The 141,739-nt window shown below is 40.7% G+C and overlaps 8 protein-coding genes across 21 annotated transcripts; 4 read left to right on the forward strand and 4 right to left on the reverse strand.

The window, feature by feature from the left end:
- Positions 1-485: 485 nt before the first annotated feature.
- Positions 486-10,211, reverse strand: alkal1 (ALK and LTK ligand 1). Of its 2 annotated transcripts, none has more exons than XM_079350630.1 (6): positions 10,032-10,211; positions 8,240-8,521; positions 6,021-6,074; positions 5,339-5,419; positions 3,347-3,420; positions 486-1,250 (listed from the first exon to the last, which is right to left on the reverse strand). In XM_079350630.1, exons 1-5 carry the CDS (start codon positions 10,036-10,038, stop codon positions 3,356-3,358), a joined length of 489 nt encoding a protein of 162 aa, XP_079206756.1. In that variant the 5' UTR covers positions 10,039-10,211; the 3' UTR covers positions 486-1,250; positions 3,347-3,355. The 2 variants fall into 2 exon arrangements, with proteins under 2 accessions (XP_079206756.1, XP_079206755.1); XM_079350629.1 differs by having other exon boundaries at positions 5,339-5,422.
- Positions 10,203-16,645, forward strand: LOC306828267 (dynein regulatory complex protein 11). Of its 2 annotated transcripts, XM_079350624.1 has the most exons (19): positions 10,203-10,375; positions 10,676-11,003; positions 11,158-11,277; positions 11,521-11,703; positions 11,806-11,877; positions 12,209-12,414; positions 12,530-12,614; positions 12,714-12,821; positions 12,898-12,973; positions 13,170-13,276; positions 13,443-13,529; positions 14,208-14,269; positions 14,388-14,470; positions 14,802-14,909; positions 15,000-15,199; positions 15,537-15,623; positions 15,716-15,893; positions 16,031-16,269; positions 16,419-16,645. In XM_079350624.1, exons 1-19 carry the CDS (start codon positions 10,365-10,367, stop codon positions 16,527-16,529), a joined length of 2,451 nt encoding a protein of 816 aa, XP_079206750.1. In that variant the 5' UTR covers positions 10,203-10,364; the 3' UTR covers positions 16,530-16,645. The 2 variants fall into 2 exon arrangements, with proteins under 2 accessions (XP_079206750.1, XP_079206751.1); XM_079350625.1 differs by lacking the exon at positions 15,537-15,623.
- Positions 16,646-18,826: 2,181 nt separating this feature from the next.
- On the forward strand, positions 18,827-60,904 carry obscna (obscurin, cytoskeletal calmodulin and titin-interacting RhoGEF a). 10 transcript variants are annotated; one of them, XM_079350617.1, is made up of 85 exons: positions 18,827-19,061; positions 20,296-20,412; positions 20,514-20,780; positions 21,248-21,409; positions 21,625-21,729; positions 21,821-22,087; positions 22,275-22,544; positions 23,690-23,956; positions 24,078-24,341; positions 24,451-24,717; positions 24,796-25,065; positions 25,180-25,446; positions 25,605-25,871; positions 26,618-26,890; positions 26,977-27,240; positions 27,353-27,619; positions 28,008-28,274; positions 28,357-28,626; positions 28,888-29,154; positions 29,298-29,573; positions 30,016-30,282; positions 31,142-31,408; positions 31,955-32,221; positions 32,322-32,588; positions 32,779-33,045; positions 33,218-33,484; positions 33,768-34,034; positions 34,578-34,847; positions 34,969-35,280; positions 35,361-35,618; positions 35,773-36,039; positions 36,127-36,393; positions 36,564-36,830; positions 37,016-37,282; positions 37,510-37,776; positions 37,978-38,244; positions 38,433-38,699; positions 38,956-39,222; positions 39,452-39,718; positions 39,839-40,105; positions 40,366-40,632; positions 40,856-41,122; positions 41,385-41,651; positions 41,772-43,994; positions 44,086-44,158; positions 44,259-44,353; positions 44,431-44,543; positions 44,645-44,845; positions 44,986-45,068; positions 45,263-45,436; positions 45,555-45,714; positions 45,834-45,935; positions 46,162-46,326; positions 46,677-46,817; positions 46,989-47,166; positions 47,363-47,476; positions 47,660-47,827; positions 48,098-48,200; positions 48,289-48,418; positions 48,521-48,626; positions 50,386-50,494; positions 50,662-50,795; positions 50,868-50,980; positions 51,420-51,588; positions 51,782-51,869; positions 51,950-52,150; positions 52,250-52,310; positions 52,403-52,480; positions 52,573-52,745; positions 52,833-52,859; positions 52,951-53,103; positions 53,510-53,555; positions 53,659-53,736; positions 53,891-55,637; positions 55,853-55,975; positions 56,054-56,176; positions 56,552-56,719; positions 56,932-57,025; positions 57,198-57,437; positions 58,182-58,405; positions 58,490-58,504; positions 58,720-58,816; positions 59,202-59,351; positions 59,493-59,669; positions 60,655-60,904. In XM_079350617.1, the coding sequence occupies exons 2-85, from the start codon at positions 20,373-20,375 to the stop codon at positions 60,737-60,739; spliced, it is 19,779 nt and encodes a 6,592-aa protein (XP_079206743.1). In that variant the 5' UTR covers positions 18,827-19,061; positions 20,296-20,372; the 3' UTR covers positions 60,740-60,904. The 10 variants fall into 10 exon arrangements, with proteins under 10 accessions (XP_079206743.1, XP_079206742.1, XP_079206740.1 ...); XM_079350616.1 differs by having other exon boundaries at positions 20,305-20,412; XM_079350614.1 differs by having other exon boundaries at positions 20,325-20,412.
- On the reverse strand, positions 60,151-65,187 carry guk1b (guanylate kinase 1b). 2 transcript variants are annotated; one of them, XM_079350627.1, is made up of 9 exons: positions 65,074-65,187; positions 63,970-64,083; positions 63,721-63,762; positions 63,336-63,461; positions 62,202-62,298; positions 61,344-61,482; positions 61,102-61,186; positions 60,923-61,008; positions 60,151-60,834 (listed from the first exon to the last, which is right to left on the reverse strand). In XM_079350627.1, the coding sequence occupies exons 2-9, from the start codon at positions 64,079-64,081 to the stop codon at positions 60,802-60,804; spliced, it is 720 nt and encodes a 239-aa protein (XP_079206753.1). In that variant the 5' UTR covers positions 64,082-64,083; positions 65,074-65,187; the 3' UTR covers positions 60,151-60,801. The 2 variants fall into 2 exon arrangements, with proteins under 2 accessions (XP_079206753.1, XP_079206754.1); XM_079350628.1 differs by lacking the exon at positions 63,336-63,461.
- A 940-nt stretch (positions 65,188-66,127) lies between these two features.
- Positions 66,128-94,022, reverse strand: rnf220b (ring finger protein 220b). The gene is made up of 16 exons (XM_079350626.1): positions 93,758-94,022; positions 91,964-92,578; positions 74,404-74,530; positions 73,423-73,465; positions 73,232-73,324; positions 72,713-72,755; positions 72,320-72,409; positions 70,295-70,338; positions 69,940-70,018; positions 69,389-69,485; positions 69,074-69,133; positions 68,924-68,982; positions 68,746-68,830; positions 67,923-68,031; positions 66,899-66,973; positions 66,128-66,795 (listed from the first exon to the last, which is right to left on the reverse strand). Exons 2-16 carry the CDS (start codon positions 92,556-92,558, stop codon positions 66,724-66,726), a joined length of 1,671 nt encoding a protein of 556 aa, XP_079206752.1. The 5' UTR covers positions 92,559-92,578; positions 93,758-94,022; the 3' UTR covers positions 66,128-66,723.
- An 18,290-nt stretch (positions 94,023-112,312) lies between these two features.
- dmap1 (DNA methyltransferase 1 associated protein 1) lies at positions 112,313-117,790 on the reverse strand. Its single transcript, XM_079349614.1, has 10 exons — positions 117,295-117,790; positions 116,774-116,865; positions 116,218-116,413; positions 115,897-116,055; positions 115,636-115,803; positions 115,290-115,475; positions 114,969-115,040; positions 114,211-114,283; positions 113,483-113,835; positions 112,313-113,082 (listed from the first exon to the last, which is right to left on the reverse strand). Exons 1-10 carry the CDS (start codon positions 117,388-117,390, stop codon positions 113,023-113,025), a joined length of 1,455 nt encoding a protein of 484 aa, XP_079205740.1. The 5' UTR covers positions 117,391-117,790; the 3' UTR covers positions 112,313-113,022.
- Positions 117,791-119,587: 1,797 nt separating this feature from the next.
- On the forward strand, positions 119,588-126,589 carry hnrnpm (heterogeneous nuclear ribonucleoprotein M). 2 transcript variants are annotated; one of them, XM_079349656.1, is made up of 15 exons: positions 119,588-119,874; positions 120,497-120,678; positions 122,268-122,320; positions 123,200-123,301; positions 123,415-123,696; positions 123,904-124,057; positions 124,177-124,226; positions 124,319-124,376; positions 124,562-124,702; positions 124,790-124,855; positions 124,936-125,007; positions 125,098-125,199; positions 125,337-125,911; positions 125,992-126,043; positions 126,138-126,589. In XM_079349656.1, the coding sequence occupies exons 1-15, from the start codon at positions 119,777-119,779 to the stop codon at positions 126,299-126,301; spliced, it is 2,151 nt and encodes a 716-aa protein (XP_079205782.1). In that variant the 5' UTR covers positions 119,588-119,776; the 3' UTR covers positions 126,302-126,589. The 2 variants fall into 2 exon arrangements, with proteins under 2 accessions (XP_079205782.1, XP_079205781.1); XM_079349655.1 differs by lacking the exons at positions 119,588-119,874; positions 120,497-120,678; positions 122,268-122,320 and adding an exon at positions 122,498-123,029 and having other exon boundaries at positions 123,208-123,301.
- A 1,273-nt stretch (positions 126,590-127,862) lies between these two features.
- Positions 127,863-135,583, forward strand: timm44 (translocase of inner mitochondrial membrane 44 homolog (yeast)). Its single transcript, XM_079349613.1, has 13 exons — positions 127,863-127,965; positions 128,394-128,498; positions 129,755-129,958; positions 130,039-130,119; positions 130,265-130,414; positions 130,646-130,782; positions 131,158-131,243; positions 132,443-132,535; positions 132,984-133,108; positions 133,337-133,387; positions 133,668-133,757; positions 134,137-134,247; positions 134,750-135,583. Exons 1-13 carry the CDS (start codon positions 127,936-127,938, stop codon positions 134,867-134,869), a joined length of 1,383 nt encoding a protein of 460 aa, XP_079205739.1. The 5' UTR covers positions 127,863-127,935; the 3' UTR covers positions 134,870-135,583.
- Positions 135,584-141,739: the final 6,156 nt, after the last annotated feature.

A 141,739-nucleotide genomic window follows, 5' to 3' on the forward strand; every position in this document is an offset into this window, starting at 1 on the left:
CAGGATCAGCAGTGAGAAAATACTTTTTTTTAATTTGGCACTAAGAAAAGTCAAGTTTGACATCCGCCTATCTGACAGTGTGTCAGATTTCCGCCATTTTACTGAGACTGCATCTCAAGGGCTGTAATACCAGGCACACTACATTAATTGGATTATACTGGTCAAGAGCAAGTTTGCCTCCTAAACTGTGTATGAAAAAAAAAAAAGAAAGAAAGAAAGAAAAAATGCTCTTTGACACAGCAATTTGCAAAGCCTTCTTAAAGGCAAAAAGAATTGTTTCAAGAATAAATAAAATTTGGATTATCCAGTGACATTGAAATATAGCGTCACAGTTTAATTGTCTCCACAGTTTTTTACATTCTCTTTCTTAAATATATTTGGTTAAGTTGATCTTGAATTGAGTACAAGATGTCTAACAGCTGTGATTGAACGTGTGATAAAAATGCAAAGGGTGTGAGGGGGTGGACTTGAACAAGGAGCTGGAAGGAGCCAGAAAAAGAAGGATGAGAGAATTCCAAGGGGAAGTTCATAATTAAATCCATTATGTTCAGTGTTGTTTACAGTTTTACTTGACACTAAAGAACAAGACAACTGTGTCGAGACTCAACCACACATTGGGTTTTTTTAACAATAAAAGCAGTCAACTCCCCTGAGTTCCTCATGCAGTCACAGCCATGACACTGCCGGCCTCAGCTGGGATAATCCAACCCTGAATCTTCTTTATATTTCCTCTCATCTTCAATAATACCAAAATATACTGTGCTTCAATATGCTTTATTGTTCAATACTGCAGTGCATCATCACCACTGTAGTCATTACATATGTTCTCATTGTCAGCAATCACTCAAGTGCCAAATAAAATTGAATGCAGACAACGACAGAACGTGACAAATCATTCAGACCAACAGTGGGAGGGGAATTCATATCGAAGGAGAAAAACAATAATAATAACAATAATAAAAAACGTTCTTTCCATCAGATATAACTTTAATAACCAATTATTATTTACATATCCTTTCAATAAATAGGTGTATTTAATATTAAGTTAATGTTTTTCCTTACAAATATATGGTACATATGGTACACTGGAAAAAAAAAAAAAAACATTTAAAAAAAAAAAGACTATTGGCATTTTGTGAAATGACAACAAAAATAGAAAGACTATAAACACAACAATGTTCATATGACTGCTGTGGATGTGAAGGCACTTCCTTGAAAACACATTGATCCCTCTTCCAATATTTTGGGTCCTGAAATGAAATTAGAAAAAAAACAACTTCTTATTAGAGGTAAATATGTCCAGTTTCCGCAGGCTTTTACAAGCACCATTTTAAGGAAAAATAATTCTGACCAGTCTTGGCAAAGACATATCTTGACAGCAGTCTTCGTGAAGTAGTGTTGTCAGCTTCTTGGCTCATTAGCTGCCCTGCTATTACAGCTGTTCCTTGGTGATACTTCTTAGCTCATTCAAAAAAGATCATGAACAATGAATCACTTAGTAACCCTTAAAAAGCTCTCCGGTTATGATATACATTCGGCATATTTCTCAGAACTGAGCAGACAGGATCTTATTATCTAGTTCACTTGATAAGCTGAATACCTGAAGATGTGTCAGCGGCTTTAATTTGATCATCAGCAGAAGTCCTATACCACGAAAAACTCAAATGAACTGAAATGGCCACTTGTGTAGATTAACTTTCTTGCAGCAATCACTCACCACACATACCTAACTGGGTTCAAGGCAAGCACATGTAGGATTGGACGGAAATGATTGCATCAGACCTGCTGTCACTGAAAATCACTTTAACAAAGGGGATGGCTATGACTATGTTCGACTTTAAAGGACTGACGGTAGTCTCACTCAGCCTTTGTCTTGAGAATGGCTGTTTAGGTAGAGTGTGTTAGAATGTGAAAATGTGTATGTGTATACCAACAGTATTCTAAGCCATATGTTGCATCTTTTCTTACATGACTATCCAAAGAATGTGATGGAGTTTGCACCTTTATGTCTGGCCAAACACTGACAGCTCCCTGACTCACACCAAGATATGACTCAAGTTGAAAAACACTTCATCAATCAACACAACATTCCTCACCAGATTTCTGTTTTACATTACAATGAGCTAAATATCTTTGGGGTTTAGAGTTTTTATGAAGACATCAGACAACAAAAAATACTCCAGTTTTGACTCTGGGAAAATATGAATTTTTCACCTTTTCCAAAAATTCTACACCAGCTCCGCCCTAGATAATTTCCATGGTTACATTTGCAAAAACAGTAACAGAGACGTTATATTTGTGTTATCTTCACAGGCATTTTCCCCCCCAAAAGGATCCTAAGAATGGAACCAGCAATATCTAAGTGTTTATATGATACACAACACTGTACCAAAATTGGATCATAGACATATATGTAGCACCCCTTAAAGTTGCAATCTACCGAATACATTATTCCAAGCGGGATGCTTGCTAATACAGCTTTTGTTTCATTTGTTCCTTCCTTTCTTCTTTGTTCTCATGCAACACCAAAATAAGCAGGTGCGTTGAAAACTCCCTTTCAACTCCAGCTCGTGTAATGACAGTCAATAACTTCAAGGTGATGTTGATAATCAAGTTCACATGCTCAATATCACCAAACCAGCTGTGCTCAGTATGTAAAAGTAGTTTAGTATTATTAACTCTCAAATTATCTGCATCTGTTCTTCAGTTTACATGTAGGATTTTTTTCAAATACTGATGACCTAAGGGAATCATTCACTAAAAAAACCCCATCATGTCTTCTTTCCGATCAAAAAAGAACAACAACAACAAAAAGTGAACATTCTGCTTGGCCACTGATCGTTGCAGCTTGCAGTTATTCTTCTTTGATGCTCTTTCAGTAAGGCATCTGTGAGCTAGATTTACTGAACACATGCTACATTCGTCTTCCACATTTCTTCACAATATGAGTAAAATGTTGAAAAAAGTCCTGATTGTGAGGAAATAGATTTGTGTGCTTCAGCCAACCAAAACCAAACTCAAATAAAACATGAAATCAAGATTAAAGACTTAAGAGTGTCTCTCTGACAGTCAAATGTTTCAACATGTCCAACACAAAGAAGCAAAATATCCTTTGAACAGATGTGCAACAGGTATGTTTCTGGTTATATGAGCTTCAGTTACATCCAGTTTAAGAGCAGGCATACTGTACAAACAACAGATAAGTCCATAAGCAACCAAGAATAGATATCCCTTCAAGATAAAAGGATATCATTAGAGGTAAAGTGCATTCATAAGGAGCTAGTGTAATTGTATAATTGGACTAAACGACAAGTAAAAAACAAACAAACAAAAAACTTTTACTTACATGCATTATCTATGATTGCATGCAGAGTGGACTCATTGCTAACCGTGTTAGCAATCTTGCACATCTTTTGTAATCTGCAAAAAAAGGACAAAAACATAATAAGAGTACATATGTTATAACCTGCCATTTCATCAAATATTGGAAAACAATTTAACCCAAGACATCGTTTTTGCAACAAAATATAATACAATTTAAGTATTTTTTAAATATTATAAAATAATGTGGATTTACTGCAAAAGCTTTTATCCACAATGTGTTTAAAGGAACTCAAAGGTACGATTTAAGGAAATGTTCAGATCATTAAAAATGAAATAAGTCACAGGACTGATGTGACAGGAGTCACAATAAGCTATCTCCTGACTGAATGTATCAAGCTGCAGTGCTCCTGTAACAGCTCAGCTCTGCATGTGGAGTTCACAAGTAGCCAGTTTGTTAATACCACCATCAGTAAAATGAACATGAAAGATGAACCGTATGTATTGCCTACGATAATACACACGTCATCCTGACCCGATAGAAAAAGATAAATCCAGTCTAACTGTTAGCTGTCTGCCTTCTGTTTCTGTCCTCCATGCATCCCCATCTGGTTCAAGCTAAACTTCCTACTATTACAACACAACTATAATTCATTGCTTTTAGTCGGCCTTAATGCTCACTTGACTGCATCACAGCACAAAAACACTGTCCACAACAAAGGAAAGTCAAGCAAAACAGATATTCATCTGCATCAGGGGCGCATCGTCTGGTATCACTCTCTGACGCCTCCTTGACGTCATATCTCTAATTTCCAAATGTGAACTTACCAGAGGGGTATTCTGCTGAACAAATGTAATTTATTTTTCATAATCTAAAATATGGAATTCTGGATAAAGTCAAAAAACTGATAAGGGGACACCACCATTTGGTAGAGCTTCTTTGACCTCAAAGAAATATCCAACCTCTTCAGGGTTTGACACATCTCTCTTTTAAAAGATCAGATGCCAAATTGACAAAAAACACAATACATTTTAGTAAAGTACAATAATGCAAAATTAAAATACTTTTCCATAATGGAAAGTTAAATCTATATGTTTGTATGAATGAGTTATAGTGATGTTTATTCATCCTTTGTCTCACTGCATAATTATTGCATTGGCAGGGTGTCTAATCAACATTAAGAGAAAAATAACAAGTGTGTATTGTTGCAGTGGTTAGATGAGAAGAGAAACAAGCCAGAAGCAGTCGGCTGACTAACATCAGTGCTGAAAAAACCTTTGACGCTGATTCTTTGGATTTGCAGCAGCCAAAGCTTGTCCGGTTTGATTAAACCAGTAAGTCAGTGTGATGATTATCAATTTGCTGTGCAGGAAAACTGCAGAAAGGTGATTTGAATGAATATGATTCTCTACACAGTGTTCATATGTGTCTGAACATACCCAGGAAAGAACGATGTCTATCATAGTAAACCCTAATTAAAGTGCAAATCCAAAGAAACACAACTAATGCTTATTGCCATAAGACTGAAGAAAGAACAAGAGATCTTCATGATTTTGACTTTCAAGAATTTGTTTCTTTCTTTCTGTGACCTTAAATAATTTCTTTCAGAGTATTTAATGAAGAAAGTTCCAGTTTGAAAAGAAGTCTATCAAGATTAGCAAACAATGTTTGTGCTCGGATCAAATCGGATTGACAAAAAGCAATTTTTCATTTGATTTTGCTGAAATGTTGTTAAACCCTGTTTGAAATGTGGAAGTATGTATGTTAAGCCCCGCCCACCTTAAACAAAAAGAACAAACGGAACAAAGTCTCTGTTCTGTGAATTGAAATATCAAAAGCCGTTGACACTCCAGGAATTGTTTTCTCATGGTTACAGAAAGCCCTCACAGCAAGAAGCTAATAGAAAACAGAAGATTTGGGGTCTGGGACACATTTATCTTGGGCATAATTATGGCACAACAAACTCTAAGCAAAGGATAAAAAGAGAAACATGGAGGAATAAAATGGAATACATACATGCTGGTCTCGAGCAATCCCTCGTGTTGTGATAAAGTCTATGAAAGTGAGTTCTGCACTCCGATGAGAACTTCACTGGTCCTGCTTGATGGAAAAAGGTAGAATCAGGCAAGATGAAACAGATTTATTTTGCTTAATTATCTTTCTTCTCTCCATCTTGCTCTCAGACATGCCTAAAGCCTTTGCGATTGTATGAGTTATCAAGAGAAAACAACATTACAAAGTGAAAGTGAACAGCACATGGTTACAGAGTCGGTGTGGAACAGGACTTAACAGTGAACTAAGTCTGTAATCACCTCAGAGTTTTTTTTAACAAACATTTAAACTTGCAGATTTTCACACCAATAATGAAGTCCAGTCATAGGTCCTGAGACAAATAATCAGCTTAACCCTGCACTGCCTTCAACTTAATTCTGTCGCCTTTAGACCATGAGCAATTTCCCTGAAGCCTGACCATACAGCTAAGCCAGCAACCCTATCCTGACCCACAGCAGAGCCCATGTTCACAAAGCTTTGTAGGCCTTAATCATACTGTGTGCTGACTTGGAAGAAGTATTATCTCAAGAGGGAAAAACTAAGAATTAATGGCCAACTATACTCTAAAAGATATATTCTTGGTATAATAGTTCTACACATTTTAAGAAAAACGAGGCAGAGATTTGAACTTATGGCATTTTCTTACCTGTGAAATGCTGAATGAATTTGTCTTTCATGTTTACATCTCTAGGAAAAATTTCTGAAAAAGAAAAAAACATTGTTAGCCTGCTAAACAACAGTCATCTTAGTATCACAACTTAAAATAATACATGTATGTAATATATTATATTGTAAAATGTAATATGAAAAATATCTGATTCTTGCACCCATGCATGCTATCTAACCAAAATTCAAACTGAAGCATTACAAATTAACATTATTAAACATGAATCGAGTTTGTTAACGGAAACATTTTATGCATTATTTCTGTGATAAATCTCTACATGTGTTCATTGTTCTCTAAAAGATCTGGTGGTACCATTGTAGGTATTTCATACTCACACCATCCATGTAGGTTTCTTTAGCCATGCTAACAGGCTAAAGAGATTATTGTATTTGAGCTTAATGCTCATCAGAATAAGTCCATGGTAGTAGTTACTGGGCTCCTATCACATTCGTCCCCCAACTCAGGAGCTTGTAGCAATATAACTGTAGGACCACTGCCAGTTTAATGCTTAAACAAACCACCCCTTTCATTCTTGTTAATAGTTACACACATTTGACAGTTCTAAAATGGTTTATGATGTGTTGGAGCCAACTCTGTCTTTAAGCCAAGACCCAGATGTAAAGAGTACAATGGCAGAATGGATTACACAAAGTCAGCTGGTGTGGTTTGGCGGCTTAAAGGCTGACTACTATATTTCTTTGTGCTTTAATAGATGCATGTCAACAAATTATATAAAAAAAGTCTACATCTGTTGATGTTTAAGCCTAATAATTGTGCAACACGTGAGAAAAATAGAGCGTTACTGATAAAACCATCTGTAAACAAATCTATCCGCCAATGTCATGTCCCCTGGTGACATTGCCAAAATATTTCAGACGCATGCAAAGATGTTTGAGGATCACACATTTGCAGGTATAGATGTTTCTCCTCCATCATCATTGGGTTCCAAAAATGAATCCTTGGTATAGTGTCACACGCACCAGTTGCTAATATGCTGCTTTTAATAACCTCAGAAGATAAATTCCACCCAACCAGTGGTCTGAGAAAGGTACTTTTCCAATTCCATAAGCCTGGTCCCAGACTTTGAGCTTTGCAAGGCCTGGGCAATGTCTCCAAAACATGATCTGATTGATAGTGACGTTAAAGAGTACAATTTGACCTTGTAGATGAACAAAACATGTTGCTCTCATGGCACTAAATTAACTGAATCCCAGATGAACTCTATGTTTCTAAGTTTCTCACACTGAAAACATTTTCTGGACATTTTTTAATGATTGTACAACTTTTTCCTTGGATCTGAAATAATTAAAGAGATGTTCATCCAAGATTATTGTAATACATCAATTAATCCTAGTTGAGACATAATGCTTTCGTTGAAGTGATAAAAGTACATTCTTACATGTTTGATAATGGTCAACATCCATTTACACGAGGAAAATTGCCAAAAAATCCTTTTAGGGGAGAAAAATAACTGAGCTGTTCAAGTAAGATTTGGATTCTCTACAGCAATGTGACCCGGACAGCTTTACATTTCAATTGATTACATGTCAAGTTTACCTGTCCTCATCACTCCACAAACAGCACAAAACAGTGTTGGCTTCACGTATCATCAATGAAACACGACACAGCTAATCTTGTATGATGTATCATTTGTTGAGATGTCTTTATGTGTGTTTTTAACAATCATTCATGCTTTAGATTCCACTATGAATCACACTGAATGAATCATTCAAAAATGTAGCATGAAGCTCCTCCTACATGCACTCTACATCTGTGTTCATCAGTCATTTACAGTTTGATTGAAGGAGAGAAACTGTATGTTTGAGACATCTCGGGAAAAAGTGTTGCTAATAATAACAATAATATATTTTATAAAAGTCATGAACTCCTTTTTTTCCTACACAGAAAAAGTCTACCTCTATTAAATGCATAAAAAGAATCCCCTTCAATAAGTTGGACATCTGAGAACAGAAATACCTGGAGACTTTGTCATGTCTTTTAAGTGTACTTAAACAGACATTCCAACTTTCCATTCAATATAACTTTGAGTAACATGCTATGTTTAATACAGCCAACTAAAAAAAAGGCTCATTAATAAGGTGTACAGCTCATACCAGACAGATGACAGCTGTCTCAACCGGAGAAATGGGGATTATGCTTTCATGATTAGGACCTAAAAATAAATATTATCAGCTTACCTATGAGTTTACTGTTATCCAGCCTAGGAACATAGAAAGGCTTTTCCCGGGAGGAGAACTTCATGTCTTGGGCTGAAGTGAGGAGTCCACTGCTACAGCGCCTAGAGATACCTTTGTCCCGGTGCTGGCTGTCTCTGATAACCTGTAAGATAAGATCCAACAGGGTCCTTCTTTCTTTCTGCTTCACGTCCTTACTGTCCATACACTGGCCTGAGGTGATGAGCAGAAAGAAGATAGACAAGAGCATGTGCCATTTCCTCTCCACCTGCATGACTTCACTTTCTGAAAAAACAAAAAAAACAAAAAACAAAAAAAACGAAGAGTTTCTGTTGAATCATTCCAGTATTTGTTTTGGGAGAATCTGTCAGACAAAAAGATAGCCATACACTTTGCACCAGGCTTAATAAGCAGCTGTATGAGCAGAATTTGCAATATGAGATTTTTCACATTCACAAAATGACTCAAAAGCATTCCCTGTAAAAAAAATACACAAGCTCTAAAAGCTGAATCAATCGTAGGACATACTGTAGTGTGGTGCATCCACTTTACGCAGCTGCTGTAATATCTCCAGTATAATTTACGAGTACAAATATAAAGTTGTATTAACTTCAGACTTACTCGTATAGAAGTTAAATATAGTTATGTCCTGAAAGGGGACAGAGATGTCTTCAGCAAATTCTGCCAGGCGTTGTCTGCGGTCCCGAGAGAAGAGAGAGAGAGAGAGAGAGAGAGAGAGAGAGAGAGAGAGAGAGAGAGAGAGAGAGAGAGAGAGAGAGAGAGAGAGAGAGAGAGAGAGAGAGAGAGAGCCAGCAGATTCTGCTCACCACCTTCTTTCTTCAAATAATGCGTCCATATTTATACGAACAGCCACCTTCTTGAAGGTAATACAATCGATTTCGAGTGGGTGGTAAAGCAATGTTGACATCTTTGGTGCAATTTTTTCTCTTGGCATTTGCTCACTTTGGCATGCGCCCCTCCTTTACGCACCAAACATCACAAGTTGTATGTTAACTCGACTATTAAACTTCAAGCTAAAATATCCCTTTCCCGACATATGTTTTTTTTTGTATGTAGTACAAAATAAGCCCTAGGCCTACTAACGTTTAAAAAAAGTTTAAAAGACCACGGGGCAAAGTTTTCCAAATGCACCAACTTGTTGGATGTTGGGAGCAGAAACGCGAAGAATCTGTGGCCTCAAAGTTCGAGCTGACCTGTCAGCGTTGCGATGTGTTTGTTCACCGATGTTGAAGTCTTGTGACCGCCTAAGCGCTGCACAGAATGCGTCTCCAGGAGCAGCCATCCGGCAGTTTTCCACCCTTTTTTGGGTAGAAATGTTATAATTGCGATGGGGCTTGCAGGAGAAAGGGGTACGAGATTTCTTGGTGTATTTAAAAAAAACACAGAAACACTAAAATAGTTTGTGTAGCCTACCGTTGAAGGTGTTGCTTGTAGAAATCCCCCAAGAAATGACAAACAATGTGTAGTTGCAATACATTTTCCTCTGTCATTGTCCATGTGCTCGAGTTTTTACGCGAAATCAACCTTCCATGTTGCTGAAGCATATACTTGCAATTGTAGCTAAACAGCCCACTGTTGCACTTACATCACTTTATGCGAAACTGTTTTAGAAAGAAGTTTCTTTCTGACAGGATCAAACTAAAAGAGAGGACGTTACTATAGGGTTTCTCACCTGTTGTTCCAAAATAGCAAATCAATTGCTTTTGTAATATTGTGTTTTGGATAACACCCACAATAAACAACAACAGCAATATAAATAATATTAATAGCCTACCAATCATCCTGAATATTATGCGACAATGACCATTATTATGATGTTGATGACTATTATTATTATGGTTATGATTATTATTGCATTAATTACTTCTGTTCTGCGTGTTATGATCATAGACTGTTGTTGCAACAACAGATTCCTGGCAACATTTCCAGTGATAGACGTAGTTCACTTCCGGAAGACCGTTACCATAGAAACGAGCGAGGCACTGTCAACTAAGTGCTGCTCTCATTTTTGATAGCTAACGTTTGTTTAGTTTTAGACCTGGGTTCTTGCTTGTTTTTTTCAACAAAAACTTAGAAAGCATTTAGGTTTCCATCTGAAGACAGACACATGTCGCAAAGGTAAACTTTTACGAAGTTGGTGAACGTCCAGTTTACGGTTGTTAGGTCCTTTCGTGTGTGTGTGTTGTTAGCGCTAAGTCGTTAAATTTACCTTTAGCCTGTTAGCCAACGTTAGCTGGAACCATTAAAACAAACCACGCAATATATCAGCAATAGTTACTCGCAGAATATTAGTCTAACTCTGATACACATAAATTAGGATACATTTCTACTGCACCATGTCTCGCTCACTGTTTATTTTGGTGCCATTTCCCCAATCAGTGTAGTCACTAAGCTCATCACATGTGTAAATTGTTCCAGGACTTACAACCAGATGTGGGCAGATGCCCAGTTAGAGTTAAGTCGACTGCTGACTGAGGAGCTGCCTGCTGAACCCCCTCGCCCAGAGAAGGACAGGGTCGTTTTTTTTCAGCGCCTGGCCATGCTATATGTGAGGTACATTCAAATCTTCAGACAGCTGGAGAAAGTCTATGACCAAGTGGTCAATCCCCAGAAGAGAAGAGCTATTCGGGCCACTATTGATGGTGTGATGGGCAGAGTGTTAGAGCTGAAGAATGAAATGGTGGACAAAGAGTTTTCCGAGTACCATTACATGGATGATGTCCTTCATGATTTAAAGCTTTTACCTGTGAGTGGCATTTTCTTGTAGTTAATGTTATTAACTTGCATTGTTGTAATGACTTGACTTAAATCATACCAATTAATTTAGGAGGTCTTGACTGTATCAGAGTAGTCCTTTAACACTAACATAATGCTGGTTCTGTGTTTTTTTTTCACTCCAGAGAGATCTTGAAATCCCTATCCCTCGCTATTTCATTAGTGATCGCAACAAAGAACTCCAAGAACGGCAGGCAATGCTGACAGAGATCCTTAAATTGGTGGAGGATGCTGGAATCCCAGATGTCAGTTCAGTAGCTACCACACAGTCAAAGCCTTACCTGATTTTTTTAGCTTTTGATTTTTGGCATTTCTCTAGATATGTTACTTTGTTATGTAGAAATGTGTTCATTGCAGATAAAAAGCAGGAAATTATGGCATTTCACTGGAAAAAAAAACATGTTTTATGTCCTATCTTGTCATGTCTAATCACTCACTTTCAAAAAGAAAATTGTTACAAATATTTTGTCCCCATATGGTCCATACAGCCTCTGATGGCAAAGGACATGAGTCAGGAGGAGGCTATTAAGATCATTCAGGTGTTGGAGAGGGCCCGCCAAGGACGGGAGAGGGCAAAGTTGAATGTTGAAAGCAGAAACATGAACAGGATGTACAGAACCAAGGACCCTGGAACAGCTGAAATTGAGTTGGCTGCTGTCTGCATTCAAAAGGTTCTTTGTTATCAACACAACACTATCCCTTCTTTCTACTGCCTCTTTGTTTTGCTTATGTCATCTTTCATACTGTTGGACTAAGCTAAATGTGATCTGTAGGTTTGGAGAGGCTTCATACAGAGGAAAAGGGCAGCGATTGCTCGGGAGGAAGAAATGATTTTCCTAGGAATGGTGAGTAAAATGGATCAATGATAAAGCTAAATCTCTTACAATCACTGTGTAACATACCCATGACTTTATAAGCTTTATAAGAAGCATCTTTTTAAGTCATATGTCATGTCTTTGTTTTGGCTCTCTGTCAAAATCAGAAACTCAACCATGAAAGCTGTAATGCCATATTTCCTTGTTCCATTCTACAGGTTCATATTTCAATCTATTACAGTGATGATTTCCCATAAACTTTCCTTATTTTGCACATTGTCATTACTTACCAAGTGTTCACAACAAATGAAGGAATGTACATTTCTAACATAGAAAATATGTCTGGTCACACCCATGATAGGTCATGGATCCAAAGTATCAGGTGCCAAGTCCTGAAGAAATCGCTGCCCAGGCCAATGTAGAGCTTTCTCGCACTAAACAGCAGGAGTATGAAGAAGACTATCTGAAGTCTTTTGTGGCTGTGACAAACCAAATAAGAGATCTAGAAGCACATGATATGAGCAAGACCATGAAAGAACAAATCCGACAGTGGTTCATTGAATGCCGGTAAGGTGGCACAGAGGCACTTATGTGTTTTTTGACTTAAGCAAAGCATTTCCACATTAAATTTTGATCATTGCTATGTTCTTTACTTTGTGTTTTTTATTTGTACTTAAAATAGTGACGCTACAGGATCATTTCCAGACTACCCAGATGAGGAGGATGGAGGATCACTGCTCATTTTTGCTGAAAAAGACCCTCAGCAGGTAAAACACGCCTGAACCGAAAGTATGATCTATATTACATAAACGTTCCTGCAGTTGGCAAACAGTCTGATAAGTATTGTTGTGCACATATTTGTTCAGTTAAGGGAAGAAATTGCGGCAAAGGATGAGGAGGATTCCAACAATAAACCAAAAGGGAAGGATGGAAAGAAGGAGGGAAAGAAGGACAAGGGGAAGGATGAGGAGGAAGTAACTGAAATAAATATATAATCTATTATTTTACCTGTTTAGACAACATCTTTACCAATGCGTCTTCTTTCCTAAGGAAGAAGAAACAGGGTTGAAGATGCTGCCTTCAGCTTTTCTGTCAGACTTGGAAGTTGGCAACAAAACATTTGCAGGTGTGTTTATATTCAGATGAGCTAACATTAGATTATACATCTACATTATGTTTAGTTGACAAGTATCCTGTTTAAATGTAAACATTCAAAATAGCTTTTTGTATTTAGTTTTCTGTCAAAGTACAAGCATATCCTACTTTATAGTGGTTGCTTATTCACTTAAAAGAAGCCTAAACGGATTCTTTGTCATGCTTAGATTTTTGGAAATCCCGCGACGAGTCACAAAACTTCAACCAGAGACATGAGGTGGAGCTGATCAAGGAAGAACAGAGGAAGGATATTGAAGCAGAGATTCGACGACAGGTGGTGCTAAATTGAGAATAAAACACTTTTAGAGCACATCATTTGTTCTAACAACACACTCAATTAAATTAACATCACAGTTTTGTGCAGAAAACAGCAATAAAAAGTGCTAACAGCTCCACCTGCAGCTGCACTCATTTTTTTTGTTCTGGTCTGCTTGTCTTAGGTAGATGAACAGATGAGGCAAGAGCTGGCTGAATGGAAACTAGCTGTGGATAAAGACAAGGGTGGTAAAACTAAAGGAAATGCCAAGGTATGAAGTAAGAGACCACAGGGGCTGAATTCACAAACATTTTCTTAAGATAAAATTCATGAAGATTCTTAAAAAATAGTTAGAATGTTCTTAGGCGTATATACCTATATGATAGACCTATGTGTATGCATATATATGTGTGTGTGTATATATATATACATATATAGTTGTAAAATTACTGACTAAAGGACTGAGATGTTATTTCAATACTTTATAATAAGCATGTTCGTCAACATTATTGTAACTGGGGATTTTTTAGTGACAACATTCTTTTTTGCCAGCATATCTTTTAGGAGACTTTCACCAAAAACAAAAGTGGCTAAAATTAACAATACAAGTCCGCTAACAAGTTTAGGTGTGGTAAAGTGTGGTGTGATTTTAAAGTGAAGAAGAAAGTTAGACAGAAATGTCAGAACTTTGCTGTCAAGAATCTCATTTCTTCTTATGTTTTTTTTTTTTTTTTTTTCTGAGAAAAAACACAAAAAGAAAGTTCAGAAAATAAATAAGCACTTTTTTCGTGAATATGAAATCTTCCTAACTTTTGTCTTAAGACTGACATTAGGGGAAAAAACAGCACTTACAATTTTTTTTTTTCTTAAGAAGATTTTGTGAATCCCCCAGTAACTAACCACACCATGAGCTTTGTCTACTCTTGAATATATATTTTTTCCTCTGCAGAAAAAGAAAGGATCTAAGAGTGGCAAGAAGAAAAAAAAAGAGAAAGATTTGACAGCTGATCGGTGAGTTCACACAGAGGATGCTCTTTTCAAAAATAATTTGATTTTCACAAACAGTAAAGTTGAGTTGTATGATATTGATTTAATTTGTTAATACAAATGCTGTATTTACATCTACTAGGACTCTTGAGTCTTTGTGTCAGGAGCTGGTGGAGCAAGGCCTGATGAAAAAGGCAAATCATGTTAGAATGGAGGATTACTTGGGTGAGACTTACACATGTATTATAAATGTGTGTGTGTGTGTGTGTGTTCTTATGATTGTGTATGCTAACCTTAATACTTATTGCAATCAACCTGTAAACACAGAACAGAGCTTTCACAATGTAGCCCGATAGTCAAGAGTAGTCAAGAGAACACAAAGGTGTTTGGTAGTGATGTGCTGCCCTCTTCTGGTATATGATTGTCACAACAACAACAAAATCAAAAGGAACTTTTTCTTATTGGCACATTCATTTATTTGTTTTAAAGTTTCCTGGGTGGATAAAAGTGCAGATGAAAAACGTTCTTTGTAATAGTTGTTCCCTTATCTTCCCAGGTGACTTCAACTACCTTGGCACCACCTTGAGGCAAAATGACATAGAGCCAATGCCATCACTGTCAGATGTTCGGCAGGTCTTATCTCTGTACGCAGTTTTACCATTAGGTCGGAATATTTTTGTTTCTTTTTTTTTTTTTTTAATCCATCAAAACACATTATTTGTGGTTTGACATGTAAGCTGTGTGCTGTCTGCAGGCTCTCAGGTGGTGCATGAGAAGGCTCCTCTGATAAAGGCCATCCTATTGGCAGGGCCGGCAGGTGTAGGGAAGAAGATGTTGGTCCATGCCATCTGCCAAGAGACAGGTGCAAACCTGTTTGATTTGTCTCCTCTGAACACAGCAGGAAAGTACCCAGGAAAGAGTGGCCTCGCTATGATGCTCCACATGGTGTTCAAGGTAACATGACACTGCCATTTTACCAACTTTAAAATGAGACTGGTTAATCCAAAGGTCTTTAAGAACTGCTTTCAAATAAAAAAAAACATAGTTCTAACAAACATTCATAAAAACTTAAAACAACCTATATTCTAACTCTTACAATCCTTTAATGATTTTTTTTTCTTTTTAAAAATCACAAAAAACAGTGAATATTCTCAGCCCGAGGTTGTACCAAGTGCTGATAATGAAGTTAACGATTTTGTAAACAACTTGGTATAACATAAATACAACTGAGGAAGTGCCTCACACTATTATTTAGGCTCAACCAGAAACTATGTACAAAACCTTCACATAGGTCGCGAGATTGCTGCAACCTTCTGTAATATGGATTGAAGATGCCGAAAGAATGTTCTACAAGAAGGTTCCCAAGGAAGAAAAAGAGGTACTACCAAGCAAGACACAAGCTGAAAAACATTCACGTTTTGTTCAAAATATTTCCCGAACATTTTAAAATCTCTTTGCATGTGTTCACAGTTGGATCCCAAACGCTTGAAGAAAGACCTGCCGAAGTCTCTGAAGCTGATCAAAGGGGAGGATCGTGTTCTGATAGTTGGAACAACAAAAGACCCGCGAACTGCAGATATCAAGTCACTGTGTAAAATGTACAGCAAAATTATCCTGATCCCGAGACCAGACTACGGCTCAAGATGCAGTAAGAAAAGACACATTAAGAAAACATTTGTATGTTGTTAATGCTGTAATGATGAGAGCTTTTATTTTATTAGATTATATAATATACTATTTATTTATATTGAATTATTATAAATTGTAATTACTGTCTGTTTTCAGTCTTGTGGAAGCAGCTGATTCTAAAGCAGGGAGGCGTGATAACCAAGGCTCTTGACCTCGGCTCTCTTTCAAAGATTTCTGATGGCTATACACCGGGTCAGATGGTCAAGGTGGTACAGAGTGTGGTCACGAAGCGTCGCATTCTACAGCAGGCAAACAGACCGCTGACTGCTGTCGAGTTTGTTGCTCCGTTAGCAAAGATTGACCCTGTGTTTCAGGAAGAAGAAGAAGCCCTCAAGGTAGAGAGGAAATAACATTTTGCAATGTTTCCATTGCCTTTGTATGATCAACTTACCAATTTCCATGTTAAAAGTACACTTGAATTATAGTCCAATTACTTTGAAGGTTCACAATTCAGTTGTTGATTCTTTTTCTCCGACTTTTAAAGAATTGGTATGCAAAGACCCCACTGGGGAAGAAGAGGATTAAAGCTGCCACAGGAAATGAAGCGGAGGCGCCAGTTAAAGGCAAAGATGCAAAGAAGAAAGGAAAAAAATAAAGTTTTTCTAAAATGTATATGGTGTTATATATGTATTGAAGAATGTATGTGAATTGCCATCTTGTGACTTTACTAATTACTCCCTACATCATAAAAATAAATGAACATTAAACCAATAGCACTTTTTATTTTATAGCAATTTTTATTCTGGTGTGTGTTCTTCATAGTTGTCGTTGAAGTTGATTTATTTAAAGGTGCAAAGCCTGATGTTAGAAAATATACTGCCAAATCCTGTTCAAAACATCAGTGTGTGGTTGTTAATTTTTTGTTTGGCAGAAGACCATCGCTCCAAAGCGTAAAATAGGATTTTGTGTGGTCTTTAACAGAAGGTGCTAACTCCTGTCTTGTGATCATGGTAAAAGGAGTTCCAAGTAGGACACAATCAGATGTTCTTCACAGATAAGAACATAAATAACACCCTGTCCTTTAAACGTTGTAAATCACCACTATACTGTTTGTGAAGGATTTTATGTTGGTATGGACTCGCAAGAAGAGTCCTTTCAAATTGTGGCCTGGATTTGATTAACAGACTCCTGTTGCTGTAATATTTAGACTCAAGGTTGAGCTGTAATTAGGCATGCAAAGACAAGGTCTAATGTTCTAAAGTGTTTTTATGGCGGCAATATTTTTCATTTTATTTCAACATTTGGAATTTTACGACAGCTATAACAAACAATTATTGTAATGATTTTCTTCTTTTTTTTAAAAAAACATAGAGCTTTTTTTTATATTCCTCTTTATTAACTGCTCTCAGGTGTAGAGAGTCTGAACCAGAGGAAATCTGACCCAGGAGGGAGAGTGTTTCCAAACCAGGATCCAGAGGCTTAAGTGGAGTGTTCAGCTGTTTTGTCGAGTTCTAAATTCACTCAACACATCCTCACATTGCCCTAACATCAATCTATTATTAGCCTTTCTGCACCATCAATTGGGTGCTGCACACGTTAAGCCCTTCATTTCAAGATATCAGGTTGATCTGCCGACCGTTTTTTACTGTGGACGTTTATTTTATGTATTTGTATTTAAAGTGGGACAGTGCACATTAATGAACATCAACCAAGTAAATATGCCACATTGTAGCCATAGGATAATTTTCTCCTGTAGTCCCATGGCAAGTTAGTCGTACTGGTACATGTATACAAATTTACATCAACACAATGACTAACAAATTGAACAACAACATAAATTGTACATTAGTTGACAGTAGGGTCAGTATTACATTTTCAGTTAAAAACTCTTTTGGGAATAGTAAAAAAAAAAAGTCTTTATGTGTAACTTATTGGACTCCTTAGTTTTTTTTTCTTTTTTCTCAAATGTCCGTGAAAGCTGTTTAAAGAGAGCTTTGTAATGAATGAGCCGTCATTCCCCTCTCAGTGACGACAACTTGTTTTTTATGTCTCATCAGAGCTGCACAGAGATTATCCTGTCAAGTCTCAGTGGATTTAGTAGCACATGGAGCTGTCTGTCAAACTCAGGAGAACACAAAGCTGGCTAGTGCTGGCTTTCTTTTGTCTTTCTCTATTGGATAAACAATTACAGGATGACACATTTTACATTTTTTATGTGTGAATAATATTTGGTTTAAAGAAAGGAAGATGCCCTTGCATTCTACTGCTCTTATATTATTATCTGCCTCCTGTGTTTGCAGTGTGCTCTTAATGTTTTTTTTTTCTGTTTTGACGTCTGGGCCCCTTGTATGGAGAGCTCAGGCATCATCAGTAGAGACTTACTCTGATGTCAAGTGAATGGGATATTATGATTAATCTTTAGTGACCTTTTAAGTGAAGCAGTGGTGGAAACTCCCTTTGGAGATGTATGGACTTTGATCTCTTTCACCTAAGTATTAGGACGCAGAAGATATGGTAAAGAGAATGTGATTAAATACATCAGCCATATAATGCAAAAAGTAAATCCTCTATGACTGCCTTATTTTAAGTCAAGAGGTCTTATATATCTGCCCAAGCAACCTGCGAATACATTGAATTGTGTTTAAATGTTTCATATAGATAACGCCACTCACTGAGATGCTTTCACGTGTTTGGCATTAAGCGTGTCTCTCCCTCGTGCACAGCAGAAAACCATTAAACACACTAAGCCTATTGTATATATTTTGATTGTTTCTGATTGCTCCATTGATGCTGTGTATGAGTTGCCTCTCATCATTGAAGCCATAGCTATCTTTGTGCTCATACTGACAGAAGGCTATTTTGGAGGTTAGTATGTGGGGAGAGATATGTCAGCTGTTCAGCACTACCCTCAATCAAAGTGAGGGGGGGAAAAAAGGGAAAGCACCATAGGCTGTCTGCTTGGGGGACTGGGTGAAACTTGGGAATGCTCTCCTTTTGCTAATGTTTGTTGTTAATCTGAAAGGCTTTGTGAGAAACAAAGACAAGACCTACGGACAGATAGGATGCTATGGTGGATTTTTTTTTTAATGAAGCTTTTTGTCCTGGTCAAGGTGTTGTGTATTTGCCATCGATGAAACAAAAGGATGTCTTCCTTTTTTTTTAAAGGAAATACCTTTGTCATTTGAAGGTAGGTGCATCGCTGCATGTGATCTGGTGTGAGTTGAGTTGTGCCAGTGTGATATTTTGCTGTTTGTACTCGTCATGTTTTTGCATGCCTTCAATGATCGGCAGTGATCATCCGGGATGAAAAAGGTTGCATAGAGTTTCCTGCATATTTCAGTCGCACTTCTTTCACTTTGCTCAACAGATTTAAAATGTGTATACTTTTATTTCAATCATTTCTTTTAACATGGCATGTTGTAGAGGATGTCAATTATACACAAGTAAGACAATGATTGGCAAACTCAGTGTTGTTGTGTGATACATGAAGAAATTGAAGCTGCTAGGCAATCGGAGCTTCATTGACCCTCTTCACTCAAACAACCTAATGCCTCTATGAGTAGTGGGAGGTGCCAGCTTTTGAAAAGCATTTCAAGATTTCAAATATCATATCAACCAGTTCAGTAATTGGCAGTTCTGATCTGTCTTCTACCCGTTCCTCTCAGTCCAGTGCATGGAAGCTGGCATCACAGCTGAGTCTATATTGGTGCGGCTGAGCTCAGCCAAGTGAGGTGACAAGAGATTACTCTGCTCTACATTACTGTGGAGGACTGGCATGCCATCACAGGGATCAACCGTATGAGGTTGATGCCATGTGTATCCATTTTGACAATGTTACCATTTTCAAAGCTATAGTTTTCTATCTTCATTAGTCTCAGAGAAATTTGGTTCTGCACAAATTGTCCAAAACTAGCACAGGGCATGCAACAAGTTATTTACAGAACTCTGTTGATGCACCTGAAAGAAGCTCACAAACGGAAAATTCCTGAAGTTTGAAGATGATGGCTTTATGGAAAGAAGGAGTGTTCTTTAGAGCAGCGGCCCCATTCTTTATTGCTTGGAGCCCTCCCTTCCTTGAATCTGAGAAGTTGAGCCCCCCGCCCCAGGACCAACAGGAAAACTATCAAGAATGAACTTACCTTTAATAGTGTTCACCAACAAAATCCTTTCACAATATGCCTACACACTTGTTCTTACCAAAAGACCTTTGTATAGGCTACATTTCCCAGTAATGTTTTAGTATGATTATATTTGATATGTGCAAAGCTCATTTTTAAAACCTCTGTGGAGACAGTCTCATACACCCCCTAGGGACCTTGGACCTAGGTTTGAAACCTGTGCTTTTGAATGTTATCAATACAATTTCCTAACTATCTTCTTATGTGCCAGACCATAACCTTTATGTTTGTCACATTATACAGTAGTTGTAGTCTTTCTGTGATAATTGCAGCAATAAGCAACAACAACCCCAAATCAAACTGAGAGACGAGCTGGAACCATGGGGGACAGTATACCTGGAGGAATAGTTGCTGCTGCAAGTAAGTTCTACTCTAACAAAAGTTTGTAATGTTTAGGGTGGTATTTGAAATAGAAAAGACCTCTTGGTTATGTCATGATGCATTATTTTTCTGCGTGCCAGAGAACCGTCTGCAGGTGGTGAAGGGCTTGGAGGATGTAGAAGTGTGTGAATGTGAAAGCTGTCCCTTTGAGGTGACCCTGAACCTTTCCTACATCGAGGGTGTGTGGACCAGAGATGGGATGCAGCTAAAGTCGAAGCCTAACTGCAGCATCAGCGCACACGGGAAGAAACACTCCCTCATACTGAAGAGGGTGGCTCTGGCAGACACAGGCCTCTTCTCTTTTGAGGCCAACGGCATTCAGACCTCAGGCAGACTCACTGTCAGAGGTCAGAAAGCTCTTGTTTTGCCGGGGTTTTCATGATGGTTCTTGTAATGGTCGGGTTGTATGTCTGTGGGTTTTTTTTAGTTTTTCACATTTGCCATGTTCTTTCTGTTGTTTATGTTTTTTGTGTTTGATTGTTCTTGTTTTGGTGGTTTTCAAGCACTTTGTAAACCTGTGTTTTTAAAGGTGCTATATAAATACAGTTATTGTTATTATTATAAAGTAGAAAAGATCACTACTTCTATGGCCACAGGTCTACTTGTGTGGCAGTTGGTCATGTGTTTGGACCACAAACACTTCAGAATAGACTACGTTTGTATTCATAGTAACTGATGAATCCATGTGATCATCTTAAGGTCTGGAACAACAACTCAAATTGTTGTGAGAAGGTCTTTATGGGACTATTGAATAGAAGCATTCTTAGGCTGCTCTAATAATGTTTAAAATAATTGTTTGGTTTCCCTCTCTCAGCAAGGGACATCCACATAGTGAAGGAGCTGGAGGATGTCGACACAGTGGAGCGTCAGCCTGTGAACTTCGTGTGTGAGGTCAACCAGGTAGACTTGGATGGTCGGTGGTACAGAGATGACTGCCGAATTCGTCCTGGGGACAATATTAAAATAAGACATCAGGGTAAGAAATTAGCCACATAGGCTTTACAGAAACTATAGCATACAAAGTATGCATACCCAAAACTACTTGCATTTTAATACCCTCAACTTCGCCAAAAAGCTATTTTTTTTGACGGGTCATAGTGCAGCCGGTAAATACATATAAAGAGGACATTTAAAGTCTTAAATCTAATCCATAAAACATGGAACAAGAATTATTCTTTGATCTGTTTGCAGGTAAATCTCACACCCTGATGTTCAAGTCAGTCAGGCCACAGCATGCCGGAGAGATCCGATTCACTGCAGAACGAGTCTCATCCTATGCAACTCTCACAGTACGAGGTGAGACACAATAAAGGTTATGTCCAATTTCAAATGAACTTATGATACATCAAAACACCTGGCGATTTCAACTCACTTTACCCTCCTATAGAGCTTCCAGTCCAAATACTGCGTCCTCTGAGGGTCAAGATAGCCATGTATCGCCACCGGGGTCTGCTCGAGTGCCAGGTGTCACGGTCGAATGCTCAGGTCAGGTGGTACAAGAACAGGAAGGAACTCCTGCCCAATAAGAAGTATCAGCTGATCTGCCAGGATGTCTACAGGCAGCTCACCATTGACGACATCTGCTCCTCAGATGAGGACACCTACACCTGTGATGCAGGAGATGATAAGACCTCCTGTCAGCTTCTTGTGGAGGGTAAGATGCTGTCACTGTCACCATATCAGTCTCAATGTTTTATGGACGGCATGTATGTACCGACACTTTTAAAGTACTTGACTTCTAAGGAGTAGTGTCCAGAGTCAATCAAGAGTGTTCTATTGTAATGTTTGAAAGCTGTGAGCTGTGTCAGTACTGGTAGTGTGCATTATTGCTGTTTATGCAGAGCAGGCTATCAAAATAGTGCGAGGAATGAGCTCAGTGGAGGTGATGGAGCCTGAGCCAGCTCTGTTCCAAGTGGAGACCAGTCTGAAATCGGGAAGGCCCCCACGCTGGACCCTGAATGGTGAGGTGTTGGAACCCAGCGCAGCAGTGAACATTGACAGAGACGGCACCCTCCACAGCCTCCTGCTCACCTTCACAGAAAGCGCTATGTCTGGGCCTGTGATCTTTGTCGCTGGCAAGAGTCGTTCCACTGCTCAGCTTGTTGTCAAGGGTGAGTTAACGAAACCTGGTCTGAGAATAGAAAATAAATCTATGGGAAAAATAGAAGAATAGAATGTGTTTTTACGTTAAACAAAATTCCTTAGGGTCAGTGTCAGATGAAGTGATTAACTGCATGCTACCAAAACCTCCCTTATTGACATTTTAAACTACAAGGATTCTTGAAGAGTGATACATTTGACCGATAAAAGATAGCAGGGTGGTATTTTTGTGAAAAGAAAAGAAAGAGAAAGAAAATAACACGAGTTAAAGATGTACAGCAGAAGATCAGCAAAAGATGACCAAAAGACCAATCTCATTTGACATTATCTTACAATTTTTTTTCATCTACGTTTATCCTGGATGGGTGCCACTGTATGTTGGTGCAGAAATAATTGTTCTAACTTTTGAAAGCCACGTTGCAGATAGATCGAATTTAGCTCTCAAAAGATCATCCTTAAAGAGGACATATTATACCCTTTTTTCCACCTTTCCAAACAGTCCCCTGTGGTCAAAATGAAACATCTGTGCTGTAATATAACATGAATCAAGCACCAGAGAAGGTTTGTTGAATAATCTGAGCTGTTGAAACACGCTCTCTCAGAACGCTCCGTTTTGGTGTGTGTGTCTCTTTAAATGCAATGACCCGCCCTGAGTTTTCCCGGTAGACATCACTCCTCTGTAGAGACAATAACAATGGCAGACCTGCACAAAAGTTTTGCTCTAGGCTGGAGATAGAGTCCATTGTTGGAGATACCAGGAGAGGGGAGGGCATTTTCTTACCAGAATCCAACTTGTGATGTCACAAACTAAGAACATTTCCAATGGAGCGTTTGTCTCTGTGTGGTAAAACTGAACCAGAGCACAAACAAAGGACTGGGTGGATTAATTTCATGTTTTGTGTGTCAATAGACACTCATGTTACTGAAATAAATGTTCAAAAACAGTGTAAAAATGAATTTTCATAATATGTCCCCTTTGAAAGCTCTGTCAGGGCTGTACATGTGTAAGTCCAACAACACTGCCAACATTTCTGGACATATGCTTAAAAGAAATCTATTCTGTGTTTGATCCTTTAAAGGGTAAGGTTTGTAAGTGAATCAATGTATTATTTATAACAAGTGTCTCATAAAGTGGCTTTGCATCTCTGCTATCTAGAGCGTCCACTTCAGGTGACCCAACACTTGGACGATGTAAAGGCGAAGGAGAACAGCTCGGTGACTCTGAGCTGTAGGTTTACTCCCTCTCCCAGGGTGGTGCGTTGGTTTAAAGGTCGCACAGCTCTGAAGACCTCCAACAAATACAGCATGAGGAGAGAAGGGAAGCGAGCAGAGCTGACCATACATGGCTTGGCAGGCATGGATGCAGGACAGTACCGCTGTGTGGCGGGAGGTTCACAGAGTACAGCACATGTCAATGTGGAAGGTAAGTTCACCACTGATATTGAGAAAAGTGCATTTACGTTGGAAACCTTTCTGTGTTACATGTTATTACACTAAATTTATTTATTTGGAAAATTAATTTCCTTTTTTTTTTTTTACAACAGTAAAAACCCTGAAGTTGGTGAAACACCTTGAACCTGTGGAAATTGAGGAGGATGGCATTGCCACATTCTCATGTGAGCTCAACTATGTGGTCGCCAATGTGGAGTGGCTTGTCAACAACATTCGCCTCTATTCTAATGCCATCAACCGGATACAGCACATGGGCACTATGCACAGCCTCATAATCAAGAAGCTGCGGCCACAGTACAGCAGAGTCACCTTCAAAGCAGGACTTCTCTCTGAGACAACCACTTTAAATGTTAGAGGTCAGCTAGGCGAATTATTGACATGTATAATTGGAGTTTCTTATACTTGTCATTCTATTAGTTTAATTCTGAGAAAAATGCATCCTTTGAATCGTATGTTTGACTGCAGAGCGCCCAGTAGTGTTCCTGAGGTCTCTGGAGGATGTAACAGGAGAGGAGCAAGGGCAAGTGTGCCTGCAGTGTGAAATTTCCAAAGAGACTGTGACCCCTGTTTGGAGGAAGGATGGTATGGTCCTGACTGTTGATGACAAACATGAGTTACTTCAGTTTGGGCAGTCCATGGCACTGATAATTCATTCCCTGAGCAAGGATGATGCTGGACAGTACACCTGTGATCTGGGCACCAGCCAGACAAAGGCGAAAGTAACTGTACATGGTGAGTGGATGGGAAACGTTTGGTATTTGGAAAGGCCCCTACAAGATAAAGTAACTGTTGTATAATATTTGTTTACAGACTTACACATCACTATAATGCAGCGTATAAAGACAACATCCGTCCAGGAGGGTGAAAGCTGTACTTTTGACTGTCAGCTCTCTCATGATCTCGATGATGAGCCTTCCTGGAGCGTCAATGGCGAGGTGGTGGTCACAAATAGCCGTATCCAGGTTATCAACAATGGCCGCAAGTATCGGTTGACCATAAGAGATGCTATTCTGACCGACTCTGGAGACGTGATCTTCACAATAAAAGATCTTAGCTGTAGAACTATGCTGTTTGTCAAAGGTAACTGTCTCGGATAAAATGATCTGCATTGTTTCAAAGCATGTTTTTTTGCATATGCATTTGAGCATGTGGTGTAAGTCTAAATAAGACTTTATGTGATTTTCCTTTTTGCAGAGAAGCCGGTACATATCTACAGGGAACTGTTGAATGTCAAGGCGGTGCCGGGCGAAGATGCAGAGCTGAGCTGTGAGATCACCAAACCAGATGTTACGATCCGTTGGCTGAAAAACGGCCACTTGATCAGGCAGAGCCCTAAGTATGAGATAAGTGTGGAGAAAAACCTGGCGCGATTGTTGATTAAGAACACCACCATCAGAGACTCTGGGGAGTACTGCTGTGAGGCTGAAGGTGTGGCTTCACGAGCAAAGCTGGAGGTCAGAGGTAGGTGAGGGCTCCAAAAACAAAATAGTTATGTATTGTTTTTCTTACTGTAGTGTTGTGTAAATTAGTGCTGCCTTCTTTTTTATGGAAATGATTATCTTCAACTGCATTACTCAATGTACAACTTGACAGTTTCTTAACTTCATTTTTCCTCATAGACCTGCAGCACACGTTTGCGCGGGAGCTGAAGGAAACACAAGCAGAGGAAAAGGGTAAAGTCACCCTGGAGTGTGAGACTCGGCGGCCAGCCAAACGCGTGACCTGGCTGAAGGGCATGGTGGAGCTGAGGTCTGGTAGGAAGTATGTCATCAGACAAAAGGGAGTCCTGCTGTCCCTGACCATCACCTGCCTGGAGAAATCCGACACAGACATTTACATATGTGATGTTGGCACCATGCAAAGCCGGGCACAGCTGACAGTGCAGGGTGAGGACGAAACCCAGGGAACACTGAGCTTTGCATCCTTGTTTCTCACTGTACTCATTTTAAAACATCTGGGACCAAAACAAAGTTTGGTTAAATATAATGTGGCTGCAACAAATAAGGAATAGTTTAACTGTCAATTTAGTTGTAATAGAGATTTACAAATATTGTGTTATAGTTACTGAATAATAAATTGATTTACACATTCAAATCTTAAGAATGAGAAACTTAATACAGATGTAATATCTGAAATGGATCATACATTTGGATTGAGGTTATTGACTCATAGCCAAAAGAGGATATGATTACATAAATCTTTTTTTAAGGCTCTAAAGTGTTCAACTATTATTACATGAATAAATGATAGTAGCAAGATAGTCCATACTAATTAAGGCAGCATCTGCGTTGTCACTACATGGCTGGTGACCCTGGAGTGTGGGACCATGTCACCTTTACCACCTTCAACATACCAGGCTGCTGTTGAAGGTAGCAGTGCTGTCTGGGTGCTTTAGGCCATTAGTATCTTGAAGTCATCACTTTACCAAAACCTTGCATACTAACCATGGACACTAATGTTAGGCGAGGCTAGTTTTTGCCCCAGAAAGGACCTCAAACAATAAGGCTAAAAAGTTATTATTCTTGAATTTACGATAAATATAAAACTTTTGAGCTAATAACGACAGACTTACTTTTTATGAAGATTATGGGATTTTGTATCTATCTTTTCCATGTTTTCCATATTGCTTCAGGGCAGAAGGTGTTGATCTTGGATGAGCTGGAGGATGTTGAGTGCCTAGAGGGCGACACAGTAACATTCAGGTGTCGACTTTGCCCAAGTGACTACATTGGGGTAAAGTGGTACCTAGACGAGACCCTGCTGTACACCAATGAGCTCAATGAGATCCAGATGCTGCCTGGAGGCTACCACAGCCTCACATTTAGACAGCTTGCACGAAAAGACACTGGAACTATTTCGTTTGCTGCAGGGGACAAGAGATCGTATGCTTCGCTGCTGGTTCGAGGTGAGGCTTTCATTTTCGAGGTCTGTATTTTTTTGGCCACATTTAATTTTGCTTTAATTTTGGATTCTCATCTTTTCTTCTACCAGAGAGGCGTCCCACCATCATCAAAGCACTGGAAGACTGTGAAGCTATTGAAGGAGGTGGTTTGGTTTTGTCTTGTGTGACCTCAAAGCCGTGTCACATCCTGTGGTACAAAGACGGCTGTCTGATGTGGAACTCCTCCAGGTATTTTGCCACTCGTTCTAGCTGCGAGGCCCGGCTGACAATTCGGGAGGTCTGCAACAATGATGCTGGAGTGTATGAGTGCAGTGCAGGCTCTGTTACAACCAGGGCTGTTGTAACTGTCAAAGGTATAGAAAACATTTTATTATGTTAAATCAAATATCAAAAGAACTTTTTTTTTTCAGCTTTTTATTGCTTGTTTTTTGACTTATGTTTCTCATTTTCATTGTCTGTTTTTAGCTATCCCAGCAGAGTTCACACAGCCTCTGAAGCCTGTGGAGGCCAAAGAGGGGGAGACAGTGACACTGACTTGTGAGTTCTCTCTGCCTGGGGTGCAATTCCACTGGTGGAGAGGTTTTGAGAGTATCAGGGCTGGAGACAAGTTCATGATGAAACAGAGAAAGACCCTAAATTGCCTAACAATCAAATCGGTGAAGCCTGTGGACTCAGGAGAATATACTTGTCAGTGCAGGGATCACCGCACTACAGCAAGCCTCAAAGTACACGGTATGTCTGTAACTTTTCTGTTCCTTTATGTGCATTTTTTCACACCTAGGTTTACCAGAGTCACTTTTATGCTCTTTAATCTCAACACATATTTGGGATACACAGTTTAAGAAATTAGCAGTATGTTTGAAAGTCATTTAAGCGTTGGCCGTGTCTGAACTGTCACAGATTTATATTTCATATTTGAACACACTTAGCCACTTGTAATGCACAGCAGAGCCAGTCACAAACACATTTTAAACCAGGATCAACAGAAAATAGTTCCTGATTCTACACTTTTTTGGTTTTGTTGCTATCGTATGTAGTTGCAAATTAGCTAGCATAGTTTGTATTCATTGCACATCAAATCTATTAATTAAAAAAAAACAACATCTTTTTTGTTTTCTAGCTGTTCCCATTACATTTGTACAGCTTTTGAAGAACATGCAAGCAGAGGAGGGAGTCAATATCACATTGCGCTGTGAACTGTCTAAACCTGGACTTCCAGTCGAATGGAGAAAGGGACAAGAGCTGTTAAAGAATGGGGTTAAGCACCAGATAAAGAAAAGAGAGACCACCCAGGAGCTTCTTATATGGAAGCCTGTGCCTGAGGACAGCGGGATCTACAGCTGTGTGTGTGCTGATCAGATGACATCTTCCACTGTCAAGATCACTGGTAGGTTGACGGCAGCAGTTGTTAGTATTCAAAATGAAAAATATAGTTGATGATTGTCAATAATTACCTATCTCACCACCAGCTCTTCCAGTCACGTTCAAGCAGAAGATGAGGAACATGCAGATTGAGGAGGGCAACACAGCGACTTTACGCTGCGAGCTGTCCAAACCTGGTCACAGTGTGGAGTGGAGGAAGGGAGGGAATGAACTCATAAGAAATGGAGAGAAATATCAACTGAGGCAGAGAGAAATGCTGATCGAACTGAGGATCTATGATGTGACACCTGAGGACAGTGATATCTACACATGCATCTGTGAAAGCATAGAGACCACTGCAACACTGACTGTTAATGGTAAGTGATAGTGAGTTGTAAGTGAAGTTTTATGTTATTTGAACCTCATGTGAGGAACTTTTGGTCTGACAATTTGGTGCCCCATATGGTCAAAGCTGCTTTTGTAATTAATAAAGAGACATGCATAGTTATGTGCATTTTATAGAGCTAAATATCAAGCTCACTCTAATTTCCCATTAAATCTTCACTGTCGTATAACAATTCTTGCTGTCAAGCCCTGCGACTACCCTTTTCTTCTCATGATCCCGCTTCGTCTTTCAGCTCTTCCCATCACTTTCAAGCAAAAGCTGAAGAATCTCCAAATGGAAGAAGGCCACAACATCACATTGTATTGTGAGATCTCTAAACCTGGCGTCCCAGTTGAGTGGAGGCTTGGAGGAGATCTGTTGGAGAATGGAGAGAAGTACCAAATTAAGCAGAGGGACACCAACCTGGAATTGATCATCAGAGATGCTGAGCCAGAGGATAATGGAGTCTACACCTGTTTGTGCAGAGAGCAGAGGACTAAGGCAACCATTAAAGTTATTTGTATGTTGAATGTTTGAATACTTGTTATTTTATTTACCCTATTTTGGAAGTTTACAAAGTTGCCTTTACAGTGCTTCTTTAATGTTTTAGCCTGTATTCTTCTACATATGTGTAAAATATAGTAACTGTTTCCGTGTCCATAGCGGTTCCTGCTACATTTAAAGTTAGCCTGAAGAGCCAGGAGGCCGAGGAAGGGAAGAGTGTGACATTACACTGTGAGCTGTCGAAGAAGGGAGTCCCTGTTCAATGGCAGAGAGCTGGTCAGGTACTGACCGAAGAGATATTTCGAGATAAATACAAGATGGAGCAAGAAGGAAAGACAGCTCAGATGACCATTTTCAACGTGCAACCCGAGGATGCTGGGAAATATAGCTGTGTCACAGGAGATGAGAAAACCACAGCTGAAGTAAAAGTGAAACGTAAGAGGGAAATTTTCTAAAGAGAACACATAAGTCAAATAATTAACACACCTGTGTCCCATGTTAGCTGTGCATTTCATTTAAACCAATGAATATCATTTTCTGTCTTTATAATTGTTAACAAGCCCTGATCTTTGAAAAGTCCACTCAGCAGTTTTAGTATACCTTTTACACACTGATGTCTTTCATTATGTAGCAATGAATATCTACATATCATATTGGATTTAGCTGTATTATTACAATTTATAATACAGTTCAAATTCCATATGCCATACCTGATTGTGGAATATTTTAATGGCTATGAGGAGAACAGAAGCAGAAAAATGTAGGTGTCTGAGTCTTGTTGAATCCAGTTATGACAAGCAAAGTCCCTTTCAATTAGTGGACAGGTTGCCAATCAATGAATTATTCATTTTGAGTGTATTCTAATAAACCTTTACAGCACTTCCTGTGTCATTCAAACGAGAGCTCCAGAGCATGGAGGTGAAAGAAGGGGACAGTGGAGTTTTCTGCTGTGAGCTCTCCAAACCTGGAGCTCCAGTCGATTGGAGGAAAGGCAGAGCGATCCTTAAGCCTGGAGAGAAGTACGAGATGAAGCAGGAGGGACGTCTCACGAAACTGATCATCAACAATATAGAGGAGAGCGACGCTGGCAAATATACCTGCAAGACAAGAGACAGCCAATCAACTGCTGAGCTCACTGTACAAGGCAAGAGAAAAGTCAAATGATGTGTCCAATACCAACAATTTCTGACTTTTTCTTTTGTAAAACAAAATTCTTCACCTTTTTCTTTACTTTATTTTCCAAATTTATGCAACAGAATCAGCTGTGCACAGACGTCAACGAGGTCAGCTCTAGTGTAGTACAATGAAGACACAGTAGATGTAGTGCGTGTTAGCACTGTGTGTACTCCATTTTATCATTTCACTTAAGCAGAATTGGGTAATTACTTTCCATATGTTTTCATTTAGTTTGTTGTCCTGCTTATTGCCAAATGTACAATACACTGTGTAATGTACATTTCTATACACATGTAGAGTCACGTCATAAAAATACACCCCAACTAAACTCTAGTATCAGAATGAGCTTCAGTGTTTCACGTTTGTTAACTGTCTCTAGCCAGAGAAAAGGTCTTTCTTGTGACTCCAGGACAGAAAATCACAGACTGTAATGGATTATAATGTAATCCATTCAACTTTTCTGTTTAAAAAGAATGGTTTGTTGTGTTGAGGGAAAATAGAAATAAGCATGACAGATTTTCATCTTTGCACATCCCATCAATAATGACTCTTTCATGTAGTGTTCATTGAGTTCATTATCATTGTAAGATAAAGACATGTTTTAAATCTAGTTTGTTAATACAGTATCTGCATAACGAGCTAGTTTGTTTGCTCTTTAGCTGATTTTGTTCAGAAGAGCCCTTGTTTGTTTTTTTTGTCAAGCTTTTAGATTTATGAGTTTTTAATCCAATACATTTTCCGAAAGGCCTGAGCCGCTTTTGAACTGTTGTGTACTAGCAAGAGGGCAGGATGTGTACTGACATGTCAAACACTTTCTCTGTTGATAGGTTTACCACCAAGTTTTAAGTTTCCACTCGTGGACCAGGAGGTGACTGAGGGCAACAGCGTGGTCCTACGCTGTGAGCTCGACAAACCTGCCCTCGCAGTGGAGTGGAGGAGAGGTACAGAGGTGCTGAAGAATGGAGACAAATATCAGATGAGGAAAAAAGACCTCCAGGTGGAAATCAAGATATCAGACCTCAGTCTGGACGACACTGGAGATTATACCTGTATATGTGGAGAACAAAGGACTAACGCTGTGGTCAAAGTAAATGGTGAGTACTTCAAATGCAAACAGAACAGTTGCATCAGAGCTATCCAACTTCAACAGCAAGAGGGCCACATAATGCAATCGGGTAGTTTTAAAAAAAAACAACGTTTATAACATCTCATCCTTTGTTATGACCTTTGTCATTGGCTGGACTTTTCTTTTAAATTAAAAAAAAAAAAAAAAAAAAAAATTGGGGGGGGGGGGCTTTTTATACCTGTATTTGTAAGGTGGGAAAGTGTATAGACTAAGAAACTGGGAAGAGAGAGTGAGGAATGCCATGTGATGAAATACAGCAGTAGGAGTCCAACCTTGGTACCCTGCTTCTTTGACTATAACCTGTGTACATAAGGTACACGGTGTAGCTCCTCGGCTGACTGGTTCCTCATTTACCAGAACTTTTAACAGTGTTGTTTGTTCTGTTGCTTTGGCTACTGCCCGTCTGATGTAAGAAGCCAATAGTACTAAACTGACAGCCTGTGACATAAACTAACACCTTTGTCAAATGTGAAAGTAAAACATACAACAACAATCTATATTTCTTCTGCTTCAGAGCGACCAATCAGATTTCTCCAGGAATTGAAGAATATTCAGGCGCAAGAAGGTAATGGAGTGACACTCTACTGTGAGCTCTCCAAACCCGGCATTCCAGTTCAGTGGAAGAAGGGAGACAAAGTGCTGACCAGTGGAGAAAAATACCAGATGAAGCAAAACGGCTTCAACCTGGAGCTTCTCATCAGAAAAAGCCAGCCTGAGGACAGTGGTACATACAGCTGTGTTTGTGATGACATAAAGACTTCTGCCATCATCATCATCACCGGTGAGAGACAGTACTTGTTATTTAAGACAAACACATTGCTTTGGATATCTGAACATTTTATACCTTGAATTGTGTGTGTTTCTGGCTCGTCTGTCGTCAGCAATCCCTGTAACTTTCAAGCAAAAGTTAAAGAACCAGGAGGCTGTGGAGGAAGGCAATGTCACACTTCGCTGTGAGCTTTCCAAACCAGGCATCACAGTGGAATGGAGGAAAGATGCTCAACTTCTGAATGAGGGAGAAAAATACCAGATGAAGCAAGAGGGCAGGATGGCTGAGATGATGATCAGGAATTTAACTCTTAAAGATGCAGGGGAGTTCAGCTGTTTCGTTGGCTCTGTCGTGACGTCAGCTGACATCAGAGTTAGAGGTATGCTTCGTGATAGCCACATGTTCAGCACATTGTTTTGTTTCATAAGCACAAAGAGAAAGATCTTCCTGAAAAAGTAAACATGGTAGAAAAACATTTTTTTAAAATAGGATTTTTTAATATATAGGAGTAAGAGGAAGGGAATTCCATTTATTAGTTTGTCTTTTACTTTGTTGGGTTTTTTTTTCAGCTATTCCTGTGACATTTAAAAAAGATTTGGAGAATTTGGAGGTGAAGGAAGGTGACAGTGGAGTTTTCTGCTGTGAGCTCTCCAAACCTGGAGCTCCAGTGGACTGGAGGAAAGGCAGAGTGGTCCTCAAATCCGGATACAAATATGAGATGAAGCAGGAGGGACGTCTCACTAAACTGATCATTAACAACGTAGAGGAGAGTGATGCTGGAAAATATACCTGCAAGACTGATGACAGCCAATCATCTGCTGAGCTCACTGTCAAAGGTAGGAAAGAGATCCCAGGGTTTAATAAACGGGACATTCTATTTGATTTCATGGAGTTTTTTAGGAACATTCCTTTATCAACAGAATTGCATGAACACAATTAAAGAATCAGTTGTCAATGTTTTTTTTAAATTGAATAAGCAGAATAACCAGGCCATGGTTGTCTTTGCAGCTCCTCCCATCACATTCAAGACAAAGTTAAAGAACCAGCAGGTGGAGGAGGAGAACAGCGTGACCATGAGCTGTGAGCTGTCAAAGCCTGGCCTTTCTGTAGAGTGGAGGAAAGGACAAGAGCCGCTGAAGAATAATTTCAAGTACCATATTAAAAGTCGAAATTGCATAATGGAGCTTACCATCAAAAACTCACAGCTTGAGGACAGTGGACTTTACAGCTGTAACTACGGTGATGTCAAGACTACAGCCAACATCACCATTACACGTAAGAGAATGCTGGCTTCTTTGTTCCTTATTGGAAAAGAACTGACATTTAAATGACAAAAAGAAAACAAAAGAAAGATAATATATTTTGATAACAGCATAAAGCTCAACCAGCAATGAACTTTTTTTTATTTATCAACTCATTGCATTTGTTTTCTGAATTAAGTTTATCTTAAATAATGTGCGATTGTGTCTACTCTTAAAACCAAATCACAATAAGTTGGCATTAGACGTCTTGACATTACTCATCACAAAAACACAACATGTTATCGGTTTCTCCACAGCTATCCCCCTCACCTTTAAAATGGGTCTGAAGAACCAGGAGGCCCCTGAGGGAGGCAACGTGTCCCTTCGCTGTGAGCTGTCAAGGGCCGGGGTGCCTGTGCAGTGGTGGAAGGCAGAGGATCAGCTGTATCACGGGGGAAGGTATCAGATGACGCAGAGAGGCAATATAGCTGAGATGCACATCAAAAACATCCAGCCCGAGGATGTCGGCGAGTACAGCTGTGTCCTGGGAGAGCAGAAGACGACGGCTGAGGTCAACGTGAGAGGTGACAGACATGTTGTTGTCATGCAAGCAGCACTTGTTAACATGCGAATTCTAGCTAAGTCTGAGATCAAGTTAAGTGTATGGTAGCACCGTAGGGGCACCGTTTGCAATAAAATTCATATTGAACATCATACACTCTATTTGCCTCATGAGTGCTGGCGAATCTGCTGCTGTCCTGTTGATTTCAAAGTGCAGCTGCTGTTATTCAGCATTCTTAAAGGAATAATACATTAACAGACAGACACTCATATCCACCTGTTGTTTCCTATTTTACATGACTCATCGTTTAAGAATTATTGCAAACTAAAATTATTGCCATTCCAAAATATCCACAAATAATATGAATCCTACAATCACACGTAAGTAAATCTGTTGGTTTATAATCTGGTATACTCCCAATATCTGCTGAACACCACTGATGAATTGGACTGCATGTTCGTTCCTAAATGAACCGGTGGTCCTGATTTGTTATGATAACATGATCAGATTTTAGTTACGAATTTAGACTTCTGTAACATATTCCCACCTTTCCTTCTGTTACCAGCGGCAGCATCGGTGTTCTTTGAGAAGGAATTGGAAAACCAAGCGGTGATGGAAGGGAAATCTGTTTTGCTATCTTGTGAAGTTTCCAGTGCTAATGTCCCTGTCACTTGGAAGAAGGATAACACCACAATAGAAGAAGGAGGGAGATACATTTTAAAGAAAAAAGGCCCAACACACACTATGGAGATCAATAAACTGTGTCTGGAGGACGCAGGAGAGTACTGCTGTATCAGCAGAGGCAAGAAGACGACTTCCAAGCTGATAGTGAGGGGTATGTGGATACTACAGAATAATTTATCTCTTATTTACAGATATGTTTGATTATTTGCAGTACTAACGACAATGCTGTTCTCACCTAATATGTTGGAAATAAATCCCATTCCATCTCTAAGAAGCCGGCTGTATAGCTTCCTCTTCTTCCACAGAGCGTGTGCGGATTGTTACGCTGCTCCACGACATAACAGTGACGGCGGGAGAGGATGCAATATTTGTGTGTGAGCTGAGCCACGCAGATGTGAGTGAGGGAGTCTGGTGGCTAGGCTCCAGCCCTCTCCAGAAGAACGAGATGAACCAGATGACTTGCCAGGGTCGTCAGCACCGGCTGGTCCTCACCATGACAACCCCTGAGGAGACTGGCACTGTGGCTTTTGTGATCGGGGAGGAGAGGACCTCTGCAAATTTGCTAGTTCTACTTAGGCCTAAAGGTAAGAAGATTGATGAAAGAATAAGGGGTCATTTCCTCTGAAGCACACAAATGACTATCACATTTTCTCTTCAACTCTAGTCTCATTTGAGGAGAGGCCTCAAGATGTTGCGGTCATGGAAGGAGAAACAGCCACTTTGTCCTGCAAGACCTCTGATTCAACCCCCCTGGTTACCTGGAGGCGCAACCACATCCCCCTCCGACATGGGGATAAATATGAACTACGCAAGGAGGGAAAAGTTAACCTACTGCTAATCCATGATGTGGATCCACTGGACACTGGCATATACTCTTGTGATACAGGGGATGAGCAAAGCAATGCCAAACTTATTGTAACAGGTATAAGTATATAATGTTGTTTACAGATAGTGGATTGATATTCACTGTTTTACCCCTATTATATGAACAGGAAGTACATTAAACAGATTATACTATGAAATAAACGTACTACAGAAAATGCCTCAACTCCTTTTCTTCTCCCATATTTCCCTAGAACTTCCTCCGTGCTTCCTGGAGGAATTACAGAGTCTAGAAGTTGAAGAGGGAGGTTCAGCTTCTCTGTACTGTGAGCTGTCTAAACTTGGAGTGCCCATTCAATGGAGGAGGAACAGACTGCCAATATCAGCTGGCAGAAAGTACCGGATGCAGCAGGACGGCTGCCTCCTCCAGCTCCACATCAAGGACCTCACACTTGAGGACAGTGGCAGCTACACATGTCAAGCAGGAAGTGCAGAGACCACTGCAACTGTGACAGTAAAAGGTGTGTGTGTTTTTGTATTAACCTCTAACCCCGTTGCCTGTTGTGGTCAAGAGATGTAACACTGTACTTCCAAACCCCTTTCCTTAGAGCTCCCTCCATTCTTCAAGAAGGAACTTAGAAGTGTGGAAGTCGAGGAGGGAAGTGCAGCCACCCTGTACTGTGAGCTGTCTAGTCCTTTTGAATCTGTGAAATGGAAGAAGAACAGACTGCCTCTGAAGGCTAGCAGGAAGTACGAGATGAAACAAGATGGCTGCGTCTTTCAGCTTCACATCAAGGACCTCACACCTGAGGACCGTGGAAGCTACACATGTCAAGCAGGGAGTGCAGAGACGACTGCGAACGTGTCAGTAAAAGGTGTTTGCATTTAAAGAATTGCATGGCTTTAAGCCTTAACCCAAGAAGGCTACAAAAACTTTACTCCTGCCATTTATTTGAGCCTTACTTGCTTATTTCTGGATTGTTACTTCTTTTTTGACTTTAAACACATTTCTTCATTAGTCTCTAATCTTCTTGATATTTTCCAGAGCTCCCGCCATATTTCAAAGAAGAATTGCATAATGTTAGACTTGATGAGGGTGGTACAGCCTCTCTGCACTGTGAGCTGTCTAAGCCTGGAGTGTCAGTACAGTGGAAGAAGAACAAACTTCCACTTAGAGCTAGCAGGAAGTATGAGATGAAGCAAGATGGGTGCCTCATCCAGCTCAACATCAAGGACCTCACATCTGAGGACAGTGGAAGCTACACATGTCAGGCGGGAAGTGCAGAGACCACTGCAGCTGTGACAGTAAAAGGTTTGTGTGTCTGGACATTGTTATACTTAATTCTAAGTAGTTTGCCAGACATAAACATCAAATAATTATCAACTAAACCTTTTGAAACTCATGTATCACAAATAATGTCCAGATCATATTCATCCTTAGCTTGTATGTGTCAAACATTTAGGGACTGTCATTATGAAACATGTTATTTTTCACAGAGCTCCCGCCATATTTTAAAGAGGAAATGCAGAGTTTGAAGGTCGAGGAGGGAGATACAGCCACTCTGTACTGTGAGCTGTCTAAGCCTGGAGTGTCAGTACAATGGAAGAAGAACAAGTTAACACTAAGAGCAAACAGAAAATATGAGATGTGGCAGGATGGCTGCAACCTCCAACTTCACATTAAAGATCTGACACTTGAGGACAGTGGCAGCTACACATGTCAAGCTGGACAGGAAGAAACAACTGCAACTGTTACAGTTAAAGGTGTGTGCTTCAGGAGTAGAGTGTAATTTATTCTAAACAAAAATGTGCATTTAGTGTAAGACCCTTTGGCTGTTTTTCTCTGGTCTGTCTGCTAGTTAAGCAATACATTATTCCAAAAAGATTTAAAAAAAAAAAAAAAAAAGAATCTGTTCTGTTGAGCTGTGGTGAACATATCACATTTTATTATAAATACAAAATACAGTTATCCTTGTTTTTTTTCTGTCCAGAGCTCCCTCCATTCTACAAAAAAGAGTTGGTAAGTGTAGAGGCTGATGAAGGAGGCACTGCCTCTCTGAACTGTGAGCTGTCTAAGCCTGGTGTATCAGTAACCTGGAAGAAGAACAAGTTGCCACTGAGAGCTAATAGGAAGTATGAGATGAAGCAAGATGGCTGCCTCCTCCAGCTGCTCATCAAGGATCTTAAACCTGAAGACGCTGGCAAATACACTTGTCAAGCAGAAAGTGCAGAGACCACTGCAACTGTGACAGTGAAAGGTGTGTGAAATTAACAGTGAACAATGCTGTGTTTGCTCTCCCTGCTTTAAACTACAGAAAACTTACATTTATTGCAATTTAACTTGTAAATGTGTTGAAAATTGTTGTTTTACAAATCACACATGCTTCTATTGGTTGGGAACATGTTTCCATTCACATGAACAGTTATGTGAATTTTCTAGTTTAACCTTTTTTTTGCAGAGCTGGAACTATTCTTTAAAGAAGAATTACAAAGTTTAGAGGTCGAGGAGGGAGCTACAGCCTCTCTGTACTGTGCGCTGTCTAAGCCTGGGGTAACAGTAACATGGAAGAAGAATAAGGTGCCATTAAGAGCTAACAAGAAGTATGAAATAAAGCAGGATGACTGCCTCCTCCAGCTGCTCATAAAGGATCTTAAACCTGAGGACAGTGGAGACTACACTTGTCAAGCAGGACATGTCGAGACTTCTGCAACTTTGACAGTAAAAGGTTAGTGCATTTGTCATCTATGAATTCAATGTTTCTTTTAGCCACACAATAAAACTTCCCAGTATGTTGCTGCTATGTAGATCCACCCTTTACATTGTAATTTCTAGACACTGTTGCGAGACATACAAAATGCAAATTCTCATATTTGTAAGGTGTAAACATGTATGATTTTTTTTTTTTTTTTGCAGAGCTTGCACCTTTCTTTCAAAAAGAATTACAAAGTGTGGAGGTCGAGGAAGAAGGTACAGCCTCTCTGCACTGTGAGCTGTCGAAGCCCGGAGTGTCAGTACAATGGAAAAAGAATAAGGTGCCATTGAGAGCTAACTGGAGGTATAACATGATACAAGATGGCTGCCTCATACAGCTCCAGATCAAGGATCTCACACCTGAGGATGGTGGAAGCTATACATGTCAGGCAGGAAATGGAGAGACCACTGCAACTGTGACAGTGAAAGGTTTGTCTGTTTGTCAATGGAAAATTAATTGTAAGTAATGTATGCATTCAAACACAGTGAAATTAGAATAACTAATGATTATCTTTAACTTCTGGTTGGTACTGAGCTACTTTTACAGTCCAAAATAATGTTGTAAGTTTACTGGAACTGCAGATCTGGATATTGTTAGTATGACCAAGTACATTTTGGACATTTTTATTCATGTTTAAATATTGCCAATTTAATGACATTTGTTTAATCCCTACCTTTTTTCCAGAGCTTCCACCATACTTCAAGGAAGACTTATGTAGTGTGGAGGCTGAGGAGGGATCTACAGCCTATCTGAGCTGTGAGCTGTCTAAGCCTGGAGTTTCAGTACAATGGAAGAAGAACAAGTTAATGCTAAGAGCAAACAGGAAATATGAGATAAAGCAAGATGGCTGCCTTTTTCAGCTACACATCAAGGATCTTATATCTGAGGACAGTGGAAACTACACTTGTCAAGCAGGAAGTGCAGAGACTTCTGCCACTTTATCAGTCAAAGGTGTGTAATTTTGAATATTGCAGTGCAGGCTTTTAACCACAAATTGAAATTTGAAGAAGAGATGATGGTTGTGACTTTTTGTTATTTAATGTGCTGCTATTACCTTCGTCTCAACCCATGTTGTGAGTTTGCAAACATGTATTTTAGGTATCTTATAAGACTTTTTTGACATTTTGGTTAACTGATAATTACCATTGAACATTTTTTCATTATTTTTCGGTTTTCCCAGAGCTCCAACCATACTTTAAGGAAGACTTATCTGGTGTGGAAGTTGAGGAGGGGGGCACTGCTTCTCTGTGCTGTGAGGTGTCTAAGCCTGAAGTGTCAGTAAAATGGAGGAAGAACAAACTTCCTTTGAGAGCCAACAAGAAATATGAGATGCAGCAGGATGGCTGCCTCCTCCAGCTCCACATCAAGGAGCTTAAACCTGAAGACAGTGGAAGCTACTCATGTCAAGCAGGAAGTGCAGAGACCACTGCGACTTTATCAGTGAAAGGTGTGTGCTTCTTGGTACCATCATATGGTTTCATCGAATACATTTTCTGTGCCTTTTTGATTAACTTTCAATAATTTCCAATATTACGTTTGTGTTTCGCCATCTTAACTATTTCTCCAGAGCTCCAACCATTCTTCAAAAAAGACTTATTTAGTGTGGAGGCTGAAGAGGGGGGCACTGCTTCTCTGCACTGTGAGCTGTCTAAACCTGGAGTGTCAGTACAATGGCAGAAGAACAAACTTCCACTGAGAGCTAACAGGAAGTATGAGATGAAGCAGGATGGCTGCCTCCTCATGCTTCACATCAGTGATCTCAAACCTGAGGACAGGGGTAGCTATACTTGTCAGGCAGGAAGTGCAGAGACCACTGCAACTGTGACAGTAAAAGGTTTGTGTACATTAAATGTTATGTTGTATGCATTAAAATGGGAAATTAATGAACAAATGATATGCGCTTTTTTAAACAATTCAAATATTTGAACTAATGGAAACTCAGTGATTGTGTACGGTGTGGACACCTGGCCCGAGAACATACAGACTAGAACCCAAATAGACTGTAAAAATGAAGTATATTGACTTATATTATTATGGACTTTATCAACAACTGTCTCAAGCCATATTTTGTTCTACTCTCTTGCACATACCCAGAGCTCGCTCCATTTTTCAAAAAAGAATTACAGTGTGTGGAGGCTGAGGAGGGATCTACAGCCAATCTGAACTGTGAGCTGTCTAAACCTGGAGTTTCGGTACAATGGAAGAAGAACAAGCTGCCCCTGAGAGCTAACAGGAAATATGAGATGAAGCAAGATGGCTGCCATTTTCAGCTGCACATCAAGGATCTTAAATCTGAGGACAGTGGAAACTACACTTGTCAAGCAGGAAGTGCAGAGACTTCTGCCACTTTATCAGTCAAAGGTGTGTCCTTTTGATTATTGCAGTGCAGGCTTTTAACCACAAATTGAAATTTGAAGAAGAGATGATGGTTGTGACTTTTTGTTAATTAATGTGCTGCTATTACCTTCGTCTCAACCCATGTAGTGAGTTTGCAAACAAGTCTTTTAGGTATCTTATAAGACTTTTTTTTTTAACTGTCGTTTATTTACCATTGAACATTTTTTCATTATTTATGTTTTCCCAGAGCTCCAACCATACTTTAAGGAAGACTTATCTGGTGTGGAAGTTGAGGAGGGGGGCACTGCCTCTCTGTGCTGTGAGGTGTCTAAGCCTGGAGTGTCAGTACAATGGAAGAAGAACAAACTTCCTTTGAGAGCCAACAAGAAATATGAGATGCAGCAGGATGGCTGCCTCCTCCAACTCCACATTAAGGAGCTTAAACCTGAAGACAGTGGAAGCTACTCATGTCAGGCAGGAAGTGCAGAGACCACTGCGACTTTATCAGTAAAAGGTTTGTGTACATTAAATGTTATGTTGTATGCATTAAAATGTTAAATTAATGAAAAAATGCTATGCACTTTTTTAAACAATTCAAATATTTGAACTAAAGGAAACTCAATGATTGTGTACAGTGTGGAGAACCTGGACCAATAACATACAGACTAGAACCCAAATAGATTGTAAAAATGAAGTATATTGACTTTATATTATTTGGGACTTTATCAAGAACTGTCTCAAGCCATATTGTGTTCTACTCTTTTGCACATACCCAGAGCTCGCTCCATTTTTCAAAAAGGAATTGCAGTGTGTGGAGGCTGAGGAGGGATCTACAGCCTATCTGAACTGTGAGCTGTCTAAGCCTGGAGTTTCGGTACAATGGAAGAAGAACAAGTTAACGCTAAGAGCAAACAGGAAATATGAGATGAAGCAAGATGGCTGCCATTTTCAGCTGCACATCAAGGATCTTAAACCTGAAGACAGTGGAAGCTACACTTGTCAAGCAGGAAGTACAGAGACTTCTGCAACTTTATCAGTGAAAGGTGGGTGCTTCTCTAATCGGTAAAGCTACAATAATACATAGAATAATAGATTAGTTTACTTATGTCCTAATGTATTCAAAATCGGCCATGTATTTACAGATATTTGTTTCCATTTTCTAGCAATACAACTCATTCCTCCAAAGATAGAGTCTCCCACTGTACAGCCTTTGGTAAAAGGCGCTGTTTCAAAGTCTACTCCATCTCCTGAGGATGAAAAGCCTAATATCCCAGAGAGCAAACCCGTTCCTCCAGAGCCAAAAAAGAGAACTAACAGGAAAGCATCTATTACCACTTTAGACACAAATGTACAGCCAATGTTTGACCAAAAACATTCTATTCAGAGGGAGAATAGCCAAGACCAAAAGGGCATGCAACCTGCAGAGTCTATGGGGAAAGACTTTGACGTGGCATGGAATGTAACACAACAGGAGAGCAATAAGGAGAAAGAGAGTGAGGTGATCAAGAAAGTCGATAAGACAATAAGAAGCCTGCAGAAAGATGATAGGGTTGACAGAGATGTGGAAGAACCAGAAAGGCCTTTAGAAACAGAGAGAGAAGTTAAAATAGAAGTCAAGCAACTGGAAAGGAATGTAGAGAATATAGTCATGGTTGAACAAAATGAACATCATACAGACACTAGTCGTGGAGACAGTGTGTGTGAACAAAATAAGTTGCAATCAATATGCCTGGGAAAGGAAAAGGAAGTCGACTCGAAGTCAAAGCAACCAGGCCAATCTTCAGAGAAGACAAGCAAAGTTAGCTGGAAAGAGAACCTTACAGAGCCAGAATTTTGGAAGAACAGTGGACAAGAAAAACCATCTTTGAAACCTGAAGAAAAGTATATTGAGGAGGAACCACAGAGGCCGAGAGCAAAGGCGAGTCAAGTGGACAAAAAAGAAGAGGAACCTTTAAAACCACCAGTCAGATCGAAAGGAAAGGTAACCATGGCAAAGGACCCACGTCAAAATGTTGATGGGGATAAAGAGGATGTTGAAGTCCCATCAGTAAACCCTGCCATAAAAGATTCTGAAGAAGACTACAAGCAAAGAAGGCATGTGAAACAGCAAGCGTCGACAGATGCAGAGAGGGAGAGAAAGCCACTGGCTGTGAATAAACAATCAGTAGATCAAGCAGAAAATACAGAAAAGGAGGCTGAAATTTTAGCTCCAAAACCACCTGTGAGGATAAAAAGCAAAGGCAAAGGGGCGATGGATAAACAGTATTCAAGGGACTCTGAGACTGATCAAGATAACCAGCAGACAACAAGAGTTGTGGTTAAAACATTGGATGATAAGTTAATGAAACCTTCTACAGAGAGTTTGAAAAAAGAAGTTGAAGAGAAGAAAAGATTTGAGATATCATTAACATCAGACGCTGAGATAGTTGAGGAAATTGCAACTGTGAAAGCTCCAGAAAGGGATACAAGCATCAAACAGCCAATGAAACAACCAGTTAAACCAATGAAAAAAGAACCTGAAGTCGACCAGGAAATAAAGCTGGGAGTCGAACCAGTGAGAAGAGCAGCTGAACAAAAAACAACAACAATGACAGAAGAAATCCCGCTACTGTACATTTCTGAGGATGAGACTTTCTCAGAGGCTTTGGCTGAGTTACCTGTTGACCTCAACAATGACAACACCCCTTTGTTTTTGGCTGACAAGCTAATACAACCGTCTTCTCTTCTTCCTGCCAATGAACCCCAGCGGGTACAACCTCAGAGCAAAGAAACACCAGAGTTTGACATCAGCGTTGAGGATGAACCACAACTGCAAGAGGCTGCGGTCAAAATCCAGGCTGCCTTTAAGGGCTATAAAACGCGTAAAGACATGCGACCTGTCTTCAAAGAGGTGTTTAAGAATCAGAGTGCAGATCTCCATGGTACAGTTACTCTAGTGTGTGTTGTAGAGGGAAAACCCAGCACTGTGCGCTGGCTGAAAAACAGCCAACAAATTACCAGTGACCATCGATGCCGTATTGACTCTACAGAGAATGGCATTTGCACTCTAGTCATCAAAAACCTGACCGCAAATGACAGTGGGGTCTATACATGTGAGGTATTGAATAAGTTTGGTGTGACCTCCTACAATGGAAACATAACAGTAGTACAGCCTCAGAAGCTTGTACACCCACCCCTCGCAGCTATATCTCCTCTGCAACTCGCCCCACAAAAGCCTGAAGCCCAAACTAAGAATGAAACACATAAACCCACCACTGCTCCTGATGATGCAAACTATGTAGAAAGTGTCACTGAGTCTCTTTGGGAGGTCTTCAACCTGACGGAGCAGGATGCTCAGATGAGACTACAAGAGAGGAGAGCATCCTCAAACATTGCTGCCAGCTCAAGTGAGTTCATTCTCTCACTGTGATGGCCAAAATGTGTTTGCCTGGCCATATAGGCACAGAAAATAACTTTGTGATTGTCTGCTTTCAACAGTGTCAAGTCCTTCTGATTATGAAACAGCTCCGGATATGATGGAACCTGCTGAGACTGGTCCAGTGGTGCCAAGGTCAGGAGCAGAAAGAGGATAGATTTAGTTACTGTATATGGATTTGTCCTTTGTTTTGTATTTGTAAGATACCCAAAAGTGTTTTTGAAATCTGTTTCAGGGAAGTGACAAAAGCAGTAGATCCAGTGCTTCCAAAAAATGATAACGAAGAGACAAGTCCCCCACAACTTCCTATGAAGCTATTGAAAGTTAAAGGTAAGCCTTGATTTATTTTCTCCTCTCCTAAAGTTGTTATTAGGTAAATCACATCAATGATCCTCTTTTCTCTGTAGGGGCTCATGAAGGTAAAATGAGGACACCGTCTCCCAAACACCACCGTGCTCACACACCCTTAACGAGTACTGTCTCTGGGTCGGAGTCAGAAGGGGAAGAGGATAGACGAGAGGTAAGTAAATAATTGTGATTAAATTTAGTGCAATAATCATGTGAGCTGTTGTTGTATAGATTTTATTTTGTCTAAAATATCTAATTATTTTTCCACCTCAGACATTTGAAATGTATGTAGCTCGAGCAGACTGCAGCCCTGACAGTGGAAACAAGGACAGTTTTGTGCTGAAGGGGGGCCAGTTTGTGGAGGTCCTGGACTCTGTTCATCCTAATAGGTGGCTGGTGAGGACCAAACCCACTAAAACGAACCCTGCTCGTCAGGGATGGGTGTGTCCTGCCTACCTGGAGAAGAAAAGAAAGGTAGGTTATAACAGTGAAGTGAAAACTGTGTGAACATGTTATATTCTGGAACCTTAATCATACTTAATCATCTTCATCAATACTTTCAATTGAAGCTTTCACTGAATAAAGTGATGCATGCATGCAATTTGTTGAAACAGGAGATGTTCCCTCAATTAAGAGCCCCACAAGAGGATCTGGATGGAATTGGGTCTACAGGAGAAGAGTACAGAAGAGCTCTGAGGTCTGTCATTCTGCATACAATGACTGGTTACATAACCAGGGGAGGATTTTAAAATCAAATGTATTATTTTTTGATAGTTGTAATTCACATAATTTTTTTTCTTATTTACACATATTCCTTGCAGCATCATTATAACTTTAAAACAAATACTACTTCAACACAACCAATCTGCTTTTCCTTTCCTTCAACTTCAGCCAACTGATCCAAGGCTTTGTTGATGGAGAAGAGGAGTTTGTAAAGGAGATGAAGACGTTTACTTCTCACCAGCTAAATTGTCTGGACTCTAGCCGGAACGTCCCCATAAACATCTTGAATCAGAAAGAGATCATCTTCAGGAATATCAAAGAGATTGTGTTTCTGCATGAGAAGTACTGAACCCACACATAAGAAAAACCAATGGATTGTATTGTAGTAAACATAACCAAAACCTTTTGAATGTATTACTACATAATGCAAATAGATAATAATGTAATGTCTTCTTCTCAGGTGTATTCTCCCTGGTCTCAGGGCGTGTGTCACAGACGATGACGTGGCCATGCATCTGATCAAACACACTGAGGGCTTTGAGAAGTACCTACACTACATGGTGGGACAAGCACAAGCAGAAGCATGCATCAAAGACAAGGCCATCCAGCAGTATTTTAAAGTATTTACAACAAGTGGTTGGATTTAAACACAAATAGTTTACAGTAATTGTGGCAACCAATGTGCTGAAAAGCATCTTTTTTCAAGCATATTGAATGTTCTTTTTTCTTCACACTTCAGGAGTTAATAGAACCCACTAAGGCCGAGGGTCCAGTCATGGATGTACTGACCTTCCTTCAGCAGCCAGTGGAGAGGATCCAAACCTACCAGGCTTTACTGAAGGTCAGTTCCACTTTCATGTGAAACCTTAATTATTACTTTCAACTCGAGTGCGGTAGTGCCTGACTGCCTGTCGCTCAGTGATTATGTAGACAAAAGTAAATACAAGTGTCAAGGGAATTTCTTTCAACTCGATCTAAGGATTCAAACTATTTCTGCTCGTAAAGTTGCTTCATGAATCTGTGTCTGCTGAATGTCTTCGATTCATAATACAAAATGTTGTTACAAGGAATTGGTCAAGAACAAAGCAAAAAGTGGCCAGAGCTGCTGTATTTTGGAGGATGCTTTCTCCACTGTGTCCTGTCTACCATGGAGGTCTGACAACCTGCACCAGGTGTCCCTCATCGAGAACTACCCAGCTCCGCTAAGCACCCTGGGCGAGCCTGTGCGACAGGTAACTACAGATGACTAAAGGGCTTATTAGGAGGTTTTGGAATGACAAACGTCTTTAAAATGAATTTATTTGCTTCTGTTAAAACAAGTAAAAATGCTTTTGTAAACATGTAATGAAACATTTTTCATAGGATCCCCCGAAAATATCACCTTTTTATCGCGGTGTGCCAAACGCTTCTCTGACCAAGTTGCACTATCAATTCAGTCAACTTTTTTTTCAACATAATACACAAACTTTGTAACTCTTTAAACAATTTTTAATTAAAGGTTTCTCAGTCCTCTAGGTGTATTGATAAAAATATTTCCTGTCACATGTTTTGATCATATAGTGTGGTCCTCACTTTCTTTCAGGGAGTCTTAACGGTGTGGGAGGAAACGCCAGAAAGCAAAACATCCTCTAGAGGGCATCAGAGACAAGTCTTTCTATTCAAGGAATGCATTGTGCTGTGTAAACTGAAAGGTGACACATATTCTTTCAAGAACAAAATGAAGGTAAGCGCTGTTCTTCTCTCGTCACATTTTCTAAACAAAACAATTCATCAAAGAAACCTTGCAATACCCATTTGGCCACAAGTAATGACATTTCCTGTCTGCATCACATCCATATGACTTCCCTCCACTTCCAACTTTGTCTTCTTACTCTCACTTTTTCACCCTAACCAGCTGAATGATGTGGAAATTAAGGAGACTGTGGGTGGAGAGGAAAAGTGTTGGGGGTTGTGGCATGAGCACAGAGGCTCGTTGCGGAAGTACACCCTGCAGGGTCGCTCCTCCCACATCAAACTCTCCTGGCTCAAAGATCTGAGGGAGTTACAACAACGCTCTAGTCTACTCACTAATTGTATGTATTTTTCATTTTCATTTTCATGTTGGACAATCAATATACGGATATGGAAATATTTGAAATTTAATTACAAGTATTAAGAATGGCAGCAAAAGGATTTCATTGCCTTCTGATGTTCTGATGTATCTCGGTGAACATGTCATCAAATGGTTGGTGATTGATTTCTGTTTTTCTGTTGCTGTCTTCTCAACAGGCCCACCTGTATTTGAGTCTCTCTTGTCTGACTGTACAACAAAAATAGGACAAACAATCAAACTGACCTGTGAAGTCACGGGTTCACCAAAACCAGTGATTAGCTGGCTCAAAGGTCAGAAATGACTCGCTTCATAATGACTATATTCTGTACTAACTTTTAAGGGTAAAAGGTTTGTAGTTTTCCTCTGTATTTATTCTCCTTTAATAACAGAAGGATGATTTCCTGACCAAATTGGTCCTAAATGCATTGATTAGTTTGGCTGCAGTGGTTAAAAATCTAATGTCAACCTCACAGATGGCCTGCCCTTAGAAGATGACCCGCGTCACATCATCACAGCAGACAGGTCAGGAACCTGCAGTCTCATCCTGGACAGACTCACAGCAGAGGACTCTGGACAGTATGCCTGCTGTGCTTCCAGCTCCATGGGCAGGGCTGGTACTCTGGCTAAGGTGGTGGTGCAGGGTGAGTGAACAAATACTGTCCTTCTAAACAACTTGAGTGTAACTTCTGAGTCATGTTTGTGTTTGAAGATAGATGTTGTGGACATGCACATTTCCACAAAAAAAAAAAAACAACAGAAAAATGAACATCATACCAATATATGTTATATTCGTACTACATCTGCTGTATCTATAAAAATAAACATAACTTAATGGTGTTACTTGAACTGCCACTGAGTTACTACATGTAAGTATATGGGCGAGTAATGTTTGTCTATTTTTCTTTTCCCAGCTCCACCTAGATTTGTGTCTCGGCTGGAGAGTGCCTGTCTGATAGATGGAGAAGATATACAGTTTATCTGCTCCACACTTACTACTCCTTTGCCACGGATCAGGTATGTCAACACAGAGAAAATGAAACCCTACTATTTGTTGTTTTTCTTATGTTGTGTGTTAAACTTATCTATCTCTGGGTTTTTTTAGGTGGTTTAAAGATGGCAGAGAGTTGAGTGACCAGCAAAACTATTCCATCCACAATGATGCTCGCAGTGGGGTCCTGTGTCTGACGGTCATTAGAGCATCAGTGGCAGATATTGGACAATATGAATGCGAGGTATAAATTCTCAATCAATGAAGGCATACATACTATATATCTATATTATTCTATTCCTAATAATTGTCTTTTGAGGAATTACGTTTATATTTCTTTTGCTAGCTTTGGAATGAATTTGGCTGCGTCAAGTGCAAGGCAGGGCTGTGCCCAGCTTATGTACCGACGATTGACATCGAGAACAACCAAGCGCAGGACTTGCCCCCTAAAGGTATGACAGCCAGGTCTGCTGAAGGTAAATATTCTTCTCACAGGGTTGAAGGCCAGTACCGGGTTTTCATGCGGATTATCACACATTTTCAAAAGTGTAGCAGTTTTTCAAGAAGGGATGAAGCACATGCCATTGTCCAGCTCCACCTCACTTCGGTTCCAGTTAGCCTGTCGGCATCACATCCATATGACATCCCTCCACTTTCAAACAAACTGCAATATGCTGCATCAATTTGTACCTAAACCAATACCATTCATCCATTCTTTCACAGTTGATTCCATTTGAAGATTTTACTCACAATCACTTTTTTCCATTTCACACACACACTCACATCATACGATGTTCCAACTACCATACTAGCTGTCTCTAGATCCTCTGAGATTATTTAGTCTGTACAGCAGTCAATGCATGAAGAACTGAAGCTTGTAATGTTCAGAATAAACATTTACTGCTTTATATGTAGAGTGCAGCAAATGTGGATTAACAAGAACAAAAGTGTTACATGCTGGTATTAATGATCTTAAAGTAAACCACACATACAGTTTGCATTTCTAATATTAGTGTTGACGTTATTGACAACTTAAAATGACAGCATGTTGTAAAAAAAAATCCATACTCTATTAATTCACTGTGTCTGTCTCTGCTGGAAATAGATATGACCTGTTTAACCCCTTCTTAGACCATTCTTTACATTTCCTATTTGGTCCCTTAACTGGTTCACCTCTCACTGAAGTCATTTGTATGTTACACTAGTGTTTGGTGTAAAGCACTTCTCTGTGTATAATTCAAAGTTTGACACATGTTGAGTCATGAGAGAAACAAAATTTTCTAATCCTGGATAACCCAACTGTAACTCTTAACTAACAGCTGTCCAGTACCATAATTCAGCAGGATCTTGAGGCTAACATCCAACATAGAAACCATACTGCACTCCATGCATCTTCATCTGTAGAAGACGTTGATACATTTTAGTGTTTGACATGTTTGTGTGTTTCTTCACATTTCCACTTTCAACAGAGAAATATCAATGTGAACTGACAATCATTTACCTCAGTTATTCTTTAATGAGGAACAAAAAGCCAGGCAAACCCTGATGTGCTGTAAACTTACATCGCTATGACTGTCCATTTTATGCGGGGCTTTTACAACTGTATGTTATCTAGTCACCATCACTACGAGAATATAAGAGTACAATTCAGCCAAATTAAATAATTATTTACTGTTGGTGTTAGATAAGTTATCTTCATTATTTTTATTTTTTATTGGGGGGGGGGGGTATGACATCTGCATCTCTGCATCTCATATTTGCACTTCCATTGTCCTTAACCTTCATGTTTTTCCATCTTCCCTTGACTAGCCCTAAAGCAGGAGATTCCTCACATGGACGATTCCATGTAAGTCATCATTGTCATGATAACAAATAACCACAAAACATTTCCGTTTCTCCTACTGCCAACGCATGCCTAGCTAACTCTTCACTTCTACGAACACGAGATGGTCATGTGCTGGACAGGTGTCTCCTTCACCAACATGCAGGGAGAGGGCGCACGCTCTTATCCTGTTGTTGTGTTGGGTTAATGGGGTTAAACCTTCAAGTACAGAGGTAAGAAATGTAATATGACTGCTCCTGGTATGTAAAGGTAATGTACTTTATCACTTTTCCTTTTCCAATGATTCTGTTTACTTCAAAATAGAGAACATACTCCTTAAAATCCCCTTTCCCATAAAGTCCTGCTCTGTATCCTTTTGGCTTTCACAGATGCAGACTCAGAGGGCTGGTCCACTGCCTTTGTTAAGAAGTGGTTACAGACTGATTTCAGCCCAACCTCTATTGCTAAGATGCTCTTCCCCCCTGAACAAAGTGAACAGTAAGTTTAATACTGGTTAGCTCTCTTCACCTGCCTTGTTTAAGATTGGTGAGATCACCAATGATTGTTATCAGAAAAGATGTTTCTGGATAGATTGAAAAGCTGTTTCTGCTGGCTGATGTGTAGTTTATGATAAAAGTTCCTTCTCCTTTTCTATTTTTCCACAGGGCTGAATATAGCACAGAGGAGGCTGTTCCTACCACAACAGCAATGGATCAGGCACAGCAGCAGCAGCCAATGTATTACATAGAGGAAGAAGAGGAAGAGATCTTCATCTCAGAGTCAATGCAGGAAATGACAGGTGGTGTTCTTGACTCTGTATGACTTTAATCAAACTTTATTTGATTACTAACTGATCTGATGTCCTATCCAGCTCCAGCCTCCATCCAGGTATCCTGTGAAGATGTTTGTGTAGAGCCGGGCAAACCAGCTACATTTACTGCCATCATCACAGGAAGACCTACTCCTACGATACAGTGGTACAAGGTAGGAGCAATGTAAATATGTAGTCTTGACAGGAAGAGTGGATTGAAAGGTGATCTTGGGTTGGTTACGATATCACAAAATGTCTCATTTGTACCACACAAGTAGCTTTTATATTAATACGTTTTAAATTGATCATGATTACACAAGGCGGAAAAGAAGCTGTACATGAACAGATAGAAAATACACCTCCCTGTTCAAGTGAAGTTTCTTTCTTTTTCCTAGTTAATAATTTTTCTTATGTAAAATACTGAATTGTTTACTTTTGCACTGCCTCCTCTGAGAGTGACAAATAATAAAATCACCCTCTTAACAAATCCCAGAGGGAACAGGAGGGTATTGTATTGTTTTGAGGACAAACATGTTTAATACGTACAGGACATGAATGTTTAAACCTGACTGATGTCCTGATGAAGAATGTACTGTCCTTATGTGACTGGAGGATGAAGAGGAACTTGCAGCCAATGAGAATGTGGAGATAGTACAGCACGGCGCCCGCTGTTCAGTGACCATAATGTGCCCTGAGGGTGAGGACAGTGGTATCTACACCTGCTTTGCCTACAATGACTCTGGCCATGCCTCGTGTGAGGCTCAGCTGACAGTGGAAGAAGGTGGGACATCATCAATGCTGCTATGCTTTATTAGTTAAGTTCTATAGACGTGATTTATTTATCGAACTTTACTGCTGGTCAGTGTAGCTTAAATTGAATGCATATTAGAAATTCACGTTATTGTAAGGGAAGTAAACAAATATTTTGATTGGTTGCAGTCCAAGGAGTGTTTCCATTCTTTTACTGTCTGCAGGTCCACTGGAGCGTCAGGAGAGAGAGGTGGAGCTGGGGAGGAGAAGGAAATTATTCTCTGTCTATGATGTCCATGAGGAAATTGGGAGGTGAGCCCTTACTTTATGTTGGTGTAGTCCCGCGTGCCCATGAGCCCTTTGAAGATGATGAAGATAATCTCTTTTTATAGGGGAACCTTCGGTGTATTAAAGCGTGTAGTCCACAGAAGGACAGGTGACGTGTTTGCCGCCAAGTTTCTGCCTCTGCGCAGCAGCACTCGGACCAGGGCCTTCCAGGAGAGGGACTTGCTGTCCCGCCTGGCTCACCCCAGAGTGGCCTGCTTGCTGGATTTCTTTTGCACCAGACGCACACTTGTGCTCATCACAGAAATGTATCCTTCCAGTTAACAGGATTTAATTAGTTGTTTTCTATCATGGTGGAAAAACGTATGGGTTCGATTCAGTTCGGCGTTCTTTAACAACATTTCCAGATGCTGTTCTCATGGACTTCTGGACCATTTGTTACTGAAAGGATCAGTGTCCGAGAAAGAGGTACAAGCTTATTTATTTCATAAATAATGTCTCACAAACATTCTTAAGGGTTAATGATTGAAGTTATGCTAATATTCTACATGTTGTTTCAGGTCCAGTTATACATCCAGCAAATCCTTGAAGGAGTTGGTCACATTCACAGCATGAACATTTTGCATCTGGACATTAAAGTGAGCTTCTTTGCCTGATCAGCCTGACGTTATTGACCCTGCTTTTATTGTTGATGCAGTTCTTCACATGTTTCATCTTTTAATCATTTCAGCCTGATAATATCCTCATGGTGTATCCACCCAGAGATGAAATCAAGATCTGCGACTTTGGCTTCTCTCAAGAAATAGACACATCCAGACACCAATACAGTGTGATCGGTACACCAGAATTTGTTGCTCCTGAGATTGTTCACCAAGAACCGGTCACTGCGGCCACTGATATTTGGTGAGTTTAACTCCCAACCCACGACAGAGAATGACCTTTTATCTAAGTCAAAGGGATTTGTAATGATTCTCTTGTTCTGTTTGCCAGGTCTGTGGGTGTTTTAGCATATATATGGTATGTATCACTGAAAAAAAATACATTTAATACATGGTTCATAAACAATACTCCTGCGTGTCTAAATCAAGCTCTGTATTTGCCTCGGCAGTCTGGTGGGTCGATGCCCTTTTACGGGTGAGACTGACCGCTCTACACTGCTGAGGGTGGGTGAAGGGACCCTAAACTGGGATGCTCCTGATGTCACCAATAGGAGCCCCGAGGCCCAAAACTTTCTCTACATGCTGCTTCAGCCGGATCCAGAGTAGGAAAACCTCCTTGTTTATCACACACGCTGCCACATTCGATCACACACAAAGCTGCAACATCATCAAGTATAAATATTTTAAAAGTGTGTTTGTGTATTTGTGCTGAAGCCTCTCCCAGCTGATTTTGAATCCTCACTGACAAAATGTGAGTGAAAATGTGTAACGTGATCTCAAAGGGCTCAGCAGAGAAAAACAGGTTGAGTAGAAAATAACAAGGGAATTGTCTGAGAGCTGCTCAGACAATGCACTTTCACTCGGCTGCTTCATTCATGATTCTTTTTTGTTGACATTCCAGCACGTCATTCAAACTATAAACCCACACTTGATTATCAGTTGAATCAAAAATATTTCCAATACTCCCCATATATCATGTCTGACCTCGCCAAATGTTCCTTTACTTAGGAAACGACCTTCTGCCTTTGAGTGCTTGAGCCATGAATGGTTCCAGGTGAGAGGAGTTACTTCACAAATGGTGCTGTTATCAAACGTGCTGCTGTCCTCTCACTCAGAAAAATGTTTCAATATTCAAATCCTAAAAATACTGTGTCCAGGATGAACATGCAGGTGAAGATACTGATGAAATCAACACAAAGATATTGAAAGTCTTCATGTCTAAAAGGAAATGGCAGGTAAGCAACCTCTGCATCATTTGTTGAAAACTCAATCTCCGGAAAAGGAAGAGCTGACCAGTATGTAGTACTTTTGACAACATATATTTTCCATTAAAGACAAGAAATAAGTCTTAATCTGTCCTCATCAGTAATTCTAATTCTATTCTCCCAGCGCTCTTTGACTTGCATCGGGTCAGTTCTCACATTGAGGCCCATCCCTGATCTGCTGGACGCTCCTCTCAGAGACACTGCGGTCACTGTGCCTCGTGAGCCTCAGGATCACAGCAGCTCCTCCATGAGCAGCGGCTCCTCCTCAGAGTACGACGAAGCTGACTCCTGGGACTGTTTCCAGCACTACAGCCAGACTGAGGAGGAGGAAGAAACGGAGGAGGACTATGATCCTTTAACAGAGAGAGCACGGATCCCTGAGCCTTTTGCCAAACCTTACCTCGATCCAGAGGAAGAAGAGGAAGTGACGCTGGGGGAGGAAGAGGATGGAGAGATGCTGGGAAGAAGGAGTGTACTAGAGCGGAGTATGAGCAGGCAGTCAGTTGCGTCATCGGATGTGTCTTGCCAACAGACACCTCAGAGGGAGCGTAGGTTCAGTAAAGACAGTAGCCAATCTCTTTACTTGTCTGATGGGGATGAGGGCTCAGGGAGTGACGGAGGTCGCATCCCCCGTGGCAGCCTCATTCGAAGTACTTTCTACAATACCTCTCATCAGCTTTCCCCCATGTCTGCCAGACACATGACGTTGCGGGACAAATTCCAGGCGAAAAAGCAGGAAAGAGGCCGTAAACCACTGCGGAGAAGCCTCTCAGGACGTCTCAATGAGCCTCTTATTGAATATGTGGAAGACGACACAGAGACCAACCGTGGTCAGAGACGGGCTTCTATCCAAACCACAATGCAAAAGTCCAGTTCCTTTGACAGCGGCGTCGGCCTTGCCCACACCAATGTACCACCTCACAGGAGGAGCAGGTCTCTTGATGAGTCTTCTCGTCGATCCCCGAGCTCACCCTCACGCGCAAAGTCTGCTGAGGGGGAAGGCTCTCAGAGTCTGAAGGAAGATTCAACTGATAAGGACGTGTCAGGGCGAAACCTGTTGACCGTCCTGAGTCCTCACCGCCCTGCAAGAAGAAGAGGATCTGTTGCTCCATTACAAGCTTCTGGAACTTGCATGGTGGGTGGAACTTCGGCCCCCTCAAGCTTCTTTGCTGGAGGCAGAAGGAGTCTAAGGCTGAGTCAGGAGCAGACAGAGGGGGACACACTTGCTGGCTCCCAGGGGTCTCTTGCTGAGTCATTGATTTTGGAGCATGGTGGCTCTGAATCTTCAAGTCGAGACGGCTCCCATGACGACCTGAGTCATGGTTATCTCATAGGCAGATACAGATCAGGAGAAAGCGATGGGTATGATGATCAGGGCGAGCCTCTCATTCCACCATCCCCATGCTCCTTCCGAGAAGTTAAACCTAGAAGCTCTGTACCTCAGGCACCGCCCCGAAACCGAACCCGCTCCAACCCTAACTTATCAACAAACAGCAGAGCCCAGTCGGGGACACTGCTAACAGCTAGTCCAAGTCCAAGTCTCTCTTCCCTCCAGGCTCCAGAGAGGCCTCCCAGAGCCAGGGACAAAAAGGAAGGCCATGGCCTCCAGAGGCATGCATCTGCTCCAGCCCTAGAAGCCAGGCCAACGACGGGAAAGTCACCAAAGCTGGGACTGCTAAAGCTCTTCCGCAGGCAGTCCTGGACTGGCCATTCATACTCCCAGCTGGATAACACGGTGTTAGGACCCACACTAGGAGAGATCATGAAGCCAGATACTCCCACCATGTCTCTAAGGAAGAAAATGAGAGCTTCAGCCTCCAGTCTGACCAAGCTGTTTTCAAGGTCTTCTAGTAAAGAGGATGTGAGTAAAGGTGAGCAAATCGAATCTGTGCTGATTTTATTTTGTCATTTGGCAGACAAATATCACTAGAGGAACATTGTTATGGGGGGAAAAAATGTAAATATGTTTTATAGATATCAGGAAAAAGGAATGATTTCTTTGCTCTACCTAACCTAAGGCTTGTCACTTTGACAGTGACTTTATTTTGTGACCTCTTTGTCTTTTGCTGTTTGTCTTCTTTAACAGGGCCTATAGTCAAAGGATCAGCTCCCATCCCCCCTGAAAGGCACAGTTCTCTACCGAGTCCAAAAAAGAGGGCCTCCAAACTCCTGCCTTCTTTAAAAATACCTGCATTCATAAAGTCGAAAGGTAGAGAATAAGTTAAATTATTTACTTTATTATATTTCTGTTTTGGATGTTTGTCTTAAAATAACTAATAATTTCCAGACCTGCCAGTCCGTCCAAACAAGGCTGAAGTATTCCAGTTAGATGGAGGGGGAGTCCTGCTGGTTTGGAAACCTGTCCAGTCTCATGACCGTGTCACTTACTGTGTTCAGTACTGTACAGATGGTGAGTTCACCAGCATGGTTATTAAAGTGATGTTTTGTGTTAATTGGGATCTTGATGTTTGGCATTTTTCCATACATTTTTGAGTTTTGCTCTTTTTTAAAAAGTTCAGCATTTTAAATGTTGGACTCATATTGGTCGGTATTGAGATGAGCTAAGAAAGTTTTTACCACTTTCAAATAGCACTATGTAGGTTATCAGTGCTGCAGTACAAAGTGTAAGAAGTTCACGTTTAAGACTTGTTTAAGGTTTAATACTCAAGGCTATAAGATTCTTTTATTACCAACAGTCAGTATGATTGTTGTTTGAAACAACTAAAAGTGTGTGTGCAACGAGTGGAACCTTCACTGCTAACAGTGTCATGTGCCTTGTTGTCAGGAGGGGAATGGACAGTTTTGTCAGAGGATGTGACTGACAGCTGCTACGTGGTGAAGGACTTACCCAGAGGAGTTTCTTACGTATTCAGGATGGGATGTATCACCAAGACAGGAGCAGGACCCTTCAGTGATGCTTCAGCACCTGTTGTTATGGCTACACACCCTGAAGGCAGGGGAACACTTACATGTGCATTTTTTGCCATTTCAAAAGAGTGATCTAATGTGTTGTTTTTTTGTATACATTTTATATTTATATGAATATGAGACCAAGCTTTGTAAATGTAACAGGAAATTGCCTTATTGATTTGGTTTATTTAAAATTCAGATCTACAGCACGTGGATGGTTAGAGAGCTTTTTTCTTCATTTATTCTGTTGTATAGAGACTCACATTCCTCTGATCCAGACTGAGTCATTGGGGTCAAAGGCGGTTGAACCGAAGCACAAGAACTACAATTTCCTCTCTGAGATCAACAGGTAAGTTTTTAAGTAGAAGAAAAGCATTTATAAATTCTCTCATGAACATAATATTTTTTCTACTTCTGAATATATTTGACACATGGGTGGGATTTTTCCGTGTTTCCAAAATTGCCGCAAAGTATTGCCTTTTTACTGTTCCTCTTCATCTTCTGTTGATCTTCTCTCCCAGAGGTCGTTTCAGCGTCATAACCCTGTGCAGGGATTCTGAGACCAGCCAAGTGTTTGCTGCCAAGATCACTCCTTACCAGGCCGAGCAGAGACAATTGGTCCTACGGGAATATCAGCTGCTGAAGAGGCTGCATCACCCCCATCTGGTGCAGCTGCACACAGCGTACATCACCTCCCGATACCTGGTGTTGGTGGAGGAGCTGTGTCCCGGCAAGGAGCTGCTCTACAGTCTGTCAGCAAGGTACAGGGAGGCTTCAGAAACATATGCGCAAAATTAGAACACATCTTTGACGTTTTCAACAAAGAGACATCATTGAGCAATCGTTGTGGACAAAAAAAAAAAAAAAAAAAACTTTTGGTTTGGTTTTGCATGTGTTATTCTTTTTTGCCAAGCGAGATGAGGCTGCTGTTTGTGGGCAGGTGAGTGTGCCTGTCCGTGTGATACTTTGAGCTCAAGCAGAAGATCTACCACAAAATCTCTTTACAAAGTCTTCACAATCTTATGAGCAGATTGTGGATGAGTCCACTGCAAACATCATGAAGTACTCTGTCAGAGAATTAAAAGCTATTAAGTTAAAAATCTCTGAATTACTATTATTATTATTCTTTTAATACTCGTGATAAGAGTCTCTTTAGAAAACCAATCCCGGTGAAAAAATTACCAAATCATTTCAGAGATACTCTAGTTACTCCACTAGAGCTATTGTTGTTATGTAAACACATTTATCAAATCATTTCTTTCAAAAAAATACATCTAGTTCAATTGATCTGTGGTTGCAAAATACAGAGACGATGAAAATGGACACTCACTGTAACTGATAAATGCAGTTTATACCCTCTATTGTTAGGTTTTCTCTAATTCAGAGGTTTGTCAAAAGGTTGTTTTAGTGCAACCTACCCATTTGTGTTGATCCCTCACAAAATATAATGTGGTCTCTTACGTCCTGTACTTAAAGGATCTTTCTTTCTGTGTTTGCTCTCTCAGAGATCTGTATTCAGAGACTCAAGTCGCAGAGCTGCTGGTTCAGATTCTGAGTGCAGTCGACTACCTTCACAGCCGTCGAGTCATCCACCTGGACCTGAAGTCTGACAACATGCTGGTGGATGATGGTAACCATCTGAAGATAGTTGACTTAGGCTCAGCTCAGTCCTTCACACCGGGCCAACCTCTTCAAATCGAGCATATTCACGGCTTGTCAGACAACAAAGGTACCGGTGTGTTTTTAATGAAAAACAAAGTAATGCCTGATTCTTCTAATTTACTAAACCTTTGACTGTCATGACCCCCAACAGACTGCCGCAGCAAAGGTACACACTAATGGAGGACGGATTGATGGATGGAAATAACTCAACCTAATTCCATCTACCTCAGCAGACCCTAAACCATAGCCTAACAAACCCAAGTCCATTTTTTAGTTATTCTTTAAATCACTTTATTTTTATTGTGCATGTAACTGAGTGTGGTTTGCCAGTAACAGCACAACATTTTATGAATGGTGTCCTTTGTCTGTCTGTTTTGTCAGTTTATATTGTACTCCCTAAAGCTCCGGAAATCCTGGAAGGTCAGGGTGTCGGGCCTGAGACCGATATATGGGCCATAGGAGTCCTGTCGTTCATCATGTAAGTGAAGAAAAACAGATTTATAAAAAAAAAACTTGACTTGGTGGTTTGTGAAAGTATCTAAACGTGTTTATGGATTGAAATAAAAATATTTCACTCTTCTCAAGGTTGATAGTATTAACTAGATAACAAGTGAATGATTATAAAGATGGAATTATGTCAGTTTTCGTTTCTTTATATATCAAGAAAGTATCATTAATATAATGATTAGATTAGTTCTGCCTGAGTGAGATATTTGTGGTTCAGTGTTTGGATGATAAAATGTTAACAATATGAAGGATTTAAATGTATTTCTGAAATATTGAATAGTAGAAAAATACCTAAGTGATATTTTTGTCTTTGATTTTGTTAAGTGTATGTTGTTTTTTTCCCTTTTGCTAACAAGGTTGAGCGCTGACAGCCCATTTGATGCAGAGCACAGCTGGGATCAAGACAAAAACATCAAGAAAGGGAAGATCCAGTTTGGACGGTGTTACCCTGGTCTGTCCGAAGGAGCCTTGAACTTCATGAAAAGCAGCCTGAATAATAAATCTTGGTGAGTTTCAAATGTGATCTACATGAATGCACCTGATGTAGAGAAAATTAAAACACATTTCATTCTTTTCATCTACTCCAAAGATTATTAGAGAAGTAGAATTTGTTATGATATTAATAGTGCGTTCTAACATTGATATAGGGGGAGACCCACTGCAGCAGAGTGTCTCCAGAACCCATGGCTCCGTGCCCATCGGATCCCACACAAAGCCCGACCCTCCAAAGTGTGTTTCTCCACAGACAAGCTCAAAGATTACCTCAAGCAAAAGGAGGAGAAGCGGGACCAGGTCCACACCAAGCTTCAAGGTCCCTTCTTCCAGTAAGGACTCACTGCAGAGGTTTCTTTTCAGCAGCACATGAATGTTTCCTGTATTGCTCGACTCTTGTTAAAATGATTTGAGTATCGTCTGATTTTGAAAAGTTGATCCGTCTTAATGAGTTTTTGTTTATTTATTGATTAGCTTGTACATGAGAGTGTGCCGCATCTGTTGTGCATTGGCTTTGAAAGGTTTAGCCTGAGCAGTGAACACATCAGTTGCAATACTTTGATTTTAGTGACCTAAGAAACTGTTGCTTTCTCCTCAGTAACAGACGGACAGATTTAGCCTTGAAGTGAAAAGAGTGACACTGCTATTCTTCTTCATAGTAATAACGTACATATAGCGAGTTATTTATTATAAATACTTAAATGTGCCATGTTTTGCCTTAAAGCTCTGGGAAATCAATTAGCATAAAGACTTTTTTTGAAATGTGTTATACTTCAAATTGGAATGATTAGGAGAATAAAAAGAGACATTAAATAGTTCCAAAGTACATCATTTATTTAATCTGATTTAAATACAGTCAATCATACATGTGTCTTGTTAAAATGTAATGTATCTGATGATTGTATCAAAGATGTTGTTCATGTGAGAAATATTAATAATTTAGAAAACTAAACGTACAGATGAATCACAGAATACATTTGACTTTGAGAAAATGATCTCTACTGTATTTTTGTTCAACAAAACAAAAACAAGAGAAACTATTTTGAGGTCCATGAAACGGGTGAGACTCTTCACTTGTCGGAAAAACAAGTGTCAAACTTTGGGTTGTCAAAACCAAAGTTTGTGCGGAATTCTGCCGTTGCACCATGTTTGTTTGTTTGTTTGTTTTTCCTGTCAAAGTGTAGCTGAGACAGCTGTGTCAGGATTTTCATACATATATCAACCATTGTTTAGGCTAAATCTAACACAACCCCAAATACTCCCCCCCCCCCCTCCTTTTCTGTTAACAACAACAATCCCTCTTTTCTATCTGAGCAGCATGGAGCATGTAACTGCCCCGAGCCAAACCTCTGACCATGTGAGGGTAAAGAACAAACCAGATGACTCAGTGAAGGTGGAGTAACATAGACCAGAGTCCAAAGTTCTGGTTCTCCAGCAGAAGAAGATTATGTGTCTTTATCCTTTTTAAGATTGGGCCTCCTGAACTTTTTGGATTTCCTGTAAAAGAAAAAAAAATGTGAGGAAGAATTGTCTCTCCAACAGCTTCATTAAAAATGAGCAAGGATGGTTTCATGGTCTTACTCACTTCATTGAGGATATCTTTCAGCTCCTCGTAAGCTCTTTCTAAATCATCATTGATGATTACAATATCGAACACTCCTGGCTCCTTACCTAAAAAAAAAAAGCCAAACAAACAGTGAATCAGCTTTAGTGAGATGTCTATGTCTTAGCGTCATGACTTAGAAGGATTGCTGAAAAACTCACTGAGCTCCATGTCGATGCGTGCTGCCTCCAGGCGTTTCTGTAGGCTCTCCTCTGTCTCCGTCTGCCTGTCTCTCAGGCGTTTCTCCTAAGAAAGACAAGAAACACGAAGCTCTCTTGGTCAACTGCTTCTCCAATATATCACATGGTAATATTTAAATGTGTCTTGCAATCTGGCATGTTTACTTGATTGTGTGCAATTTATTGTCTGTCCCAGTAAAAAAGATGGATATGGTAATAATTACCAAGATTTCCATGGAGGGAGGCTGGATGGAGATGTAGATGGGGTTCAGGTCGGTCTCTTTAATCCTTCTCACACCCTGAATGTCTACATCTAAGATGCAAATAAGGTTCTTGGCCTGCACGTCTTCTATGGCTGCTTTACTAAAGAATTGAAGCATTATGACATTACCAAAACAAATATGCACATATTCTTCACAATGAGTGTTGTACACTTGTAATAATGTGTTTCTCACTATAAGATAGGGACCTAGGTAAGAGGATCGCTGCATTGATCTAAGCTGCTCAGTCCTGTCCTTTAGTGTGTGTGCGTGTGCGTGTGTGTGTGTGTGTGTGTGTGTGTGTGTGGGTGTGTGTGTGTGTGTAATCCACAGAAAAAGAGGAAGAGATTACACGTAACACTCAGGGTGCCAAGCCGCAGCGCTGCTCTTTTTGACGTAACGCTGTTAAAGCTCCATCTGTGACCTGAATGTTTTATATCCTGTTGATCTCTGTAGCTAAGCCTGAGGGTGCTCTCTTCTAAGAGGCCTGAGGCTGCATTTCTATTGAATGAAGTTTGATCACTACCAGTGACAGTTATTTAGGGTTGATTGTAATTTAACTCAAGCTCAGCTTGTTTTTTTCCAATTTTTATTACAAGAGGGAAAACACTGAAATGGTACTCAGAGCAAGAAAAAATCTAATAAAATAAGCTCAACCATAAATATCAAGTTCTGACAAAAATAATTACAATGAAAAAACAATCTCATAAATAGACACAAAATGTACAAAATGATTTTGCATCAAGATCACATGTGGGTTTTTTTCTCATTGTGCTCTTGATCATGTGATTTAAATCAGGTTGCAGAGACCTGAATATTTACCTTGTTCCATAAAGGTTTCCAGAAAACTCAGCGTTTTCTATGAAGTCTCCGTTCTCAATTCCCTCCTGCATGGCCTCTCTCGTGGTGAAGTGATAGTCTGAAACATCCACAGTGGAATTAAATCAAAGGAGCGCTCACTTCAGTTTAAAGACAGACTGTCTGTTTTTACAGTATGCAGAGCAAATCACTCCGTTCCTCTCAGAGCTAAATTTGTAACTTTGTATTGAATTTATATAAAAAGAAAAAACCCAGTACACAGTCCTTCTCTAAGGAAGTATGAACTATAAGACGTGTGTGTTTTATCAGCTACTTTCTAATAATGTCATTAGTGTAACTGGCACAGTACACATTATTTGTGTCCATATCAGAGTCATAGGCTTAAATCTTCACACATCAAAACCTCTGGGGATCAAAATCCGCTGAGTTTTGGAGACAAACGCGTTACTACAACCACCACCACTAATGGGCACTGCGATAGAACACGATCATTATGCATGACAAAATAACAGTCTGCTTAGACTCAGAGTTACAATCGGAGGAGAAAAGCTGGATAGGAAATGACTTTGCTGTAAAAAAAAAAAAAAGAAAAAGAAAAAATCAATAATAAGCTTGAAAAAAGCAGAATTACTTTAAAACAGTTTGGGAAAGTTAAACAAGACAAAAATACAATTTTGTGAACCAAATCCACTTTCGTTTTACGGGTCATATGTCAAATTAATAACTCTTCAACATTGTTGGCATGGATAAAGATGGAAAGCCCTTGAGCTGCTTACAAAAGACAGACTGTCTCTGGAGTGGTTTCCCAAGTTTTCTATCAAATTACACAGACACAAAGTTACAAACTTTACTCTTCTGATGCTATTGGTTGTTTGCAAATCAACATGCTCTATAAGCTACATTGGGAAGGGGGTAAGTTTTTTTTTTTGGACGCACAACTTCACAGGACTGTAAGTAGGGAGGTCACTACTGAGGCATCACAGGGGGCTATTTTCAACAGCTTTTTACTCCACAGTGTCTGATCCTGATTCCTTAGATCTTTTTCTTTGTCTTTACTTTTCTCCAATAAGAGCGTGCTTGGATGATGAAAGTAACCCCCATCCCTTTGCCTGTAATCAGGATTCACACGGAGGTCACCTTTATCTGGTGTTTTTGATTCGTTTGGACACGAAATTGGGCTTGTCATTTCTAAGTCCTCAGAGGAAAAGACGTCTGCTACGGGCAGTAAAGTAGCCCCCAGAAGCAAGGGGAGCTTGTTCAGCCCTATGGAGAAAGCAAAAAAGGCACAAAGAGAGGTTTATCCCTTTAAAACCAGGGGAGCCGAACATGTCAGTCACTTGGGAGTAAGAAGTGTTGTTGGCATTATTGTTAGGGCAGGCAGGGGGAGGAGGTTAAGGATATAGAAAAGGCTAAGGCTCAGAAACAAACATTTAAATCCAAGTGCAGGTCTGCAAAATGATATCATTGTGTAGGTTTTAAAGAAAGTCACCAACAAGCTTGCTCTGAGCTGGAACAACCGTACCTTTGCCATTTTCCTCTCCTGGTCGAGGGTTCCTTGTTGTGTCTGTGAAGAGGAGATTCAATTATTAAAACCCAACAGGGATTGAGGAAATACTTCAATATTTAAGGTACTGCCAAATAATGAATATTTTTTTATTTTTTGATAGTAGTGAATGAGACCATCAAGTTGAGACACTGAGTACGACTTGTGTCCTCCTCCAACACAATGTTTTGGCAATGGAAGCCAAAACCATATGGCACACAAACGTACGTGACACGCTGAAACCGAAGACTCCTTCGTGGTCGTTGATCAGCCTCTTCATCAGAGTGCTCTTCCCTGCTCCAGAGGGGCCGCTCAGAACTACAGGCCTTGGTCCTGACATTGCTCTAAAAACAAAACCCCCAGAGGGAGAAACAGTGCCAGGGTGAGCTCAGATTTGTGCCAAAAGAAGAGTCAAATGAAGTCTTTTGTTATTTAGAATTGCTAATGTGAAAAATTCACAGCCAATATATATTGGTGTGAGTGTTTTTCGTTTGGCCTTTTTGATGAAACACCACTTTACAATCAATCAGTGCTGGTACAGCTTGCCATCTGTCCTGACTAGCTGTCTAATGAGGAGTAAGACTAATCCTCAGATCCCAGCTTCCCTTAACCTCGACACTGCCAGGAGAAAACATGCACATAGAGGAGGACAGACAGACTTTTGCTCTTTTGGTTTGAATCTTCATTTATAATTAATTGACACTTTTTGACGAAATTATACATCCTATGTCCTCAATTAAAAAACTGAAACATGTCTGTGTCCTAATTGCAGACTCGTTAGACAGCCAGAGGCCCTGAGGTTAATGTTAAGAATGTCTGTTAATGAAGTCATGACAGGTCAGTCAGCAGGATTAATTGGATCTGAGCCAGGCTGCTCAAAGGTCTGGGACAGGGGACCTATATACCTACTGCACTGAGAGAAGGTGAGGTTTATGGGACACTGAATCCACTTGTCCATTTTGACATTTTGTTATCACTTATTTGCTGCAGTTGCTATTTCAATTAATAACCACAAAAAGATCAATAAAGTCCTATTATTTTTTTCACAAGTTTGCCATAAAAAAAGTTGTTCACTGAATACTTGCTATTGTCAGCTAAGGAAACCAAACTGATGTTTTAGCTTTGTGTCACTGATTCCATCACTGGTGTAGGGTGGTTTATGAATCTTGTAACTGTAAAGTACAATACAAGTGTAATGCATTTTTCTAGTTAAATTCAGGTTTGAGTTAAAGACTGCTGGTTCAGGATTTTATTTTCGTTTTAGGATTTAAAAAAAAAAAGTAGTAATTTAGTCATATCCTGGATATCAACAAGACAAAAGTTCCAGCTCACCTTCTCAATCACCGTCTGTACTGTCTGTGTCGTAGAAATGTTCAATTGCAGGTGATTCTTCTGCCCGGCTCTTCAATGGACTGTCTATGATGAATATGTGCGTCTCTGTGTGTATGTGTCACACTGATTAACTGAAGAAGCTCACTGTCAGTGTGAATTACCACCACCTCTCCTCAGCTAACTGACCAATCACATGTCTGCAAGCTGGCCTGTTTATCCACACCACCCGTACAGGTACACAAAAGCATGCAATAAAAAGGATGGATATTTTCTCAAAGGTTATTTTGCAGTACAAGTGTCTTACAGTGTACAAAAAAATTCTTTGAGACATATCAGATTTTTAAGTTTGACTTTGAAACAAAAACATTGTCAAGGTTAAGCAGACAAATACTACATATTGCTTATGTCTACTTTGCATGGCTTTCAAATAACTATTCTCATGCAGGCATTTAATTTGAACATCACTGGTTAGAACACAAAATGTGCAGCATATTTCTATAAAATGATGCAACAACAATGGGGTTAATATTTTTAAACAACAGAACAGTAATGTTTTCACTGAGGAAGAGCTCAGAAATTAATATTGGCTGATTTTTAATGGTTGCATCCATGTGTGGTGGCATGCTCTGCTCCAGTCTTTCACTTTGCTGTTCTCTTGGCGTTATGCCACTTAATCTTCAGCCTGCTGTTGGACTCTGAATTACAGTATACCACTATGAACTATCATGGACATTTGATGTAATTGACCCCTGTATGTTGAACAATAAGTGGTCTTCTTTAGGCTGCACAGTTAAAGCTCAGAATAGAATAGCAGGGTTTAGCATCCATTGACTCCTTATGAGCTGTGATGGCCTGGCTAATCCTACACTGACCCACTTCTTAAAGGTTAAAGACTCCACACACAGTCATTATAAAAGGCTATGGACAGACCTATACAATACAGTCAACAATGTGTTTGTTATGATAATTCCATGGCTAAAGACAACGCTGAACAAACAACTTTTTAGACAGACGTTTTATTTTAGTAACATTGATAAACTTTGTTTTAATGAGTCTATACAAAGCAACACATAAAGGAGAAAGACAAAGAGAGCCTTAAAGTGAAGAGATAACTGTAAATGTTTCTAAACTATGGAAGCTAAACAAATATTACGAAGAATGAGCTAACCAGAGACTAACTGTACAACAAATCCAGTTGGGCTAGTTAAAATATACACACACCAATCCAAACATACACACATTATGTACATGTGCTTTAAATGTGGTTCAGTTGTTTTGTTTTCCTTGTTAAACACAAAAAAAGAATTACAAAAATGTGTATATATTATCCCAAAGCTTTTTTTCTCTTTTTGTATTTAGTGCCTGAGCTCTGCATTGGTGTTAGATGTTGGGTTGATGTTGCAGCAGGAACGTGGATATTGTACAAGGCTATGAAGATAGGAAGAGATCACACTTGCTGTTCCCCTAAATGGCCAGAGATTAGCAGATGTTAGGAGTACATTGATGTACAGGTAGAACCAGGGAGTTTTGAGGAAGAGGAATAGGAGAAAGGGGTGTGAGTCTTTGACAGGCCAGCTGTCCACATGTCCACCCCTGATGGGTAAAAACAGAAGAGACCCCCCGCCCCCATTAAAAAAGTGAGTGGCTGTGTCACAGGAAGACTCGCCTCAGGTCTCCAGGTGAGGTGATGGTGTTGCACTGAGGACACAACTTTTTTGCCCCCTAGAAAGAAAAAAAAGAAAATATAAGACTTTGATTACAGATTATTCCGTTTTTTTACTTATATTATTATATTTTTCTAAAACTCTTTAAAGCGACGTTTTACCAGTGTTCGAAGCCAACACTCCTCACAGTGAACATGCCAGCACTGGATGGAGGTGAGCGGGGTTGTATATGTGTCCTGCGGAGACAAATACAAATCGAGATTGTCACCTGTAGTACCAGAAGTTGCCACTAGATGTCCATGTGAAACTACAATTAGGCATTCACAGGTGCTTCATATTTTATAAACTTCTATTGCAGCCTCTTTGGCAACCGGACAGAACCAGCAGGTGTGTTACAGGACAAATTACACAACAACTTCTGCAATTGATCTAAAAAAATTAAATGCAGCAAGAGAGGTTCATCACTTTGAAGCCACATTGATCTGTTTCTTGAATACAAAAGCATAGATGCAACATTTGTGTATTCATGTGTTAGTGGCTTTTTTGCTGAATAATATCCACACACGTTTAATGAGCACAGTTTCATATCAGTCACACAAGTCTTGTTTCTTTGAAAGATTCAGTGTTTCTTTTCTATTAATTAGTAAATTTGCTTTATAAAATATAACATAATATAAAGTCATAAAAATGTGCACTGCAAGTTCTCAGAATCTGGAAAAAGCAAGCACAAGGTTTCAGGGTATCAGATAGCTTGGCGGTTGTGCCACGGGCTAATGTCCTCACCGCGAAGGCTGTGGGTTCAAATCCACCCTTTGTTGTATGTCATCCTCCTCATAACACTCTTGTCCTATCAAATAAATGCAACAGGGCCTGAAGACTAACTCATAAAGTATTCTTTACTCAATTAGGCTAATGTCTCCAATGTTTTTCTGATCATTGTTATATTTTAGTTCTGTAGATCTGATGATAGGACTGAACATTTTAAAACCAAAGAGTCATATAAAATCGAACGGGTGTCAGACCTTGATAGATCAAAATTGTTCATATCAATCTTAAACAATTTATTAGCTGAAGCTCAAGAAGATCAAATTACGATCACCATAACATTCATATTTCATTGATTCAGCGTGACCACTAATAGTTACCTATACAGGACCATCTGTTTTAATTTGCCTTCATACTCACCATGCAAATCAGACATTTAAATCTGTCTCCTTTAGACAACTGTTTCTCCAAATCCCTTATTCGAGCTTTGAGTGCATCCAGACTTGTCAGTGAGGAATCCTCCGAGAGCCTGCACACACACATACACACACGGACAGGCATTAACAGGAGGGGAGAGCGGTGGGTGCGTGAGTAAGGCAGACTCTAGAGAGAGTCATTTATAAATCGAAGACAGATTAAATTATTCGCTGGCCAACATGGACACTGAGCATGAAATTTATCAGCAATCACATTGGCTGCATTCGCTGTCTCATTTATCACAGACAGGGGGGGTAAAGTGTCAGGGTCCTCACAGAGATATCAACACAAACACACACAATTACAGGATTGACTGTACGTACAAAGACACTCATAGCCAGACAGACAGGCAACAAGGCGTTAAGTGTGATAAAATGTATGTCCACGCATGTGCTGCCTTCTGTGTCATTGATTGATAATGGCATCACATTGACGGAGTATTATGGAGGCCACCAAAATACACTAAACACTATGGTTAGCTTTCCCTACTTTGATTAGCTAATCCTCGCTTGGATTATCAACAAACCAAGCTCCTTTACCAGAAGCACACATGCTTTTTCATTTAAAAAAACATAATCTAGAAAAAAAGGCTATGGCATGCATTCTATCTTTTTTTTTTTGTATAACATTATAAAAAAGAGAATAATGGTGTAAGAAATTAACTGTGTTTGGATTGCCCAATAAACACAAAGATTTAAAAAGAATATACAGTATATAAATACTTGGACATTACATCTCTGAGTGACTTGAAATTCCTAAAACTTACATTTCTATGTCAGAGTTTTTACAGGTTTTTGGAAGACCTGCTATGCTGCCATCCACTTTCTCACCACTGCTAGTAGATGGGCTCCCTGTGTGGAGGAATGAACAAATATAACATCTTATTCTGTCACCATGTCTTCTTTATTTCATCTTTTTATTTATTTAGAACTGGCTGAACTCACCGTCATTTGACCATTTGGAGAATTCGGGGTTCACTCTGGAGTTTGGCAACATGCTGCTGCTGTTGTAAACAAAATGGAAATCAAGACATTTAATAGACTAAAACAGCAGCCTTTCGTATAATAATTTTCACTCTGAGGTTGGATACATACTTCACTGTTGTCTCTTTGGAGCTTTCTCCTGAACAGGGGATTACATCTGTCTCTGTGTATCTGAAGTAAAAGGTCAGGAAACATGGAACAATATAAGCCTGAACTCAAGTGTTGAATTTATCAAACCTGAAAAATGTAATTATTGTTTATCTAAAGGTTTTTGGACAGATCTACTATTGGTTACCTTTGCTCCATGTTTTCTGCTTTAAGTGATGACCAACTTTTTTTGCCCAGATGATTCTGCTGATTCTAAAATGTGTAAATGTATAATTTCTTGTCTGTTTAAAACGTGTTTTAGTCGAGTGTAAAGGATACTGTGCTCTGCCGTACTCCAGAGTGTCGTCTCCATCCACATCTAGGTCTGCGTCACTGTCTCTGCACTCTTTAGAGGTTGTGCTCACCATTACTGCAGCTGAGGAAACATTTTCATATAAAAGTCAACACAAAGTTTCTTCCATAAAAGAAAAAAAAAAAAAAATCTTCAGTGTGAAGTTGTTTGACGAAGAGTAATACAGAAGGGTTTTTTTAAGTTCTGTTCTTATTTCAGGTCACAATAAGACAAACTTATCAATCCCAAAATGTTATGTTGCTTGTCCTTCTATCCCTGTGCTTGTGTCTGTCAGTTGTTGTGTAACAAGTTTGCAGTTTGCAGGTCAGAGCTTCCTGCTCGAGTAAAGGAAACCGTTACTTTTAAGTTAACCTTCAAGGCATCGTTCTATGCCGTAATCTGGACTGAAAAGTTCAGTGATTTTTAGCTGCCACTCAGTCACATCATTCACCCTCCACTGAACAAGATCAAATATACGGCGACCTCTGCAGCTCACACGCGCACACACACACTTATGAAACAAGCACATTATGCTTACCTTTAAACCCTCCAACTATAGATGTCATCTGTATTCTCCTCTTCTCGTTCCAGTTGTCCTCTAATGGCACCAAGTCCTCCTAAACACGCACACAAACACATAATGTAACATCTGTCCCTGTGAATCTGTCCATGTACATCAGACAGCCTCAAGCTATATATCTGCTCCTGTGTTTTCATAGCTGTGTGCCAGCTGACTGTGATCCTAATGCTACGTGAGCAGAAACAGTCAACAGTGTCAGGGTAGGTTGGACCATTGTCCTCTCAACCTGGGATCTGCTCAGCTGTATATTAATGTTTTATTCCAATAAAATGTCAAGGAATTTAACATAAAAACAAAACACAAAACAACGCACCTGTCCCTCTTCTGGTTTCCTCCTTTTCATTTTCCCAATCCTGACTGAGAACAGACAGAAGATGGGGATAGATGAGATACCGACAGACAATCTAAAAGTTACATATACTTGAAATGTTCTCTTAAGGATTGTGTTTGATCCACATTTTTTACTTTTGTCTTCTTTTCCCATTTAAACTTTCTAAACATACGTACTTTATTCCTGACTAAGTAAGGGGCTCTTACCAAAAGATGAAAATGCTCTGTGGTTTACAGTAACCTTCTGCTTATGAAACTTTAATGCAGTTTCTGCGTATGATTAAGCTTAAAATTGAGGTAAACAAATAAACACATGTTATCCTTTAGCTGTTACACTGTTGTGTTATCCTTTTTCTTTTCTTTCCTGTGACAGTGAGACTAAGGGTTCATCGTCCCTTGCCATCCAAGCATTAGATGTGCAGTCTTAGCTGCAGTGGTAACACCAATGTGAATGATACAATTGTCTAAATGTTCAGCAACCTTCATTTATTCCTTGAGTTATGAAAAAATCTTGTAAAAAAGTAACTTCTTATGTGATAAATGTGAACATGATGAAGTGTGATTGTGCAAACATTTATTTGAATAGTTTAGCCAATTTTAGACAAATATCCATTTAATATTACTGACAATGACTCAACAAAGAGTATTAAAGAAACTTCCAGTTGCAGGGGAATATGTGGAATTTCAAACCTGAAACTGTTTTCTTATTAAATCAGGGTCAAAGGCAATGCATGTTTGTTCATACAGCACATTTCAATGAGATTCAAATTGTGTCACACAAAAACATATGAAGCATCACATTCTGAGCCCAAGCATTGACACTATATGTTTATTAAGGTTTGCATGCAAAAAAACCGAACAATATCCACTTTAATACCACGAGTATGGTCAAATGAATCCAGTTTTAAACAGATTTAAGGAGAACATGAAGAATATAAAAAAAAAAAATCTGTTATGATTGATGTTTGAGCTTCTTTCAGAATCAACTACATTCACACACTGCAGTAAAACTACATATAATATCCAGAACGCACACATCTGTTGGTTTGTCTATGTACGGCAACTGCGCTAGACGCACCATTCCTCCCCCATCCTTCTCATGTCATCCTAGCCCCACCACCCCCGCCTCCCCCGATATAAAAGTTAACACGGCAGAACACCAACTGCACCTCCTCTCTTACTGTGACCTGACTGACTGCAGATTGCACAGGGGGACATTAAGTTTTAGTGTCCTCTAATTCCCAATCAGGTTGACAGTGAGCCTTGATGAAAGAGGGAACACACACACACACACACACACACACACACACACACACACACAGAGCTGGTGGCCATGACCTGAGTACCGCCATCCCACTACACATAATGAGGGTTAAAGAGATGGTCATAGACGGGGAAGAGCTCATCAAACAGAGTGAGAGAAAGGTTGATTAATCAACACAGAACCCCCCCCTCTCTCTTCTTCTTCTTCTTCTTTCTTCCTCCCTGACATGTATTTAGAAGCTCATTATGCTGTCCTGTTATAAGGCCCAATAAAGGCTAACAGAGCTCGACAGCGGTGGCATCTTGAAGAGTCAGCGAAGAGCTGAACAATCTCAGCGGTAATAATAACAGGAGTAAGACGTCAGCCGCAGCTGTAAGGATTGTCTGCAAGTCTGTATCAGTGCACAACCCCTCTAATGATTCACTGCTAAGACGGTCAGTTCAGTCAAAATCAACTGCGGCAGACAGCTGAAATGGTTTCTTTTAAAACATGGTTAAGCATCTTAGACAAATGCCCTGGCTGTAAGCTAAAAACATGTTTATATTCATTAAAGCTGGACTTTAAAGCAACATGGTTTTCATTGGACAGTGGAAGTTTCTTGTATTGTTTCCAATTTGTAATACAAATCACAAGCTATAAATTCTGAGCTGAGGCCTTGATTGGGAAATCAAAGCTTTTTTTCAAATATTTGATTAAGTATGTTTCAACTTGGTAATACACAAAGTGCTTCTAGGTGTGTCTTACCGGCTTGTGTGCAGTCTAGGTGGGCTCCTGCGCTGTGGGGGTGTAATGGGGCGGATTTGACGTAGCACCTGCACCAGCAGAGGTCATCAACTGTTAACATATCAAGAGGTCAAAGTTGAAAGGTTAATAGCTCCTCTGCTCGTGTGGGCGCTAGGCCAGTGGAGAAAAAAAAAAGTCTGGTGGAGAAAAAAAAGGTTGATATCTGAATGAAGGGTAAAGGAGGGTGAGGATTGGACGGCAGGGGAAGGAAAGCTCTGACTCCTGACTTTTTTTAAAAGCTAAAAAGCTGCAGACCTGACAAAGTCGACAGTCCTGAGTTTTTTTCTGAATAAAAACGCAAAGTCAGCAGCAATGAAACATAACAGTTAGTCCTCTCTGCATGCATCAACATACCATTGAGCCTGGTGTGTCTGTTGGCCCGCACACGGAGAAATGTCTGCAAAAAACATCCACAACTACATCAGAGACTATTATTATTTCTATCTGAACAAGATACTCGAATTTTGCTGATGTAAGGAGCGAAATAAAATCTTTGTGAATTAATTTGACTTTACATTTTAGCTGAGGTGTTGAGTGTTGAGCTCAGCTTTGGGCAGCATTAGTCTTTAAACTGGTGAATCACTGAGACAGAATCAGAATCAGCTTTATTGGCCTGATATGCAAAGGAATTTGGCTTCGATAAGCACCTCACTTCCTGACTTAAACTAATGACTAGTATTTTGTGCACTCATTTTGAAGTAACAAATGCCAGATGTTGAAGAAAGAGCTTCAAGATAACAGATTTACTGTTACTGTTTTATAAACCTCAAAAATGCACATTATTATTTTTACATAGTGTAAATACTCAACAAATGCTCTTAAAAACGATCTTAAAAAATGGTCCGAGTTTTTTTTCTTCTCTATTTTACTCACCTGGTATCTGTCAGAGTAGGTATCCTCAGATGGTCGCGGGGGCGAGGAAGGAGAAGCTCCTTCACGTTTAATATGAAAGGACAGCGAGATAGACTGGAGAGAAAATAAGAGAAAGAGCAGTAGTAAAGAGAGTCAAATGTGGGATTGACAACTGTGCTCTCCGAAAAGTCACAAAGATTTCAGATGTTTACCTTTGGCGACCTCATGAGGTGGTCGTGCTGCACTGGAGTGACACTGTAGGGGAAAGGCAAAACAAATTGAAGACAGAAGAGCCTAAGTTTAAAAAGATTGAACAAATAGAGAGATCACACACAAATCACACGCGCTGAAACAGACAAACACAATATTGTGTTTCAGACGTCATCATATAAATAACGTCTGCTTTTAGCTCGTCTAAATTTGTATCTGAGTCTGTGTATAACCTCATTTACAGTTTATGTCCATCACAGAGATACTGCACGACACACAAACTCCATACACACAGACGTACACACACAAACAAATCATGTCCCAGTGGGCCAAGTTCAATTTCAAAGCATTACTGTCCACGGAGCGGTCGTTAAGCAGATTTGGAGTGTAATGTCTTTATTGGAGGAATCATTCTTCTGGTCTTAGCAGCAGGTAATGTGTGTGTGTGTGTGTTTGTGTGTGTGCGCACGCTCTAGCCCTCGTTTGTACGTTTTACACTGTCACTGTGTGTCTGAAGGGCTCAAAGCAGCCATTAGCAGGACATTATCCTCCCGCTGTATGATTTGTCGCCCTGGGGGCCACAGGCTGTAATATGAAATATGTAGGAAACAATGAGGCAGCTTGTAAACATTGTGTGCAGGTGACAGAGTAGACGGGAGATACCACCTGAGGGAAGTGTGTGTGTGTGTGTGTGTGTGTGTGTGTTGGGGGGGGGGGGGGGGGGGGGTAGATACTAAATCTGTCACCATTAATTATCTCTTGAATGTTGAACAGAATGGAATGTGTGTTGCAAAAGAAGAAGAAAATGACAAATGGATAAACAGAAATGAATAATGGATTAGAAAAATAGAATATGGTTTGAAGGAGGCTTTATAGACCCGATCTTAGATCAAAACCCACTGTGGAAGAAGATACAACACACATACAACATTTTACAAAAGAATAATATGAATCAAGACAGATATTATGATTAGATCAATTACCTGATCTGTAGCTGGGTGAGTTTGTTCAGCTCCTGCTCCATGTGTTCCTGCAGATCTCTCGGTCTCAGAACAGCCTGGCAGACTGGACACATAGGCGCCTGAGCGTCATAAAGGCCCTTCACTTTACCTGGGTGACAGGAGAAATAAGTAAAAAAAGGTGTGAAAGAGAAAATTGTAACGTCTGTATTTTTAAGGCTTTGAAATAGAGATTGACGGCATGAACACGCAATGTTGGATGTTTTCTTTTCATTTGGTACTCAGCGATATTCAGATTTTAAATGTTCGGAAATCTTTAGTCTTTAAACAGATTTATACCTTTCTCGCATTTTAGTTTGATTTCTTTGGTCAAATTTAGAAAATGTGTGGCAGCTGCGTTTAATGAACCCTGAAGCCTAAGTTGCCCAACAACACATTCAACACTTTAATGAAGAACAGAAATAATTATACCATCAAAAATTAGCATTATTATTACATTTAAGGGCAGTTTGCCTTAGACAGCCTTCAGTAAATAGGTGACAGGAAGTAAGGTGAACTTGAGCTGGAGTCACATTCACCTCCATGACACCTGTGCTCATTAATTTCTAACTCCTGAGAACTGCTGTGTGTGTGTGTGTGTGTGTGTGTGTGTGTGTGTGTGTGTGTGTGTGTGTGTGTGTGTGTGTGTGTGAGTGTGTGTGTGTGTGTTAGTGTGTGAGTGTGTGTGTGTGTGTTTGCTAAACCCCTCCGTACTATTGACAGACAGTGACATTGAGAGTAAAATCAGGTTACAAACACACATAAACACACAGACACACATGCCATGCCCCCCTGCTGTCAGAGTGTTGACATCATAGGCTGTCAATAGGAACATTACCCAGGAGGGCCGCTCGGCTCATTGGGCCCCATTGATGGATTATTGCCATAAGCAGCCAGCTGGATGGAGCCGGTGGAGCTCCACTATATCAAGATTTTACCTAGTAGATGAGGTGATTTACTCCTGAAAGCCATCAATCACATGCAGGGAGCTCGTAGGCAAGATGTACCTAATATCCCACAGTAAAGTGAAAACAAATGACAGGGCTGGAAAAAACAATTCAACACTTTTCAGTGTTGAAAATTACAGGCAGCTGAGTGTTTTGACAGTTTCCAACCCCTCTCCAGGGAGCAGAGTGAACCTAACTTCCACCCTGTTATCCAAACATTGGACAAACACTTTTCCAGAGCTCCTCTCCAAATGACCAAAGACCTTATAGGCGTCAAAACTCTTGTCTGTGTTCAGGTGCTGTCCCCTGACATCAGTGTAGCTATGAGCCCTGCTAATGAGGAACCAAATAGGACCAAATGGCCTCTAAATAAAACATTGGGTGGAAAATAGAAAGGAGTCGGGTGTCCTTGGTAAAAAGTGACAGCTCTCCTGTTTACATCCCCCCGTCTCCAGCCTTTTTTGCATCCCCTTGCGGAAGCCTAAATGACTTTTCCCGACACGCATCGAGCGTTCCCGGGCTTTCTGCGCTCTGCCGCCTGGAACATGCAGGCATCAGTAAACAATGAAATCTCTGGGCTGAAATTGAATTTATAACCACATTACCTGCACAGATTACGTCTCTGAATGGCGCCCGATAAGAGCAATGGGATTTGATTTTCAGGTGTTTTATTGGTCCACTTTTTGGATAAGCCCCCATCCCCTTCCACACACATCACCTCTGCTCCAAAGAAATATCAGATTGAACGATGTTCGTTTGGATTTTAGGCATGTGACCGTTTGTGTGTGTGTGTGTGTGTGTGTGTGTGTGTGTGTGTGTGTGTGTGTGTGTGTGTACAGGCTTTAGCTGAGGCTTGACTCTCTCGTAAGTGACAGTTGTTGGTTCATGACCACCTTTTTACACGTCTCCACCCCCCCTTGCCGCCCTGCGCCCCTGCCCACATAAACCCTGTCAGTGTGAGTCAGCCTCAGCCCCTCTTCAGCCTGGGGGGTCTCAGACACACAACAGGGGGCTGTAAAAGCTGCCTGTGGGGCTTGTTAACTGTTCCCTCACTACGGCAACTGGCAGGGATGGATCGTCGCTCTATGTGCTAAGTACAACTGGCCCCTCCAGATGGATTCACCGGCTCTGTGTCTCTGATTGTTTCCTTTTTCAGTCTTTGTGTCTCGCCAGTTCAGGACCTCCTTTCCATGGATGTCTAGCCTTTGTCCAGCTGCGTTTTTGCTTTTTTCACTTATTCGTCCTGAGGAAATGTGTCGCTGCTAATTTTGTTCTTGCTCTGACTAAACAAAATATGAATCAGAGGATTGGATCAATTTTTTTTTTTCTCTTACTGATCAACTATACATAAGAGCATAGTACAATATTCTGGGCCTGTGGGCGTCTCCTCAAACTCACCTCTAATTCTTGTACAAATTGTGTTCCCTTTTTGTGACACTCCGACACACCTTACTTTTAATTGTCATAATCAGTTTACAATCTAGCATTGATGAGTAATTGGAGAACAAATCTTCCCGGTAAAATAATGCTTTTTTTTCAGGAAGGAATCCAAAGACAAGCATTAACGTAATCAAGACTCCCTCCTCCCCCCCAAAAAATAATCTCCCAGATGAATTTAAAGAGAATAAACCCCTTGGGCAAACATCCTCTGATATATCTCCTCCAATCTCTAATATCAAGATCATCATCAGACAGTAAAGTTCATGTTTTGAAACAAAACAATATCTCTGTCCTCCTTTTTTATGATTGATGGTTAAATCCAGCTCCTATTGTTCTGCATCAGAGACCTAAATCTGACTGGTCCATGTTCAGCGCTTGACACTTAAACAGAGAGATCAGGATCCCACTGACAAATCCTCAAAGCATGAAGACCCCCCTGAGGGCCTGGGTAATGGCCGATGCCAGCGCCCATATGACGGCTGCCAGTTCTGCTGATGCAGACAGAGCGGAGATGCCTAACGTGACCTTTAGTGAATGCCACATCACATCAGACCTGGATGTCACCCGCTGACATTATGCTGGGGCATGAAAAGGCTGTTCTGCAGGGGAAGCATGGTGACGAACGTCCCCCTGGTGACAAACCTGTGGACATGGTCTAATTCTGATTGACGTGAGGGGGATTAGACGGGTTTGAATGGCAGGGAAATGTACCAGGAGGCAGGGAGTTTTTTTCTGTGTCAGCTGGGTCTGTGTTTCACTGCGCTCGCAGTGCTGAGACGACTCCCTCCAACTGGCTTCATTATCCCAATCATCAAACAATTCTCTAAGCACATCAGAAATCCCTCCATAAAGTAGTAACAAGCACAGACTCTATATAACCAGTAGGCATGTAGAGATTGGCGAGGCGAGTGAAGTTAACGCTTGGCGGCTAACGCTGCAGCGGTGGTTTGTGTAGGCAGGTCCTTGGCACATTTTCAGAGGAGATTGAGGGCTATAAAAGCCATTGGCTCCTGCCACACCTGTACTCCACCCTATCCCGCGGCCTGCTTCCTATTTAAAAGCATCACATGCAGGATATTAGTCAGGCTTTTTTGCCGTCTGTGAGGTAGAAGTAACCTCTGAAGCAGAGGGGGGAGAAGGGAAAGTATGCAGGCCGCCGTTTGTTTTTTATTGGGGAAATAATGGCCTATTGAGAGGTTGGGTATTTAATGAGCAACATAATAGGCCCTGTAGTAACACATCTGCTATGAGCAGAGTCATTTCCTCAGCTTTAAAGGCTGCTGCTCCAAGCCTTTGAAAGAGCAAGTCCACTTGCCTTTGAATTTTACATATCTGCTTTTTATTAATTGCAGTTTTGCTACACACCGGCAATACATAAAAGACAAATGTGCTGCTAAAGGCTCCATGTTCAATCCTAACCACATTCAGCGACCGACAATGTTTACTTCCTCTCCTGGCTTGACCTCAAATCTCTCACTGTCCAATCCAATTCCAGCATCCCTCAAAAATCTCCCTCCTCCTTTGCAATCAATTGTGTTTAATGTATTAAAGACACTCACCGTAACCACCGCAACCTTTGGCCCATGCAGGAATCAATGCCTCGTTAGACCACTAATGATCATTCATTGACTAATAAGATCTGTATCAACCTCCTGTAGAGCATTGATTGGCCTTTGGCCTCTGTAGTGCTCTGTGCATTACGCAGACAACAGGAGACAGCAGCTGTAAGTCAGATGATGAAAAAGCACCTGGTGGGAACAGACAGGAATCCTAAACCCCAAATAGACTCATTCAGAAGCTCCTCAGGCCAATACCCTTTTCTTCTGCCCTGCAGATCAATGGACATAACCTCTGTGACCACAGGTCAATCAGCACGCAGCATCCTCCATTTCTCTCCCTCTCTCTTTCTTTGTTCCACTTTCTCATCTTCTCCATTAGTCACCACGATTGCTCCATCAGGTGCAGGCATGGCATGGCATGTATGTGTCCAATCATGTCGTTGATGGAGAGAGGACTGTGTAGCTGTGTGACTGTGTCCCTGCGACCATATTTCCCTCCTCAGGACCTGAGGGCAGAGATCGAACCCTGCCTCTGCTCTGCTCCAACCAATCAATCAAGCCCTCATTGAGATGCATGGCTCGATGATCTTTGATAGTGACTTACAGATAGAAGAGAAGCAGTGGAAGTTTCGACTGTCCTTGGGTATTTGCAGCAATACAAGGGTATTTACAGCCCATCTCATGGAAACCTATGTACAGGCCTCTTTGAAGAGTTGTTGCAGTTTGAAATCTGCATTTTAGCACGAATATTCGTTGAGAAGATCCAATCGTAGCCTTCTTGCTAAATCAGTGGTCTCGGTGTTTAATTATCAATTCTCATGAAATGTAATTGGGAAGGAGGATGGATATTGGTCTTAAAGGGATATTTCACCCATTTACATGAAGCTGTGTATCATTAGAAACATGGTAGTAGTGTTGAATGGTCATTAACCCAACCCTCATTTTGCCCTGAGACGAGAAAAAAAACGTTTTTTTTTGCTTGAAAGTTTTCTTCATGTGATGCTAAAAGCGTGAAAAAAAAGCGTGATCACATGAAGAAAACTTCCAGGCAAAGAAAAACATTTTTCTCGTCTCAGGGCAAAATGAGGGCTGGATTCACGACCATTCAACACTACTACCATGTTTCTAATGATACAAAGCTTCATGCAAATGGGTGAAGTATCCCTATAATTTGCAGAGATTTTCTCTGTATAAAGATTCACCCGAACAAAATCCATGTGTTACTGGTTTAACTTAAATCTATCAGGCCGGCAACTCTTAAACTCTTATGATGATCAGACTGATCAGTATATTGTTTTACTGCTGGATTTTGAAAGGTGTTTCAGAAAAGGAACACACTATTGGTTCCTGCTGTCCATTAGTGTATTCAGGTATTTATTTTTCTCACCATGTTTCCTTCTTTTTTTTAACCTGGGTCCATGTGCCTTTTGTGTTTTAACCAAGCTGCAAGATAATTTTCTCCTGAGGGACATGAAATCAAAGATGCCTCATCAGGGTCTAGCATTCCATGAATGTGATTAAATTTAATTTTAAAAATCTTAAAGTGACAGAGATTCAGTGGAAGGAAAGGGAAGAGGAATGATTTGATGTTGTATGTTTAACATACAGACAGCTAAAAATAGCAGATGGATTGTTTTGATCACCAGGTCTCAGCGGGATGTTAATCTGTGTCTTCGGCATAGCAATGGAAGGAAAGGTTATGGCATTGGATAATGTTGCTAAGTGGGAACATATAAATAGAAAATAAAAGTGAAACTTGTGGAAAACGGAACCTTGAGGTACATCACAGGTAATATGGGAGGTGGAGGATTATGTTGACTGCAAGGGTTATGTCTAAAAGATAGGAACACAACACATTAATAACAGTGCCTTGACACAACCCACCCTCCTCTGTCAGATTTTAAAAGCAGGTCATTTCGTCATACAAAAAAAGTTTAAAAAGTTAAATCTAAAGATGTCAAACAATGACATGAACCCAGCATCTATGATCCTCCAAAAGTATATATGTAATGGAGTTCATACTCTGGGCAACAAATGCCAAATACACTGTAACATGTGTTTGTTGACTGCTGTCCGTCTAAGTCACTGCAGTCACTTTGAATCGAGAAGCTGCTGACAGCAGACGTTAGAGATGTTCACCAGTGGCCTGTCATTCACTCTGATGACATCAACCTGCACTCACTTGACAGACAGACGAATATACACATATCCAGCTCTGTCACTCTGCACCATGTAGTCAGGACCTAAAGCTTTACAACCGTAAGCCAGAGCCTGACAATCATTGGAATATTATCTAATATGGCCAAGTGCAAAGATCGTCTTTCTCAAAAATCATTAATCATATGAAATATCTTATTATCATCGTTAAAATCAAAGTGTGGGATTTTTTTATAAACCCTTTAGGCAGGAAACTGCAATATTTGTAACTGTTTCACTTCAATAGAAAAGTGAAACAATCTAATCAATCAAAAAGTAGAGATCAACCTGAAAAAGCAGAACCTTTTCAGCTCTTAAGTCAATGTTTTAAAGAAAATCATTGGCAGTAAAAAAAAAGAAAAAGAAAAAAAGTCTCCTTATTATTAGCATGTAGAAGCAGCTGACTAATAGTTGAAAATTGTCCTTTTTTGTCAATGTTAAGTGCCTTTATCTGGCAGTAACTCATGAAAATGTATTAACTTGCTATGGTCTCTGTAGCCTAGGTACCAGAGTGATGTCTGTATTATATTTCTGTTTCTAAGTGCTTGCAAGGTAAAGCAAACATGTATGAGGCTATTAAGGCAAATATATATTGTCATAATCTTAGTATACACATATGTGAGTGAGTGTGTGTGTGTGTGTGTGTGTGTGTGTGTGTGTGTGTGTGTGTGTGTGTGTGTGTGTGTGTGTGTGTGCGTGTGTGTGTGTGAGAGAGCAAGAGAGAGAGAGAAAGAAAAAAAGAGAGAAAGACATCAAGGAGCTAATAGACAAAGCAACATCCCTCACTGAAGAATAATTAGATTGGCTCCTAAAATACAGATCCCTATTAGCCAGACCACTGATTAATACACATTAATATTGTATATTGCTCTGTTTTCATTCCATGGTGTTATCACATGTCTCTCATATTCTTTCCCTACTCGCTCTTTCTCTCAATTAGTGCTTAATGAGGAGAAAATTAGATGATCGCTCTGATGCTTTCATCAAGTACTTAACTTTTCTAAACAGCCTTAGACAAATAGTAAGTCACTGTGAATGGGGCTCACTGAAGAGTTTTATTTGAAAATCACTCATCAGCTCTAGTAGAACAATTACAAAGATAAAAATAAAAGTGTGATCTTTCCATATATTAATCAGTTAGGACGATTTACTTGCAAATGCAACTCTTCTTCAGTGTTGTACTTAGTATTTTTGGTAATTTGTCTTTTTCACCATCAGTTAGTGATTTTGTTTCCCAAAATGCCTTGGAAATAAAACTTGCATATTTGTGCCAAAATCTTTGCATTATGTATGCGACTGTGGAGCCAGTCTGACTCTTTCAGCGCTGTAAACGCACACACACTCTGAACTCTGTCCCCACAGAGCAAACATCACAGCACACTTTAGCCAATTTCAAAACTGCAAAAAGAACGAAGTGATCATATCCAATAACTATCGATGTTTTAATTCTGTCAGGTGGTTGAGGGACATTCAGATACAGTTATAAAACAGTAGCTGTGCAGTTACAGTATGTAACGACAAGTCCAGTCATTATAACATGACTTTGCTTGTGTAATGAAAGAAAGAGCTGACAGACTTAATATAAATAGAGATTAATACATTAGTTTATGACAACAAAATAATACTCTTCAGGGACAATGTCGCAAAATTAGTCATCCATGTAAAATAAAGGCTGAAATAAATGTATGCAATAAATGAAATGATATTGAATGTTTCTCTCTTGATAGAGAGCAGAGTGAGTCCAGAGTCACACACACGCCCTATCCAGCTCTTCCAAAGAAAACACACCCATCTGCTCTTCTCCGACACACCTGTCCCACATACACTTAGTCTTTACATGGACAGATCCTTAAAGCAAACAAAAAGCTTCAAACAAAATCCAAATTGACACGTTTCTGACCCAAAACTTCCCTCATTTACAGTACAATAAGGCCTCTAGTAAGAACTTGTTGAATTTTAGACCGCTTGTGATCATGCAACGTTACAGATAACCATCAGTCCCTCCCTCCTCTTCTCCAGATAACATCTGATACTGTCAGAAACAGCCTGCAGGCTGCTGCTGGTACAAGAGGACCATGAGCACCTGGTGCTCAGTGATACACCTCTGTTTGGGTTAGTCACACTTCCTACAGGATGTTATTGTGTCTGCCTGGATGAGCAGACAATTAAAGCAGTTGATGATGTTTTTTGTATCTTCAAATAGTGAAAGATCTAAGTGATTGAGCAGCTAATCTTTAGTAACACAGATGGAGAGGAGGGGATACTGGCCAAGGATGTTGTCCAACTTTTTACCAACTTTTTACATGTCAGTGTCCTGGAACACGAAACCTGAAAAAACAAAAAAACTGTTGTCATGTTCTCAATAGAGCAGTGTGTATGTCTCAAAAATACATATATGTCATATTATTGGTGTGTCCAAGGAGTTCAATGTAATGGATATTCTAAACTTGACGAAAATACTTAAAATTCTGTATTAAAAATATGAAAATAGGGGTCTGGGTTCAGGTCTGACCTGTTGCTCCTTTCCTGCATGTCTTTCCCCACTCTGTCTCTCTCCCTAGTTTCTGACTCCACCCAACCCCCACGAAAAAAGACTTTTTAAAAAAGTGAAGAAAAAAAAATGGAAACATCTATTCTGAGGTTAAAGCATTTAGCTGTGAACAACAATCAGCAGTAAAAAAGAATAAAAGATTGTAATATAATTGAAGTTGGTTTCTTTTGAGGATAAATGTTAACAACATCCCATGCATGCTGTGTGTGGTTTCCCGGCAACAGATTGACAATAAAACCCCTGAATCTATTAGAGAGAAAGATAAACAGATTTTTAATATGATGCCCTGAAGTGGACTAAAGACCCTCCACATCAGACTAGAAATCAACATGTCTAAGTTTTATTGGAGGGGTGTGTTTAGTAGAATTGTGCCAAAAGCAAATGTAAAGTGAAATCAAGAGAAAATGTCAAACTGTTCATGTGTGAGAAAGAGGGCTACAAGGCTGAAGTGTGTAAAAAAACACAATTCTGAGTGTGAAGGTCTGTGTGTGCACCGTCCTATACACAAACACACTGTCATGTAGCCGTGGTGAGAGCAGCGCCGTGTGAGCCCCCGTCGATATGCCCCTCCAATCTCTCCTGTCAGCAAACTGCCGGGAACAAAGATGCCTGTGGCAGAACCAGCGGCCATAGATCTTCTCCTCTCTGTTCTCACTCAGCGGGGTCACACAGGAGCGGATCACACTTCAATTCACTCTTCTTGTCCGATCAGGAGCTCTGAGCCGCTGCTAATGAGACTGGGCCTTCTCCAGTCGACAGGACCCTGAACCTGCCCACCCAGAGGGGAACTACACAGACTCAAATAGTCCACCCAGATACAAACAGCTACTTCAAATAAATGGTAGTAATATCAGTGTTGTTTAAAGCCCCTTACAGACAAAGGTTAAATAAGTGCAGGGGTTCAGTATAAATTTCACATCAAAATAAGCATTTTAAAAAGGTCTGGTGATTACCAAAACGTACCAGCAAATAATGTAACTAGATATTGCTGCCATAGAGTTTAAAAACTGAAAGGATACCGTACAAATACATCCTTAAAACTTATTTTTTAATTCATCAAATATGAATCAAAAAATATGATTTGTCATTTTCTTTCTGTAAATGAAAGTCCTCCTGCTTGAAGGAGTGAATATTCTTCTAACTACTGAACAATGTATGTTCTAAGAGAATTCAAGTTTCTTTTAAAATAATAAATATGACACACAAAAAGTACATCAACTAATACCATTTCATGCATATTTAGATACAAAACTTTGTGATGACTGATTGAGTAAAACCCCAAACTGTTCAAACATATACTGTTCTTCTTTACCTCTTGAATCTGTCCCTTGCTTCTTCTGTAAAAAAATATATGTTTCTGTTATTTGAATTACAAAAAAAGATCTCAAAGATCCCACAAATCCGTAAAAAATAGGGTTGCTAATGCATTTATTTCCATCTGATAAATGTACAATTTTTTTCCATTATCAACCCAGGATAAATATTATTTTAAACATTATTGATAATCCCACTGGACACATCTTTAACTTTAGTATGATGTTGGATAGTTTACATATCTAAATTTGCAGAGCTTGCTCTTACGATGTTAAACTTTGCTCCAGTAGCAGAACCACTTGACTTTTGATAATGGAGTCATTTGCACTGAAACAATCCCCAGCATGCTTCTCATGATCATTCAGTGATTGATTTGTAATTGTACTAATAGGGTCACGACCGAGACAATAGGATGTGTAAAGCAGAATCTTTTCTCTCACTCGGCCTCAAACACTCACTGCGGGCCTGCTGAGCACTGCATGTGTGGTCTGGGGGGACAATTAGCACAATCTCCATACTAATGGCAGCCTGTAATGGACACTGCTGAGCCTGTGCATGTGTGAGTATGTGTGTGTCTGTATGCGTTTGCATATGCATATGGGTAAAGGGAACATTTGCATACACGCATATCCTTCTCTGTGGAGTGCCTTACTGTGTGTAGTTGAGCATCTGCTTGTCCTCTAGTGTAATGTGCACATGCAGTTCCAGTTTTTATGTATTCATGCGTGTGTGTGTGTGTGTGTGTGTGTGTGTGTGTGTGTGTGTGAGTGTCACCAGTATGCCTGTGTAACCCCCCCCCCCTTTCTGGCAGCTCTAACCCTGATCCACAGCCACTCATTAGCACCATAATAAAGAGTTGAGACGACACGTAAAAGGTTATATACTGCTGGACTGCTGTTTTCCTATCAATTATCAAGCCTGTGATTTATGGCTTAGACTCAATGCTATTCTCTGAGGAGAATTGGGGGAGTGTTTACACCCCTACACAGCGGGGGTGAGGGGTCAATCCTGGCAAACTTTGACCTTTGAGGCAGTGGAGCACCAGCACTGATGGGAGCTTGTGAACTGCTAAGAGGCACTTGAAGTGACTGAATCGATAAGTGTTTTCTTTAAATGATGCATGTGTAAGTAATCTATGCTGCTTGCTGCATGTTTAAGCTATAACGTGCAAATAATCACTAAACCAATCATATTCTTCACATTTTCTTGTGGGCTGTTTCCTACATAGATACCTTCTTACTTTAACATTTAAGTGTCCATATTCTGCTTTTTCTCTATTACGGTTTTTTTTCACCAGCATATTTCTGCTCACTACTCCAATAAAAGAAAAAGAATGCGCATTTGATCATCTATAGAGGCTGCCAATCCTGCTTATAAAACCAGCGAATGATGTCAGGATGTCATGTATCTGCTAATGCTATCTCTTTTGACATGCTTGACATACCTTGTCTCTTGTCAAGCTCCTCCACAGCTGTTACACTTGCAACAAAAAAAGGTGATTCGCTGTAATGAGGTTTGTGTGTGACACAAGGCAAAGACACATATACTTTATATGTCATACTGTGTGTGTGTGTGTGTGTGTGTGTGTGTGTGTGTGTGTGTGTGTGTGTGTGTGTGTGTGTGTGTGTGTGTGTGTGTGTGTGTGTGTGTGTGTACACGTGTAGCTTCCTGGCTGCCACCCAGACGATGGTGTGGTCTTGCTTGTCAGTCTGACTGACTGCACTGCTCCTCTGCAGCATGTGTTTAACCCGAGCGTTTGGCCTTCCAGCCCTCTCTATCTGCCTGACTGATTTGTTAGACTCTGGGGACACGATGGAGGATGTGAGTTTGCGATCCATGTGTGTGTGTGTGTGTGAGTGTGTGTATGTGGGTGTGTGTGCTACTTCTTAAGAACAAGCGATTAAATCTACAGAAATACCCCCTTCACCTATGGATATGTTAAGTCACACACACACAAACCAAGTCTTTGATGTTAGATCACAGATGGCCACGATGCAAGTCGATCAGGTGACTGCAGAAGTAAGGAAAATGGACCAAGGGATAAGGAGGAAGACGTCTTCTGTTAAAACAAGACTGCCGTTTTAACGACCCCTGGGCCCTGCACTCATTATGACCCTCTCTGACTCTCTCTCTCCTCTTTCTCTCTCCGCACAGACTGTTCGTGTGGGCTGATCACGGCAAGCGATAGAGGCATCTGTAGAAACTACAAGATGTGTTAAGTCTCGTGTTTCAGCAGAACATTCTCCTGATGGTCTAACAGGTGCTGATGGTCACCACAGAAAGAGACACACATAAACACACACACACATATTTTTCCCAGCTACTGTAAAGGCCTCTGGCAGACTTATAGAAATCCTGTCTGTCTTCGACAAGCGGTGTGGTCCCACAGCCTGACACTCTCAAACTTCTGAAGATACATCAGCCTGCATGGAAGCTGTAACCCACACACATTGTATTCACAAACACAAAGTCCAGTAAGGAGGTAAAAAGCTGAGAAGAGTTTCCCCTCCTGCCAGGATGAAAGCCTCTTTTACTTGGAAGAACATTAGGAGAACAAACTGCCATCACAACAGGAGGGGGAAAAGTCGACCGCGGCGTGTTCTCACTTCAAACACAACCACCATTAATATTGTAATGCTTCCTCCCCGACTGTTTGAAATCAAGAGGGAGACTACCAGTGCGGTCAGTGTGAGGGAAGGCAGATGTCACATATTTTGGGACAAGGTATTAAAAATTGAGCAAAAACATAGAGCACAGCTTGTTTTAAAATCCATGAGGAAATAACCCAAATGTAATCATTTGTGTAACTTTAATACCACACTTTTTTCTCTTATCAATGGGTTTATCAAAGGATTTACCATTGGTTGTTGGTCCTTATCTGTGTTCATTATATTTCCTTGGAATTCCTTTAGTTTGTGCATTTCATTTAAAACTTATGCTTTAAAATATTATCTGCATATTTATGCCAGTTGTGCTGTTCATGTTTGCACTTTAATATTGCTATGTTATTATCGCTTTGTTACCAAAGTTGGTTTGTGATCATTAAAGACAAACCAAAATTACACTGAAGCAGAAAGAGTGAACATATGATCAGTGTCACGGACGATGCATGGAGTGCACATACAAGTGTGCCTGATAAGTTCCAAACACTCTCGGCACAATAGCGGACAGCAGATAATATATGTATGCATGAGCATTGAGTGGTTGCTATTGATCTCTTGTGGTCTGCCAGTGGGATGTAAACACTGTGTCTTTCAACAGGACACTCCACTCAATACAAGCAGCTTTCAACGACTGCTACATGGAAAGCGTGGCGCACGGACATCCTTCCTGTTATCAAATCAGGACACAGAGCTGGAGACATATAGCCTAGTGGATGTGTTTGTGTGTCACAGAGAGATCTAGAGGTTTCACTATACAAATATTTAAATAATCACAAAGATGTTCAGTGGGTTGATAACTGGTAACATTTGGGATATTTAAAAAAAAAAAGATTCTCATGTAAAATGATATCCCTCATCCATGCTGTGAAGATTAGAATAAAACTTCTTACTTAAATTCCAAAAATGTTGACAGGTTGTAGATTTGTGTAAGTATGGTTTTCAACCGTCAGCATTGGTAAAATTAAACACACACACACACACACACACACACACACACACACACACACACAGACACACACACGCACACACACAAAAAAAAACACACACACACACAGAGCATGTAAGCTTTCCTTAGAACAAGATCAAACTTCACTACGGAGATAATCCATGTGCCAAATCCAAGATGAGTCTGTGTAGTATTGATTCTGTTTGGACGTCATACACGTCGGCTATGAATAACCGAACGTGGAGCAGAATAACACTCTGACACAGCTGGTGGACAACAGTGTGTGTGTTACTCGTTTTGACCTCTATTTAAAGTCTTTCAGGATATTATCCACTGGTGATGCTGGTGAGTGTCTTAGTATCCTCTCATCCCAAAAAGAAGAGTCTCTGATGGTGCACGTCTTATTCCAAGGCCTGATTTTATAGAGTTTTATTTATATTAACACGTGTAGTCACCGTTATATGCTCTTTCTGAGATAAGCATGTATTTGAGGTTAAGATTTACTTGCAGACAAACGTGGATTCAAAAGAGAATAAATTAATTATGGATCCATATTATGTTTCATAGCTGACATGCATGATATCTAGAAAAGCAATATTTTTTTAAGTCATATAAGTAAACAGTTTGAGTTTGAATTTTAAAAACAAAGGGCAGATGGAAAAAAAAGACAAAGCCCACCTGTTTTTTTTCTTTTTACATTTGACTCTCTTTGAAATAATCTCTTTGAATCAATACAAACTCAGGATATGTCAATTTTAAATTTTTCTTGTTTTTTTCCGTGGTATTGTCATCAAGAGGGCTGTTTCTCAAAACATGCAAGTGACACAAAGAGAAAATGACCTCTGCAAAAAAATTGAACACGTTTTTCAAATGGCTTTTCTTTGCCGCAACTGATGTAAGAGACTTGCAAGCGTAGAAGTAATTGTGCAACAGAATGCTATACTATCAGTACAATACACACAGTCCACAGAGACCACTTTGTGAGACTCGCTCTATCGTCAGATGTTTTTCATTGGTGAATACAATGAATCTATGCCAGTCTGATAACTATCTTTTTTGGTAATTTTTTTGTGTGTTTAATTCGTCCACACTTGAGGTTTAAGGACCACTTTCTCCTGACAGCCTCATCCAGGGGTGTGGAGATTTACAAGTATCACAAAACAACAGCTCTTGAACATCTGGCTCTAGTTATTACAGCTTCCACTCAACTTTGCCACCACAGTAAGATACAAACACACACATACACCCCATCAGCGTCTGGCTTCGGTGTGTTTTGCCAATCCACTCCTTGAATTTCCAAACTTTTTCAAGGCCGTTTTAGTTTCCACTTGGGCCTGTGGCGGGAAGCATCTCCCTGAGGAAAATAAGCAGGACTCGCTCTGGTGAAGACATCTGCCCTTTGAGAGCGAGTGTGGCTGTTTGAACAGCTGTCCACACCGTGCATCGCAGTCTGTCCCTGACACAACAGAGGCAAGCCTGAGTGGGAAAAATCAAATGAAGAAAGACACTAAACCTATGGGAGGAGGAAACATCCACAGCCAGCGATACACAGCAGGTGTCCTACCAGCATGTTGTGTGGACAGACAACACGCTACCAGAGGACTAAAGAACCAGTGTTGAACTATGGAGCAAACAATGCCTTGCATAAGTAACCCCCCCAACCCCCTTAATTTCGGCCACGTTTCCACTGTTACAAACTGGAATTCTGACTGACTCTTTTGAGCTTGTTTACTGTTTGATAAAAAACAAAAGAGCAGTCAAAAAAGCAGACGTCTTTTAGATGCCAACCTGGAAGAAAATGGCTTCAACCAATTTTAGTGAAAAGTTTTAAAAACAAAGCTGTTTGTGCTTTATTGGCAAGTAATGTATCTCATATAATTGTCCACTTTTCCATTTCAAGTAATACATCTAATCCACAACAAAATGTAGAAAAGTTTAATGCTGGTAAACACTTATGCAACAAACTCCATTTGGTTTTTGCAAGTCATGTGAAATCCAAAATTCTTACAGAAGGAATAGGAACATTTGTCCTTGGTTTTTGATACCTTCTAATTGGGCAGTCCCCACTTGTTACCTCTGGTTCTGAGGTCAAGGAAAGAAAAAAAGTAAAATGATGTATTACTAATACATATGTAAATCTCTTAAAGGGAGAATGAAGCTGTTGAAATTGAACCAAAACACACTCAGATAGTTTACAATCCAAACAAAGAAGGTCATTTAAAATAAGAAGAAAGCTTAAAAAGTATAAAAGTAGGTTTTATAGATTGGTTTAGACTTTGTATTGGCGTTGCTACAGCAGCGTGTGAACAGCTCACTCTAAGATTTCAAGCTTAACACTTAAGACTTTTGCTCCTGAAGTGACTGTCTGTTGCCCAGTCAAGAGGAACAAGTGTATGTCAGACTTAGAAAAGTGCCGGGAGCTCAATTGCATTAAAGCTCTTAGTTTGCCTGAGCTGCAATCTAATTGGATAAAGCTGGAAAAGCAGCTTCCAATGTGCTCAAATCCATTTTTTTACCCACATTCTCATTTTTCGGAGGAGATGCTCGCCATGTTATATCCCATCCCAATCTTTTGTCCTTGTCAACATTCCCCAAATGAGATTCCAAAATCAGGAGGTGAGGGGAGCACGCATGCTCGAGTGCACGAGCAAACATTGTCAGACAGAAACACCTCTCACACCAGCACGCCGCCTGGCATCTCTTTCCTTTCCTGTCCTTATTAAAATTCCATATTGAGATTCCTCGCTGCCACTCCGCCTCTCTGGTCCTGTCACTCAGCCACAGAGCAGAGACAAACCAGCAAGTTTCTACAAAGACGCGCACACATATATGCATAGAGAAAGACACAACCCAAACTTTTCTTAAGACAACTTGTCCCTGCTCCCGCCCTTTATGTGTGGGATGAAAGTTTCCTTTAGGTGCTGTGTGAGAGAGCGTGTTTCAGCGTCTCCATCTCTGCCCCCCCCCCCTTCTCATTGTCATTATTTTCGATGGTGTCCCCTGTGATCTGCCGAGCCTTTGGGTGCTCTCTCTCCCTCTCTGTCTTTCTCTGGTCCCTTTCATCTGTCAGGCGCTCCCCTTGGCGACTGCCACTGAGGGGGTTTGATTTCCCATCATGCCTAGCATTTGCCTTCCTTGACTCTGGCTACCTCTATCTCTCTCCCTTCCACCCCCCCCCCCCCCCCCCCCCATCTCTCCCTCTGTTGTAACCCTGCGTCGTCGGGCAATTATCCCCAGGAGTAATGAGGAGCGTCTCTCCCTTGCTGACTGACACCTCTCCCACTCATTTGTCAACAAATCAGACGGCCGGTGTGGGCGGCCATATTGAGCTGAGGGTTGTCGTCGCATCATCGCATCTCTCTCTCTCTCTCTTTCCTCCTCCATCCCTTCCTCTCTATCTCTGCCACCTCGTTATCTCTGACAGGGTGTCATTCGTTCCAAGTCTCACTCCCCCTGTGTCAACCCTCCACACGCTCGCATGTATTTGTATTCCTCAGCTGCCGAGAAAAGTCTAACTTCCAATGGGCCCTAATGGTCATATGTGGCTAATGATCACTAAGCTGAACAAGTAACGCTATTCATTTTATTTGTGTCAAAGTAAGCTGCAGCCTGTCAGTGTAAACACTTTGTCCAGCTACACAAGATAAAGACGGGAGTGCAAAGGGGAAATGTTTTTAGATATGCTCACAAAGACTGCTTTCAATTTGTCGACATTATTCGCTGCAGCTGTAGAGGAAATGTAAATGTCTTCTGCATTTGTCATTTGAGGGCAAGAAAGGTCTTTGTGGTGCCAATTAAACTTTGTTCATTTCCCTGCATGTTTTAAAGCTGTACGAGTGACTGTGTGTGAGCGTCAGATGTTACCAGTGCCTGATAAGATATCAGACCATGTATCAGATATGTGTTTCTGTGATCGAGTGTGTACTCACTGTGTTCTTTTCGCTCTTCCGGGCTTGATGAAGCTTCTCCATCAGATAGCAGGCCAGACATGGAGAAAAGCTTCCTCCCTGAGTCCTCCCCACCTTTCAGGGAACCACCTGGAGAGCCAAAGTCAAACTCCTTCCCCTCCACGTCGGGGAAGCAGCTTTTCAGCCTCTTAGCCGGCGTGAAAGCCGACTGGTAACCCCCTGACTCTCTCTCTTCTTGTGGAGAGGAGAAAGGTCGAAAGGCACCAACCCCGCTGTGGTTGAGCATGCTCAGGGTGGAGCAGTCCAGGTTCGGTGGGGTGAATTGGGGATGCAGGTGGAGCAGGGAGGTCGGGAAGTCTCGGGAGGGGAAGGTGCCTGACATGGGGCCCTGGCGCTGGTACATGGAGGTGAAGGTGTAAGAGGCGGAAGGGAACGGGAGGTGAAGGTCTTTCTCCATAGAGACAGGCACACCAAAGGGCCTTGGAGCCTGGCAGGGGACAGAAGCGTCTCGGCCAGCCTCTGCGGTGGAGGCAAGGACCATTAGGGCAGGGGAGGCCAGAGGAGCTGGCAGGTAGGAGGAGGGGCTGTCCAACTTGAAGGGGCGGTGGAGGTCCATTCACCTCCTTGTTGATGGTCCTGAGGAGAGGGAAAGGACAGACATAGTGAGTATGAAGGCTGCTACAACAGGACACGAAAATATATGTTTGGTACAAATAAAATGTTGCTTTAAGAAATGAACTGTTTTCCTCAAACCTAAAGTGAAATTCCATAATTGTTGTGAGCTGAATTATGAAAGGTACAAGTTGAATATTGCTTTAAAAAAATAGTTTCAATATTTTGTGATCCAAATTAGAAATTCCTCATCTCTTCATTTTGTGAAAAATTACCAACTTGCAACTTGTGAGACATTTATCCTATTAGAGTTTTGGACTAAATTCTATCAACATGGGTTTAGGGGAGGCCTCTGTGCCTGTAAATAATTACGACGGAATAAAAAGCCAATAAAGCACACGCAGCTGAAAGCCTGAGAAAGATCCATTTTTCAGCGGGTCAATCTTAAAACACGTTAGGGAAAATAACTACCCATTTATTCTTCTTTGATAGATTAGTTCTCGTAATATTCATAAATCAAACCAATTATGGCACAAAAAATTAAATCCACGTTTTGTTCTGCTTTAGGTAGAAAAATGCTCCCGAAACATACTTTTTAAATCATTTCTCTTCTCTCCTCTCTAGACACAAAGTGCACAAAATACCAATGAAAAATGTTGTGGTTTTGATTTTATTGAATTTAGATCATAAGTAAAAAATTCAACACTAGTATGTTTACAATAACTCAAAATGAGATTCGTTTAAATAGAGAGAGGCAAACAGAATGGCAGTTCTTGGAGTACCGAAACACATTTATTTAAAATAAAGATTCCTGTTTTAAACTTTTTTAGTTACCCTCTTTAAATAAACTAAAAATGTGTTTCCTTCAATTAACTATGAAAAAAATGTTTCAGACCTACTAATTGACTGAAAATGACTTTACCGAAACATTGAAAGATCAACTCAAAAGAATTCAAAGTTGCCAGGACTTTTTATACAACATGAACGCCAAAAATGACAAGATTACTCCTGCTCATCTTAAAATCACTTCAATCACTTTTTTCTTGAAGTCATTTGATCGTTACAACAACCGCGAGCGCAAGTTCACTCACTTCAGAGAACCAAACTCAAACTAAGTCCGACAGAACACATTGGCAATCAACTAATTAAACTAACTCAAACAAATGAGCATGCCACTAGTTGGGCTGTCACGCCAGTACTTACCTTGGACTTAAAGTGAGTTTTATTTCACCGTCAACAACTCTTCCCCTCTCTCTCTCTCTCTCTCTCTCTCCAACAACTTCTGATCTCAGCACGCGGCACTTTCCCCTGGTCGCACAGGAAAGAGAAAGAAAGGCAGAAAAAAACAAGCAATTGTGGGCAGCTTCTCGGTCCTCCTGTAGATGTTCTTCGTGTTGAGGAAAAGGATAAAGATGTGAGGAGTTCACAGTGGTGTTCAGGTGCTCCGTTTGTGTGCACGATCATCAGCGCGTGAGTAAGCGGACTGGCTGGCTGTGGGTCGCTCTGTTTCTGTTGGTCTCTGCTCCCAGTGCGCTCCCTGTGACAAACCCCCCACCCACAACTCTCCTCGTCTCCCCCTTTTTCCCCTGCCCTCTTTCTCTATAGCCTATGCCCCACTTCTCCTTGCGCACTGCATGCAATGGACAACTTCAATCTATTAAAATGTATAGAAATTTTGGACTGATATTAACTCAAAATATAGACAAATAAGACAAAGTGTTCAGTTTTGTCAAAGGCGAAAATAGGACACCTTTTTGCTTCAAGAGAAACCTTTACAATGAAACCTGAAACTCTGACCACTTTAACCCAACATACATCTCAGGACAGTCTGCATTTTAAGGACAGATTTCATGATTATAATTTGAATGAAGTGCATTATAATGGTAAGAGTTAGCCCAGTTTAATCATTTCTTTACCTATATTTATATTGGCATCACTGCTTTGTTTCAGTAAGTGGCAAGTGATGGAGTTATCCTGTTCTCACTGAGCCTAGTCTGCCATCTGTGTGATTGACACTTGGGAACATTCCCTTTTGATGAGACACAATGCAAACCAATGGTATTATTTGTCACCGATAATCTGCTTTCAACTCCAAAACATTACACCGGGCGTTATATCTACATTATTCATATCTGATTTCCAGCACATTCACAGAAAGCACAGCTCACAGCAACCCAAATCAGCCCAAATCACTCTTAATTTGTTTTTATCGGTATTGGTATTGCTTAAAGACTTTTTGAAATAATGTAATTGAAATAATTCCTTATTCCCCTAGGCCAATCCAGAGGCTTTACACTCCTAATCTAATGTGACACGCAATTTCCGTCTCTCAGACGATTGCTTCCCCTCAGGTCCCTGTCTTTAATGAACAGCCATTTGGCTGTGAGCCTGTGTGCTTGCATGTGTGTGTATGTGAGTGTCTGTGCAAGAAAGAGTCCTGAGATAGGAAATGAGTGAATTGGGAATTTCAGATCTTAAAAGAAGAAGAAGACACAAGGAGGGAGATGGAAATCAAGGGTTTTGTTGTGCTGAAAATACCCTTGATAATTGGGATTTTAAAATAAATACTGACTCTCTTCTCTGCATTCACATAGATTGAAGAGAAACACCATGTCTCCTGGACACTTCATCCCCCCCTCCAACATCCATACAGTGATTCTTGGCTTGTAGCTCCATGTCTGCCTAAAGACAGCCGCTTGGAGAGGAAGAGGACGGCCAGACAGCAGATGCAGACTTTTAAACAGACACATAAAGAAGTGTCCAGACTGGCTCTTTCAGTCCTCTCCTCGGACCAATATGGGGGCGAGTAATGCAATGCATTCCTTGTGACAAGGCAAGGTCATAGCTCCTCCTAAACACCCTAATCTCCTTCGTGCATTGTTTTGTGGTCAGAGAAGCAGATGCCCCCTTACACTCTATATAACTTTTGTTTCAATTTATTAGAAATTAACAAACAAAAGTATTTTGAGAAAATGGTTTGTATGTAAAAAATATCCTAATTGTCCTGCAGTGAAAACTCTTACCACAAGTGCCTCAATTGACTTTATTATTATTATATTTACCCTGCTTCACCAATTTGGCCATGTGCTAGTTGCTGTGAGTGGTGTACAGTAAATGATGGGTGTGTATGTGTGTCCTGCAGGCCTAGTGAAGTGTTAATGATGTCCCTGCTGCCTCAGCCAGGTTATGGCACAGGGGCCGTTAGCCGCCCTGGGTAAACTACGCGGCTCCCAGAATAAATTGCCACCTGGAGCCACGCAGGCTGGTCAGCCAGCCAATTACAGGCCTGCCCGCTCAGCTGAGGATGATGGGATACGATGTTAATTGTATGTCTTCATTTTCTGGCAGGAAGTGAGTCACTTGGCCGTCTTCTTGACTGTCAAACTCGCACACATTCCTACATAGAGCGTAACATCTTAATGCACGCTATGCTTTGGTTTCCATCTCTTCATAGCTTCAGTTTGCTCTGTTTAGCAGCATTACTTAGTCTAATCTTTTTTTAAACTTTACAATAAGTTCCTTTAAGCTTTATCAAATCATTTTAAAACATCTACATTTTTCAGCTTAGTTTTTGGTCACCATTGTGAGTCCAACAAGGACGAGATGAGTTCAAGCAAATGAAATCAACATGATGAGAGTTCTACACTTCTTTTATTACGATGCCAGGGGTCATCAGCGGAGTCTTTTAACTTCTTACAATGCATAATTACAGCAACAAACATTAAATAGTCTTGTCTTTATTATTTTACACTCTCCTGCATTCTTGTTTTCAGGGCATGGAGTAAACTAAGTTACTGTTGTAATCATTTCCACAGACCAATTAGTGACAACAATTATCTTTTTGCTGTGGGACTCACATGAACCAATTACAGCAGATTGCCTTCATACAATGTCTGCTAATGAAAACCAAAGGGAAAGAAAATGCAGAAACAGGAAATTCTATCTTTTCTTTTAAGTGTTTTGTATCTTCTGAATAAGCAGAATAAAGCTGTGTGCGTTGTAAAAACAAGTGCACATGGACATGAGTTCCTGAACAGTGGCAGTGTTGGAGATGAAGAGTGCTCAGTGCTGTGGAGTCAGTTGGGTAGTAGTTGTGCGTTGCAGTGCTCCACTCTCTTCAGTATATCAACATAGAGACAGTCTTGTAGCAGTGCTATGGAGAGAGAGGTTAGCTACTATATTAACATAGGGAGAGACAGCGCCAGAGCAGCGCAGTCTGCCAAACACCGAGCGGAGGAAGTGAGACAGAGAGAAAGGCCATCGACCAGACAGCTACAAGATGGAGTGGAAGGGAACGTGTGAGAGATGAGCTGTCGAACATGTGACATTGTGTGTGTGTGTGTGTCTGTGTGTGTGTGAGCGAAAGTGGAAAAGCGTGCATGTTATTGTGAGTGTGTGTGTGTGTGTGTGTGTGTGTGTGTGTGTGTGAGACAGCTCCCCAAAGCAGCCAGCAAGCGTGAATGTGAGTAGGAATACAGAGAGGTGCATTATGGTCTCAATCATCGATTGCTTCCTCCCAAGGGGGCTGGTGACTGACCCCCACCAGACGCACACACACACACGAGCACACGCACAAAAAGATCCTGTATGTTTACACATTCTCAGCACACTTGTATTGGCAGGTTGATACTGTTTACAGGTGCTCAACTTTGTCTCTACACTGCTGAAGTTAAATTTTCTGAACCAAATACAGTTTTATCAACAGAGCACTGTGAGTGGTTGTCACAGAGGCAAAATATTCAGTGAAGTATAGAAAGCAAGCAATGCATGCTGTGTGACTACAGGGAGCATACTGTCCAATTATATCATAACTTTAAGAATATATTTTCCAGACTGTCAACTAATCCCTTGAAAAGAGTGGAAACCTCAGGGTGTTAGTTTTCCAGCTCTGTTTGTGACAATCTGCCTAAAGTCTGTTTGTCTACCGAAGATACAAACATTTCTATTAAAGGATTTGTATGTATCTAAACGTATGCGTTTAGATACATACACATTTTTAAAAACCAGAAGGATTATATACGAACATTCACCAACAAGGACCAGAGACATTATTTTTACTCTTCCTGGATTTTTAAAATAAAATTATATTTGATGCTAAACAAGGGACAAATTGTGAACAATGACATACAAGAGTAGAAAATAATTTGTATTCCATGCATATGTGGACCACATGTGAATGGAGGCTGCAAAGTGACTTGACAACAATGTGACAAAGACCCTTGCCTCAAATATTACACATGCAATAACAAATCATTAAAGACTCTTTGTCATGAAATGTTAGATAATGTGGTAGTTATGATGTTAACACAATCTTGCATGCAGGCCTGAAACTTTGTGCAAAAAATGGCAAAGGCTAAATCTTGACCATTTCACCAACAGGGATAAATGGTGCATTTGTTGGAGACTACTGTAATTTTAGCAACATTTGACATACAAGTCACTGAAAACAATTAATGCAGGACTGATTTCAAATTTACTTGGGGGACTATTGTTGTTAAAGGTGTGTGACACGCAAACAAATTGTGCTTTTCATATGTCATGTGAAAACCTTGTTTGATAGAAGAATACACATCAGGCACTGGCTGCACCTTTTTAAGAGGGTCAGATTTAGACTAAAATGTGCTATGCAGAAAGTAAGAAAACAATAGAATGTCACAACATTGCTCCTTGCAGTGGTGACTTTATGAGAAAGAAACAAGAGTGAACAGCAACTTTCCTTTTTCTCACTTCTAACCTTTATCTTTAGGAACCCAAAAGGTGCAGAGTAAAGAGCAGTGGGGGCCCGTGTCCTCAACCCACCGCAGCTTTTCCAATCTACACACACATACAAACAGAAACACAACGCTGTCCACCACCAAACATCGCACCCTGTCCCCTCCCTCACATATCCAGCCAGCCGGGCCACGCATACCCTCTCCTCTCTTACCGCCACGAGGCTGACACTAATGTGACACTCTGGAAAATAATTACCAACAAACGCACTGCTGACTGCAAACAGCTCGCTCCCCTCAGTGGACTGTCACTAGTCATTAGTTTAAACCCTGTGAGAGGACAGGGCCATCGAGAGGAGGGGGTGGGGGATTAGATGATGAGGAGAACTATACCATGTGAGGAAGGTGGAAAAAAACGAGGAGGAAGAGGAGAGCTGACAGGGAAGATGAAAATAATCTGCTTTACAATTGTAAAACATGTAAAACAGTGTTGTGCGTTTACATGTGTGGTCGAGTTTCAGCCCATTCTTCATCATTGGCCCCCTCTAGTGGTTTACAATAAATCTACCGTGGTACACTATAAGCGGACCCCCTTTGTAAAGTGTGCGTTTAACGGCTGTGGACAGTGTTCCTCAGACTTACATCTAAGGCAGCCTGGTTTGATGTATTTCAAACAATCTATCAATCTATCACATTTTATTTACACAGAATCACAACAAAGTTATCTCATGACAGAAATCTAGACCGTTTTCTTTATAATCTTGCTTTAGGGAAAGTCTTTAGGGAAGACTTTATTCCACATTTTTGTTTTAGTCATCAGCTAATCACAATACCTGGTCACATCTATCCAATGGCACTGCTTTACTCACTCATTGTAAGCCTATCAAATTAGTGCCACGTTTTCTTTTTAAATATGGCTTTCTCTTCCACCAGTTCATTCATGCCATTGTTATGTGCAACCCATCACGACCAAGTCTTCCCAGTTTCATCATCTTATTCATCCCGTCAGCCTCAAGTCATCAGTTTGACCAGCCTCTTCATCACTACAGCCTCAGACAATATGTTCAGCTGTTCCAGTCTAAATCAGTCTTTAGTTAGTTCAGCTTTTCATCCCATCAGCCTCTGATGACATCATCAACCATCTTCCTAGTAACCCCAGACTTCACAGTTCAAACAGCCTCTTCATCCCATCAGCCCAGACGACACCATCTGCGAACGCCTCCACAACCAGTGTCTGGACTCCACGGGAGGATAGCTGCCGCTGAGGGCAGACATCTTCGACAACTGTGTCTCCTTGTAGAGTTCAAGTGCCAACATTTTTCTGCGTATATCTTTGTTTGATTCACTTGTTTCTCCTGATGTAAATGATATTTCGAGACACCCAACCACCAATTAGCAATTCAATTAGCATGCACCTTGCAGCAGTGCCAAGAAAAACTTGCTTTTAACAGGCAGAAAACCTGAGCAGAATCAGACTCAGGAAACCATCTACCACAACATACTGGATTTAAAGAGAGAATTTCCACATTTAAAGGTTGGAGAACAGAAAAAAACGATTGTCCAGGTAAGCAGTAAAATGAAGAAAAGACGCTCAGCCTTAAAACTGTTCACAGGGGAAGCAATTCCAACACAATTACCCAATTGCCACAGGGTACATCAATTCTTTGAACACCACCCCCCTCTCCTCAAGACCCTTATTTGTGTTGCCTTGGGGGGTAGCCGTGCCAGAGAGATTAAAATTTTTTAGAGCTTCCACACTGGCCAATATTAAAATGTCTCAATACATCTTCCTGGCTATTTTGATTGGTAACTTAACCCCTGACTCCTTAGCGTAAAAAGGCCCATTCTCTGAGCTATTGTCAGCATGCTGGAGTCTAATTTTTGTATGATTCAGGCTAATGAGCTGGTAATAGGTGCTGTGTGTGGATGAGGAGGATATTACAGTGGAGTGGAGTGGAGAGGAGGAGGAGGGCAGGGCTGAAGTGAAGATGCAGGGTTGTTATTGTTCAATAATCAGAGGGTACACTGTTTAATCTGTGAGGAAGAAGCTGTTTCCAAAGAATTATCTCTCTTTAAAATATATTTAGTTTCCACATAAACAGTTAGACTTGGTTGAAATAAGTGTTGATATATTCAGTGTGAGTTAAAGACAGAGCCGGGGAGAGACAGGGAGTTAGAGAGAAAGTTGAAGAGTGTCTGTCTTTGTGTCATCCAGCCAATGGCTTTATCCAGCCTTATCCTGAACCATGAAACCATAGTGCATGACACCCTTCTTTGCTCTGCACAGATATGGCTATTCACTGTTAGCACAGAGATTTGACAAGCTAGACTGGGCTCACTCAACAGCCTGGGTCAAATGTATGACAGGACCGGAGGTCACAATCTTTTTTTTTTATCTTTCTCTTCCTCTCCATTCCACTCGGTGCACCCTCCTTTTACTCCTCACGTGCCACCAATCTCCCAACTTTGACTGTTCAAATTGACAAATTCACCCAGCGACAAAAGAATAAACGAAAGAGAGGGAGAGAGGAGGCATCTGAAGGGGGATAATCTTTGCAGAGGGAAAGATCTGGTTGACTGGGAGACGGGCAGGTGAACACATTCATGGGTTATTCACAAGGTCAACATTTGGATGCAAATGTTTTTCAAAATCATAAAAATGGTGTGAATTGATTAATTCTTGAATAAATTGGGTTTCTAGTATTTTCAGTGGTTTGTTTGGCAAGTGTTTGTGTTCAATCTCTCAAATAAAGAGGGTGGCCTTTGCTGTTATTTTGGTATTTAAAGTAGAATTTCTTTGATCTTGAAATGATATGTACGTTAAGTTAAAGGAAGTGCTTAGAGTTTGACACACCATCAGTTTAAAAAGTGATTGAAAAATTATTCCCATGTTTTTTTAAAGCTCCTCTGAGGATATTGTGGTTCCTGTCTAATTAGGTGCCCTTTGGTGAAAAAGTGGTACCACTTATCCCTTTTTTTATTTTGCCCTCCACATGTGTGAGTAAGAGAATCATCCTGCCTTTTTTACAGTCAAAAAAGTTTGTTTCTGCAGTCGTCTACCTCATCAGCCAATCAATGATCTATATCGGAAAAAATAACGTCTATGATTCTGTTGTGTGAAACAGATTTACTTTCCAGTTCTTACCCAAGTCGTGTGAACTTTCTGAGAATGTTGTTTAATTCATACCAGACATCAAAGAATTAGTTTGGAAAATCTAGTGGAATCTAAAATCGTACAAATTTAAAGGACATACATGTTTTAAGTGGTCTATGTTCACCAAGCACATCATTAGATTGATTTCAATGATATGTTCATGTAATGATATAATTATATTGTTGGAGCTGGAGCGAATTTTAAATTAATGTGATCTAAAATGTATAAATCATTAACTTTGTCGTCATGTATATTAAAATGGGTAGTGTTACTCATAGCTATAGCTGTTGAGTAAGTAGCATAAAATGCTAGTACTTAAGTGACTTGAGTTGCCTTCATTTTTGAGTTGACTATGTTAATGTGAATAATTTCCTCTAAACCAATGTGTTTTACTGAATCAAACTCATATAAAACTATGCTTTAATTCATGTAATCCAGATGGTATTTTAAAACAACATTATTCAAAGCCCTATCAGACCCTATGTTCCCACTGTCTCTGCTGCTGTGTGTCACCTCTGTGTATGTCTGTCTACCTCTAAGCCCCATGAGGCCCTTTTCACAGAGCCTGTGGTTTGTGTGTCAAAATCCTAATCTTCGCACAATCCACCCACACACACACTCTCTCTCTCTCTCTCACTCACACACACACACACACACACACACACACACACAAACACACGCGCACACACTCTCTATTGGTGTTCAGTCAGGTAAAGGTCTCTCAGTCGTGCTCTGTGAGTGGCCTCTGCTCAAACAGATCAATAGACACTGGCACGTCCCTCCACCAACCAAGAGAAAACAATTAAAAGCCATCGATCCTGTGCCAGGCTCCTCCATGAATATGCATGTGTCCTTGACCTTCCCTTGGAGGGGGGAAGAGAGCAAGAGAGATAGACTGACAGACAGGTGTAGGAGCTTTCTCGCTCTCTTTTCCCCCATTTTAATGTGAACTGGTTTGTTATTGTGCTTTTTTAGCCTTGTTAGCTCTTTTCTGTATAAATCCGCTCACATTAGATCTCAAACATGCCTCCCAAGCTTCCATGAGGCAACTCATCACATTAAAGCCTGTGAAACCAGTTGCTCTTTTATGTGCTCATTTTAGGCAGAGATTGCTCTTTTCCGAGATCAAATGGTCCCACAACGATTGTCCCCTCCGGCTCCCCCCGGCTGCCGCATCTTTTCTAATTACAGATGTGTGACATGCACATGGCGACGTCTCCATGTTAGCACATCACTGTGCCTGTCTCGACACATCCTGTGGTCACAACATCAGGGGGCTGCAGGGGACAGCCTTGCCCTGTCCGCCGTCACTGGGGATTAGCATTAGCATGCTAACAGGACCCCTGGGGGCAGCGCTGCGTTAAGGGTCACACTGACAACTGTCATCAGCCTGCTTTAATTAGCTGAGCCTGGTCATCAAGGAGCTGTGCGAGGGTTGATGCTACATTCAAAGTCATGTTTACGCAAACATATTCAGCAGAGTAACCAAAGTATCACTTTCTTCTCTTTTATAGCAACCGAAAGGCTTCATGTATGAGATGGGTTGAAGTTGTGTTTAAAAATATGAGCGTTGCCCTGTATTTCCTCTTATCCGTCATTCATCATCAATGCCAGCAACCCCTAGCCTGCCTTTGCTTTACATCAGGAGTCAACTGTGTGATTGCTGACAGGTCACACTAGCATGCTGCTAACCTGACAGTATCAAGATGGCATTGTCATAGGCCCGGAGATGAGGTGAGAAGAGTGAGAGGTAGAGTGTATCGTCAGTCAGAAACTGCATTATCCTGCTTTTCTGTGGCTGTCTACCTTTTCTGTGGCGGTGTAATGGGAGTGTCACACACTAGCAGACAGTTAGGAGTTCCACTATTCAGCTGAGAGGCCATGTCCATATACACTGCCTGTTAACTGACTGCAGACGTTGTCGAGGCAGTCCTGTCCACCTCACAATGACTGTCAGAGGCAACCTGGGGGCTGGCGGGACTGTCACACTTGGTCACAAAGCATTTACCTGCTGACAGAATTGCAATTAGTCCCGAGAGTGTTTTTACTTGGAGAAAAGAAAAAGGGAGACTGAGAAGAGGGGGTAAGTAGAAAAAGCGAAAGGGTGGATAGAAAAAAGACAAAGAGGAGGAGGTGGGGAGGGCAGGTGGGAAGACATGCAGAGGCAGCAGCGATGTGGAGTGAAAGGTGACTAGATAGAGAAAGGAAAGAGAGGAGTGTGAGGAGTAGACAGGTTTGATCTCTGAAGCTGACCTCATTATGTTTGAGTGTGCGTGTGTGTAGGAGATTGCCTGGTAGCACTGCATCAGGTGACGTGTCTGCCTGTGGCCTAGGTCAACACACACCTTGACTCAGTGACACAGTCCTAATAAATCTACACAGACACACACACTCACACTAATGACCTGATGGAGTAACTGGTACTAGTTCTCAGATGTTCTTTTAATGTGACCCCTTTCAGCACCTCGGAGAGCTCCTAGCCTTGTCTTTGTTTAACTTTATTACAATACTTTTACATGTTTCCAACACAAAGATTTGCAAAAGCGGTATCCAACCTTGCCTGATCATTAAGGCCCTCGCACAAAGCCAGCGTCGCTATACTTTTCCTTGACCTCTGGATCTCATCACCATCTGCTAATGACCTCGCTCTCTCTCAATTTCTGCCAGCTAGCAGCGCTCCCCTCCTGCCTCTCACTTCCCATCTCTCTCCACCCTACACACTGTGTGTGTGTGTGTGTGTGTGTGTGTGTGTGTGTGTGTGTGCTCTCGGCCTGATAAGAGAGTGGCAGGGGCTCCTCCTTGGCCCCTCAGGGAGAGACAGAGCGTGACTGAAACTGTAGTCCCAAACCAAACACAAGTGGAAATTGGTCCATGGGCCAGGATCAATAGTGAATTAGCCAGTACGCTGGTTCTATGGAGGGCTGCTCAGCTCTGATCTGATGATCCATAGTAAAAGGCTGCAAGGGAGACTTGAGACAAGCACAGAAGAAAAGAGGACTTCAGGGTTGCGACATTGGCCTCTAATATCCAGTGGTGACCAACTCAAACTGAAGTGTCTTCTTCAGAAACTTTGTATGTAGAGCATCAATACTGTCTCATCCAAGCCATTCCCCAATAGAGGCAAGTCTATGCTGATTGCCAAAGCAAGTGTGAATTTGGTCTATGGAAGGCAAGGAAAAAAGTGCATTGTCATAAGGGGCCAACAAAGAAGAAATGAATATATTTTTTAAGATTTGAAAGTTGTTTGAGGTGCAGTATTTTGTCTGAGGAGGTCTTCTTTAAGAAGCTGTTTAAGGCCATGGTCATATCTCCAGATGTCTTTGTGGTGCAGGTGGAAGTGTTCCACTAAACTCACACTACGGTTCATCACTGTCCTGATCCCAAAGGTGTGTATGTGCATGTGTGTCTCTCTGGTGATTAATGAGCAGCAAGGCCTGATGGATTGTTGTGATCACAGATTGGACACTGTGTTAAAGAGACACACACACACACGCACACTTCGAGGGGATAAAGGCTGCTGTCCATAACATAAAACACACACACACACACACACACACACACAGAGTTAACCTCAAAAGTCCATTACGTCCAGGATCATCGTGGAGAATAGTCTCAAGCGCACCTTCGCATCTGCTGCACCATGCCGGCGTGTTCACAAAAACACAAACACACACACATAGAGTGACAGAGTGGAGAAGTTTTGGAGGTGAATATGTGACCTGAGTGGGCAGACACCATCATCATTTCTTCTCTCTCTCTCAGGCTGTGATGTGATCCAGAGATGAGAGGAATTTCCACAGCTGCAGGCCAGAAACCACACACACACACACACACACACACACACACACACACACAATGAAGTTGGCTTCTGCTCTCGGGCCTCAGCAGGGAACAGATGTAACAATGCACCCAATGTTGCTTCCCTTTCATGTCTTTACCTTGCGAGGTGCGCTATTGTGATCTGAATCCACTTTGAGACCCTCACTGTTTGACTGAGTACTTAAGGTGATTTACATCTATAGAGTGGCGCTTTCGTTGGTCCCATGAATTACATTTGGAATATCCCATTTCGTAACACAAACACATGCAAAGGTGTGGACGCATACACATGCATTCACATTCTCCCCTAGCAGTCCGATAAGGTTGTCTTATCAGAAAAGAAAGGGGAGGGTGAAAAGGGGGTGCTCGCTGTGTGATAATGGCTTTCACCAAATCCCTCCTCTGTCACAGATTAAAATGCCTGCTTGGAGAGCATTAGCAATCTTTCTTTTCATCTGTCTCGTCCTTTTTCCCTCCCTGTCGGCGAGCGCCATCGGATTTCTGGGGGCAATCTATTGTCACAGGCCTGCCACACATACAAGGAGAAGTCAACCTCAATCTGATAGGCCATTGTCTTATTCTCCCCATCGCTGATTCCTGCTCATGGTATTGATCGCAAAGCTGTCCCTTTCACATCTCATCACATCGCGAGTGTGTTTGTGTGAGTGTGTGTGTGTCAGTCAGTCTGATGGAGTATGTGGTCAGTGTCCCATTGGAAAAATGTTCCCATTGGGAGAAGATCCTTCAATTAGAAATCTTATTTTGTAATTACACTCAACTTTAGGTGGCTGAAGTGTTTGCTGAAGCTATGCAGTATAAAGCGCTGCAGTCTCCAACCTAATCGTCACTCCAGGTATCAAGAGATCACAGAAGTGGAGAGGAAGAAGCCACTGGAAGCTAACTGTGACACCGCTCAGCCACCCTTCTAGTAACATAACACCCCCTCCACTTTCTCCTTCCTCTCCTCGCGCCTCCTCCACCATGCCTCACAGGCCCGTCTGTCACCCCTCTATAATTATGAGGAGTGAGAGTAATGTGTTGCAGTATGAATAGGATTGTCCGCCTGATTGTGATGTATAGGCTTTCATTACCATGTCCAGGCCTGTGCCCTTCGCCATGTAGGAAATCCTATTTAGGCCCTAATTTGGGAGCCCCCCGACCGTCCCGCCTGATAGCAATCACACACAGTAATTGTGTGCTGGGGCAACTGACAAGAGTGGAGGCTCAGACACGGAGGGAGGGAAAGAAAGAAGGATCGGATGAGGTGGAGGAGGAGCTGACAATGATATATCTGCATAGTTTGGTACATTATTCCAGTCATCCACTGCAGAATACGCATGTTTGTATATATTATATATTTATGTTTCTATTGCTGCTAATGTTATGGCTGTTAAATAGCATGCATGTAATTTAGAGGCACTGAAGACATCCAGGTACAGAATAGGATCTGATGTGGCTTCCCCTCTCTCATTCAACTTCAACAATGCTACAAAGCTAATTGGGACGAGAGATCATGCTAGCCGATAATTATGATTTATGAGACAATCTCCAGTTGATATATCGCACAGTCTCCCCTGATTCCACGACAACCCGTAACCAGCCCTCTAGCGATCAATATTTGCACATAGTCCATGTACAAGTTAACTTTTTTTTTTTTTAAATATTTCATTAGTTTCTTTTTAGAGGGGAGTGATGCTCTGCACCAATGTTTATGCAGATCTGACTCCACTTATAGGCCTGTAGATAATGAATGTCTAATTGACTCATTTAAATACTGTTTGCCTGCAGGAGGACCTTTGCATTAAATGTGTGATTGCCCTCATATTAACTGTCATTAATCCCCTCTGCTCTTAATAAGGACTTTATGAGGCTTTCTTAAAACTTCGTGTCTACCTCACTGTTCTTTTTGCATAATTAAGTAGAATATTCAAAAATATGGAAATGAAGGAGCTCTCAGAATTTGAATAATGGTCTTTGTGAGGCAGAACTCTAATTGTAGTCAAACCTTTGCATTTTCTGTTCTGCATTTGGGTCTGGGTTCATTAACTCAGGTCAATGTAGCTCGATACAGTTAACGCCTTTTTTCAATGTCCAACTTGGGCCTGCTTTTCACAACACATGCAGCATTGGATCAAACCAACAGAAGCTCTTTTGCCGGCATTAAAAAAGAGGTATGACAGTATCAGGCTGTGCAGTGTCTTTTAAAGGGAGATGTACGGCGCATAGGGAACTTTTGACAGCCATTACAAACTGTCAGTGTGCCAGAGTGGGTGAGACACAAACTTGTCTGTGTTTATAGCTTAACTGATCCTCTTATTCCTGCTACTCCTCCAGTCTCTCTGCTCTGCCCTAATCTCTCTGGGGGTCTTACTGGCCCTGGATGACAAATGGGAAGGAGAGACCAGCCAAGCGTGGGCTCTGTGGAGAAGCTCAGGCCGGGGGTCTCACTAAGCCCCCCTTGGCTCTAACCTGGATCATCTCTGACATGGCCTTCACTAACCCCAAGGATGGAGAGGCCACACATGACACACAAGAACAGGTATGAGTACAGAAAATGTTATAGGAAGAAACACAGGAAGTAACAAACTTCCGATCAGTACACCCCACTGGATGGATTAATCTCATGGCTGCTACCTTTTCACATGTGCACACACACTTAACCACACCGTGTCACACTTCCTGCAGCTCCAAAAATCCAAGACTTTGATGTGAACGTAAGCTCAGAACTAGTGACACCAGATAAAACCCACCAAACTATGTTTAAGAATACACAGCCGAGCTCAATAAAACCATGTACTGAATGACTGCAGTGTAATGAGTGGCTATGACTCTGACAGCACATGAGAATGTAATGCACCACCCCTCCCCCCCTTTCACTCCATGCTCCTCTGCCTCTCAGCCACGGGATCAGCTGCAGCCGCTAATGAAACGTCAGTCAGGTAATTGAGGCTCTGGCAGTGGCGGACCAGCCAGGCAAGCAGTCAAGTCTGTGTGGGTGATGACACCGGGATGCTAGCTAGCAGCTACAGGAACTCAGCAACCCCTCCATGAAGCATCACAGGGATTGCTCCAGGAGCCAGCAGGGTGGAACACAGTGCATTTACACTGACATTTCCTCCATGTCTTCCTGTTTGTGTAATGGAGAAATTGAAGCAATGAATAGAATGTAAGGTGTGTACCAGTACGTTGAGTCATGGGCTCAACTAGAGATTGTTAACCAGCCTGATGAAAGCTGCTCTCGGTGAGGAGAGTGTTCTGTCAGGAGCTCGAATAAGGAAGTCAGAGGTTAAAATCTTTTGTTATTGCACCCCAGAGTGATGTTAGCATCCCTGCCATGCTCTGACCTGTTCAGCACCCCCAGTGACTTATGGGTAATTTTTAATTCCCTTGCCGTGACAGCTGTGGATCCACATGGTAAATTGGATTTTTTTTTTCTTTGTTAGAGTTGTGCTTGTGCAGGGAAGACAGGGATAGTCTCTGCACAAGTTTGTAGAGGTAACTCAGTCACATATTGTTCAGCAGCCTCTATGTGTCGCTGACAAATCAAGTCAAACTGCTTCGCTTCTAAGGGCTGATGGTAGAACAGAGCGGGGCTGATCTCTCTAACCTGATCTCGTTTATGGTTGGCATTCAATCCCAGCTCCGACCTGATCAGACCACACTCTGCTCACCCCAATGTAGACCACTTTCTTTAACTTGTTGGCAAAGATGTTTGGGCCAGGCAATATAATAAAGAGTCTATATGGACACACAGGATAAGGACCAAATTTAACTTGACATTTCACTGTCTGTTTTTTTCTCTGATTTAATTGTGATTTAATCTTATAATGTCTTATAATGTAAAATCTGATAGGTTAACATGACTATGTGTTTTATGAAAACAGTAAAGGTATGATAAATCCACAGAGAATTATTTAGCATCTTTTAACACATCGTTTTGCTCCGCACCTGTTACATTTTTACATCAAGCTACATCAAGAAGGCATGGCCATAAAATCTTTGTCAAACCCACTGAACACTTTCTGCTCAGCCCTTGATTTCAAACATGTAGTAAATTAAAACATTAACTTGTCTTTTCATTGTTCTCAGCTCTGTGACCTTTACAGATAAACTTATTTCATTAATGGTATTATTGGGAAATGTGCACTTTATGCAGCTCAGCACTTCTACTCATGTACCATGCTAAGCACTTTGTATTTTCTGTGTTGTATTAAGTTAGTTTCTGTAACCACCTATGCGTACAAATAAAGTAGCCTGAACCTGAAGTTTCCCAATCTAACCTCGGCCCTTTGCAGCATGTCATCACCCACACTCTCCTCCCAATATTTCCCATCTCTTCTGCTGTCCTAGCTAATAAAGGGAAGAATGCCTAAAATAGAACAAATAGAACAAAACACACACACAAAACAATTTACAGTCTGTTTCTTAGCTTTGTTTTTTGTTCCCCGTTGTATTATTCAGATCATATATGTGTAACAACTGGATTTTTTATTTGAGTTTTTATTAATAGCGGCTGATTATATAGAATATGTTTTAATAAATCACTGAAGTTATTTACACAGTAAAATCATCCAGCTCCTGGATTACATGCAAGACATCGACTTCCTCTGTAAAAACAAAAACAAAAACAAAACAAAAAATGAGATATACATATATATATTTATTTTGAGAATTTCAGAAGAAAGAATTAAACTAGGTTTAATTCTTTCATCTCAGTCAACTCTGTTTGCCTTTGTACTTTCTGTCCATGACCGTGAAAGAAAACCTCATCTAATAAAATCCTCAAGGCAGGACACTTTGAAAGACATCAACACATGACTGAAGACGTTCCCAAGAGCAGCCTAGGAAGTCTAGATTTAGTCCCACTCTCTCCGCTCCTCTCCACTCCACTCTCCTCTGCCTCCCCGGGGCTTTCACATGGAGAGTGGACAGAGGGGTTAATGCCTAGCTGTAAGCACTGCTTAGCGCTAGTGATTGGGTTTGTGTTGTAGCAGGACTTCCCCCACCAGCAAAAAAAATCCAGTGGAAATGACTTCCACTGTCCAGCCCTGTGGGCGAATGTGATTCCCAACTCCCCTTGCCTTTGTTGCAGCTCAGCATCCCAGGAGAGGTTGGAGAGGGGTGAATTTGATGTGTAACAATGATTAAAAGTTTTGTCCCTCAAGGTGACCTAAATATAGCAGGAGGTGAAAGTCAGAGAGAGAGAGAGAGTGATATGGGGATGAGAGAAGAGCACAAAGGTGGAAGTCTGATTTGAACATGCTATATAGCACGTGCTCAACCCTAAACTAAAGAGAGACATCATCCAGCCTCTTTACCTCCACTACTATTACACGATTCCTGGCTCTTTCAGTAATAAGTGATTGCATTTGACATGATAGGTATATAACACTATGCCACCGCAAGGAGGCATTGACAATCAAATCATTGTCATATCAGCGATTACCTCAAGGCGTGATGTAAACAGGCTTCTATCACATCTGCTATTACCTGCCTCTTCCTGCGTTATGTCCCTCAGTGCACATCTTTCCTCTTAACTGTGTCTTCAATCACTTCCACCAGTTTTGCCTGCCGGTGCTGCCGAGCGACCCCTCGACAGTGACGTATGCCAGCGATTAGCCTGGATACAGCTCAATTATGATAAACAGCCAGGGTACCTTTTAGGCCGTGATTAAAGCCCGAGCCCGTGCCTGATAAAGAGATCCCATCTTGATGCCATCACAACCATATAATAAGACACTCAGCCGCTGTGTTCTGCATCATGCTTTTCACATCAGTGATACACAACATACACCGTCGCCTGGATGGAGCACGATGGGGGCTTTATCATTCACACATGGCTGGTCATGCATCCCAACCCAGCTTTTTTTTTCTTTTTTTCAATTTAGACTAGTATTTATTAATAACCTCCACTTCCTTCAAGCCTATCTTACAAAATACCTGCCATATAACTTAAGATGGGTTTAGATATAGAGATTACAGAGGAAGAGAGGAGGCCCAGTTTTGATAAATGGATGAGCTGTGATGAAAAGCCGATATCCGAGGAGCATGAAAGGAGAGAGGGGAAGAGAGCAGAGCAATAATCCAACAGCAGGCTGGAAGGGGAGAGAGGAAACGAGAATGAGAGACAGAGAAAAAGGGGGAAGCAAGAGGGGAGGAGAAGGCAAAAGAAAGATAGCCTTTCGGCTGTGTGCTGTCAAGGGAGAAATTACACATTTACGGAGGTTTTTTCAAGCAGCGACAGGTTCCATAGATCAAACCACTGGATTTATGAGCCAATTTCCAACATGAAATATAGACACAGAGAATCCATTTTAGCCATGTTTACTTGCCCTCTCTCACTCATTTTTTTCTCTCTCTAAATCAAACAGTCCACAATGTGTGGTTGGCTTTGCTCCTCCTGTAACCTTAACTGTGCTCATCAGAGTCATTAATGATGTGATTCGGTTCAGATGCAGCTTTTGTCAAGAGAGAAGGCCTCTGTTTTCATAGAGGATCGAGCCTGGAACTGAAATTACACTGAAATAAACTTACTTCATAGATTTGTTATAGGTTATAACAATATTTTATTTGTAATATAAGTCACCATTGACGTGATCAGTTCATGAAATGACAAATAATAAAAGATCAATTTAGAAGAAGTTGGAGGTATGTGGAGTTTGTGGTAAAGCTTCTTAATAACATTACATTCTTACAGAATGCCCTGGCCACAGTGCTCTCCTCCTCTGGGCAAACATTCTAAATTTGCATAGAAATTAATGTGTAAGTGGGCTAAATCACATAATTGACACGCAATTAGCAATATTATAGAGGGGGACCTAATGAAGTTTTAGTGACGGTTCAAACCTAAGAATGATCACTGCTTAATTATCATATTAATGAAGTCATTAGTCGTCACTTAACTTAGATGACAGGTAAGATAAGAATGTCATGATCTTACAATTTACGCAGCAAATGTGTATTCAACACTAATTGCCACCAATTTAAGATCTAATCTCAGAAAGAGCGACACATCCATGGACTGTGAACAGGACCATCATGGGGTATTAACATGAATAACACGAAGTAAGATACAAAAAAAAGAAAACAATGAGGTTTATTGAATCATTGACCGGAGCATGTTCAAGATCACATGAGGACAAACAACACATACCAGCTCCACCGATACCAAAACACAGGCAAGAGATGGAACCAGCATCAATAATAGAGTAAGGGGAAGTCCAGGCTGAGAGGGGGCTGTAGGGGTGAGGGTTACTAACAGCTAACACCAAAACACATTTCCAGTAAACACTATGGCATGATTAGGCTACCGAAAAAAATAAACTATTGGCTCAGAGTCCTCCCACTCCTTTCATTCCAATTCATTTCAATTACCCTGTCATTCCCACCTCCTTCCTGGGTCCCGATTAGCTCAGCCTGGCAATTTACAGTTGATCTTACCTCATCTGAGGCTGAGCTACGGAGGAGGCAGGGAGACGTGCAGTAATGGAATGAAGTGTCACTCAGTTGTTGCCTTTGTCACAAAGATGCAGGCTGGGCCAGATGGGGATCGGTGGGAGTGGTGTCGTCGGTAGGTGGACAGTTGTGTGTGTTTGTGTGTGTGTGTGTGTGTGTGTGTGTGTGTGTGGTTAGTCCGGGTCGCTTCTGCATTAATAGAGAGCAATATGGTGTCCTGCTCCCCGCGTCCCTCTTGTCCAGCTGTTAAACTTGTAGGCATCTCTGACCAGAGTAACCAACACTTCAGCTCGTCTTCCACGGTGTAACAGCAGGCTCCCCAATCACCATCAAGGCTTCTTTACCTTTTTGATTGAAGACGAGCTGGATGCAGACTCTCTCCTTTTGCGCTGCAACATGACACAAAACAATCACATCCAATAAGAGTTGTTTACAACCAGTGGCATTTTCTAGAATGTAAGGCCATAAAGAGTATATAGTATGCCATGTAATGAAAGACAGAAACAACTACCAAAGTGAGACAGCTTTAAGGTGCAGTGGCAGTGCCAGGATTAGTTATCTTCGTGAAAACATAAGTCTCGAACTATATAGTTCTCTGAACAAACCACAATCTTCACATTGATGATAAAGCTTAATATACACTTTATACGTCACCTACATTTGTCATAAATTGAAAACGCATCAAACGTCAGATTTCTATTTCAGCCCACTTTAATGTGTGCGCAATGAAACGTTTTAAAGCCTTCACTTGGGACTCGGGGGGGGGGGGGGCAGACTGACCAGACTTACAGAGTTTGGGGTAAGTGGTGCTCCTACAACATCGATGATCTGCTCTTTGGCTTCCACCTTGATGTCGTCCACACAGGGCCAGGACTGAGATTCACCGGCTGGGGTGGCTGCTGTGGTGCTGTTGGTGGCATTGACTTCCCCACCCAGTCCCGTAGAGGCTGGACCAGAGCCTACAGTTACGCCACACACACCTCCACTGCTGGCCTTCAGTAGGGCCTCATAACGATGACGCAGCATCTGTTGCTCATATTCACAGTTGCTGTGGGCCTGCTTCAGCTCATACAGCAGCACCAGGTCGCTACGCAGCTCATTGAACATCTGAACAATCTCCTCTGTGGGCATGGGGTTCAGATCTAGAATCAGAGACAAGACACAAAAGCAAAGATCTGGTTAAATATTGTTATTGTCACAGTTTAAGCTGATTGTGTAATCCTTCAATATCCCACACTGCAACTTAATACAAAACGTTTCCTAAGTTTTTTTGTTTTTTTTTTAAAACGCAGATACAAACCCATGTATTTAAAAAAAAACACTGAGATTCTGCTGGCATCTTGTTGGTGTTTGTCATGAAATATATCTTATTTGTAGCCTTACTATCATTTAACAACATCTGATTAGTTCAGTCACAGTCTGTCTCCGTGTGCTTGTTTTAAAAAAACATATTCAGCAGAGAAGATTTGAAAATGTTAACATCTGAAATGTCAGATTCCTTCCCCCCCCTCACTTACCCACTCCTTGCTCTATAAGGATCTGCTCAATGGCCTTGATCTTCTTCTGGCCTACCGAGCTTGGCAGTTTCATCTGAACAACACGCAAACACACACACACACACACACACACACACACACACACACAGTGATTTAAGGTGCTGGAGATATGAGGATAAACAGCTCCACCTCGGGGCTGTTAATTCGTATGAAATGCACTTCAGTGGGCCAGATCAAAATGTCTTTATCCACTGAACTCTGTCTGAGCGATTGGCTAGGGGGTCCTCCACTCCTTTAGCTGTGCTAATGCATTTTCCATAGAGAGTAGCTGGTCCTCATCAGTCTTGAAGATGAATAAGAGTCCGCTTGCCAAGTCTTACAGATATTAGCTGGTCACCAACAGAATTAATCATCTCAGTGCTAATGAGAGATAGCCGGCTCAAGTCAGATATTCTGGTCCCTCACATACATCAACTGCAGGGTCAAGTTTCAAAGTTTTACATTTTTTTTATATTAACAGTTGGAAAAAAAACTTGAAAGATATTCCAGTTCTTACAAAGTTCAACTTATTTGTTTTCATATATAAATCACAAAGTCGACAGTTAGCCCTTTTAGAGGTTGTGTATATGTAAAGTACTGTACTGTACAGGAAGTTGCTCAAGCAGAGCTGTTTGGATTATTTCAAGACTACTTCGAGTTGTTTTCAGATAGGTCTTTCTTTGAAGATAAGATTCATTAAAACTACAAATGGTACTCGATCAAGTTTAGCTGTAACTTACCCTCTGACTGCGCAGAGTGACTCCCGCTGATTTGAAGTCAGGAAACTTGATGCCTGCTGTCTCTGGAACAGCCTGCATTAGAAGAAAAGACAAGACGCCACCACAGACAAAAAAAACCTCATTGATTCAAGAAGTTACACACATGAGCCAGCTAAGTTTATTTTACATATAACGGCTCTATCACAATATTACAACTGTGCTGAATCTTGATTCCCTCTGTGAACTACTACAATAATGATTTCATATGCCTATGAACATTTATAATGTAAAATTGTTGGCTTGTGATTTACTTTGCTCTTTTAGTGTCGGTGCATGTCTTACCGGTTTTTCTGTTTCTCTTTTTTGAGGGAGTTTCTTCTTGGATACTCTCTTCTCTGCTCGCCTTAACTCTGTGGTGGTGTCAGCCGCTTTAATGAGCTTCTGCAGATCCTGGGCCTTCTTCTCCCGCTCTTTCTTCCTGGTCTCAATCTTTCTTAGCTCCTGAATAAGATATTCCTCTTCTGCCACCTAGAGGGAAAACAGGAGAAGTGCACGTTTAAAATCTATAGGGTCAGCTTCTTTTTCACAAAAGGCATGATTGCATTAAAAACAGCATGGATGGATAGAAGTTCTGATCATGACTGTATAATATTCAAATGATGTAAATGTAAAAAAGAAGCAGACTAACCTGCTCAGGTGTACGATTGAAGAGTTTCTCGAGTTGTTCCTTACGGCGTCTTTCGTGGCCGGCATCAAAGATATAGATCTTTGGCTCTGTCCCTGAAGCTGCGCGAACCTTGGTCAGCTTACCACAAATATTATAATACCGTTCTTTCAGGTCCTCCACTGAACGTTTCTGAAAGCAATATTGAGCGACGGTTACCAAGGAAATGTGTTCGTTTTGTTGTACAATCACACAGAGCACTGTTGATAAACGGGCGTTCCTTACTCTGTATTGTTGGTAATCGTAGCGGTCATGGACAACTATGAAGCGAAGGTCGAAGCGTTTGCACAGGTCAAACAGGTGATCCGTCTCTGCTTTAGTCCAGCCGTCATCATGCAGATGCATCTGATACTCCTGCTCCGAGTAAACTGGTACCTGGACTGTCTATAAAAACAGACAGGAGAACAGAGGGAATCAGGCTCAATAAGTGAAAAGAGAAAATGAGTGTTTGCACTTGAAAAATCAAACGAGATTGGCAGCTATAAATAAACCAACCTTTGTGTTTGTTTTTCATAAGTGTTAAGGCAAATTAGGAACCATCTCTACCTTGTTGAAACGGGCGAAAGGGTAGTCCTTGCCCTCCTCTGCCACACGTCTCCAGTGATGGAAAATAGCCCCATCCCTTCGAGCCGGATTAGTAAACGGCATCCACTTCCAGGGACGAACCTTTTTACAGCCCAGCTTGGCTTTGACTGTCCTATAGCCCTGAGTTGTATCACTGGGCAGCAGTGGAGGTGCATCTCTGGAGACAAACAGGCAAATGAAACAAGTCTTTGTACAAGCAAGGAGGAAAAAGCATGAGGAAAAAATGTTTTCAAACATGCATTATAAGGATATGAAGCACATACAAATTGTGACAAGCCAATTGCTGAGATGCCACTGGTCTTAACATGTTCTTAAACACACTCCATACAAATAGATGTTGGGATTTTGACATCATTTTTTAAATAGACATTAATCCTAGAGGAGACAAAAATTGCCTCACTTTTGTCTCTGTTTTGGCATCTGGATCCTTTCTACGGGCAACTTAACAGTCAATCAGAAGAACCACAGTTACAAAACACAGGAGTTGTAAAGAGGAACTGTATGGAGAAGCTCTTACTTTTTATCTGAGTAGAGTAGCGCATAGACCTCTCGGTGCATTCCCTCTGGTCTCTTGAAGGTCAGGTTTTCTGTTGTCTTCTTGGATTTTTTCTAAACGGGATAAAGTAATTATAATTTATACTTTTTTAATCCCATGAGGGGCTCTGTTTAATGGACGTGAACAAACACATAGGCTCACAAACAGGGCCGACATGACATGCATTATAATGGAAAGGTCTCAGAGTGAGGGGACTGCATACAGCGGGCGCTCTAGAGCAGTTTCGGGGTTTGATGCCTTGCTCAAGGGCACTTCGGCCGGGAGTTGAACCAGCAACATTCCGGTTCCCAACCCAAGTCCCTACAGACTGAGCTACTGCCGCCCCATAACAGGACATGTTAAAGCAACACATACTTTTCTAATGATTCTTGTGGGAAAGGACCAGTCCTGCGTTTTTGTCGACATGTCGTATATGACATGAATAAGTTGTGAATGCTGGAATAAGCAGAGTATCTGGTGTCGTTTTCTTGTGAGTCTCTTACCTTGTCCGAGTTGATGAGATCTTTCTTGCTGATCGGACCGTCATTTTCTCCTCCAGTCAGCTCCAGAATATCCCGAACATCAGCACCAGTACCCATGACTGTGTGCTTTGATGTTAATTAACACTTTCCAAGTCTTTTCAAAAGTAAATACGTGTAGATATTTACAATGATGTGGTTACTTCACATCACTGTGCACATTTAGGCTACTAGCTAAATGCTAACACCGACGTTGTCATTAGAGCTACGTAAACTACACTAGAGGACAAAACAGCAAGGCTAGGGAAATGTTTTTAGAAAATGACAAATTTTAAAGTGTTTTACAATTCCTACAAGCTACAAAAATCGTCAATAAGAACACACACGGGCTTTGTTAGGGTAACGCATAAGGTAGTTTTGCTAAACACTACCTCGGTTCCGGTGAAGTGCCTGTAATGGTCGACTCAATAATCAGCTGCTGCCCCCCTGTGGCCTGGCGCTGCGTTGTCTGTCAGGGTTTTCTTCTTCTTCTTTTAGTTTAATGGCGGGTTGCAAACATAACTTAAAGAGGTGCATACCGCCACCTCCTGCACCGGAGTATGTAGCTTGATCTTATACTTCACTATTTAACATTGAAAAAAAATTAACAAACAAACACAAACAAAAAAAATAAAATAAACTAAATCCGATATATTTCTATATCATTATAACATTATGTGTTCAACGTTGTCTGTGACTTCACATTCATCTGTTTCCCTTCAACCTAATAAACACATTGTTTTATTCAACCCTGTATGGTCAACCCTCATTTTAGTTAAAATTGTCTCATCTCTTCTATTTTTCCTATTACACTATGTGCATTTATAGAATTCTGTAAATTGTAATACTTCCTCCCATTTTTATTCCTGTCCCATCTGACCTGCCATGTCTTCATCATTTCTTTTTTGATCAATGCCTTAATTTCGCCTTTACCAAAAGGTAAATCTATAAAATCTCTGATTTTAGTAGAAATGTTGGCTATTTTATCTGCTTTTTCATTTCTTTTAACTCCTACATGTGCAGGTACCCAACAGAATCTATGGAGTCTAAAAAATTCTAAAATTAAATCTTCAGATTTCATATTTTGGATACTATAGAGGGCTGATAAGGAATCAACACAACATACCACATTATCTGGTTTTACTTCCTCCGCCCACTGAAGTCCTATAATAATAGCCATCATTTCTGCTGTATAAACTGACAACTGATCAGGTATTATTTTCCCAATATTTATTTTTATTGATGCACATTCCTGTACCTACCCTATCCTCTTCATCTTTAGATCTGTCTGTATATATATCTATATAATTGTAATACTTACGTTTTATATACTGACTTCCCAAGATTCCTTTCTCACTCTCTCCCCATTTCTGTCAAGGTGTTTATGTGTGTTTGTATTTAAGGGTAGTGTATATATCATAGCTGTGAAAATGACAGTGCTAAACACTTGCCAGAAAAACGACCAAACATAAAAACTGTATACCTATCTATCTATCTATCTATCTATCTATCTATCTATCTATCTATCTATCTATCTATCTATCTAGATATAGATACATATATATATATATATATATATATATAGAGAGAGAGAGAGAGAGAGAGAGAGAGAGAGAGAGAGCGCTATATGCAAGTAGGCAGATACTAAATAATAAAGTGATAGTGTTGCATGGCAAATTATAGTGCAAGACTAAATATATACAAACAGAATAAAGTGAGGTAGTGCATGAGCAAAAAGCATTATATGCTGTACGGACTCCTTTGGCCTTGATAACAGGTTGCATTCTTGCTGGCATTGTTTTACCTTTTGACAGTCTGTTTTTTTATTGAGCTCCAAATAGTTTCTATCTGTTCCCACAGACTTGCTTTTGATGAAACGTGTGCGATCACTCTTTGAATCTACTAAATCACAAATGTGTTCAATAGTCAGCTCACTGGTGTTTTCTGATGAGTCACAAATGAATCAAGAATAACATTTAACCAGTAAAACACGTCTTTTTCTGTTCAGGGAATAACTATAATTTGTCATCTTAATAAGAAAAAAAAGCTCTTTAGTGGAAACTGCGGAATAATTATCAGAAATACAAATATTACACGAAATTTAGGATTCAAATGAAATAAACATGACTGACTCTGAAGGTAAAGTTGCATGATGACATATTTAAGAAATCTCATTCATCATTATCACCCCAGAGGCCGGTGCTGTTATTTTGAAAATCCCACATGTACCGTGTTGACCATTACTTTGAAATTAAATACCGGATGTAGATATTAGTTTAAATCTTGGAGATTTCCTGCTCGTGGTAACAGTGCGTTCCCTCCGCCATTTTCATCGGTCGGTCTCACTGAAGTGGTAGCAGCAGGTTTTAACTGGGTCACTTTGAAAGGCACTAAATTTGTCATTATCTACAGGAAATCGGTAAATATACTCAATTTAATTCAGCAAGACATCAAACTAGGCAAGACGATGTCTAACGAGCAGGCCGAAAACACCGCTGATAAAGTGGGCCAGCTGCCTCTTCCTCCTCCTCCTACTCTTCCTCAGCAGCAGCAGCAGCAGCAGGGGTGAGTCCATTCATCCACAGCTCTTTGTTGGCGCTCATTAGCTTGCTAATGCTAACTGTTATCTAACTTGGCACAAACTGGTCTGAGAGAGTTTTTGCCGGTTTATAGAAAGGACACATTGACTCTATTTAAAAAGCACGGTGTAAATAAACGGTGTCCTTTATGTTGATGTATTTAATGTGAGGCTTTTTTAGTGTTTGGGCCCTGTTCTGTGTGTAACTACTACTAATCTGGCGTGAGCGTTTTCTGTAATCAAATGACTTTAGATTATCTTTGTGTAAAACAAGATGTTCAGTGTAAACGTGCAGGAGTTTCGCTCAGGTGATTTAAACCCAGTGTGCCGGAGTCGAGGCCTTACCATGCGGATACCGTGCAGTCTGTTAGCTGGCTAACAATGACTAAATTAGCCTACGTTGTCTCACCAACTATACTGGATTAAATTAGATTTCAATAAACGCTGATAACACACTAAGTTGTCGATTGCCCATTATGGGTTTTAAAAGACTACCTATTGAATTCAATGCGGCTAAGAGAAACAGTGGGTCAACACAAAGAAGGGTTGGCTTGTTGTTTTACTCGGGTCATGTTTGTAATAATTACCTTTACCTATTTTTGCACACAGAGAAGTGAATGGGAAAGCCAAGCACGAGCCGAATACAAGCAGAAAGGAGAGGCCCCAGAAGAGAGGTGGAGGAGGGCGTTTTGAACCCTACGGACACGTGAACAGAAGATACCGTGTTTTTGTCAGCAACATCCCCTATGATGTGAAATGGCAAGCCCTCAAAGATCTGATGAAAGAGAAAGGTAAAGGGTTTGAATAAGGGATTGATTCAACTTCAGACATGTTACAGCACAGCACCGTGGGTCATTTGGCTTTGGCCCGAGCAGCTCTGAAGTGATTCGGGGTATTTGTGCACGGTTTTAAGTTGAAGCAGAGTGGTGGACATTTTGTGGGAGTTATTTGGAACAAAGGTTTTGGATGAGTTCCCTCTTACTTTCCTGTCAACTATGGAGTTGCTTCAGACCTGGATGTTACACTGAATATTCTGTCTCCATTTGCAGTAGAAAACAAAAAGGTTTTTAGGCAAGTGGAGGTTGCACTTTGTCAAAGCTCATCTACCGACGTGTTCATACAATTACTGGAACGCATGAGCGGTACAATGACATGCCCCCAGAGAAACTCATGAAAGACTGTGCAATATTCATTTGTGTTGTAATATTTTTTTTAGCAAGAAATAAGTTTATGGATGGACACGTTCAGTTAACAGTAAAACCGGAGCTCTTCTGATTTATGAGTAAGTGACAATTTTGAGACGTGTCCAGGAATGTCATTTGTGATGCAGCAACTTTGACTTTCTGCAGGTACAAAACGCTCTCTTTTAAATGCACTGTCTTGATGATCTCGTGCTTTCACTTGTGTGGAAGTTCTTGTAGTTACGGTGTGTTGGAAGTGATGGCTGTATCTTAAGTAACGCACCAAAGTGGCATTAACTTAAAGTGTACGCATGCATTTAGAAAGGTATAATCCTTTTTAGAAGGGTGCCTGGTGTTTGTTTTCTGACTACTGACTGTGAGTTAAATTGCATTTTTCTTTTTTAGGAGTGACCTTGACAAGGAAATGTTTTCTCAGCAGATCTCCATGTTGTGCCAAACACAGCTATGCGTTGGGGATGTCTTTGGGGTACAGGTCTACAAAAAAGCAACTTCTCATGCACTGTCCTTGTCTCAAGGTTTGGTCACGGACGTCTACGTGTTGAACAGACAAATGATGGAGATGATGGATTTTTACGCTAAATTTGGCAATTGCTCGTTTTTAACGGGTCCACCTCACAGACATGTTTGCTGTTATGGTAGTTTCTCAAAAACTAAAATGGTCAATTTTCTTGGCCTCGTGTCTTTTTAGGCTCAGTGATGGGTGAATGTATTAGTCAACAGTTTAAAATGTGACTAATTGAGTTTGCATGGGTTTGACAATGAACTAGGTGGAGGCACTGAAAAGGTTTTTTTTTTGTTATTTTTTTCTCTCCCCCACGTGAAATTCTGTAGAAAAACATCTTAAGGTTCAAGATGTTCACTGCATTCTATCCGTATTACGGCTGATGGCCATTTTATCAGCGGTTGTCTTCAGTTTGGTGCTTCTGTGTTTCTAACAAGGACAGGCTGAGAAGTGTGATTTTCTTTATTAAAAAAAAAAGAGAAAAAAAACACCCGGGCTTGCTTTTGTAGATCTGTACCATATTGTGCTGCTGCTGAGGTGCTGGGGGAAAGGCTCAGGACTGGCAGTCAGCGCTTACTGTCACCGGCCACCCTACTTGTGTTACTGCTCTAAACCCCAATTGTTCTCTCGGCTTCTCTCCCCTTGGTGTGTGTCGTCTCTGGAATCTGATTTGTAGTGGGTGATGTAACGTACGTGGAACACTTAATGGACGCAGAAGGCAAATCGAGGGTAAGTGCATATAAATACAATCAAACGTATGAATATTCCTTGACAAACCTGTGTTTGTCAGCTTTGGTTCCTTACTTTTCATTGTTGGGATTGTTGAGATTCACAAACCTGGTGGAGTGTGTGTGAGGAGTTGACCCGTCGTAGGCATGTGCTATTTGATGATTGTGGCACTGACTTGAGGTCATTGTGAGGGCTGCTGATGCTCTTATAACAGGTCTTCAGCTCTCTTTGTAGACAATCCTGTTGGGCTGCAGTAGCGGAACATGTTCCTTGGATGCTGATTTTTGCTCCTCATGAACTAAAGGGAGTGTAGTCTGCAAGAGGTCGTTTCGAGGCTGTTAGATGGTGGTTAAATAGTACTCATTCAGTAGAGCTACTTCACTGGAAAAGCTACCTGCAATTCCTTAGTGTAGAATCCCACCTGACCGGATCGTTCTGCCCTTCGGATGATGAAAAAACAATCAAAGATTCCATTCTTGTCTGCATTGTGTCAGCAATGACGGGAGTTTTATTTTTATTTTTTAAATTGTATTTGCAAGCCAAGTTTGTAGGCTTATGTGATGTAGACCATTTGTTATGCATGCATTTCTACTTTGGTTAATTTATCATACAGACACCAATTATGACCATTGCTTTAATTAATTACACATTTTCTTCACTCCTTCTGGTGCGGCCTGTTCTGACATCTTCAATCAACAAAGGGTTGTGCGTAAGTAGTCCATGTCATTTGATATCTTTCCATATATTGTAGGTGTTGTGCCTCTAGGATTTACAAATTTGAAATGTTGAAATCCTGTACAAATCAACGAAGTATAAACGCACATATGTTTGGGAAATGCGTTTTATTATGCCTGGCACTTTTTTTTAATTCAGTGTTTTCCTGTCAGTGTGGTTGAGTTTAGGAGTGAAGAGCTCATGAAGAAAGCCGTGGAAAAGGTCAACAAGCACAATCTCAACGGAAGACCCCTCAAAGTTAAAGAGGTAAGCTTCAACAAGATTTACCAGGCAAACAAAGAGCTACATAAGACCAAAAGTCAATTTACTAGTAAAGTATTTTTTTTGATTTGATTCTTGGTTTTTTTTAAATTTTTTAGGACCCTGATGGTGTGATAGCTCAGAGAGAAATCAACAAGGGCCAAGGCGGGGGCCCACCAGGAGGCCATGGAGGAATGGGGGGAATGGGAGGGATGGGTGGAATGGGAGGCATGGGCGGAATGGATCGTATGGATCGTATGAATATGGATCGAATGGGCCCTGGACCTAATGGTTCCATGGTCAACATCCCTCCGAGCCTAATGAACAACCCCAACATCCCCAATGAGATCATCCATGGTCTTCAGGCCGGCAGGATTGGCAGCACTGTGTTTGTTGCTAATGTAAGGCTCCCAGGGGTTTTCTCTCACTTATGTTACATAAAAAAATGTTATGCAAAGACTATTTTTATTAAAAATCTGTTTGATGAAACCAGTAAATATAGTAATTGAGGTTTTTACTTGAAAAACAAGAAAACTAAGCTACTTGCAGCACATATAAGCACTGTTGATGGTTGGTAAGCTAACTGTTTTTGTAATTCTTATTTGCAGCTTGATTACAAAGTGGGCTGGAAGAAGCTGAAGGAGGTCTTCGGCATGGCTGGCATGGTAGTGAGAGCAGATATTCTGGAGGACAAGGATGGGAAAAGCAGAGGCATGGGCACAGTAACATTCGACATGCCCCTGGAAGCAGTCCAAGCAGTGTGTATCCTTAAAAGAAATGAAAACGAACCACTTGGCCAAATGAAATGCCTTCTGGGAATCATTTTAACTCGATAAATCTGAGATGATAAATGTTCTTTGCTTTCCTTAATGATTTCAAAGCCATGTTCAATGGGCAGCTGTTATTCAACAGACTCATGCACGTCAAATTGGTACGTATTCCGGACCCCCCTGAACATCAACTCAAAGATAGGAGAACATTGTCTAAATGTTTGTATTGCTCTCCCCCCCCCCCCCCCCCCAGGATGAAAAATCCATGCCTAAAGATTTTGGACCACCTGACAGAGCTGCAGCTCTTCCCCGTAAATATACTCTTCTTTACCTTTTAGTCATCTGAATAACTTGAAAAATGCTGTAGTTGTATTTTGACCAATGGAGGAAGGTCAAGGTGGTTTTGGATTTCTGTACACGCACAACTTTTTGAAATACGGTTTTCCCTCGGGATCAATAAAGTATCTATCTATCTATCTTCATTTTCCTTGCCAAGGTGGCCTGAGTGGCATTGGTTTGGGCTTGGGACCAGGTGGCCAACCCATTGATGCAGCCCAACTCAACAGGGGAGGTGGTGGTGGCGGCGGCGGCGGCGGCGGTGGTGGTGGAGGAGCAATGGGAAACATGGGCCCTGGAGGTAAATGTCACGGATGCGTTTTTAATTGTTCAAGTTTTAATCAAATAAACTGAATTAAGAGGGTCGTTAACATGTTCTCATTTTTAGGAATGGATGGGATGGGATTTAGCAACATGGGAGGTCGTATGGGGGGAGCAGGAGGTGGAGGAGGAGGTATGTACTCATGCGATCATATTTTCATATTAAACGTGTACATTGTGCCTTCTGTTAAGACTTTATTCCCTCTTTTGTAGGAGGAATGGACAACTTTGGAGGAATGAACAACATGGATCGTTTTGGTTCTTCTGGGATGAACAGAATGAATGGTAAGGGGATATTTAAGGTGTTTTCCGTGTTTCCGCGTGGAACACTATCACGCTGGATATTTCTAATGGTTTCATCTCTTGCATTGTCAGAGATGGACCGTGGAATTGGCGGCACTTTTGACAGGGAGTTTGGGCGGAATGAAATGGGAATGTCTCGCAATAATTTTGGAGACTCCTTTGAAAGAGGCATGGGTTAGTATGTTTTAGCATTTTGTTAAAATTTGTTTCCTTTGACCACTTTGCTGAAGAGCCTTGTGAGATGTAATTGTGTGTGCAGTTTAAATGGTTGATTAACTCTTTTCTGTTCATCTTTTTTTTGTATATTATAGGAAACAACATGAGTATGGACCGCATGAGTTCTGGAATGGACCGCATGGGAAGCAGCATGGAACGCATGGGAGGGATGGGCATGGACAGGATGGACCGCGTGTCTGACCTAGACCGGCTGGGAACAGGCTTTGACCGGATGGGCTCTGGGATGGACCGGATGGCGCCCAGTATGGACAGACTCGGACCAGGCCTGGATCGTATGAACACCAGCATGGACCGCCTTGGCCCAACTGGGTTTGACCGCCTAGGCCCATCTGGTCTGGATCGCATGGGCTCTGGCATGGACTTTGGCTCTCCAATGGGAATGGATCGCATGGGCAACACCGGGCTAGACCGAATGACCAGCAGTTTTGACCGCATAGGCTCAACTGGAGGACTTGACCGCTTTCCGTCTGGTGGTCTCGACCGAATGAGCACTGGCATGGAGCGTATGGGGGCTGGAGGTGTTGGTGGTCAGTTTGATCGCTCTACTGACATGGATCGTGGATTTGGTGGAAATTCCTTTGGAGGAGCTGGAGCGTCTGGAACTGGTGGAAGCAATATCAGGAAGGGATGCCAGATCTTTGTCAGAAATGTGAGTCTCTCTGCAGGGTTGGTTTGGCATAAATAGTAAATGTTCTTTTCACCAATAATCATTTTCTTTTCTTTTTTTAGCTGCCATTTGACTTTGGCTGGAAGATGCTGAAGGAAACCTTCAACACTTGTGGTAAGAGTTGTTTGTTTGTCAATATAAAATAAATTTACAGTGCACAATTTAAACAAATCATTATTTTTACTCTTCATGCTCCTTTCCTATCCAGGCCTAGTGCAGTATGCAGATATCAAGATGGAAAATGGAAAGTCCAAGGGCTGTGGTGTGGTTCGCTTTGACAACCCTGAAACTGCTGAGCGTGCCTGCAGGACCATGAACGGCTATCGCCTGAACGGAAGAGAGATCGATGTTAGGCTTGATAGGAATGCATAAGTTGTCTGTTAACATTTGATCTTTCATTTAGTCTTTGATGTCAAGAACGCTATGTATCATCTGAATTGCTCTTTAGCAAATTCATTCTGTATTCATATTCACTTGGTTTATGTGTAACAGTGAAAATGTCGCTGAGGTTAGAACTTTGTAACTGATGGTGTTTTAGTTATTGCTTAAATTTTACTTTTTTAGAGACCAAATTTTAATTTGTTTTTTTCTTGTCATGCTTCAACTGTTATTGCCTTTGCTCTCTAAGGTGGTTTTGATAAATAAACCTGAATATTTGAAGTGCTTCTTAGAATTTGTTTTGTTATTGAATCACCTATCAGTTAAAGACTTTGGGGAAAAAAATACATTAACTTTAGTTATTTTTTTGGTTAGGCTTCTTTTACATGAGTCTTTTATATTTGTCAAATATCAGTACACCCTGCTCTCCCCTTTCCCCTTCCTGGCAACAAACCTGCGAGGCCCAGCGCCCATCTTTGTCGTGTCCTGCCATGTTGCCTCAGTCAATAAGGAAGATGTTGCTTGTGTTACCTCTAACTGATGTGTAGTAAACGGGGTTAGTTGATTAAGGGAAAACGCCCTAATCCCGATGTTGAGATCAGTCACTAACCACGATTACTCGTATCACATCTGGGTCACATGCATTGTCAAACTTAAACCCTAACAAGTTAACATTCTGAACAAGCTCGAAAAAGCCAGCATTAAGTGCAAGTAATATACTGTATAATGACCAAAAAGACAGCTCCTCAGGTAGTGATGTGGCCAAACACTTCAAGACATTTACCGGACATGACAACCCTATGATCAAACAAATGCAACATTGCGGCCTAGAGAATGTATTCTCTGTTGCCTTGTTTTTATGATGGTGGAAAGCCAAAGTCAACAGAGGAGTTGAAGTTTTGTTGTGAATCCTTGTAACCAAACCTCCCCTTCAGATAAGTCCCAATTCACAGGCCACCCAAATAATGTTTCGACCAATGATCTGATGGAACTGCTGTTTATGATCTGTATGGATAATTTTGTTGCTTAAGCTTTCACTTAGACTTGCACAGACTATCATTTATCATCTCACCTCCAAAGGTCCCAAGATTTACAAAGTCAGTGTTAATGATCCGATAAATTTTAATGAGTCCACTACTGGAAACAATTAAAAGGCTTACTGTAACTACACGGGTGACATGAATGAAGAACATGAAATCAAGTATAAATACTTAACTGCGATTTATCAAATAATTATTTTAATTTCTGTTTAAATAACACTGCACTGGGATTTTGGCAATTAAAAATTAAATTGTATTTTCAGCTTTGATGTTTCAATATGATCTCTTTGACTTTTACATTTCCTCTTCTAATAAACTTCTTCACTTTGTCATGATGCTTGTTTTTACTTGAGTGATGCACTTTGAATTGTTGCTGAAATATGTGCTCTACAAATAAAGCTGCTTTGACGAGGACTTCCAAATGTTGCCCGACGTGCAATGGAGCACACTTAGCAAAGAAGGTAGTAAAGTCTTGCTAAGCAAAAGGTGAAGGAACCTGAAGGCCAGGTGAGCCCGGTGGGTGACGTCACTCCCTCGTGGAGATGGAAGGTCACAAACCGGAAGAAGGTCATAGGCATTACATTCAAGATGGCGGCCCCCTTGTGTCAGTGTTATCAGGTGAGTGCTTGGTAACTTTTCATGCATTATATGAGCACATGAGCATCAGAAATAAACTACAATTTAAAAGAAGTGTCTGAACTACAAGCTTTATCGCAAAGTTGCAAAAGTCATGAAGTTAGTGCTCACCACGGAGGGTGCGTACAATATGTGAGCTAGCTGAGTTAGCTCTGTGAATGATGTCCTGCCGGTGTTTGAACTCAGGAGAGAGAAACCTCTGTCCAAGTTAAAGTTTAACTCGCTGGTTGAGCTATACAGTTTTATTTCCTACCGTGCTTCGTTATGTTCAGAGTGTCTACCCTTAATGCTTTACTTTCCAACACTGTCTCATGTTTTATAACATATTCTTGACATTTCAAAGTATAAAAAGTTAGTGTCATACATGACTATTAATGTAAACTTTGTATGTCTGTGTCCATAATATCTAGGTGTCTGTAAAAAGAGGCTTGGTAGCTTTTCCTTCTTCTTACATGCTACTTTACAAAGGGCCAAATATCTACAGGATACGTGGGCTCCTCACGTGCTCCTCACAGGTACGAGATACACAACATCAACACAACAACATTAACACGACATCAACAGATCAACACAACATTACTATAACATCAACACAACATCAGAACACCACCTATCCATCTGAGTACGCTTTACAAGCTCTCTGAAACTATCCTTCATCTCTGATGATCTCTGAAGTTTTATGATCAACTTTATGTATAGCACATTTATAACAGCCAAGGTGGTCCACAGTGTTTTACATTAAGTTTAGCAAAATACAATACATCCAAACATCATAAAAAACTTAACAGCAAATTTAAAAATAAAATGCTATTAAATGCTAAACAGTAAAGGTTCTCGTGGACACTGCAGTTGGAAGAAAACACTCAACTAGATTTAAAAGTCAAATGTCTTCAACTTTACTTGTGGCAGCAGATCTTATATTTAAAGGTAGGTTTTTCCAAAGCGTCAGAGCTGCCACAGAAGAGGCTCGATCGCCCCGAGTTTTAAGCCTCGTTTTGGGCACGTCCAGAAGCAGCTGGTTGGAGAATGAACATGAAGAAGTTCACTTAGGTAGTGATGTAACCTGTTAGGTTTAAATGATGTTGATGAGAACTCCAGCTGCAGAGTTTTTTTTCTTTCTCAGATGAAATATTAATCTAATAATTTAAACATACATTTTGTTGCCAAATATTGCATTTTTATTCAGAGAGGGCTCTGCAATTTAGCCTACCCTCACTGATGATGCTGTGCAATATTCAACAGCACCACGAACGACATTCTGCAAAATGACATGACAATTGAAGAAACACTGCTTCATTTAAAAAAAATGTACAACCATCATGAAGACAGAATTGACCACAGTGTTTAGTTATATTGTACTTAACCTTCACATAAACTTTCTGAATTGCCCCCCGTGGACAAATATATATTTTTTTGTTTTTGTTTAATTGAATAAAGTGATCACTCAGAATGCTTTTGACAGGAGTGTAGGGAAAAGATTGCTTTGAAAAAAAAGTAGAATCTTTTTATAGAATGAGTCGCTACATAATTAGTCATATGTCATGAGACATTTACTTTGACATTTTTAAACCTCTCAAACAAGCACACATTTGCTAGCCAGCGTCTTTCTGCATGTCTTTCTTTAAAAAAGTGCTTCTGCTGTCATGTTGGCAAGCGATCAGTTTCTTCCAACAAAAAGTTTCTGAAGAAGTCTTTGGAAGTAGGGCAGATTTAATATTGATAAAATGGTTGCAGAAACCTATCTTTTTTTTTTTTTTTTTGTATCAACAAGGTGCTTCAGATTCCCTGTCCACAGGTGAGGCATTTGTCAGGGGAAAGAGGTGGAGGAAGAAAGGGTTTTTTTGGGGAGTTTCTGGACAACCTGAAACAGGAGCTTAACAAGAACAAGGAAATGAAAGAAAACATCAAGAAGTTTCGGGATGAGGCTAAAAGACTGGAAGAGTCAGAAGCATTGAAGCAAGCACGAAGGAAATATGTACGTATTATTCTTACATACACAACGTTTTTGTTTTATTTATTTGCTTATCAATCAAGCCTTTCACTGCTCTTTTCCAGAAAACGATAGAGTCCGAAACAGTAAAGACCTCCGAGACTTTCAAGAAGAAGCTAGAAAACATCTCTGACACAGTTAAAGAGGTAAAGTCTCATAGGCAGACATCCTTTGATAGATTTGCTATTTAAGATACTTTTTCCATGCTAACGTGTCTGTGTGTGTCTGTGTGTGTGTGTGTGTGTGTGTGTGTGTGTGTGTGTGTGTGTGTGTGTGTGTGTGTGGGGACAGGGGCTTGGGGAGGTTAGTCGTACTGAAATTGGGAAGAAAATAAAGGAAGGAATGGAGGAAGCAGCCAAAACAGCAAAGTCTTCAGCAGAGACTGTGACAAAGGGTGGAGAGAAGCTGGGGAAAACTGGTGCATTCAAAGCAATATCTCAGGTATGGAGGCGGTTCACTTCTTCAACAAAATCAAGACAAACACACTATTGGCCACCGTTATAATATATTTGACTTTTACTATGATGACCAATGTTAGATCTGTTACCTAAAGGTAGGGATATTGTGATAAATCTTTTGATGCATTGACTAATAGTAAATAAATAAAGCTAAATGGTCCTTGTACTGGTCTTCCTGATTACTCTAACCTGTGTGTCTGTTATCTGTTACCAGGGCATGGAGAGTGTCAAGAAAGAGATTGGTGACCTGGGGCACACTGGTCCTTATCGGCCTCCTTCCAAACTCAGGAAGAGGAGTGAGTTCTCGTCCAAGGGGGCCAGCGACGACAGCAAGGTCTTCGAAGCGAACGAGTACGCGAGTTCCCTCAAGCTTGCCCTGATACTTGATATTTGGTTTCCTTGCAAAGGTTTCCATGAAAGGATTTTACTTTTGAGGACGCTGGTGGCGCAGTGGATCGAGCATATGGTCCTCGCACGGCCGGCCCGGGTTTGCATCTGGCCTGTGGCTCCTTTCCCGCATGTCTATCTCCTCTCTCTCTCTCTCTCTCCCTGGTTTCCATATCCTATCCCCTGTCCTCCTCTCTAAAAAAGGCTAAAAATGTCCAAAAATAAATCTTAGAAAAGGTTTCACTTTATGTTTGGCACATAGTTGCTGAATTACGCACTGTTCTGTGAAGGCCTCTTTGTCTCAGTCTGCTGTTTTTAACTTATTTTGCGTCTCTTTAGGGAGGCTATGGGTGTGGTGCTCCATAAAGACTCAAAATGGTACCAGCAGTGGAAGGACTTCAAAGACAACAATGCGGTCTTCAACAGTAAGATCTAACTTACCTCTTTATTGCTGCTTCCTTTGCTGTTGACTTCAAGTCTTCCTTTAATTTGAATGAGTGTACCAGCAGTTTCCTGTGTCGTTTAAGAGATATATCGAAGTACACATCATAAAACCTGAAGCTGTTAGATACATTCTTCCAAAGTTTTCCAGGTGATAGGTGGATACAAATGTTTAGGACTCAGACCCAAATACTCCGAGCACTTTATCGAATGAAGCTCTTTATAAAAACCATTTTGAGAGACATCCTTTATTTATCTCTGAGGCGAAATTCATATTTTACACACACACACACACACACACACACACACACACACACACACACACACACACACACACACACACACACACACACACACACACACACACACACACACACACACACAGGATCCTTTGGACATGCACTAACGGTGAGATGTCAGAGGGGCTACACGTGAAAGAGTGCCTGAACAGTTGTGGGTTCAGCGCCTTGCTCAAGGGCATATCGGCAGTGCACATGAAGTCAGCTGGCACCTCTCCAGCAACCAGACCTTATTCCAGACTTTGGTCTGTACCGGGACTTAAACCAGCGACCCTCAACCCAAATCCCTACAGTCTGAGCTTGTGCTAAAAGGTTCAAGTAGTTTACGTTTATTGATTTTCATCAATATTGATATTATGCATATTATAAAGGGCGACGGATTCTCTCCCCCCCCCCCCCCCCCCCCATTTGTTAAAACAGAGTTAATCCCCTGATTAAAGGGTTCATGTTAAGTGCAGCAGGAGACAGAGCAGAATAAGTCTCAGGTAACTGGAGGCATTTTTCTTGTTGCAGAAGTGAAGCTCTTCTGAGGGAAACTTTGACATTATTGTCCTGTCCTCCTTCACACATGTGCATGTTTTGTGTGTGTCACTAGTGTAAGTCTAATGCAGAGACATAAGTGTGTGTGTGTTTACATTTATATGTCTGGTCACGATTCATCTGTTAGCCAGCATCGTGATATGTATCATTTTGCTGAGCAATCATTTTTAGTGTTGTCATTTCCTACGTTTTCTTCCAACAGGGTACCGTGGGACTCATATTTTTCACAGGAAAACTTGTGGCTATTTACTGTACAAAACCATTTTTTGATTTTGAAAAGATTTTCACACACGGGGACTTTTAGAAATAAATCTGACGGTTTGTCTTTCTTCTCTTCACTAAAGGGTTCTTTGAGATGAAGATGAAGTATGATGAGAGTGACAACGCCCTCATCAGAGCCTCTCGTGCTGTCACTGACAAGATGACTGACCTCATAGGTGAGAGACCTCTGGTTTGGACGTCTGTATAAAACACACTGATCAGTTTACGTCAGCTTAGTTTGACTTAAAATATACACGAGACATGTGGCCTAATAAGAAGGATGGTCGCTCAGTGAGAAACCCCTTCCATACCCACACAAACACACACACACATTGTGACCTTGTCTCAATACTTTTGCCCTGTAATAACTTACCTCATCAACCACATGGCCTTCCGTGGCCACCACAACCCAACTAGCATTATCAAGTTCAACAGACACATTATGCACTCGCTTGCTTAATTTTGCACTTCATGGGTTGGTAGTAGTTGTTTTGGATTTTTTTTTTTTGCTTGTATTGTTTCAAAGATGGTAATTGCAAACCATGAATTATTCAGATTCCTGTTAGCGCTCTGTGATTCCTTTATCTGTATGTTTATGGTGTCGGTGTATTCATGGGTAATCAGGTGGGCTGTTTTCCAAGACTGAGATGTCTGAAGTACTGACAGAGATCTTGAAGGTGGACCCATCCTTTGACAAAGACTCTTTCCTCAAGCAGTGTGAACACGATATCATCCCCAACATACTCGAGGTAAGTCAGCCGTCATAACAATGTTGGTCTCGTAGTCCGTGTAATTGGCTTGTTTATCTAATTCTGAGTGGTGACGATTTTATTGAATGCCACGTTGCCTTACTGTAGATGTGACATACTGTGGGTCACAGAATTGAAACACTTAATTCTGAAAGTGAAAACTGTGACTGTATGCACCGACGTATCCATGGAGTGGTTTAAGCTAATGTTTCTTCTTTGTCCATGCAGGCGATGATCAGAGGCGAGCTGGAAGTTCTGAAGGATTGGTGTTATGAAGCGGTAAAACCTTTTTTATGCATGAGCTCTGAGCTGAAAGTGATCTGTGAAGTCAGTGATTCACAGTCCAAAAAGCACATTGGTGCATATATCACTTTAAAGTAGGCAGATCTGCATGAGTTGTATTCAGTGTTGTGGGGTAACTGTGATTGCAAATCATGGCATTGGTTAGCTTAACAACATTTTCAGTAGACTGATGGTAGTTTTGTAGTTTTCTGTATCAAACAGTTTTTTCAGTATAGTTCAGCTTTTGTTCTTCTTTTTCTCCATCATGGATGTGTAGACTTACAGCCAATTGGCACACCCCATTCAGCAAGCCAAGGCCATGGGACTGCAGTTCCACTCTCAGATCCTGGACATTGACAACATTGATGTAAGTCACTCCAGACTTCACTAATCAAGATGATTAAAGAAGCTTTATGACAACTCCACCTCATGATATGACCTTTTTAGGTTTAGGTTTTTATCAGTAAAAAATACCCACAATGAGCAAATATAATCATGATGAATGACGTCTAAGTGCTTGTATTTACTCTTTACTGAGCCTTTGTACAACCTTTCTGTTGAATTTACTTTTTGTTGGTCTAAGTTTTGTTCTGGGACTCGGTCACTGAACAACTTTTTTTTTTTAACTTTGTGTTTGTCTCAAAATGTTCAAACAGATCAGTCCTTTTAATTGTGTATAGTGTTTTTCATGCAGTCATGTTTCTTGTATAAGGACACTTATTTTTTGCTTGTATCCTCTTCTCCAGCTGGCCATGGGGAAGATGATGGACCAGGGTCCGGTACTGATCATCACCTTCCAGGCTCAATTGGTCATGGTGATCCGAAACACCAAAGGAGAGGTGGTGGAGGGAGACCCCGTAAGAAACGCACACATATGAATAAAAACACCAGCAGTAGGAAGAAAGCAATCCTTGAGATGCTCATATCTGATATTTGATTAAAGTAAAAAGAACTTTACAACTGTGGTTGGTTTAGAAATCAGAGCATCAACTCAGTGCCAAGCAGCAGCAAGCATATACCGCACTCACATCGAATAAATCCTCCAGTCGGATTAAAAATGGATGTACTACTTTTGTGTTATATCAGATAAATCCAAATGTCTGTACATTAGATGACTGATTCTGCCCATAGACTCTACAGTATTCTTGTTACTCCTCTGCCTCTGGGCTTTAGAGACACATGAGTCATGGGGATTATTGACTTGGCAAAGCTAACTCCAATATTTTATCATAAAAAAGACGTTTATATATGATTTCTCTTAAATTAGATTTAAAATGTGTATGGGCCTCTGTGGTTTACAGTGACTTAAGAATTGGATCATAGGAAATAAGTGTACCCGTCTGTTTTCGTCCCCTCCAGGAAAAAGTGCTCAGGATGATGTACGTGTGGGCTCTGTGTCGAGACCAGGAGGAGCTCAACCCGTACGCTGCATGGAGACTACTCGACATCTCCGCCTCTAGCACGGAACAGATCCTCTGAGACTTTTTGATATGCACAAAAAAAAGAAACATTCACAGCTGGGGAGAGAACTTAATGTACCTGAACAGGCCCGCGGAGCTGGCTGAGAAGGAAGACGTGGGAGAGAGAGGAAGGCAAGAAGAGATAAAGGGCTGACTAGTGGGACATGGGCTCACTTCACAACAGTTTCGTCAAGTTTCTAAAAAGCTTGGTGCTTCACCAGCCCTTATTTTGATTTTGTTTACACCACACTGGCTTTGGGTTCAGTCACTACAATCCTTGAATTTCTTTGAATGCCTTCACGTTATCTTTACCCATTCCTTGGGCTCACACTAGGGAGCAGTAGAGTACCAACAACTGTCCCCCTTTTCACTTACTGTAGCATCTGCATGGCTGCCTGGTGATTCAAACGCTCCAGTGAAGGACAGCTGTCGTCAGCCTTTAAGGGATACTTTCTTTTTTCATTTCTGATTTTAATTTTTTTTTAATTTAAAAAGATTTGTACGAGGAAAATCAAGGCAGATGGTTTGTATGTTAACAGCTGAACTTTATGCTGGTGTTACTCTCTCTCTCTTCCTCTCTGAGGCGTCGTCATTGTGTGTTGGTAGATTGTTTTGTAGCCAATCAGTACGCTCCTACTTCCTTGTTTGTATGATAATCATCTATTGTAATTGTTAAACTGTAAGAACGTTTATATTTATTTTGAAAAATAAAGATGACCTGTTTTTCACACGAGCCAACATTTTTGGAAAAATATTTATATCAAATATTTTTGTAACCTCAGTGACTCCTTTTATGGTGGTTGAGTTAAATTCTTAAGAAGGTTTTATCGTATTTGCAAAAAAAAAATACAATTATTTAAAGAAGAATGCTACTTTGTGAATTCTTATAGTTTTTTTATAAGCACAACTGCAGGACTCTCTACTCTGAGTGAACCTTGACTGACTTTAGAAACACGATTTTACACAATACCGACTGTGATCATTATGGAAACCTTTATAATGTCGAGGACAGTACATCCCCCCCACTGTTCTTTCCACTTAACTCACACTGTGCAACCTTTTACCTTTATGGTGGAGGGCTGTATGTCCCCGCTACATGTTTACTGTGCCGTGTTGTTTCCCTACACATCAGAACCATGTTGCCTTCTATCAATATCTTTTTTCTCTATGGGAAAAAAATAGGGTAGTCTAAGGGCTAATGGCAACAATTTCAGCATCTCTCACCAATACAGTTATCTGATCCCTTGTCATATTTTGAGAATAGAGGTCGACTGCAGAAATAGAAAAAGATCCTCTTCTGGTTGTTTGGGGAAATCTTTTTTTTATTTTTATTTTTATTTTATTTTTTTATTTTACCGCCACTCTAAGGGTGAATGCTCCATTGAGAAAGCTTTGATTTCATGAGACAGATAATGACACCTCAGTAAAATCTATCTATCTTACTTAAAGAGTGGTGTTAAAGCTAATGATTTTAACCCATGCACCTCTCATTGGTCACATAATGGTAATTTATATAAGTTAAGAGAATTAAGGGAGAAAGTAAAGCTGATTCACATTTAGCCTTTTCTTGTTATGAACATCTATGGAAGCATTATCCATTTCTGCATTTTACCTGTCTCAACTGTGTAAGATGTCACCACCTCCATTAAAGTGACTGAACTGCAACCACCTGCATAACCTTGCTTTCTTTTTGTTTGTTAAATGTGCTCTGAAAAAAGGCCATTTCAAAGGGGATTGTTCCCTCCATAGAGTCCCTGCTCCATTCAGGACATGTGCGCCACTTAACCATTGTGCTTCTGGAAACAGGTTTCTGGTAAAATGGCATGATGTTCTTGGAAGCAGTCAAACAGCTCGGTACATATGGTAGGCTGCAGTGCAGCATGAAGGGTTTCATCCATTTGGACTAGCCCTCTCTCATACAGAACGACTGATTACAGCGGCCTTGTGGTTGAAGGTATGTGCTGCCTTACAACACAGCACACAAGCTGTGTATGTCTTCCATGAGCTCGTTCTGAGCTGTCTGTTCATGTAGACAGCAGCTCCACAGCTCCTCGGCTGTCCTTGATGATGGATCCTCCCTCTCGCTGTGCATTGCTGAGGTTGCAGCTCCCCAATGTGATGCTCATCGCTCAGGATGCACCCCCACAACCTACACGCAGAGCCTTAAGCGCAAGTATTCGTAGGAGCCACTCTGAGAATTCTCTACTGGGAAATGTTTCCTACACCTATACTGACCTACAGACAATCTGACTTGCACCCTTGTCAGTTTGCACACAACCTTTTACATTCATTTAATATAACATGCACATACCTCCCAATCAGTGTTATAGTAAGCCTGCAAAGTGTTTTTCACTTCATTATTAGTTTTTGTAAAAATGTACATTATGGTATTTTATTGCAGGTCCACCTAATGATAAATATATTTTTTAAACAGCACTAGTTGTTCAGAAAGTTGTCTGCTTTTGTTTCATACAACTCAAATTGGAGACAATGATGTGTGGTCAGACAAAATAAACTTTACATGTAATGACTTCAACTGTAAAAAAAAAAAGTCGCCCAAGTTCACATGACGATAACACGAATGACTTAAAAATAAAACTAGTGAACTGAAAATTGAACAGATTTATAGTTTGAAATAGTTTGAGGAGAGGTACGGTTCAATTTGACACAAAATGAAAACCCTGCAGGTAAAATGAACAGACATACGATCATAAAATGCAACTGTGATATGAAAGTGGAAGTCATTTTAAACAGTATAGTTACAGTTGCACAGGGGTTGATAGTAAAGTAAAATGTCTTAAGATAAAATATGCAGATTAATAAACTAGTATTGTTCTTCAACGATAGACTTCCTACTTAATTCCTATACATGTAACATTACCTCAAACCTAGTGAGTGTGAGCCTACTCAACTCCCAGTCCTAGCACTCCACTAACCCTAGACTAAACCTGTAGAGTCTGTAGAGGTTTGCTTGACCCTCCTAACAACATAGTCCACACACATGTACAGAATACAGACGTCACTGTCTGAAGGGCAGAGAAGGTAACAGCCGTGCATCTGGTCAGCCGGGGGCCATTCTCACTCTGTGTATGTCCTTCCCCAGACGCTCTGACACACAGAAGTGCTGCTAGGTCAAGTCCCAAGGAAGTAGGGCAGAAGTGTCACACAGACTCTCTCATTTGACGAGTGAGTGCTGACATCCCGATGTGGCCTGGGATCCAGGTTGGCAGCCGCAGCAGGACTAACAGGCTGAGTGACGACAACTCTGAAAGAAAATGCTGAGAAAAACTAAAGACTAATAATCCACAATAATTGTGTAAGAAACTCCAAAGCCTGCCAAAAAACAACAACGACAAAAAAACAGTTAAAGGAGCACATCAGTATGCCTATACAGCGATGCCATTATGGTAAGTGATTGGGATGTTCAGTTCCCCACCCCTTAAGCCTTTTTAATTCCACGTCTCTGCATTAACTGTTTCGTGAATCACACAATTTTTGAACACATGCAAAGCGTCTCTCGCCTGTCACTCGTCTTTTTATTGAACATCCGCCCCATTTCCTTTCTTCACTGTCATGTGTGTAATGTCCCATTAACTAGGCTGTCCTTGAGCTCCCCTGACACCCAGTCTCCTTTTAGCCAATTTAACCAGATTCATCCTTTCCTCTAGTTCTCCCTACGTCTTATTATCTACTTTAATAGATAAGTAAAATACCACACACTCAAAAATCAAATAGTTTAAGCAAATTGGTTGAAAGAGTTAAGCCAAAGTGAAGGTCACTGAAGTCTTTCTGGATGTATGCGTGTATGAAAGTACAGGGGCTTTGACCTAGATTCACTATGGCAGTGGGGCACTGTGCCATCATGTCAATTAATGGGCACACAGGAAAGCACACATACAAACACACACACACACACACACGCACTCACATTCCTACAGGCAGGCAAATAACAACACCAAGAAAGGTCAGGGAGGTGCCCTGCTGGGAGAGAGATTATGCAGGACATTATTGTGTCAGGGTGCTCAATGCTTGGACCGATGAAAGGTGAGGTTGGACTGTAATCCAGCCCTTCCTCTTTTATTTAAACTTATAAATTTGAAAAGAGAATTAAAACAGGATTTTGAAGAAGCAATCTTCCAAAAACTGATATAACTTTGTGTGATGTTTGCTGTTAGCCTTTAAGAGCTAACTTACACAATTGGTCAGTAAATTTGTGAATAAATATTGAATTTTCAGTATTTTTATCCCATTAACTAAATATCCTTATTAAGTGTAAATATACACTGGTATTAAAAAGTATTTTCCCTCTGCTGTGTTTGCAGAGAAGATTGAGTATAGTGTGGGTTTTTTTTTTTTTTTTTAATTGATGAACGCAGCCTTGTCTTCTAAAATTTAAAATTATCTGATTTATGATGCATTTTTAATCTGGCCACTCTGAAACTTTATTGAAATTTTCTTGCTGGAGACATTTTGGGTGAATCTATCATACAGATCTATGATAACTAAAGACAATATTTTTTCAGTGTGTTGAATCTTTACCATTATTATATGACAAAAGGGTAGAGCAGCTTCTGTACTTTTTGTCAGGGAAAGTCCCAAAATAGAGCTTTTGTTTGGAGATATTACCTGACATTAAATTACATTTTTGTTTCAGAGGTTATCCTCTTGATCTTTTCATAACGCTCCCCACGTTATTGCCACTCTTAGCAGTGTTTGGGATCTCGTATTGGGGAGCTTTGTGTCTTTCTAAGAATGTCTGTGGTCATATATCTTTATCTAATTGTCATATATCTCTCCAGCTACACACAGATAAGACAGACATATGAAAACACAGAGAGAACCTGGCTTTGGACGCTTGAGATGAAAAGATCACCTTACTTACTACTCCTGAAAATAAAAGGGAGGAGAAGCACAATCAGAAAGCAACAGAATGGGAAGTGATGTAAAAGGACATGCAAACAGACATGACTTGCTTAGCATTGTAAATGAGTGGCAAAGCAAGCAGCAAATTTATGGAGGGTCAGGTGTGCTTGTTCAGCAGTAATAGGCACTGTGAGCACTCTAACCAGCCCCCCGTCTCACCCAAGCATGCATGTTGAGAGAAGCAGGTCGTGTCAGACGTGCTGTAACTCCAAGGCTCCAAATTACAGAAGAAACGTGGGACGATGGCTCGTACATCTTTGTCAGATACAGCTCTGTGTGTGTCTGCATGCATTGGTGCTTATAAATACTCACTCAAAGCTGGATCATGCTCAGCTCAGGCCCAGCAAGTCCAACCAGGTCATCAGGATTCTTCTTCTCACATTATCCTTTGCTACATCCTCTATGGAGGACTACAATGACACACATGTTAAATAAGCCTTCTGTGTCTTCAGGTGGGGCCTCACAAAATGTGATAAATAACCTCAATTGATGTGACTTGAGCCAGTCTCTCTTAAGGCTGAAGACTATAAGTTTGATAATTGACTGTGTAGGTGTGAAGAATAGAGTTAACCAGACTTCTGAGACCCCTCCTAATCTTTGGTCCAGGTTAGCGGCTTTAGGCTTTATCACATTCTCACATCACCGATGTGCTGCAGCTCAGAGTGACAGCGGTGTGTGAATGAAATAGTTGTAGGCATCACTGATGGGTAGTTTGGCACTTTATCCTCTGCCATTTATTTGTGAATGTGCTGTGAATGGGTAAATATAACAAATAATGTTAAAAACAAATTTAATTTGTCAGAGGAGTGAGGAGTGTGTACAAATGTAGTCAATTTACAATTTCCAACATTTAAATAGAAATGTTGGAGTAAATCTCTGTCACTATTGATCTTCATTTAAACATAACTCTTAGCATGAAACACATTTAAATAAATGTACCTCATCAAAAGTTAATTTCAGGAAACACCAAGATGGTCCCCCTGTAGAATCATTAAAAAACTATTTTATACAAAGAAGATATAGCCAGCAGAATGTCACTCATTGCAACCCAGTCTCGTCAATCTGCAGGTTGCTCATTGGTGTTTTCTGAGCAGCGGGTTGAACTGGAGTAGGGGTTAGCAGTGCTAAATTATTAAAGCTTAAAAAATATCACAATCTGTGCTCAGTGCTATTTTATTAGCTGACTCGTTAGCTTGTTAGCTAACCAAGATGAGTGCTTTATTAAAAGAAGCACTGATTTTGGGACAGTTTGTTACTACAGCAATATTTGTGCTTTTTTTGTGAAAAACAACTGGCAGCACAAATAAGTTCCCTAAATCAGCTTCTTCGCTGTGGTCACAAATGGGCCAATGAGCTGTAGAGCATATTCGACTCACCAAACATCATCTTTACTTTGCTTTAATTCTGTCATGCCCTCAAATCTTCTTCAATTACTTGCACCATCCTTTACTTTAGATAAACAATCAGCAAATTTCATCAATTTCAATTTCATTTGAAGTGGACATTCAGTTTAACTTAATTTGTATACATTTTATCCCTGTATGTTGGGAAAAACATTTGCCGAGAGAGGGCAAACAGTAATATAGAAAATCTACACTTTATCCATCAAGGGGTTTACAAAAGATTGCTGCCTCTATCACAGCTGACTTTCTTTTTTGCTTTTTGAACATTTTCTCACACTCCATTTCCTTGAAACTCACATTATCCAGTTAGTAGTTTTTTTTAATTCCATTATTCCCTCTCCCCTACCCCTGTTATTTCAAAATCTAATCCTTTGTCCACCCAAGACACCATCAGCAGACCCACCCTAATTGCAGTTAGCAGCTTCTGCTGGTGATTCTGCTGAGGGGAGGAAAAACAATTGAAGCAAATGCTGTTTCTATTGATCAGCCAGTGTCTCTGTCCTCTCTCCAGTCGGCTGTGTTTACTATTCCTGCTCAGAGGTCTAATATGTCATAGGATTTAG

Source organism: Symphodus melops, assembly GCF_947650265.1.
Source record: "Symphodus melops genome assembly, chromosome: 8".
In the NCBI taxonomy this organism is placed as follows: domain Eukaryota; kingdom Metazoa; phylum Chordata; class Actinopteri; order Labriformes; family Labridae; genus Symphodus; species Symphodus melops.

Bases quoted from the DNA above. Each gene is read 5' to 3' on its own strand.
- timm44 (XM_079349613.1), top strand. From the start codon at position 127,936: ATGGCGGCCCCCTTGTGTCAGTGTTATCAG. The intron at 130,120-130,264 runs GTAAAGTCTCAT...GTGTGGGGACAG, and splicing joins TCTCTGACACAGTTAAAGAG to GGGCTTGGGGAGGTTAGTCG. The intron at 132,536-132,983 runs GTGAGAGACCTC...ATGGGTAATCAG, and splicing joins CAAGATGACTGACCTCATAG to GTGGGCTGTTTTCCAAGACT.
- LOC306828267 (XM_079350624.1), top strand. The intron at 11,004-11,157 runs GTGAGTGGCATT...TTTTCACTCCAG, and splicing joins ATGATTTAAAGCTTTTACCT to AGAGATCTTGAAATCCCTAT. The intron at 15,200-15,536 runs GTAACATGACAC...ACCTTCACATAG, and splicing joins TGCTCCACATGGTGTTCAAG to GTCGCGAGATTGCTGCAACC.
- rnf220b (XM_079350626.1), bottom strand. From the start codon at position 92,558: ATGGACCTCCACCGCCCCTTCAAGTTGGACAGCCCCTCCTCCTACCTG. The intron at 74,531-91,963 runs GTGAGTACACAC...CCTGTCACCCAG, and splicing joins GGAAGAGCGAAAAGAACACA to GTAAAGTGAAGGGCCTTTAT. The intron at 69,134-69,388 runs GTATCCTTTACA...CTTTTACTTCAG, and splicing joins CTGGAGTACGGCAGAGCACA to ATACACAGAGACAGATGTAA.
- alkal1 (XM_079350629.1), bottom strand. The intron at 6,075-8,239 runs GTAAGCTGATAA...TTTCTTTTTCAG, and splicing joins GGATAACAGTAAACTCATAG to AAATTTTTCCTAGAGATGTA. The intron at 5,423-6,020 runs GTAAGAAAATGC...TTTTCCATCAAG, and splicing joins ATTCATTCAGCATTTCACAG to CAGGACCAGTGAAGTTCTCA.
- dmap1 (XM_079349614.1), bottom strand. From the start codon at position 117,390: ATGGGTACTGGTGCTGATGTTCGGGATATTCTGGAGCTGACTGGAGGA. The intron at 116,056-116,217 runs GTAGAGATGGTT...CTGTTTTTATAG, and splicing joins CTTTCGCCCGTTTCAACAAG to ACAGTCCAGGTACCAGTTTA. The intron at 114,284-114,968 runs GTAAGTTACAGC...CGTGTTGTTCAG, and splicing joins TCACTCTGCGCAGTCAGAGG to ATGAAACTGCCAAGCTCGGT.
- obscna (XM_079350617.1), top strand. From the start codon at position 20,373: ATGGGGGACAGTATACCTGGAGGAATAGTTGCTGCTGCAA. The intron at 47,828-48,097 runs GTGAGTGAACAA...TTCTTTTCCCAG, and splicing joins GGCTAAGGTGGTGGTGCAGG to CTCCACCTAGATTTGTGTCT. The intron at 55,976-56,053 runs GTAGAGAATAAG...AATAATTTCCAG, and splicing joins TGCATTCATAAAGTCGAAAG to ACCTGCCAGTCCGTCCAAAC.
- hnrnpm (XM_079349656.1), top strand. From the start codon at position 119,777: ATGTCTAACGAGCAGGCCGAAAACACCGCTGATAAAGTGGGCCAGCTG. The intron at 124,377-124,561 runs GTAAATATACTC...TTCCTTGCCAAG, and splicing joins CAGAGCTGCAGCTCTTCCCC to GTGGCCTGAGTGGCATTGGT. The intron at 125,912-125,991 runs GTGAGTCTCTCT...TTCTTTTTTTAG, and splicing joins GCCAGATCTTTGTCAGAAAT to CTGCCATTTGACTTTGGCTG.
- guk1b (XM_079350627.1), bottom strand. From the start codon at position 64,081: ATGTCAGGACCAAGGCCTGTAGTTCTGAGCGGCCCCTCTGGAGCAGGG. The intron at 63,763-63,969 runs GTACGTTTGTGT...TCCTCTTCACAG, and splicing joins CTTCGGTTTCAGCGTGTCAC to ACACAACAAGGAACCCTCGA. The intron at 63,462-63,720 runs GTACGGTTGTTC...CTTTCTCCATAG, and splicing joins AGGAGAGGAAAATGGCAAAG to GGCTGAACAAGCTCCCCTTG.